Source organism: Aulonocara sp. 'chitande type north' Nkhata Bay, linkage group LG16 (genome assembly GCF_057382095.1).
Source record: "Aulonocara sp. 'chitande type north' Nkhata Bay isolate Kocher_YH1m ecotype deep benthic linkage group LG16, A_spYH_male_GT1.1, whole genome shotgun sequence".
NCBI lineage: Eukaryota > Metazoa > Chordata > Actinopteri > Cichliformes > Cichlidae > Aulonocara > Aulonocara sp. 'chitande type north' Nkhata Bay.
The window spans coordinates 22,038,352-22,154,685 of record NC_141359.1 but is presented as its reverse complement, the minus strand read 5'-3'; the positions used below and the strand labels follow the sequence as shown (position 1 = coordinate 22,154,685).

The following is a 116,334-nucleotide window of genomic DNA, read 5'->3' as shown; positions in this document are numbered from 1 at the left end:
AGCAACGTGACCTAAAAGGGCGCACGATACAACTTACAACTTGCAGCTATCTCATTAGCTCAGCTCATTGCAACATGTTCATTTCACACTCAAAGTAGCATTAATAACAAATATTTATCGCTTTCGTTATATACTTACATACTTTAAAAAATCTTTGAACAACACCTAAGTAAAATGTGATCTTAAATATCAGCTAACAACGACCATTACTTGTCCTACAAAGCTGACAGCCCTGAAAGTTTTTGCACTGGACGACATCATGTGAACTGACTGACATTGAAATTGGTCAGTTGGGTTTACTATTAAAGCACAAGAGTCACTAAATGGCTGACTGAATGTATTCAGGTTAAGTTACCTTATCGTACCATCTTGTGAAGTCAGACATATATTTTAAAAAAAGAAAGCCGCTGGGTTGCCTTTCCTGGAACATACTTGGAGGTTACTGGAATAAAAAACCACTTCCATCAGATTTGCATTTCCCAACAGAAGTGGCACACCTCACTGGCAGTGCAACCTCTGCACATAACTTATACTAATACTATATTAATTAAAAGAAACTGTACTAACTTATGATTAATTTATTTTAGCAGTACTCATTTATATTTTGACAGGTAGGATCATAATTTTTACGTACCAGCTCCCAGTGACGCAGTAATAGTTTTGAATAGATTTGAATGTAATAAAGAAAAGGGTTATCGACCACCCACAATTCTCTGCCACTTATCTCTGTCAAACTCAGTGGCTTCATGAATAATTCTGTCGTCGTTGCCTCCCTGATGTCAGAGCAGAGATAAAGGCATTAGGAAACATAAGCCCTATAAACTCAGCTTGCAGAGCTGTTGCATTTAAACTGAACAAGATGCAACATCCACATGCCCCTGGATTCAGCTACTGACTTAGAGCGAGGATCAGACGAAGACAAAAGTCCCACCAGAAACTGTTCATTCCAAGAAAATCGTAAAAAATAAATAATAAGTAATATTTTTATTGTTTTGCAGGGGTTACAGGGGGTATGGCCTGCACAACCTCTTTTACTTACATGTGGATAGGAGATAGCAACAATGCGTGTGTTTTGTTAGATTCTTCCCAGTTTAGGTTTTGTAGAGTTTTCTGTTCAGCAATAAAAGCTCTTCTTCCTGCCTGCACACAGTCGGATCATGACAACTGCATCTAATGCTGTCCATTGTGCTTGATGATACAAAGCTTTGGATTTAGCTGCTTAGCAATGGAAACCCATAAAGCTCTCTACGCACTGTTACAATAATCTGGAGGCCGCATGAAGTTTGATCTCTAGCACTTCCACTTTGGTGTAATACCACTAACAGTTAACTGTTGAATATTTTGCAGTGAGGAAATTTCATGACGGTACTTGTTGCACAGTTGGCATCCTATCATGATGCCATGCCGGAATCGACGGTGCTCCTGAGAGCGACCTATGCTTAGGTGCTTGAATTTACACACCTGTGGCCACTGGCCGTGGAAGTGATTGGAAAACCTGAATATAGTGATTTGGATGGGTGAGTGAATACAGTTGGCAATATGGTGTGAATTTTAGCCACCAGCCGGGGGGCATTTGCTAGAAACTCAGACTTGTAGAGACTTACATACCTTAATTCAACTAAAGCGTGAAGCAGGTGGAGGTTTAATGCAGGGGATTACCTGTGCTTGAACAAAGAAGTGGCTTCATGGCATTTTTTTGTTTGTTTCTTTGTTTTATTTTGTTGCACAGGTGGCAATCTATCGTGCCATCTATTTTGTTTTAGTTTTTTTTCTTGTGAGCTCTGAAAAAAGATATATCATCTAATGTTATATAATCACAGGTGTTCTATCTATATCAGTATTGCTGCAAAAGAAAAGAGTCACACCTCATTTTATGATATTTTGCAAGGAAAATCAGAAATGGGTGCAGCAATTTATTAAAAAATGTAAATCCAGTTTATAAAATATGTGCAATTCTAAGTTTTACAACCACAATTTCTTATTACTACCATTCTCTTTCTCTCTTAGGCACGCTTTATTGTCATTTATTACAGCAGTCTTCAGGAATAATTCTCCGGGTTTTATAAGGAACAATCAAAGCTCTTCTTTGATTGTTGGCTGCCTTTTGTTCTGTTCTCTGTCGAGACGATCCCACACAGCCTCAGTAAAGTTGAGGTACAGGCTCTGGAAAGCATAATCAATGACTGATAGTGCTGCATTGTGTGTTTTTCTGTCCAGGTGTGTTTTTACTGCATTCACAGTGAGTTTGGGATCGATGTCATGCTCAAAAGTGAAACTGCTGCCAATCAATTTTGGTATCATGTGGTTGATTAAAATCTTACAATACATTTCCCTGTTTATTCTTTCATCAGTTTTGACAAGTTCCCCAACACCACTGGTTGAAATAATAAAAATAAATAAATAAAGACCGCGCCCCCACCATGTTTTACAGACGGCTGTACATCTCTTCCTCCATGTTAACGTCATTTATTAACAGGCTTTATTTCCTGTTTCTTAAGGAAATTACTTTTAGATACTGCTCACCATTTGCTGCAGCTTCTTGAACATCTGGCTCCTTGGAAGTACTGTATATGTCACCCCATGTTTGCTTTAAAGAAGTACGTTACATTGAAGTTGCTATGTTTAACTGGGAAACCTTTTCCTCCTCAACATCCATTCAGGACCATAAACAGCACTTTATTGTCTTCTGAAACTGCTGTGTTGTTCTGCCTATTCTGTCCTAAAATATAGCCTTTTGTTCTGTGACTATTCTTGATCCAATTTATAAGAAACAATTAATATGTCATTAAACTTTATGAAGCTGCATACATGCTGTAATGACAAATGTATTACTTGATGGTTATTACATGTAGCTGTTGACACTTTGTAATGTTGACACAGTTTCTATCCAAACTGTCATTTCAAGCATTTGCTCAGACTATTGTTTGTGTTTTCACTGTCCAATATGGACAATGAACAAAGCATGGCCTGGATGCCAGTATTTTTCCACAAGGACAATATCATTAGTTTCCTCTTGGGAACGAGGGAAGGTATGAGTCGAGTGAGGGCTGGTTGAGGAGAAAAACCTGTTTGTAAGAGAGTTGGAATGATATATTCAATTCAATTCAATTCAATTTTATTTATATAGCGCCAAATCACAACATAAGTCGCCTCAAGGCGCTTCATAGATACAGAGAAAAACCCAACAATCATATGACCCCCTATGAGCAAGCACTTTGGCAACAGTGGGAAGGAAAAACTCCCTTTTAACAGGAAGAAACCTCCGGCAGAACCAGGCTCAGGGAGGGGCGGCCATCTGCTGCGACCGGTTGGGGTGAGAGAAGGAAGACAGGATAAAGACATGCTGTGGAAGAGAGACAGAGGTTAATAACAGATATGATTCAATGCAGAGAGGTCTGTTAATACATAGTGAGTGAGAAAGGTGACTGGAAAGGAAAAACTCAATGCATCATGGGAATCCCCCGGCAGCCTATGTCTATTGCAGCATAACTAAGGGAGGTCCAGCCCTAACTATATGCTTTAGCAAAAAGGAAAGTTTTAAGCCTAATCTTGAAAGTAGAGATAGTGTCTGTCTCCTGAATCCAAACTGGAAGCTGGTTCCACAGAAGAGGGGCCTGAAAACTGAAGGCTCTGCCTCCCATTCTACTTTTAAATACTCTAGGAACAACAAGTAGGCCTGCAGAGCGAGAGTGAAGTGCTCTAATAGGGTGATATGGTACTACAAGGTCATTAAGATAAGATGGGGCCTGATTATTTAAGACCTTGTATGTGAGGAGCAGGATTTTGAATTCAATTCTGGATTTAACAGGAAGCCAATGAAGGGAAGCCAAAACAGGAGAAATATGCTCTCTCTTTCTAGTCCCTGTCAGGACTCTTGCTGCAGCATTTTGGATTAGCTGAAGGCTTTTCAGTGAGTTTTTTGGACATCCTGATAATAATGAATTACAGTAGTCAGCAATATGGCAACAAGAAATCAACTATTTTAAATAACTAGGGTCAAGTGGTTTCTTGTATATTTCAGCAGTGATATGAAATCACAACAAAACCAGAGTGCTGGAATCCCAGTCTGTGGCTTTAATTTAAGAGCAGGTTGTTGGTTTTAATGGAGGATCTTAAAGTATTGTATCTGAAATGGGGATATTTGGATGTAGCAGTACTAATAATAATGATGGTGAATTTATTGAAGAAGAGCTATTGCAGTTGCAACTTCCATGCATTTATATTCGTAATATTAGCTTCAAAGTGTACTTATGTGTAACTTATGACCAACAAAAAATGTCTGGGAAAGAAAATGAATACTTTTAGGTTTGTCTGCTTTTTTTTTTTTTCTTTATTCATCACAGCTGGCCAATCATTTTTATTTTTCAGTCATGAACACTCTGCCTCCCAAAGGTCATCTGTTGGATTAAGATCTGTTGACTGTGGAGGCCGTTTGAGCACAGTGACCTCACTGTCATGTTCAGAAAATCAGGTTGAAATGATTTGAGCTTTGTGACATGGTGCATTATCCTTCTGGAATCAGCTATGAGAAGATGGGTACACTGAGCTCTTAAAGAGATGGACAAGGTCAGCGTGGTTGTAACAAGCAGTGATTTGAGTTACTGTTGCTCTCCTATCAGGTCAAAGCAGTCGGGCCATTCTCCTCCGACCTCTGCCATCAACAAGGCATTTTCACCCAAAAAACTGCCTCTCACTGAATATTTTCTCTTTTTGGACCATTCTCTTTAAATCCTAGAGGTGACTGCAAGAGAAAAACCCAGATCAGCAGTTTCTTAAATACTCAGAGAAGCCCATCTGGCAACAGCAACCTTGTTCAAAGTAACCTAAATCCATTTATTGTTCATTCTGAGGTGCAGTTTGAACTTCAGCAGGCACTCTTCACCATTATTACATGTCTAAATGCATTGAGTTGCTGTCCTGTGACTGGCTGGTTCGTATTTCTGTTAATGTGGAGTTGAACATGTGTATCTAATCAAGTAGCTGGTGAGTGTATATATTATGGTAGAGGGGGGGGGAATATAAGGTCATGTGAAAAAGAAATACTGTGCAATACTAAAAAAAAAAGAAGTCCCCCCCTCCTGCTTCAATTGGAATTAAGCAGGTAAATAGCAGCCAGGTGCTGCAAATGAAACACATTGATTAAGTGATCAGCTGTGAATGTGAGCACCTCTGTGACAGTAGAGGTTTTGACAGTTTCACCTGGCATTCAGGTTCAACAGGTTCATGACAGTACAATCAGAAAAAAACTCCAATCCAAATGTATTTATAAAGCACATTTAAAGACAACAAAGTTTAACAAAAGTGCTGCACATGAAACAAAGGTTTACATAGTAAAACAGAAGGGACCATATGCATTATATACACAGACATTCGTCCACACACACAAAGCAGTAACACAACAACAGAATTACAAACGTCACAAGTATGGCTTCTAGAGCGATGTCCGTTTGGAGACAAAACTAAAGAGCAGATGTTTGCTCATAATGTACAGCACCACATGTGGAAAAAACCAAACATAGCATATAAGGACAAACACCTCATGCCAGTCGTGAAGCACATTGGTGGAGGGCTGATGAGTTGGGTTTGTTTTACATCCTGTGACTGTAAAACAAACAGATTGCAGTAATTGAGCTGAGCGTGACTCCTCTGAAAACTAATAGAGTCAAATGTGAGGTCGTCTGTAAGAAAGCTAAGTCAAAACTGAGTCAAGCAATAGGACAATGATCCCAAGCGCAGCTGAAAAGAATCAAGGTGTTGCAAAGGCCCAGTCAAAGTGCAGACCTTAACCTAATTGAAAGACCTCTGCATAAATGAATGCTGGCAAACCTCAATAAACTGAAGAAATGTTGTAAAAGACTAGGCAATTTTAGAGACTGACAAACACATACAGAAAATGAGTACTTCAACTTATTGCTCTTAAAGGTGGGTCCACAAGCTATTCAGTCATGCCATGTATTCATTTTTTCTCAAGATCCGGTCATGGCATGTTCTGTCAAGTCCATCTCCGAGGCAACAACCACAAAATAGTTTAAACACCTTTCACCTAAAATAACCTAAAATAAGCAAAGTGGCCTAGAACTAAAAAGCTTAGGCAACATTTTCTGATTTATCATTACATACAGTTACATTACATACACTTCAGCAAATGTTCTTGGTTACCTTACTTTCTTTCAAAATAAATGAACTGCTACACCAGTACCCATAGAGGAGGAATTGCCTGATCAGCTCACTAAACCTTTTTTTTTTTTTTTGCCTTGTTTATCAGATTTTCTTTCATAAGAGGCAAATGAAGTCCATTGCTATACATGCTCAGACACTTATGGTCCTCATCCTTGTATGAATAATCCATAAACATTAATCATGTCTTCACGGGGAGGTCAACATTGTGACACAGTTCTAACAAAACAATGCTTTTCCCAAAACCAACTGAGAATCTGCAGGCAGGGTTTCAGGTGACAATTCTAAGTTATTAATTAACATGGCACCTTCAGAAAAACCTGCCAAGGAAAGTCTGTGTTTGTCTTCCTTTATTCCAATGTGCTACCCACACAGCCGCCTTTGAAATGTGAATGCTACATTCTAACTTGTTGCTATGGGGAGTCACAGGACATCGCTGATATGAGTCATCGTCTAAATTGAAACAGATCATGGCCACTAAATACCACCCTCTGACTAGAAGCAGTTAATGGCAGTGATGACTGTGTCACTCTAAAAAACACACCGTATTAGTCAACAGATTACCTAACCGTACAATATAGCATTTTGCCTTTGGCATCTGTGCTTCATGCCAAGAAAATTTGCATGATGAATGTCTGTTTTCACAATGTAACTTTTAATCCACCCTTAATTGTGGAAAATTACAGAAGTATGAGGTTTGGTCGCCAGAGGATAAAAGGATGTATGGAGCTAAACTGGTAAGCAGTGGAGATTTGTAAGCCACCGATGCTGGCCTTTTGATTGGTTAAATCTTGTGGGCCTGGAATCACCCAATCCCTGTCTGGCCCTGAGGAGATTATTAGAGCCTTGCCAGGGTTTATATAATCCTGGTCAACAATAAGTAAAAGCTCCCTCCATATATAAACACTGCACACACATGGGATGAAAATTTTGCTACTATAGAAATCCAACATGGAATCCTTCATCTCTTCAGCAGCTCTGAAAACAACATCTCAATCACAGCAAGTTGCAAAATGCCATTTAGACACAATGCAGTTATTCAGAAGTTGTAATGAAAGTCAGTACCAACAGAACCACAAGAGAGGAATTGAAAAGTGAGGTCCATAATTAAACTAATCTGAATTAAAACCATTTAGCAGTTTGTTTGTTTTTTAAACAGATGCCTATGACTTCTTGCATCTTGGAACCAGCAGATAATTACACTGCAATAAAATGTGCCTATAATGCTGCAATAACAGCAAACGCCACCAGCAAACAAATCGTTTGCTGCATACTTCAACTTAATCCTATTATTGTCCAGAAGTGACTTCATTACTCTTTCATTCTCGTTTCATTTCTTTGACTATGAAGAACGAAAACACATCTGGCTTTAGTCTCCACGAAAACTTTATTTTCAATCTCTAAAAATAAAATCCATAAAAATAACAATGTAAAGTCTCTCAGAAAGAAAGAAAGCGTTTTAAAGCTCTTTCCCCATACTCATACAGCAATCGTCTGTTAACCATCCTCCATGTTATGCATCATTCACGCCTGACACAGATAGGGATTGGCCTATCACATTATAAAACTGACGTTTTGGACTGAGGTCATTCAACATTGGTGTCAAAAATACATACAAACACAGTACTTTTCGTTTATTTTTGTATTCTGGGGATGAGGTGTTGATGCGTGAACACGTTACACTGTGGGAACAATGACCACAATCTAGAAGGCCAATGATTTCAAGCACCCTGGCTGAATTGCTTTTTTTTTTTTTTTTTTTTTTTTAAATTAAGAGCTGAATTGCTCTTAATAATCTCACGATTAAGCTCGTCCAGTAAAGTGCTACTTTGTCAACAAATGCCTGAAATGTCATTTCTGCTTAGCATTATCTGTTAATGCTAACTAAAACTGTCTACATGACAGAACAACAAAATCCTGAAAATGACTTTAAACAAACAAAAAAAAAAAGAAAAGAAGAAATGTGGTATCTAATGCACAAAGTTTCAGTACTTAAAAAACTTAAAGTCTGTGTTCGTCGATGTTTTGTCACTTTAACATTGCACACTAAGACACATTCGGTAGGAGGTTCATAAAAGATGCACTTCAAACAAGATTAAATGACATTTCAGCACTGCAGTGCACTAGAAATACATTAACACACAGTAGATACACAACAGATAGCCTGCTATAGAAGAAATGTACATTGTAGGTGATGCAGTGAGCCCTGAAGTATATTGTACACAATGTGGACATAATGCAATAGAGACAAATTTCAGTAATGTAGAGCACAAAATGAAATTTGCATAAAACACAATCTGACAACTCAACTCAACTCATGACTGTTGGTACTTGTGACTTTTTGTTACGATACAATATTAGTACATGAACTTTCAACACAATACAGTCACAGAAAGATAAAAATAACAGTGAAAGTAATGAAAACAAAGAAGAAAACACACTACTAGGAAATGTAGTATAATAAAAATAGCAGTACAGCTCCAGTTATGCCCTGATTTAGGTCATCAGTGACAACATCGTAAACAGCCAATTCAAATGGACCATTTACATTATGTCATTCATTGCAAGGGGAAATGATAGTAGCGATAATAACAACATTATTAGTCTTGTGCTTCTTTCTGCTCTCTCTTTTCTCTCTGTACTGCAAAAGATGTATATATTAAAAACATTAAATATTAACCGTAAGTTTCACTAAATTTAGATGCAACACCTTCAGTAGGCTAAATCAAACAGATATAATAATCACAATAAATATAATGGTAATATTCAATACCAGCAGCGAATGCAATGCTTCGCAGCATTAACTCTTTTTTTCCCCCCAAAGTTCATAATGGCCCCTCAACCAAACAAATAAAAAGAAAAAATTAAAAATAAATGGATATTTGTTAATATCCAATATATGTATGCTACACCAGCAACTAAGCCTACAGTCACTGAGAACAAGAGTAAAATAAAAAGCTTAAAAAAAAAATCACAGAATACATTTATTTTCACAATACAAAAAAGACAAGTGCATATGTCAAATAAGGCAAATATTGAATTCACTTAGAGTACAACAATTCTAAAAATCCCAGTAGATATTTTGAATACAGGAATAACAATAAGCACTGTACAAAATTGACACGCTAGTGTCAAATAAGATTCAGAGTCATAGAGAAGTCATAGTTTTTTGTTTTGGTTTGGTTTTTTTAAAATGTGAAGAAGCTTTCATCATTTAAAAAAAATGATTACACTAAGCTTAGATCCCTGTTAGAGAGCTACAAAATACAACTGTAAATATTACAGACAGAGCTTCATACATCTCTGAAAAGTCAACTCTTTCTAAAAGCCCCAGACACCTCCCACTCCACTCGGTCCTTGTTACTACAGTGAAAAATAAACAAACATGAAGATGCCCACAGAGCAGACTGAGACCAAGCCCAGGTTGAGGAGAAGTTTGACTCGAGGTGGCTCGTACAGCATCTCGGCGATGGCTCTCGCGTCCTCCTTCGCCCCTTTTTGCTGAGCGCTCTGCGATTCTCCCTTATAGCCGCAAACCCAGTCCAGCAAACGCATGCACCTGCTCGTCTCCACACCACTACGGCAGCCTTCCTCTGCTCTGATTGTCTCCATATTTCTGTTACCAATCTGGGCTCCAGGAGTGGTGGCAGGGGACGTTTCTGTACTTGGTGTTGCTGGGTCATGGTCTGTGGAAGGGAGCAGAAGTTTGATATCCATCCCGTCCACGCACCTCTCTTTTTTAACGTCTGGGGGCAGCTCTTTACGCAGGCTTGTGTCACCATTACAGTGGTTCTTCTCAGTCAGCCGGTACGTTTCCTCTCTGTTCTTAGGGGGAGTCATTTCAATGCTGTAGAGCCCCCAGAGGGTGGTGGTGCGAACTTGCTCCTTATCTGGTGGAGAAGTACAGAGACTGACCACAATTGCCACCAACCCTGAAATCCAGAACAGCCCAGCAGCAAAATACATGTAGTGAATTCGAACAACGAAGGCAGGCCTATTATCTGGCTGGTCACAGTGAGGCTGACGGTAGATAAATGCCAGGATCAGTCGTATGGTACCTAGGGTAAAACCCGTCATGCCTCCCCAGAATGCACCTCTCTCATTACATCGCTTCCAGAATACACCTAGAAGGAAAAGGGCAGCAATTGGTGGAGTGAGGTAGCCAGCAACTTCCTGGATGTAGAGGTATGTCTGTCCACCTTGCATCTCAATAATGACAGGCACCCAGGCAATACTGATGACCACCATGACCACAACAAACATGCGGCCCACAATCAACAGTTCGCGTTGGCATGCCTTCGTCCGAAATGTCTGGTAGATGTCCAAGGTGAAGATTGTGCTTGCGCTGTTGAAGATCGAGTCAAGGTCACTCATCAGGGCAGCTATCATGACTGCCATCATAAGACCCCTAAGTCCCACAGGCATCACCGCCATGACCAGACGTGGGTAGGCAATGTTTGAGCAGCCAGCTTGGGAACCACAAACAGCCATGCAGTGCTCCGGCCCGATGCAGGCAATCTCATCTGCAAACAAAATGCGGGATATCATTCCTGGAATGACTATTAGAAACATGGGCAGGATTTTGAGAAATCCAGCCATGAGTGTTGAGCCCTTTGCATGAGCAATGTTTTTTGCTGCCAGTACTCTCTGGACAATGACCTGGTCCGCACACCAGTACCAAATAGATGCAGGCGTCTGGCCAAAAAGAAAACCTGGCCAAGGAATGTCTTCATCCAGGGGACCTCGAAGGATGCTCAGCGAGTTTGGTTTAGGGTCAATGCGACATGAAGGCGAGTATGTGTAGTTTCCAGTGGCTAGTATAGCGGTAACATTAGGAACTGCCTGCATGTACTTAGTTCTGAGACCCTCTAGCCCACCGACTTTGATCAGGCTCATAATGGTTAAGGTGAGGGCTCCACCGATCATCAACACTGCCTGAAGGGCGTCGGTGTAGAGCACTGCCACCAATCCACCAGTGACAGTGAGCAGAGCAGTCATACTGATAAGCAGAACAATAGACAAATAGAGATTCCATCCAAGGGACTCCTGAATAAAGAGAGCTCCAGCATACAAGTCCACAGACAGTTTGGTAAAAATGTAAAGCAGCACAGACAAGAAAGCAAAGTAAACCTTGAGTCGTTTGCCACCATAGCGTTTTGATAGGTACTCTGGCATGGTGTAGACTCCTGAGTGGATATACACAGGGATAAACACCCAGCCAAGCAGCTGCAGAAGTAGAAGTGCATTAAATTCCCACGCTCCTACAGCATAGCCACTTGCTGCTCCTGACCCAGCCAGGCCAATGAAATGTTCACTGCCAATGTTGCTGACAAACAGCGAGGCACCTATCACAATCCATGTCATGGAGCGTCCAGCCAGGAAGTAGCCGCTCACAGTGCTGCGATTGGCTTTCCACATGGCAAGAAACCCGATGGCTAGCACCAGGACGAAATACAGTGCCACCACAGCTATGTCCACTGCTTCCATTCCACCAGCCATTTTTTTTACAGATTATGTTTAAAAAAAAAAAAAAAGTCTTACAGGAAACTTTAAAAAAATAAAAGAAAATAAAGAAAAATGGAAATATATAAATATACTTATTTTGCACTTGTTTAAATGGAATGGAAATGTTGTGCTTTGGTTTGCTGTCTGGATGGAAGTTGTTAAGATCCACTGTCTGGTCAAATACACTACTTGGATGGGGTTATCCACTGGCACTGAGGTCGTTCTAGTTTTTAAGCGGAGGATGCTGCACGTCTCTGGTCTAGAAAAGCCAAGAGTTAAAATTCCTGCAAGACAGCAAAGAAAAACACCACATTAGAGGTTTGATTTGAAGTGTAGTGGGGGCAAAAAAAAAAAAAATTACAGAAATGTGTTGCATCTGATGACAAAAATAAAAAGATCAAAAATCACTAATAAAAGAAAATATATGTAAATATATGAAAATATGCTCAGTAAACTACATGAAGCTCAATATATTATTGCTCATTTCCAGCTTTGCAACTCTAGTATTTTTCCAGTGGGATTAGACTTCCTGTGACTTTCCTCGTTAATCTGTTTAAAAACAAAAGGACTCAAGCCACACTACTATAAAACCTTCAAAGAAGCATTATGTAAGACATCATGAAATGTGGCAAAGACTATGCCGCTGCGCCACTACCAAATGTGCAGTTTGACTTGTGCCTTACACAAAAACTTGCAGCGCATTAAAATAAACAGGTAGCAAAAATACATTTAGGGCTACAAGTTTAAATATGGAGCTAAAGGAGTATAGCTCCTTTATATATACCACACAAAACAAGGACCGATTCACAATGTCTGCTTTTATGGACACACCTGAATCTGTTAAACTGGCATCGTCATATTCCACTCCTGAAATTAGAAGGACATTTAACTGCACCAAAAGTTTATAGCTAACTGCATTCTGCATATGCTAAATATTCCAAATTCTGCAGGAACATAAGATTACAAGAGGGATGGATTAAAATAAAATTCTTGTGTCAGCAAAAAGTAATATGCAAGGGGATGTCAGAGCACATCTGTTTTGTGTCAGTCTCATACACACATACACACACAAACATACAAACACACACTTGGCTGCCAGGCCCCTCCTGAGGTTTCAGCTTGCCATGCATGGGAGAAAATAACCCCACGCATCGGACTTCACAACCATGCTTTATGCATAACCATCCCTCTCTGTAAAAGAAGCCTTTGTTTTCATTTTACCATCTCATCATCAAGGCCTGCGCTCCATGTGTTCACCACAAACTGCCCATGAGACTCTGAAATATAGCATTCATTCATTCAGCAGACAAATAGAATTGTATTTGCAATATCATTATTTAATGCAAGAGTCAAGCTCAATCACCAACACCCCGGTATGCCAGGATGGGGACTCGCGCAGCATGCTCCCACATACTGACATCATGGGTTTAAATAATGCCACGGGGCAGACTTTAGCACATGCATAACACATTAATAAATCCATGTAGTTAAAGTTTATTTCTTCTTCTTTTTTGTTTCTAAGCCAAGACCTATCTAAGAAGGTCTAGTGTGCAAGTGCATAGCAGTTACTTGACAGCAGAGATGCACGCCAAGACAAACGTGTCCTGGCATGTGCCAATACCACATTGGGAATACGAATTACAATAAAATATATAAACCCTGAGGATAAACAGAAGCTGCAATTTATTTAAGGAGTCGTTAAGGACTAAACTTATGCTGAGCAGCTTACTTTGCACAGCCGGATTTTAAATGAATGTCGCTCTCTGGCAACGGTCACAGCAGCCTACAAGGAGACACCAAATGTGGCACCTCTGCTTTAAATGTCTAATAACACAATAAGCGATCAAGGGCTTTGGAGCAAAGGCCGACTGACGCCATCGTGGAGAGCAGCGGTATAATGGATAGTTAGTGTACAAAACAATGCCAGATGTGCCTGACAGCCTGAGAGTGCCTTTGTGAATACAGAGAGGAGGGCGACACCAGTCTACCACGGTCAGGCAAGTAGTCCCAACTGCACCTAAGTAGTGGGGGGAAATTTCTAGAACAGTCACTCATTCATCCGCCTGCAAAAACTGCGCATCTTCCAAGAGATAGCAGTCGTCATCATTAGCCATCCTCGAGATGCGGGACGCGTTTCCAAACACACACGGACGGCTCTACGCGTACTCCTTCACACTTTTTACCCTTTAAAACATCCGTCATTTCCCCCTGCCTGACGTCAGCTGTAAAACATGAGTCTGGTGGCTCAACAGTCAGTTGGCACCCCATTGAATGAGACCTAGCGTAGCTTTAAATAAAAGCAGCCTCAATGGACTTCCCGCTGGCACGTGCTCGGATATTTTGGTTTATTGACAAAACAGCTCAGCCTCCACACACACACTCACCGGTTCTGCTGATAAAAAAAAAAAGTCAAAACAAGTCGCTACACATGTATCTGGATCGCTAGTGTTCGCGAACGCGCCAAAAGCAAAGAGATTCACAACCGTCTCTCTCCACGCCCCATAGGCGGAGATGTGTGTGGAGAAGCGTCTTCGTACTGAATGCTCGCAGCTTCCTCGGCTCACGTAGGTCGCCTCTCCAGGTTGTGGACTTCACATTAACTGCCGGCGTGTCTCTTCCGACTTTCACAGAAAGCTGTGATGCCCGTCAGACAATGCTGCCCTCGCTCCTTATAGGCATCCGCTCGATTCCACGCCCCACACGTGTATTACACCCGTGACGTGTTACAGGGCGCAAAATACCGCCTACTAGAAATTGCTCCGGTTTATTATCACTAGGCTACTGGTTCTCCTGGGCACCTGTCTGTTTATGTAAGCTTAGGAAGACAGGCAGGTGCACACTGAGCGATTCAACGGGAAGTCGAGAGTCCTGGGTCACGCCCACCCTTTTCCTCAGCGTGCTTTGAATGAGGAAGATCATTTGCTTGTCCTTAAACAAAATAAGTAGGTTAGGCATATGCATTTTTACGAACTCGTGAAAATTAAAAAGTGTCGGGTTTACTTAAACGTGAAAATGGAGAATAGATGTTAGTATTTACTGGTTTGTCTAACTGGGTAAAGTTGTCTAAATGTTTAGTAACTTTCCACTGCTGATCAGACAAAGCATCCCTAAGCTTGCCAAATCTTCCATAATCTTTTATGTACCCGTAATTAGATACCAAGGTGGCTGCTTAACCTGAACTAACACACCTGGAAGGTCTCGAGCTGCTGCCAATCGGGGAAACTGCTAGAAACCCATTCAAGGCCAGGTCACTGAAGTGTAGCTCCTAATGAGATTTATTTTTTTCTGAAGTCTCCCCAGAAAGGAATTTTTGGCCCGCATGCCAACAACAATGCCCATCAGAGGAATAAAGTTATGCATACTTTGCTGTTGCAACAACACATGTTTTCATTTTCCAAGTGACCTGACACGGACGCTGCTATTTGTTGGAGAGCATCGGGCTTGCAATCTGGAGGAAATAGTTGTCATTGTAGAGCAACAAGAGAAAACACCAGCAATCATCAACACCTAATTTATAGGTGCCATCACTCCATTGCAACACAGAGCTGAGCCACATGAGCTTTGCTCTCTAAAAACAATCATAATAACATTACATCCAGTTGGGAGAAAAGCAAGTGTCTCATTCTTATCAGACAGCAGCACCTCTTGTGTTGAGTGGGCCCTAAATAGTGTGTGCATGTGAAGTAGGTGTGTGCATTAATGTTACCGCTTGCAAATATTTGCATGCTCCGATTCTTCAGTGTGTGTATGTTGCATAGTGTAGATAGTGTTAGAAGAGGCTTGCAGTGCAAGTTAAAACACTCACTATAATCAACCGCACAGCTTGGGTTCTGTTAAAACAGCTGGCACTACTACTGAGCAAATAATATAAAGAATGTACCAGAAGGTTGTAGAGCATAACAATATTATAACAATAATAATCCAAAAGATATTGCTGTAATCAGGCATATTGCCCTGACCATGATAATAACCGTCAACAGCCTCAGCAGACAGATAAGAATATGATTCTACTGGTTGAGTTTCAACAAAACATCCTGCACGGCAGACACAGTTCTGCATACTACGAAGGGAGGGAAACGGAGTAAATTTCCACTCACTCTGCTCTCGCAGATATCTTGGAAAATTCCATTTCGTGAAAGACTACATTTCCCAGCAGGCATTGCGCCTCTTTCGGTTGCGTTTTTGTTGCGCGACACTATGTTGCGGTGTGTTTCGATTTCACCAGGAAGTGGGAATTGATTGACTTTTGTGAGCGCGTGTGTGTTTTTGTTTGTTGTTGTTTTATTTTTAAATTTAATCTATTTTGGACTTTAAACTTTTTTATTTTGCTGGTAAAACCTAGTTATATTCCCTACCAGACTATGGCCTGAGCGCTTAATTGCTAGAGAGGGGCTCCTTTTCCCCTTTTTTCCTTAGTTACAGTCTTAAGTCAGATGGGAGACTAATAGTAAATTATTTGCCTCAAGGTTTTTGTACCCAGTAAGCATCATTGATTGAAGAGATGAGGAAGAGGTAGGAAACTTTATTGCAGTAAACTAACATGTGTATGGATGAATGAATGATTTTTGTTGTTGTTATTGTTTTTATCCCTGTCTAAATTATTTGCGTTTTACATCATATCTCTATAACGTCCTAGAAGAAATCACATAGTGGAATAAATACACCCGCCCTCTACTTAATTAGGTATTCCTTGCCAGTACTGCATTCAGCCCCTTTTTGGCTTCAGAACTGCTTTTCTTCTGTGTGGCATGGATTATATAAGGTGCTAGAAACACATTGGTTTGGGATTTGGTGACTGTGGAGGCTATTTGAATATAGAACATTTATTTTCGTGTTCAAGAAAACTGGTATGAGATGATTTGACCTTTGTGATATGGTGTGATTTCCTGTTGGGAGCGGACATGAGAAGATGAGTACAATGTGGTCATAAAGGGATGGACATTCTCAAAATACTCAAATAGGCTGTGGTGTTTAAATGAGGCTTAGTTGTTACTTTGGGACCTAAAGTGTGCCAAGAAAATATCCCCCACACCATTACACCACCAGCAGCTGATGCCGATGCTTTGCTTGAACTTCAATAAATACAGAATTTTGGAAGTTTGTATACTCAAATAAGCCTTTTTATTAATCCACCCCACTCGAAACATTAAAATCTATTCAGAGAGCAGTGAAAGTGTCTGCACTTTGATCTTACAATTCTTTAACCTTTGACCTACATATTAGATTTTCTTTTCCTCTCTTCACTTTTAGTGTCCTTTATTTTCTGTTGTTTTGAATTGCTTTATCTACATTTTCCCACGAAAAGCACCTCCGAACTGTCCCAAAACATTTTTGTTTGAAATACCAATATGATTTTTTTAATTTATTTATGCCAAAATAATGCAACCCAGTGTCATGTGTTGAATGAGTAATCCTTTACAAGCCTCTCCCAAGAGATCTGAAAAGACTTTGAGTTTCCAGTGTACACCGGCCGTTCTGTATTGCTTCATCGTCGCAGTCATAAAACCTGTGGTGTTGATCGGAATTAGATTGAACAGCTGCGAATGGGGGGGGATTAAACAAACTGACAATTTTGGTTCTGGCCTGTTGGTTGTGAGGTTATTTATAAACAGGCTTTTATGCCTTGAAGTGGTTTAATTGCTTAGGATGAGTGCTGAACCCGAAAATAACAGCCTGGTCAGTTGCCCATTAAAGTGCATGTTTTAATCACTATATTTCAACACATTTTCAGGTCAAAGAACAGTAGGTGTGCAATGTAGTGGGTAGTCTGTTATATGAACAGTAGTTACATTTTTATTGTGTGCTTTTTTTAGATTCTATATCAGTAGTAATTTTACAACATTTGTCCTTCTCGTCGTGGCAGTTTAAATCACAAAGAGTGACAATGCGATCATAGATTACAATTTTTACTTAAACCTGAGATCAATTAATGTGAAATTAATATAGAAATGACTATAAATAGACTACAAATAAATACTAGTTTGTTATTTTTGCCATCTATTAGAAGGAGCCTCAGCCTAGCAATAGTAAGACAATTTTGTTTCACTTGAATAAGACTTGATGCAGAGCTTGAAGTCAGCATGCAGATCGATCAAACACAGAAAAGGCTCACTGCACTTAACAGCACATCTGTGCACACAGACAAAAGAAGAAGATACACTCTTCACTTTGCAAGCCTTCCACATTTAAAAGCCAAATGAGATTGCAATTATCTAGATATTGTTATACAAGACAGGCGTTACAGATGGAGAGTAGCAAGACACTTTACAGTCCCAGTTATTTAGTGGTTGTTCCTGCACTGTAGGTTTGACTTCCTAGTATTGTTGGATTAGTGCTGAAGGTTAGAAGTATATGTGTACACTATTTTCCAACAGCCATTTTAAAAACTTGTTAAAAAAACAAAAACTATCCCGCCTAACTGGTTTGATATGACTCACACTGCAGTGCGTTAACATTGTTGTTCATTCTATCCACGCATTGCTGCCCTACCTCATTCAATGTTCAAGCAAAATAGAGGAAATGTTAGCGGGAGAACTGGGGTGCAGAATAACTCACGTTCACACCAGTAATAAGCATTCGGTAAACAGGTGACTTTGGGAGATTGTGCTGGATCGTTACAGCTGTGAATACTTTCTTTATTAACCCAAAAAGGTATTTTTGGGAAAACCTCTGGTGTCTCGTGTAGTCTAGGTCACTCGAATTTGTTGTTAGTACCAACCCTGCATATTAAGAGAAATGTAGGACACAATATCCAAGGAAAAGTCCTTCGTCTGGCAGGTGCCTATAAATAAGGTTGACGCTGTTCATCTCAGCAGCTGCTGTATTGTTTTAATTCACGGTCAAAGTCCTAACAAATGTTAACTTAGGAGTTAAAGTGTAATCGTAAGGAACTCAGCACTGTGATGTGACAATAAAAAGTCATTCGATTTGATTTGACTGAGGCTGGTACTTTCTAAGTTTGTTTTCAGGGTTTTCTTATAATATCTTTCTTTGGATTCTTCTAAGAAAGACAAACCACAGATCTCTTTTGCAGAAGGCACCTGTATCTTGGGTGTGGTATGTGGAAGTATTGTATGTGTAAAATGTTAGTTCAGTTAGTCAAGATCACAGAGACGTGTCTGCTATCAGAATGACTAACATTTTCTCAGAAATATCCAGACTGGTCGACTCCCAAAGAAAGCCAGGTGTACTGGAAGGACCACACGTTGCACTGTTTACTATCATGTTGCACACCTCACTATGTAACTTTGTTGGATACTTTTTCTTTTGCTGGCAATCCAAGAGCTGATAAACAGTCCTTTTCTGAAAAAAAAACCACAACAAAAACAAACAATAAAGTTCTATTTTATGTTTTTTTTTTCTATTGTGTTCTATTCTGTTTAAATCTATTGTGTAGTTGTGGAGCCACCTTGAGGCCAAGGAGCACAGAAATGTGCCATTTGGGATAGTTCATCCATAGCAGATGTAGTATCAGTTAAGATGAAATTACACAATGTATGTGAGATTTTAACAGCGTATTAATGAGAAACCAGTCATCAGTGAAACAGAACGTGAGGGCAGGAAACAGACAGGAAAAAGAAAAGAGAGGCAGAAGACTAACAAGAAGAATAAATCAAATCTTTCCCCTCCTCTTTGTCCAACTTTGTTGTGTCTGATCATAAATACTGTAGCACAACTTTTGTGTTTAGAGTGTAAACATAGCTATAGGATCCGTGCTTTTGTCTTAAAGCATGTTTGAGTTAAATTAGCTAACTTGGCTCACAAATTTAAAACCTGGAAGCATTCAGAGAGCATCAGAACTACAAAAGCTAAATGGTCCAGTTTAGAAAGTATTCATTATGAACTTTAATATGCGTCTGCATTTATGTCCATAGTAACAGAGATCTTCAAGCTTCCACACTACAGTAGCATTAGTACTAATGAATTCATTAGTTAAAGAGCAGTCAAAGGTTTGTGCACAAAACTTGTAAGACACACAAAACCTCATTAACTTGGTAGGCCTGTTATTCTACAGTGGGTGTTTCTAGGCTTGACTAGATATCTAAAATGAAGTTAACTGTTATTAATAGTTACCAGTTAAGGGGATCCACAAGAGATTCAGAGGACTAAGAACAACTGCAAGCCTACTGAGCAGAAAGCCAACACAAAGTTACCCAAGTGACTGCAAAGCAAATGCAGGAATGTTCAGGAGGGCTGGCGAAGGCTGCACAATGGGGATGTATGTCGAGGAGGAAAGGAAACTTTCTCTGCGGCCTCCTCGCAAAAGTCAGTGTCTGAAGCGTTCACAACAATAATGAGCCAGAGTCGTTTTGGAAACAAGTGCTGTTGACAGATAAAGTTCAAATTGAGCTCTTTGAGAGTCATGAAAGATATGTTTAGAGAAAGAAGGAACAGCATTTGTTGATAGTAGCATCATGAACACTAGTAAGCATGGGGGTGGAAATACTATGTTTTTAATGCAGGGTGAATCCTAAAGCAGGACAATGACCCAAAATGCAAAACTCAAAATCCATGAGAAGGAGCTTCAAGAAACATTGCTGAAGCTTTCCAAACAGCCCTCGTGGTCCCCTGAATTGAACGTCCTCAGAAATCTTTGTGTTAAAAATAGCCTGGCGAATTCTCAGGACTTGGCATGAACTGTGTGTACAAAGCAAATAAGATGTTTATCACTCACTGATCCATTTTTGGGGCACGGTGAGCAAGCACTTCCCAATACTGGAATTTCTCACTCGACCCATATAAATCTTTTCTATTATTAGACATAGTCTCCAAATCTAGTGATTATTGATAACATGCCACTCACTGGTATTCACATAACATGAAAAAAGGAGCTTCCGATTTCCGATTTACATGATGTTCCTCTTATTCAGACACACTGTACAAGTAATTGTGATGATAAGATATGCTTTATTTCAACTAACTTTAAACTGAAAATATATTTATATATAATTTTTCGTCATGAGGCAACCACGATCACAAATGACAAGAGGAAATTGTGGGTGTCATATTTGAAAAACCATAAAAACTATTTTATTCTGTGTCCCAGCATCAGTGTAAACTGTGAACCATCTGAAGCAAAGAATGGTCAGCATGCATCTATTTATAGCTCGCTGTATTAGAAGGAAGAATCTGTGTCTTCTTCTTCTTTCAGCTGCGCTCTTTAGGGCTTGCCACAGCGGATCATTTACCTCCATTTCACTCTTTCCCAGCATCCTCCTCTGTCACATCAAGCATGTCCTCCCCCATATCCATGAATCTTGTGCTCTTCTTCTTTTCTTCTTGCCTGGCAGCTCCATCTTCAACATCCTTCACACAGCGTATCCACTATTCCTCCTCTGCATATCTCCTAACCCATCCTGAGCTGTACCTCTGATGTTCTCATCTCTAATCCTTCCCAGTCACTCCCAATGAAAATAAGATGGTCTTATACCATCTTTAAACTCTTGCTGACATCTTTCTGTCACAAATCACCCCAGGTGTTTAAACTTCACCACCTCTACGCCTTCTGTGTTCATCCTCCAGACCTTGCCTAAGCAATACAATGTAACAACATTTTTTTGGCAAAAATAAGCACATTTAAATTATCATTATTATTTCAAATAGTGTAAAACTTCTTCTTTTCTACATCGTGAGGGATATTACTGAAAAAATATATCCCCAAAACCTGTAAGAAATGATAGAAGTGTATCTGCTTTAAATGTATTTTATTTAACGTTTACATGAGAAAGAATAAAGTCTACACGGTGATGATTACATCCTTGAACTTTCACACACATCAGGCCACATAGTTAAAGTTGAGGTTTTACTGCATGCGTGTAGACGCGTTCAGGCCTGGATTCTTATCAGATGTTGCCCAATGGACTTACAAGTCATCTCCTGCCATGTGACATCAGAGAAAATCTGTTGTCCTGTATGAGATGTGTAGATGTTTGTCAAATAAGACAGCCACTTTCAGGCTCTGGACTGTAATCACATATGTGAAGTTTAGGACAGAGAGTACATGAAGCACTGTATGAAGCCTAACTTATTTGATTCAATGAAAGTCACATTCTTTTGTAAGTAGCCTGGAGACATGTTTGTGTAATCTCAACTGAACTTAAAACACATCAGATTTCCTGTACAGATAAGACAGCCAAAAAGGAGTCTATCAAACAAATAGCAAATGGCCAAAACGGAAGAAAAAATTGCACAAAAATGACAAAGCAACTGACTTTTTGTGAAACATCTGCCTACCAAATTGTGACACATGGAGGTATAACTAATGGGGCTGCTAACATTTTTAGTTTTATAAATACATTGAATTTCTTCAAACTTGAACCACTCTTAAGTGCACAAGAAGGCATTCTCATTACAACTGTGCCCGATTACAGCGGCTCACACATATTTAAAAACCCTGATTAGAATAATCCAAACTCTTGTCTTTCTGTGAAAGTACAAGATTTTTGTAGCTTTTGTTAAAAACTTGGGACGTCAGAGATAGACAAGCACCACACGCTGCACTATGTCACACTCATGTTGTATGTCTCATGTTTCAATTTTCTAATATGAGGAAACTGTAGTATTTAAAATGCTTCACTTGTACTTCTGCTTGAAGCATTGTCATGGTCTTTAAGTAAGGTGACAGCTGGATTAGCGGGAGTTTAAAAAAGAAGATATCTACAGTTACAAGAGCTCCATCTACAGACGTAAACTCGATTTCGCAGGTTTCAATGCGTGGAAGCATCTGCAAAAGCAGTGCCATTATATAACTGCACAAGTCGCAGTTAAGACTTATTATGCAATATATAATACTTCAATTTTATGAATTGGTGCATTTGTCCAGTAAGATGGGGGGGTTGTCTTGATCTAACAGCTATAAAATGAACATAGAAAGGTCTTAAATTTGGTCTGAGAGGCTAGCGCAGATTCATGTGTAGTGTGGAGATATAACTCAGTCTGTGTTGAAATAATATTGGATTGTAAGTTATAGCCTACTCCTCTTATCTGGAAAAACTTTTTCAAATGACATTAAAGCAACAATAATAACAATAATAATAATAATGCTTGACACGTACCTTGGCAAGTGAAAGTCACGTTTAAGATGACACTCAGAAACCTCAGATTGCTTGTTTATGAAAATATATAGTTTGATTTTGTGGTTTGGAACAGGCATTTGAAAAACTATAACTTCTAAAAATTGATATATCAGCATATTACCAGTAACTACAATGTCATGTCTTATAAAAGGGCACGTCAGAGTGACAGTGAGCCTGCATGCAATAACAAAACCCTTAAATCACAGCTTCAGCCACCATTCATTATACAGACGCCTGTTCTGCTTCTGCTGTAAGAGATCAAAATGTTTTCTGTGAAAAGAGCCTATGTCAGGGTCATGGCACCTACATGGAATATAACATTAGTTATATTTACTGTTATAAATTAAAAGCAAGGTAATAATGTAGCTGGATATACAGTGACTTGCAAAAGTATTCAGCCCCCTTGAACTTTTCCACATTTTGTCACATTACAGCCACAAACATGAATCAATTTTATTGGAATTACATGTGAAAGACCAACACAAAGTGGTGTACACGTGAGAAGTGGAACGAAAATCATACATGATTCCAAACATTTTTGACAAATAAATAACTGTGGGGTGTGCGTAATTATTCAGCCCCCTGAGTCAATACTTTGTAGAACCACCTTTTGCTGCAATTATAGCTGCCAGTCTTTTAGGGTCTGTCTCTACCAGCTTTGCACATCTAGAGACTGACATTCTTGCCCATTCTTCTTTGCAAAACAGCTCCAGCTCAGTCAGATTAGATGGACAGCGTTTGTGAACAGCAGTTTTCAGATCTTGCCACAGATTGGATTTAGATCTGGACTTTGACTGGGCCATTCTAACACATGGATATGTTTTGTTTTAAACCGTTCCATTGTTGCTCTGGCTTTATGTTTAGGGTCGTTGTCCTGCTGGAAGGTGAACCTCCGCCCCAGTCTCAAGTCTTTTGCAGACTCCAAGAGGTTTTCTTCCAAGATTGCCCTGTATTTGGCTCCATCCATCTTCCCATCAACTCTGACCAGCTTCCCTGTCCCTGCTGAAGAGAAGCACCCCCAGAGCCTGATGCTGCCACCATCATATTTGACAGTGGGGATGGTGTGTTCAGAGTGATGTGCAGTGTTAGTTTTCTGCCACACATAGCGTTTTGTATTTTGGCCAAAAAGTTCCATGTTGGTCTCATCTGACCAGAGCACCTTCTTCCACATGTTTGCTGTGTCCCCCACATGGCTTGTGGAAAACTGCAAACAGGACTTCTTATGGTTTGCTGTTAACAATGGCTTTCTTCTTGCCACTCTTCCATAAAGGCCAACTTTGTGCAGTGCACGACTAATAGTTGTCCTATGGACAGATTCCCCCACCTGAGCTGTGGATCTCTGCAGCTCGTTCAGAGTCACCATGGGCCTCTTGGCTGCATGTCTGATCAGCGCTCTCCTTGTTCGGCCTGTGAGTTTAGGTGGACGGCCTTGTCTTGGTAGGTTTACAGTTGTGCCATACTCCTTCCATTTCTTGAACAGTGCTCCGTAGGATGTTCAAGGCTTGGGAAATCTTTTTGTAGCCTAAGCCTGCTTTAAATTTCTCATTAACTTTATCCCTGACCTGTCTGGTGTGTTCTTTGGACTTCATGGTGTCATTGCTCCCAATATTCTCTTAGACAACCTCTGAGGCCTCACAGAGCAGCTGTATTTGTACTGACATTAGATCACACACAGGTGCACTCTATTTATTCATTAGCACTCATCAGGCAATGTCTATGGGCAACTGACTGCACTCAGACCAAAGGGGGCTGAATAATTACGCAAAACCCACTTTGCAGTTATTTATTTGTAAAAAATGTTTGGAATCATGTATGATTTTCGTTCCACTTCTCACGTTTACACCACTTTGTATTGGTCTTTCATGTGGAATTCCAATAAAATTGATTCATGTTTGTGGCTGTAATGTGACAAAATGTGGAAAGTTCAAGGGGGCCGAATACTTTTGCAAGCCACTGTATATTGGTGTTTGTGACAGTTCATAATAATAAAATAAAAGTCCCTAGCAGGGAACTTTTATTTTAATATTTTTTTCTATTTGTAAAATAGCTCAGCTTTTATCAGCTTTCACTACATTTCAACATGAAAATGTCCTTTGCACAACACTGAATTTGAAACAATCAAAACATAACATAGAAAGCAGTGCTTACAGAAAAGATGCAAAAACAGAAAAGAAAAGCACTACTTACGAACTCACGACAGTAATCATTAGAACCTGGATCTGATCTGTATACTGTATTACTGGGCTGTCTGAGATACTCTGATATCAGCATCTTCGTTTGTTTTGTTTTTTCCAGGATATAACACAAAAAAACACAAAGTGTCCAACATATCTTGCACTGACCCCGTTGCATCCAGTACAGTAGCACCATATCTGAACAGATGGTGGTGCATGTTGTGTCTTCTTGATGAATTACCAGCTAATTTGGTGAATATATTTATGGAAAGTTAGTAAACAAAATCTCTTCTGTAAAACTAGGATAATGAATGTACTGTGTGGAAAGTAAGCACCAACGTTGTGCCTGCTCCAGAGTATTCTGTGTATAAGAAATAAAATATTTTTTTGTTGTTTACAGTACTCATGTGTTTTAGAATGCTTAATTTGCAGTAATCTTACTATTAATAATGTATTTGTACTATCTGGGAACACGTTCCAACATGAATGAAACTATCTCCTGTTTCCTTTTACTAATTATGTTCGGCAGGTAGGAGAAAAGATAAGGAGTTAGAAAAAAGAGTGTGAATGATGTTCTTCCTGTTGAAACTACAATGTGCAGAAATTGGACTACAAAACGCACATCTCAGTTCACCACAACATGTTCTTGCCCTCCTGTTTTATGTCACTTATGTAAACTAGGAACAGTCCAAAAAAAGCGTTTACTACAAAGTTTGGAATGTTAAAGGAGAAGGCGCGTGGGGTTTTTTGTTTATTGTTAAAAACACTGGATTTAATAAAGGGGCACTGTGTCAGTTGTGTGACTGAAAGTTGTGGACAGGGATATTTTTGTTGCTGGACTTGTGGATTATTTAGTTCTATGTGTTTTTCTTGCAAGAGGAGAATATTCAAATGAACTGTGCAACTGTAATTTATTACAGTATGAAACATGCAATTTACTGTAAATTGCGCGAAACGTGATGCTTAAAAATAGCATGTCTTGTGAATCTGGTGGTTGTGATAGTTGCTACTAGGCGTGTTTGTTTGTATTTGAAGGACTTTTATTATTAAGACATTTAAACATTTTGGGTTTGGAGATGCATTTCTGGATATGATGACTATGTTATACACTGATATTATAATAGTTGTGTTTCCCTTTCAAGGCACATGTCCCAGGTTCAGGGTGGAAAGAGGCATCAGGCGGGGCTGCAGCATCTCGCCTCTTTTATTCATTGTAGCCATTGAATTCCTTGCTATTACTGTCATAAATTCAAACATCAAAGGATTAGACATAAATAACCACAAATTAATTATAAGTCAGCTTGCCAATGATACAACAAACTTTCTAAAAAATAAAGAACAAATTCCATTGGTATTATTGATACAATAAAGATCTTTTCTGATGCTTCTGGACTACGCCTGAACCTGGACAAATGTGAACTCATGAGTATCCATACTTGTTCTCACTCTTCTTTGTATGATACACCTGTCAAAAATGAGATCAAATATCTTGGAATTTGGTTAACTAAATGCATGGCTGATAGTGAAAAAAAGAATATTCAGAACACAATTGACAAATGCAAAAAAAACCTTTGAACCATTGGCTACAGAGAGATTTAACGTTGTTCAGAAGGACAATGTTAACCAAGGTTGAATCTTTGTCCTGATTAATCTATCCAGCTTATTCCCTAGTCATCTCACCAAGGATTGTAAAAGACATCAATAAGGTGAATTTTAATTTCATATGGAAAAATAAACATCACTTAATCAGTAACAGGGACTTGATAAAAGATTATGAAGAGGGGGGTTTAAAAGCAATCGATTGTGAAAAAATGACTGGCGTGTTAAAGATTAATTGGCTCTGATCTTTCTTAAAAAAATGATGAGATCTGGTTCTTGATACCATCTTATTTTCAACAAAGTTGGGGATATCCAATTTCTATTAGTATGTGATTTTGAAATTTCTAAACTGCCCATAAAACTCTCCAAATTTCATCAACAAGTTTTGTTAAATTGGAAATTAATGTTTAAACATAACTTTAGTGCCCACAATGTTCCATTGTGGAATAATAGGGTGATATTGAATCGAGGGAAATCTATGTTTGTGGAAGAATGGATGACAAAACAAATTTGGTCTGCGACACATATAATGGATGAAAATGGAGATATACTTGAATTAAACAGGTTTAAATTTGTGTCAGACAACTGTTATATTTGTAAAACAACAAAGCAACAGAGCGCATGTTTTATGGGCGTGTGACTGTCCAAAATTTATGGAAATCTCTCCATGACCTCATATTGTCCGGTCTAGAAATATTGAATTTTGGTCTTTTCAAAATATTCAAATTGGAGTAATTCTTAAGGACAAAAATAGTGAGTTTTTAGCTAACAATCTCATTATTATAACAAAATATTACAGTCATAAATGCCAATATGCTAAATCCTGCTTTTAAAAACGAACTCTCCCTTTTGCGTAAATCTCTGAAGCTAATAAATAAGCCCCGCCACGCAGATACTTCCGGGTTACTTCACTCATTTAAGGAACCTTCATTAGCAATGCGGCCTAACCGAACGCACCCCGTGGTCAGATCTCTGACGGCGAGGTGAGAGGTTTGTAAACACTGCACATCCTGGAACATACCAAAGCAGAGGGGGAGTGATGACATTTCATTACCGTCTACATCTCAATTTCACAACTGCACAAAGTGTTTAGTTTATGCTTCTTTTAGCACACATTTTGTAGTGTATCGACTTTTCTTTAAGGCACCAAGAAGGCGAATATTTACATTTACCGACTACACTTTCCCGGCTCCCACCCTTTCTTCTTCTCTGTGAGGAAGTGAGCGTCTGGTGCTGGATCAGCTGATCAGCTATAGGAGATCCCCGCCCAGTTGCCAGAGTCAGCCCTGGTGCTCCGGGTATGGTTGTTTTCACACACACATCCTTTTTTTTTTCCTGTGAGCGGCTTTTGCCTGGAGGATGCACCATCAGGACCGGACTGTCTGCCGCTCGTGTCTGAGTGCTGTGAAGCGAGCGTGGCCCCGCGCATCTCGTGCTGCTTTTTCTGTCGGTGAGTCATTCATGCACCACGTAGCTAGCTGATTTTGTTTGCGGCGGGGTTCTTTGCTTTAACACTATGCGCTTTATTATTATAACCAAAGAAACCCTAACCAAAGAAAACAAATGTGATTTTCCTGTGACGTTAGGAAAAAATAGGAAAATTCTATTTTTAGGATTTTTATCTGCTTACCTATGGGGAAAAAACGTGTCTGACTACTCTTTAATATATTTCCTAGCCTGTAAGGTAGTGATAGTATCATGCAGGTTTTGGTCTGAAGTCGTGCTGTTACATAATCTGTAGGCTCTAATGCTACAGTGTACTTACAGGCTAAAGGCTGCTGCAGCCAACTGTTATTTGGCCACATTTCATGCTGCATCCACAGCCTCTTTCATCATCATCCTATGCGCCAGCACCGTCACGTTAAAGCCTGCTGTGGCCGTGTTGGTGGTGTTAGTCAGCTGACGGGGCTTGTTGTGTGCCTTGGAGCGTGCGTCCACCCTCAAAGCACACACACTCCTGTTTCTGTAGAAATGCACGGGTTTATCACACTTGCTGTTTTTGCCGATACTTACAATGAGGAAGTGAGAATTTAAACTTTGTTCTGCCCGGCCTGCACAATTTGGTTATCAAGCTGTCACTTGTAATTCTCCAGAATGCTTTTTTCCCCCCCAGTCGCTACACACACACATGCACACAGACACACACTCAGAGTATTTGCAGGCAGACGTATGACTAAAAACACGTTAAACTGGTCAAAGTGTTTAGAGTTATTTGTCTTCTAATTGAAACCCTTGTATATAAGTTCTGTTAGTGGGGAGAAAACCCCCCACTTTGAAACATATCAGCAGTCCAATCCACCCATGACAGGGAGGAAAGCCTGGATTTTACAAACAGTGCTGGTTTTGCAAGTAAGCCTTGATGAAAGACTGTCTAACCTCATAGTTGCTGTGGTGCTGGTCCGTAGGTCAAGAAAACTCTTTGTGAACAGAGCTAACATGTGTCACATGCACGTGTCATTGATCACACATACACACCCGTGCATGGATGCTCTGGGTATTTTTGAACCGGCTCTTCTTTAATATTCAATGCACATTACAGTTAAAACACACACACACACAAAAAGAAGATGTGACCTTTTTTTTTTTTTTTTAGATTAATACATGATCGGCCTGTATTTTCTAGTCACAGATGTGCACAATGATGCTTTTATGACCAGCAGTAAGAATCCGCACTACAGAAATGACGATGTCTGGGGTCATTTAGCAAACCTGGCACCACTGCAGGACACTTTATGTATTTAAAGCGTGTCACCACTTTTTGCATGACATTCGACTAATGTAAGATTCTATGCTGGGGGCACTTTGCATAATGTTTTAGCCATGCAGAGGGAGGGAATTGTGGGAATGCGCAAGGACAGTGCATTCCTGAATTCCATTCCACCAAGATGATCTAATGAACAGGTCGAATTACAGTTATTTGAAAAGTTTGAACAGGAAACGGAGTGACAGCAAGGTTCACATAGAAGAGGAAGAGTTTAAAAAACAAACAAACATTGAAGACCACAAAAAGCTCAGACGAGAAGCGCAGAAAATGGCTGCAGTGACTTCAGTCTTTTTAATACTCCATTCCACATATTTTTGTCACTGTTCCCAAATTACAGTACACAATAACATGTAGACGCTGGTTTGTGTTTGCATGTTCTCCCTCCACAGTCCAAACACTCTTATGTTAGGCTAACTGATGACTCTAAATTAGCTACAGATGTGAATATGGACAACAGAATGGTTGTCTGTCTCTGTGTTAGCCCTGTGGCTGAGTGGTGATCTATCAGGACCAATTTTGCGAAGGGGCTTCATGAGAAACTGGGACTATTGTGGAGGGCCACACTGATAAGGTGAGCTCATACACCCAGTTTCTCATGCGGCATCTTGGAAAAGATGGTGATTCCCCACCGTGCAACCCTGAATTGGATAAGATGAGGAGCATGGATGGATAGATGAATTCACCAGTTTCATCCAAGAGTATTTTTAAAGAGACCAAAAAAGGTTCAATTGAAAAATTTGGGTTTTGTTTGTTTTTTGCTGTTTAAAAAAGAAATGCATTTTTAGCTTTATTAAGCTAATTGTAAAAATCACCAACCAGGTTTTTTTTTTTCTTTGGAAGGCCAAAACTTAAGGATGACACCAATAATTGTATATGTAGGATAATGTTTACTCATTTTTCAAATCTACCAGCCAGTTAGCCTACACAGCTTTGTGGAGAGGCCTGTGTTTTTCTGTTTTGTCTGTTGTGTGTACTTTTTTCTTTTTAAATTTGCTAAATGTTCAAAGAAGAGCCTTTAAAAAGTTTTTATTCTTTATTTTCAGAAATTAAATGTAAATATGGGGCAGTGGGTTTATTTAATAGCCTAACAAAGTGAAGACTCTTTTGTCCAACAACGTGTAAAACACTTCACTGATCACAATGACGTGAAGAAAAGCCAAAATATAATATGCCCATATCCTCCTGAGAACCGAGGAAAGGGGAATCTTCCCATTGAACATTTTCTGTGATTTCCTTCCTCTTTGGAGCTAAAAGAAGCCACCCAAACACACGAGATATCAATGGAAAGCCCAGAGTGTCCTCTATTTAGTACATCAGGACTTAGTAGGGTGGCTCAAATAAGTCAAAAGATATAGACCAAAATCAAACGTCAATTACATAGGACATAAATGAGTAGGCTCGTTGTCAGGACGATATGAAAAAGCAAGGTCTCAGTTGATCACCGCCTCCTCTGGACATGAAATAACCTCAACTCTTTCACATCCTCACTCAGTCTAGAGCTGGGTTTGTCTATTTTTCACTGGTGTCCTAGGCAGAGTTGTATTGGTAGGCTTTAACATTTTGTCTTTTATTAGATTTGAATTCTTTCAATCAATTCCTAAATTTTTGTAGGTTATAAATTTGCCAAATGGCATGTGATTTTCCCCGTGAATGAACTGTCGTCCTGAGCATGTGCTCGGGACGGTGTTTACAGTGGTAAAGCCCTCTTAGATCAGCCACAGGGAGTCCAGATGCCCGTGCTTCTCTAATCCTGCCTTCCTGCTCCCCCACCCATTCCTTTGTTTAGCTATATTTGAATACATAATATGCACACGTATTCACAAGCAACTGTCTTTACCGCAAAAACAAAGCAGGTAATAACTGGGCTTTACCGGTGGAGCATTAATCAACTTAAGGGCCAGACATTTCCCTCAAAAGTTGGTGGAAACTGAAACACGGTTTCAGTGCATTTATTCAACCGGTGGTCCAAAATCAAACTCTTTAAAAAAAAAAAAAATCTTAATCTTCCTTTGTGTCTGCAGGCCACTGTTTGCTAGCAAGTTTTCTCTGCTGAACCTAAAAGCTAAGCGAGCTGCAATGTTGCCCCATTTCTTTAAATTGTTTTTAAATTATTTTTTTTTGCTTCCCAGAGGCCCAAAAATCAATTAATGCTGTTCTAAATTTTCCTGTAGACAAGAGAGATGCAAAGTGTATCTCTTTGTGTGTTTTTAAGCTCAGCTCTTTGCTTGTTTTTCTGCGGCTGTGCTCGCAGGGCTGCACAGTTCGTGTTAGAAAGAGTCCTCCTCCTCAGACTGAGAGACAGGTCAGACAGCCAAACACCGAGCAGTCATGAATGAGGGCATTTGTCTCCTTTGCCTCAGAGCTCGTGTATGTCAGTGAACAGAGCTAATTGGATAATTTTATTTGGAATAAACAAGCCTCAGAGGCTGAGGACATCCAGCAGGTTTCACACACATTTATGCTGCTACTGTTTTTTTGTTTTTTGAGTTTTTTCCCTCAAAAACTCTCATTTGCCATTTTTACCAGAGATATTATGCTGATGATGCTGGGATCAGACTAAAGTATCATGGATCCTGAGGAGTTGGAACTTCAGAATGACTACCGTTATCGTAGCTATGCGGCAGTCATCGAGAAAGCGCTGCGAAACTTCGAGTCTTCGAGTGAGTGGGCAGATCTCATCTCATCCCTGGGAAAGCTCAATAAGGTACAGTCTGAATGTGCAGAGATGACATGCTTTTAGCTCTTTTTTTCCATGTCTTCCTGGTGTTGACATTTTTGGTTCACCGCTGTTGCCTGTCTTTCAGTTCCCTATAGTTATGCATTAGTTCTCATTTCCCACATAAAAACTCTCCCTATGTATTTAACAGCTTTATAACTAGTAATAAATGAGCCACTGTCCTTTTTTTCAGTACAGCAAGATGTTGACTTTGGAGTGTCTGTGTGTGCCGATGTCGAACAGTTGGAATGCGAGGGAGAAATTTACCTGATTGATTTAAAACTGTAAATGACTTTAAGCACTGAAGTGTAATCTGTGGGGGGGTTTAGTTTAGTCGTCGTGTTTTGACAGGTTCTCACATTTCCTCTTAACGGTTTTTCGCCGTCATCTAAAGAGTTTTCTTATTATTTTCTCTGCATTTGAAACAGGCCCTACAGACTAATCTGCGATACTCCCTCCTGCCCAAGAGGCTGATCATAGGGAAGCGTCTGGCTCAGTGTTTACACCCGGCCCTGCCCAGCGGTGTACACCTCAAGGCTCTGGAGACCTATGAGGTCATTTTCAAAATCATTGGAACAAAATGGCTAGCCAAGGATCTGTTCATTTACAGGTAGAAAAACCAAACCTTTGATGCTTAAAGAAAAACAAAGAGTTCATAAGTTTACTTGAGCCTGTGTGTTTTTGTGCTTTTTAGTTCAGGATTGTTCCCACTTTTGGCCCACGCAGCCATGGCAGTAAAGCCCGTCCTGCTGACGCTGTATGAGCGTTACTATCTCCCTCTGCAGAAGGCTTTGCTGCCCAGTCTTCAGGCTTTCATAACAGGTCTCCTACCAGGCCTGGAGGAAGGACTGGAGGTCTACGACAGGTACGTAGCATAAAAAGCCAGTTTATTATGACTGAATTCCACGTATGCTGTTAGTACCTACAAGTTCACCAAATCCCAAGATGAAAGTAGAAATGCAAGACATCTCTTTGCACCTCTGAAGAAACAAAGACATTTGCATTTTCAGGGTTTTTCTTGGTGTTTGTTGTGCTACACATTTTGCTTTTAAAATGGAACAGCATGCATCTAACAAACAAGCCATCCAGATCTGGCCGCCGTGGCGAGCCCTGTGAATAAGGGAGGGGCTTTAGTATAATTCTGGTATTATTTATGAGATGCTATCAAATATTTTACAATTATACAGTTTTGAAAAAAATGAAAAAGAACCCCGTATATGATTTAAGTTTGGTTGTTGTTCCTTAGAAATTTGCCTCCATGTGCAGCTGATCACCGCTCCCAGCGCTCCTGCTACATTTGGATCACTGCCTGGAAGTTCCAGTCTGATCCCTCTTTAGGAACAAATTTGCAATTCATCCATCCTGCATCCTGTTCAGTTTTCTGGCCGCACCAACACAATCATCACTAACCACTCACAATTTTATATGGATACCTGTGACCCTCTCCTTTTCTGCAACGTGAGATTCAGGCTGAACGTGGTCACCGTCCCGATACAGTGGACCAAATCCAGCACGGGTCATGAAAAACAAATAAATAAATCTTTAGGTACTGATCCAAAAATGGCAGGAATGCTGAAAGTGGTGTATAAAAATTAAGTCATTCAAGTTTGCTGTTTATGCATGCCTTCATAACACGTTTGCTTCTCAGCTGACCTAATGCAGTAGAGCGAGTCCTCACTTTACCGTTTTTCTGTTTGCTCACTCAGACATGCATTGTCAACATTTCAGCTTTAGTCTAACCATAAATGCCTTTTTTATTGTTTGTTTTGCACTAATGTACACAGCACTGGATGTAGACAGGAAAAACAGTCAAAAATTATTCAGGACTTAACGTGCGGCAAAAGTTTCACAAGTGAAAATTATGTTGTGAGTCACTGGGCTCCACAGGACCGTGTCCTGACTAATCATTCTTTCTATACTCAGTCAGTGGATATCATTGGTCAGCACTGACAACAACACTGACGTGACATCACTGACGGCAATGTAGAAATATAGATTTATAAATGTGCGTGTTGCTTTGTGCGTGTCACTGAGTCATCTCCACTTTGTGCCCTTCTGCTGTTAAGGACCGATGCTCTGCTGGTCAAGTTGTCACTGCTCGTGGGTCAGCAGGTCTTCTATGGTGCCCTGTGGGGGAGCATGCTGGTCACCCCTATGGTGCGGCTGCCTGCCTCCGTCTTTATAGTCACACATTTTGACCGAATGGCCTCACTGAGCCAACAAGCGTACATGCTAGGCTACGATCAGCGCGTAGTGGTGAGTGCCTCTGCACATGAAATCCTTACTTATGGGAACAATTCATGTCACTTTTCTTCCCTTTTGTTTTTTACAATTCATGCTATCGAATGTCTGAACTTCTTTCTGTTTACAGGTGAAGTCACTTTGTCTATCTCTGCAAGATTCAAATGCCTTGGTGCAGAGGAACACACTTGAAATCCTGCTCTACTTTTTCCCATTTGCAACATGCCTGGTAGGCACTCCTTGTGTTTTCTTTTGTTTTTTTACTTTATATCTTTAACACTAAGCAAACTAAGTGCATTTATTATCCTAATCTAAGACCCGTTTCCAGTTTTATGTCCAAAGAAAACAATTTGTTTATAACCAGTCTTGTTTCTATTCATTATCACAGCATTTTGTGCACCGGTGCTTAACAGTCTGGTGAGACGGTCAGTTAATCCAGTTATCTAAACACAGCAAGCACGCGTCTGTGTCGTATTCATTCTCCGTTCACTTGTGGAAAAAGTCCATCGGATGTTGGCATTTTAGTGCTTTATTTTTCCTAACAAATAATTAAGTTGAAATAATTGAGTTAAACTGTAAAACATGATACTCTTTGTGCTCATGATCCAGCATTGGCTGAAAATTTCAAGCATTGCAATCAATGAATGTTTTCATGATCAACACAAATGTAAGGCAAAAACAAATATATTCGATTTGGGGTTGGGCAGTGGGGGGCGGCAGTGTGAATTGCACCCTTTCAACTTTTCAGACTCTCAAATCAAAGACGGACTATACCAAAACACATGTATCATGTTTATGGTAATACTGTTATAGTATTAGGACTTTTTTTGTTGTTACTCGGCTAACTGTGCATCTTCCTGTTGTTGGCTAGAACCCAGCAGAGCCCACCATTGCTTTGAGCTTTGAAGACATGATCACAGTCGTCTCTGCAGCCTCACTCACGCTGCTCAGAAGAGACATGTCCCTCAACAGACGCCTCTACGCCTGGCTTCTAGGTCCTTGTCATCAGAATATACCAGAGTGAAAATTCATACGTACCACCGTTTGGCAAAATTGTCTGGTTCACTTACACTTCTCATCTATATATGCGTGTCGTTTCCAGGGACGGATATAAAAGGAGGAATGGTGGCTCCACATCCCGAGCTCTCCACCACCATGGAGGAGCATACGGCATTTTACTTCAGCACCTACTCCAGGGATTTCCTTGTGAAGGTAGCTAATGTATTTAATAGCAAATAGGCAGAGAAAAAACATCAAGAATACACAAAAACATATTGTATGCATGTTTGCTTTTTAGTTTAAACATCAAGTATATGTTTCTGAATCAAGTAGCTGGTTTTCTTAACCTAAAGGTTGGGGGTAAACAAAAAGAAACAGGTGATGTGGATGTTTCAACCATATCACAAATTACATCTAACCATCACTGACTGGCCTGTTAGATCTTGTGTTAAACAGTTTTTTATGGAGTCAGTCCTCCACATAACTTCTGTTTAACTAACTGCATTAAAGCAGATGTGTAGTGTATTTACCAAAACTGTAAAATGACCATAAATGAGAAGAAGTTGCTCATGAGAGTGAAGTAAAAATGAGTACGAGTGGCTGGTTGACTGTTTTATGGAGATTTAGTAGTTTCAAATTGCTTCTGCTGGTACACCGCAGAGATTCCTGTAGTGAAACTTGGAGCAAAGTTGTTTTTTGCATGTGTTGAAGGTCTCACTCGGTGTGATTTCCCCTTAGCCTGATGTATAGTACTAATAAAGTCACGAGCCACCCCTCACTTCTTTATATTTTGGTAGGAAAATGAGAAGTGGGTGCAGTTATTTATTGAAGCATGTGCAACCATACATGGAAATATAGTAAAATATAAAGGACAAAAATTGACTGTGTACAATGAGCTTGAAAGGCAGTTTGTTTGTTTTTTCATCACTGTTTTAAGCAGTTCTTGGGAATTGCTTTTACAGTCAAAGCAAAATATCAAGAAATGGGGCTGACTCAAGACTTTTGCACATTCATGTACATGTACTTGCCTGTGCTTATTTTTATCTTCCATTGGAACAAATTAATGATATTAATTAACAATGTGAATAATAATAATAATACTTAAATAAAAAAAATATGATTCATCATAAAAAAAAAATTAGCAAGCACTTAAGGTTCTGTGACAGTAGATTGATCACCAGACCTCTTTCCCGAAGCAACAGACTACTACAGTACTAAACTTCAGCTGAGGTCAGTGTTACAACTGAGACTGAAACTGTGTTGGAGTTTTCACCACTGAAAGGAAGGCAGGAGTCCATCATCTAAACAGACCGTTTTCTTAGTCTGACAAGTAGGATTGCATTGTAGTGGCCTTTTTGTGTTTTTCTGGTTATGCATTTTAAGATTATTTTGCATTAAATATTGAAGCTAAGTGGGACATCTGCTCATGCTGTGGTTTGTGGTTTGTGAGACGGTGAATACTTAGAAGTAAAAATAGCATTTACACATTTGTCGCATCTTTCACTGCATCCCATGTGTTCTCAAGAGGAATGGAACTAAAGGAGGATACTGAGAATATTAAGCAGTGTAACTTATTCAATTTCAAATGAAAAAGATCAGTTCATATCTCATTGAAAATGAAAACGAGATATAGTGAAACGAGGGGTTACAGAATAAGAGTAAGAGATACTGCGGTGTATCTCTGACATGACTTGATTTGCAGGTCATATGTTGTTCAAACCTCTCACTAAGTAGCAATAAAATGTGTGCTCTTCATCAAAGAATGGTATGCATCGGTTAAGCGTCTGCGTTTTCTCACATGACTTGAACAGGTGAGGTACACTTGTTTAAAGTGTGCATCAATAGATGTTTGTCACATGTTTCTCTAAGTCTCATTTGTTTATGTCTCTGACTTCAGGCTCTGATTAACATCCTCAAACAGAAGGATGTGAATAGTGACCCGGAAAATGTGACTAGTTACCTCAGGCCCTTTCGCATCATTATCAGCCTGCTCGATAAACCGGAGATAGGTAAGCAGCATGTGTGCAGTACACAAAAACGTCAAAAGTCTGAATTACTTTATCAACCACTTATTTGATAATAGTCATATTTCTCCTCAGGTCCGCCTGTCTTGAGCCGTGTGTTGTTGGAGGTGGTCCGAGCTTTTTACAGCTACTGTCGAGAAATGCTGGGAGAGGAAACCATCACCAGCTCAGGACTCTCAGGCAACCAGCTAGCTAGGTAAGAGCAGTAAATGGTAAAACACATGAACTGCATGTTCACTGCTGATTAAAGAGCATGTGACAAAACTTCAAACGCCGAGATGAATCCAAAAACATGCTTTCTTGTGTTTTCCCTCCACAGTAAGATAAAAGAGAATAAGAATGCATCAGAAATCATAAAGACGGTGAACATGCTCGTGAGTTCCATGAACAGCGAATATCTCTGGGAGTACATGACTCGACGCTTCTGCGCCTCTCTCGGGTACGAGGATGACACCGAATTCTTGCATGGGAAATTCTAAAAAGCTAAAGGCTGAGTCAAACAAATAACTAGTGCCAAGATTATATGCAGCGTGTATGTGAAGATTTCTTGTTTGCTGTCAAACATCACCTTACAAGGATCGTCGTTTCTCGCTCTACTCTAGCAACAAGGATGACCCACCAACGCCTCCTGAACAGGACCGCAGTCATCCCGCTCCCTCCGTCTCAGAGATGTCCAGCCTCATCATTTTCCTGCTTGATGTTCTTCCTCTGGTAAATGTCACAAACATCTGCACATCATTGCTTATCTATCTCTGTGAAGGCTGTCGTCAACAGCTCAGGGAGATGTGATCTGCATTTTAGATCAGAGTCAGCATCAGCCAGTCGGTATTTTAGAACTGATTGGATTATTTGCCAGAAAGTCACAGAAAAAGCAATCGCAAGTCAGTCTCGCGCATACACCCATTCATAAACAGCACAATCATCATGCTTCTTCTTTGCAACAGGAGCTCCATGCAGACATCCAGTCACATTATCTTCCTGAGATGCTGGGCACCATGCTGCGAACCCTGTGCAGTCACATTGATGCTGTTTGCCTGGAAGACGTCACACAGGGACTGCGCGCATGCTTCAAAGTCCTCAGTAAGATCCAGATGCCTGTGGCTTACATGGATGTTGAGGCAGGGGCGCAGGCAGAGGAGACGGAGTTACAGTCACTGAAAGAGGAATGCGCAGAGACTCAGGTTTGGCATCCAAGATGTGTCTCTTTAAAAATTACACCGTGTGAAGTTTGACTGTACCTCATCATGTCAGTTATACTCTGTCTAGGATAAAGAGAATGAAGGAGAGAAAAGCGGCTCCCCCGGTCAGGCCGACGGGAATCACGAGGATGAAGAGATAAACAGAGATGGAGGCGTTGAGGCAGAGACAGCAAACAGTGCTTTCCCAACACTCAGGTCTGAGGACAGCGGATTAGGCATCAGCGCCTCACCCTCAGAGCAGCACCTGCCACCAGGGGTCACGATGGGGACTGAGGAGAATGGAGTTTTCAAAGAAGGCGAAGGAGTGTGGAGAAGGGGGGGCAGTATAGACACCATGGCCCAGTGTCTGCAGGACATCCTGGCCTTCATAACCACAAGGTGAACATCTGAGCCGGTTGTAGTCTAAATGATCATCATGGGCCGCTTTTATTAACTGTGATTTCTAAATATTCGCAGATACTTGTTGGTGCAAGTGGAGGATGTCAGGGGACCAATTGAAGAGCCTCATCCTGACCTACGTGCTTCCTCTGTAGATCAGAAGTCTTTGATGGTGAATGTGGGTGGGCGTGAAATCAAAGACAAACTGACGGAGCTGTTCACGCCAAATAAACGTAAATCCCGTTCCTCTTCTGACACCCGGGTCTCAGCAGCCTCTGCTGAGAAGAAAAGGGATCACAGGCATTCGGGGCACCTGGACTGGTCAGCTGGTTATATGCCCCGCGGCAAGGCAGAGATCTCTGAGGCCTGTCGACAGGCCTTCATCGCCACCTGCCACCTTCTGCTGGAGTGCACTACCTTCCCCATTTACCTAAGTGAAGAGGAGACTCTAGCTTTCCACACAGATATGTTTGGTCACACAGGTCAGCGCATAGATGTGTGTGTTAATACCGCTGTCAGTTATCCTGCAAAGAGGGATAAGTGACTAACAACTCTTCTTTTTCATCAGGTTATCAAGTGGACAGCCTCCCAGTGTGGCTGAGGTCCTTAATGACGCTGTGCTGCCTGTCCAGAGACTACAACATCCAGCACACTGCAGTGGCTTCCCTACTGGAACTGATCAACCACTCCCAATCCTTAACACTGGTTATTCAGGACAAGCAGAGACGCTACCAGAGCTCTGAGTCTAACCCACTGAGTGGGCGGCTGCAGATGGTCACTGTGCCACCCATCTACCCTGCCCTGCTACGCACCATAGAGGAGGGCACCGACTTCTATCAGGTTAGGTTTTCATTCATTCGAATCTTGTTCTAACTTGGTGTAAATGGGCTGATTTACATTATAAGACAGTAGAGAAACAGATGAAAGATCCTCAGCAGTAAAAGTATTATTAAACAATTAAAAAGGCAAATTTATAAATAAATAAAATCGCAAAAGTAATGAAATGTATTCCAAATCCATGCCGTGAGTCAAATAAAACAATGTAAGATTTAGTAAGATAAGATTGAATTAATTAATAATAATGATTATTATTATTTTATTAATTTGCATGTGTTTTTAAGCTACACCAACATCTTTCAAGTTGATGCAAAGTGTTTATTATTAGCTACCAAAATCTCTGTAAGGGCAGCTGTGGTAAGACGAGGAAATGTGAAGGAAAACTTAGAGTTAAGAGAATAAACTGCCTTCAAGAAATCTGCTGGATTTGAATGAGATAATTGGATAAACTAATAATAAATTACACGTGTTCATTTGTTTCTAAGCTGCCTAAATGCAAGCCAGTAGCCAGACTGCCCAGTACAGAGTGATGTTGCAGGGTCAGTAATGTAGCAAGAAGCTTCTAGGTGCAAGTACTTTAGTCAGCAAGAGCTTTTCCTGTGCCTGTGTGGGTTTCCTGTGTATGCTGGCGTCCTCTTGCAGTCCAAAGACATGCTTGTTAGGCTATTAGGTCATTGAGTCAAACTAGCTATGGATGTGAGGTAGAAGTGCATATAATAAAGCACTGTGTGAATGTATGGGTAGCTTGTAGTCTAAAGCTGAGTGACTAGAAAGGTTCAGTATGAATGCCAGTCCATTTCTGTTTTCATTACTTGTCAACACTGCAGGCTGTATTTCTTTCTTATGTTAGAGTCCCAGGTACTTGAGTTTTCTGTGCTCTGTTTCTCTAAGCCAGGTTCTTATCAACCTCCTTTTTTTTTTTAAACTGTGAGGCAATTCACCGTCATGGATCTCAGCAGTATCACAGAAATGTATTAATTTCTATCACACTGCATAATTACTGCTTGCCCGATGATGCACTGATGGATGTGTTTATTGAGGCTTTGAATGTGTACAAGACTGAGGGTCAACTGCTTTCAAAACAATTACGTGGTTTTTAAATGTATATACTCGTACGGATTTGCCTCTGACATATGTCTTCCGTACAATAAGAATTAAGACTAAAAATAAAACTGAAACAGATATAACTTGAACTCATTACAAAATACAAAACTGTGCTAACTATCTGTAATCAACAGATAATTCAAGGAGCTACCCTCATGGAATCTTTGAATGAAATTCAGTCTAATCACCATATCATCAGCACGTTTGAGATGAATTTGGTCTTTTTGATTTGTGATTTCTTCTTTTTTCTTATTATCATGTATTTTTGGATTCTTTTTGCTCGTTTTTACTCAGAGGGTGTCTCGGGTGCTGTGGAGTCAGCTGGACACGGAGAGGCGAGAGCAGCACATTTCCTGTGTGGAACTGTTCTGCAGGCTGCACTGTTTGGCTCCATCAGCATCCATCTGTGAGGACATCATCTGCCAGGCGCTGCTGCACAAGGACAAGGTATCTGTGCCTGCGGACCTGCTTCGCTGCATTTTTTTTCTTTCACATATTTACATTTTTATCTCTTTATGACATGTTACAGTTTACTAGCTCATCATGCAAATGCGCCCGATGGACGATGTGACAAGTTGAGCAAATAAGTGAAAGTTTTGTATGTTTGCTTTCCTCAGGCAGTAAGGCTGGAAGCACTACACCGCTTCACAGTGCTGTGGCACCTCACCCGGGAGATCCAGACCAACAGGACCATGTCCCTCAGTCGTTCCTTTGACCGGTTAGTACATCGGACAGAAATAGTGGATGGTTTGGTTATAAATGGTCTGGAAATAGGTGCTAGTTCAAAAGTGGATTAACCTGACACTCTTTGGCATCAGCAAGGTAGCAGTTAAACAGCATGTAAATGCCGCTTTGAACGATCAGCTTGAACACAGGCACTTTAGTTTTTCCCGCAGAGAATGTTTACACAGCCACTGACAGCTGCCTAATGTGAATATGTAATGCTACAGGATGTAAAATAGTAGAGTGTGGTATTAGGTGGGAAAGCTGTACAGTTTGGGATCCTTGATTTGGATTTCCTAAGTTTGCTGTGAGTCATGTGGGTGTTGATGTTGATTTTGATTTTTTTTTTTTTTTAACATTCTTGCATTCTTATGTGTAAAATATATTGTTGTTCAAGTGCTCCTGCAGTTTTTAGTATGGTTGTGTGCCAAATGAATAAAATAATCATAAAATTTACTCAATTAAAAATAGAGGCTTGCAGTTGATGACAATGAGAAACTGTTTGAGTAACGGTTGCTGGTGGCTTCCTAAAGAGGACCAATTATGTTCATGTGAAGCTCCATGCTTTTATTCTGGAAGTCTACTAGAGCAGCTTTAGATGATCGATAGTTCAAAATTTTCCTCATTTAACTTATACTTTGTTGCACCCACTTGGTTCCCTTTCCTCTGATTTGCTGCCCCTTTGAAACAAAAGGTTTGCTTACTAAGATTTTGAAATGCGTGTTTCCTCCTGTCTCTTAGATCTCTGTGTGTGGTGGTGGACAGTCTGAGCTGTACCGATGGCTCAATAAGTGCAGCAGCTCAGTGCTGGCTGGTCCGGGCTCTGTCCCTCAGTGATGTCATCCGGATCCTGGAGCCTATTCTGTTGTTGCTGCTGCATCCCTCCACTCAGCGCTGCTCCATTCAGAGCATCAAACAGAATGTTACTGCTGGTAAGTGCGTTTTTCAGCATGTGTTGTTTTGGCGATGAAATGAAACCTTTTAGTTGGTCTTATGCGTTTGGTCCTGTTCATTTATGCTGAGCTAACACGTCCATCGTTTTTAAGGTAACCTGAAGATTTTAAACAGTAGAAGTCGAAGCTCAAGCAAAACCTCAGGATCAGCGGACACAATGGCAACAGAAGTCACCACCTTAAATGTCCTGAACATTGTGGACCGAGAGTCCTTGTGGGCAGAGTTGGACAGCGGCCCAGATCCTGCAAAACCACCAGACAGCTTAGTGGCATCCAGGAGCGAGAGTGAAGAGACGGAAGAAGGAGAGGAAGAGGACGAGGAGGAGGCTGAAAGTGAACACACTGAGTCAGCTGACACCAGCGGTGCTCAGGTTTCCACAGATAACACCAGCTCAAGCTCGACTCCATATCCCAGCATTGAGGAAGGAGGAATGGTCAACGGGCTGCGGAGGGTTGAGTCTGGGCACACGCAGGCATCTGATTCACTGTCAAGTGAAGATGAGGAGGACTTGGAGCTGGAAGCCATGGCCAAGTCTCGCCTGTTAAAACAGGAACGTGAAAAGAGAGAAGCCATCGACTCCCTGTTCCGCCACGTGCTGCTGTACCCTGTGGCGGGTGGTTGGCGCCATCTGCTCCAAGGCTTGGGGCTGCTGGACAGTTTGATGAGGAGCAGTGCTGAGTGCCCTCTGGTGGATGCTCTATCCTTCACCTCGCTCGACACGAGCTCCGCTGCACATTTAAACCTGGTGTCTAACCTTCTGCAGCGTCACCAACAGGCCCAAGATGGCAAGAACTTCTACGGGTGCCTCCTTTCCCCCTCCTCCACTCCTTCCGCACCCCCGTCCCTGCTCATTGAACTGCTGGTTTCATTGTGCCTGCGATTCCTTCGCTCTCATTACCCTTCCTATCTGAGCCTGAGTCCCCTTGACCTGCAGGGGAACAGAGAGGTTCAGGTGAAAAGCGTGGCGGTGTTGACCCGCATTGTGAACCAGCTCTGCTGCACAGCGCGAGGACAGGATGCGTCCGATATGGAGTCCATCCGCAGACTCCTCTCTGGTTGTAAAGTGCAGCAGTATGCTCTGCTTACACTTTCTGCATCTATGTACATTAGCCAGAGGGGGACAGCCAAAGGACAATCTAAAGGTGTGGAGCTGCTAGAGGAGCAGGGAGGCCTGTCGGAGGAAAGTCTGGTGAATTTCGGGGCAGGAGGTGGACAGGAACAATACCCCTTACAGATGGAATTGCTCAACCTTCTCCAGGCTCTAATAGTCCTGGAATACCATGTGTGGTCAGGTAGAGCTGCCTCAACAGCTGGGCCTGGCGGGACACCTGGCCAACCAGGGGAGACTCGTGAATCATCACCTGCCAGCACCCCCCTTGCTCGCGAGTGGCAGACTGCAGTCCTTTTCCAACAGTCTATCAAAGCAGCCCAGTACGTCCAAAGCCACCCGATCACAGCCCAAGGCATGTTTGTTTCTGCTGCAGCCAGGGCTCTGCAGCCCCAATACGGCTATGCCATGCACCCCCACTGGGTGTCGCTGCTTTGCTCCTCTCTGCCATACTTGGGACGTTCATTAGGCATCATTGTCACTCCGCTCATCAGTCAGATCTGCAGAAACCTGGACGAGCTCGTCAAGCTCTATGAGCATGATGGAGGGAAGACAAACCAGAGGTAACCTAAATACACAGGATTTAACAGGATATGAAAATAGGAATTCCTAGAATGGGATTTTGAATATTAGTTGTACATTTAATGCAACATTTTCTTTCTTTCTTCTGACTTTTTACCAGTCTGAGTAGTAGGAAGGAGAACATTGCCCCTGATTACCCACTGACTCTGTTGGAGGGTCTGACCACCATTACACACTATTGTCTACTGGACAACAAAAGGGTAAAAAATAGAGCACAGATACAGTATGTACTTCTTACATCTACAACCACTTAATGCTCATTTTATTTCCTCTCTGGCTTTCCGTCAGTCCCTCGTAGCCTGCGACCCTGTGGATGTCCGTAACGCACGCAACGCTGTGATTGAGGCGCTGCCACAGATGCTCAGTAGCATGGCATTGTTATGGGGCGTGGTCATGAGGGAAGAGTTTCAGCGGCGCGCATCGGACTCTGGCCAGAGCAGCAGACACACTTCTACCTCTGTTTATTTCAGAACGACCAAGGTGTGTATTTGCTGTTTATAAAAGTCGAAAAGTGGGGAATCGGCAATAGCCGTAAGCTTTTCTGTGCAGCACTGAGTTTTGTTCACAGTGTTGGAACTATGTTAACTGTAGACTGCATCATCGCAGTCATCATTAATGCCGCATGTGTTGTTGAAGAAGTCATGAACTCATCCAGACACAATGTTGCCATTTCTAGGTCTTGCGGCAGCGGATACTGGAGTTCCTGCTCCCTCTAACTGGTCAGTATGGCGTTCAGGTAATGGCGTCACTTGGAGTCGTGTGGAGCAACAGGAAGAGTAAAAGGAGGCACAAAAACAAAGTAAGACCTACAGTGCGCGTGGAAACGATGAAAGGGCGTTCATATCCGAGTCGCTCGGTGGCAGCTTCACACTCTATTCTCCTTCAGGTTTTGCCCGTAGCCAGCGAGTCTCGTCAGACCATCGTGGAGATGGTGAAATCACTGAGCACTTTGCACACAGACACTGTCCTACATTTGGTCAAAGAGGTGGTGAAAAAACCACATCAGATCAAAGGAGAACAGGTACAAAAACACAGGTGCATGGAAAGACATTTAAGATTTGTAATTTGTACATTTCTTGAATCTTTTTTTTCTTTCCCATTTTTCTCTCCATTAGAAGTCGACACTGGTCGATATCCCCATGTTGCAGTTCAGCTTCACCTATATCCAGAGGTATGAGCTAGAACATAATTCAAGCACAAACCAAGGCTTTATATAGATCAGAAAAATGCTCTAAAAATAATCCCATTTTGAAACCATCTCTTCTTCCCTACATAGTATTTCAGCTCAGGCTCTGCAGGAAAACATTGCACCTCTCCTCAGTCTGTTACGGGAGTCTGTTCAGCTCAACCTGGCCCCCCCTGGACATTTCTTACTCCTGGGGTCAGTTCTCATCTTAACTTGACTACCAGTAGTATTTAGAACATCTTTTGAAAAGTAGGATTATTAATTCTGCCACAGAAACTGATGTAGATGCTTCGATGTATTAAATCTTGTTCATATTTAACTTGTTTGTGTCAGTTGGGAGGATTTGATGTTTAGTAACAGATTCTCTCTTGCAGAATCCTGAATGACTTTGTCAACAGGCTCCCTAACCTGGACAATAAGAAGGATACTAGAGATCTGCAGGTGAGATGCTGTGTGCTAATGTAAGTGAAAGCAGTGGATTGACTCAGTAAGCAGGTGCAAGTGTTTAATTATTAAATTGTTGCACAGGAGGTGACTCAGAGGATCCTTGAAGCAGTAGGTGGGATTGCAGGGTCATCTCTGGAGCAGACTAGCTGGCTCAGCCGTAGCCTTGAGGTCAAAGTTCAACCTCAAGTGTGCCCGGAAGCTGATGAGCCAGATGACGGTGATGGGGATGGCGACCATTGTGGTAACTTTCTTTGACAAATGTGTCACCTTGACTGTGATACGGCCATTTGCCTGTTGCTTGAGGAAAGTTAAGACATGGGTATAAATGCAGGCCTCAGTCATGTTGGACCTAGCAGAGATTGCTAACCGCCATAAAATAAGCTTGAGGCTGTTGTGTTCACAATTTATTAATTTCTTTTATTTGTTGCATTTCACATCTGAATGTCCTTGAATCCCAAGCCCAGCTTCCTGCCTGAATGGGTGTATTTCTTTGAGTTAAAGGGGGGCCTATTATAATTTTCTGCTTAAACTGAGTAATAGTTTAAACTCAAATGGCATCATCATTCAATATCTATGGGAGCAGTGCAGACATACAGTGAATGTTATATGGGTATTTTATTATCAGTCTATATCCAGTTCAGGGCCACGGGAGGGCTACACCCTGTCAGCAGTCTTTCAAAGAGCACTTTTTTCAGTTGTAGATAAGTTATCTAAAGTTCAGTACCAGGACCATACCATAAACACTCCCCTTCCTTTTGTATCAAACTTACCCAACATCTCTGTTTGTTTTCATTTAGAAGAAGAATAGCCCTTTATTGTCCTTGCACATGTACAACGTAATTGGGTGGGTTGGTGTATAATCATTTGTCTACAGGCCGTTCAAACCAAGCAAAGATGGTGTTGAGGTCCTCTGGTGTCGGAGGTTTGGGGGCTCTGGCCTTTGTAGTTATTGAGAGTTCTGGTACCTCTCCAGGCCCTCTCTCCCCCTCCTGTAGGCCTCCTTGGCCTGTTTGATGCCCCTCTTCGGGTTCGCTCTTGCAGTGCTGTACAGAGTTCTGATCAGACCCTGTAATTCACTCTTCATCCAAGGTTTTCCGTTAGGGTCTCCAGGTCCTGCTGTTCAAAGATGTACCAGTCTGTCCGATCCGAACAGTCCTGTAATTAGAGGAGAGCATCATCTGGCCATGTTTTAATGACCCAGGTGTTCGTTTTTCTTTCACATTACGGGCTGGCGACCATGATAGCGAATCATTGCTTGAGGGTTCTTGTCTACTTCATTTTTTTACTTGAATACTGTTGTAACATTCCTTTGCCATTGTTGGGGGAAAACTCTGTAAAAAACCCAGGAGAAATAAAGACACAATGAGACAAAGTTACTTTCTTTATCAAACGTGTACACGGGTGAGCTGCTAAGAACAACTCACACCATGCACAGTGGCTTGGTAATTTTTATAGGCACAGAGCACAGAGACAGTGAGAACAGGATAACAAATAATAAACAGATAAAATAAAACAACTCCATATATGGTGCTAGTCTCGTCAGCAGAGAGCTAGGGAAGATAAAACAATCTAAAACAATATGTCCCAGAAACAAGATGTGTTTGCTGGGAAAGTCTAAAAAGATAATTCTAAACTAATCTAACCATAGGCAGAGGGCAGACAAAAGGCATCTTTGTACATTTAAAAGAAGGTAAAGAAACATAGAATCATTTTTCCTGTAACAGCCATTCTAGATTCAAAGCACTAACATGGTCAGACGTAGTGGCCACAGCACCCACACACCTCTTATTACAACTAACAAACTATCTTGCTGTTCTTTCTGTCCTTGACAGAGTCAGCAGCTCAAGCTAGCACCATGGTCTCCTCTTCTGCTCCCTCAGTTTACAGCGTGCAGGCTCTTGTACTTCTGGCTGAGGTGGGATTTTATTTGTTATTAAATAAATGGATTCATGGTTTGTCTGCGCTTCAGGCACTATTTAGCACACTTTCTAACCATGTAGATCTTGGCACCGCTTCTGGACATGGTGTATCGCAGTGACGAGAAGGAGAAAGCTGTTCCTCTCATCTCACGTCTCATGTATTATGTTTTCCCCTACCTGAAGAACCACAGGTAACTTGGATAATCTTAACACCTTTGGTCTCATAGGGCTTAATGGAATTCTTTAACTTTAACTTTTTCTCCTGCAGTGCCTACAACATGCCCAGCTTTGAGGCGGGTGCACAACTTCTTAGCAGTCTGAGTGGGTATGCCTATACCAAAAGGGCCTGGAAGAAAGAGGTCTTTGAGCTTTTCATGGACCCCCTCTTCTTCACAATGGATGCCTCTTGTGCACAAAGGTTAGTAATATTTGTGTGTTGGATGTCAATTTCTAATACACAAAAGTATTTACTTTCACCTTAAGATGCCCCATTAGTGTCATATAACAGCTATGTACTTTTTATTGCATCTAATTCAAAGAACATAAAAAAAAAGTTGGATTAATTAAAAAAACCAAACTTTTCCCTTATTTTAATTTCATGTGAATCTGTTACAAGTTTGAAATTATATTACACATATAACTTTGACATCACCAGCCTCTAATTTCTGCTGCTTGCCTGTTCCGTGTTTTCTGTAGTTGGAAATCCATTATTGACCACCTGCTGACTCATGAGAAGACCATGTTTAAAGACCTCATGAGTGAGTACAGACTCCAGAAGATGTTTAATTCTGGAAAGACACTGAAAGTATAAAAGTGAAGCTTTTGTGTGATAAAAGAGGACATTCAAGGATTCAAAATGATGTGCAGACACAAAAAGAATTTGAACAGAACAGTCGCAGTGTCACTTTTAATAATGTAGTTTACCAATTTAAATGGGCGCTGTTATAAATCTCCATTTCATTGTACTGCAGGCATGCAGAGTAGCTCCCTGAAACTGTTTGCTAACGCTGACCAGAAACCCATGCTGCTGAAACGCCAGGCATTTGCAATGTTCAGCGGAGAACTGGACCAGTACCACCTCTATTTGCCCCTCATTCAAGGTTAGCTGCTGTTACTGGATATTTTGCAAATTTAAAGGTGATCTAGCTCAATCTGACTCAAAAAAACAAGCAAAAAACTGTTTTGTTCTTTCTCTTCCTTCTAGAGCGTCTCACAGAGACTTTACGTATGAACCCCAGCCCTGCTGTTTCAGCCCAGATGTTCCTGATGTTTCGCGTTTTCTTGTTGCGGATTTCCACCCAGCACCTGACATCTCTTTGGCCCATAATGGTTACAGAACTGGTAATGATTAATTTCTCTAAGAACGTGGATTAATACATGGAGCAAACTGTGTTTAGCATCTATTTTCTGTCTGTCTCTGTTTTTCAGATTCGCACTTTTACACGTCTGGAGAAGGCTCTGCAGGTGGACAAAGACAACTCAAAGTGGGTTAATTGTTTTATTGACAAATTCCTGTTTCATTCCACCTTTTTGAGTGTCTAAAAACTTTGCTTTTCTTCTTGTAAATCACCAAGACTGGCTAAAGTGGTGCGTGGAACCCTTGACAGAAATGGACAGGTTAATTTCTCTCAGGCAGAGTTGGACATGTACCTGTCAGCCTGCAAGTTTCTGGACACCTCGCTGGCTTTTCCCCCAGAGCGGATACCACTCTTTCAGATGTAAGAGAGGAAATGGGGTCAAAGGGACTTTAAAGCATGCTTAGATATTTTGTGAGATTGACTAATAATTATTAATTTTGTCTGTTTTTGACTCATTTGCATGATTATCTGTTCATCACACAGGTATCGCTGGGCATTTGTCCCTGAGGTGGATGTAAACCGCTACAGTGGTCCAGAAAATACACTGATAGAAGGTGAACAGGAATGCATACCACACATTGTGAGAGTACTAGAAGGAATACAGCAACGCTATGGGGTAAGAACAGTCAATGTTTCCCCAAATTCAAGTGTTTTGAACTTTTTGAAGTCAAACACTCATAATTAGGGTCACTAGAATGGAGAAAAAATGGGACGAGATGATCATCTTCCTCCAGCATGCAAGGAAAGCAGACCTGCTTAAGCCCGCATTATGTTGCATTCTGCGTTAGCATGTTCCTGAAAATAGCTAGAGAAAAACAGGATTTGTTTTGGTTTCTGGGAGGGTGGAACCGTGCAGGTATCACTACCAACACAGCATTTGTGTATGCTTAAAAATCACATTCATAAATAGAGCCTGATTAGTGTTCTGCATATAGCTTATTGAGTGAGTCAAAAATACACAACATTGGCACCACAGAATAAAAGTTTACAGTTTTACTGCTGTTTACGTTCTCGGGGTATTTTGGTCTGCTCTGACTTTCTAAGAGGGAAATCCAAGTTGAGGGTGTGTTCCACATAAAGCTTCCGACATTCGACTTATTCAGGAATGCACCATGTATACTCTGTTGCAGACATGGACAGGTGAGTAGTCATTCCTGTTCTACTTCTTTGAAGTCCAGCGTCTGTGGTGCATGCATAGTTGGTGCATTGTAATGTAAATACACAAAAAATAGGCAGGCACACAGACGGTCACACATCTGATGACGAAATTTATGTCATAGTGGAACCCTTGCAAACCGTAACGGATTCGCCGACGTAGAACGTGTGATCCCTGCTTCACGAGTCATAAACCAGGTCACAATCACGGCCTCACAGTTCAGATATTTGTGGTCTTTCACACCTCCACTTTTCCATAATTTTCATAATAACCATTCAGAAATGTCTCGTATGTTTCTTGAATAAGCACACAGTCTCAAAACTCTCAAACTTGGATGTAAATGCTGTTTGTACAACATGATTTCGAGTGGAACAGTGTAAAAGCACAAGCAGCAGCACATTGTTAAACATTAATGAACAGATGGTGGGCATCAGCTTCTTGACGGAGCGTCTTTATACTCCAGCAGCAGCACCACCACATTCTGTAGCTTTAGTGACAAATATCAGGCCTGCTTCTTTTCTTTTTTTTTCCAACAGACCAGTAACGCTTTTTTAGCCAGTGACGCATATGCATGAATGACAAAGGGCTTGGTCACCTAGATGGCGTTTGATGTTCTGTCTTGAGTGCAGATGCCAAAGTAACTCTTGAATTGGAGTTTTTATCAGGAACAAAGTTCAAATAGAGAGCTGTGTTAGATAACACACAACATGAAAGGAACAGTTGTAAGAGGAATACATCAGGAGTTAAAAGTGTCTCACATTTAGTGTATTAGTTTCTCAGAGTTGAAAATCAAAATCACACAATCAAAGTGGAAATGTCAGGGAGGTTTACCTTAAACTTCTTATGTTATCTCTATTTTAATTTAAAATATAGTTTAATAGAAGTTATTTGTAATGTTCAGTCATCTCACTCTGATTATGCTGCCCTGTTGCATGATTTCAGACACTGGACGAGCTGAGTGAGGAAACTTCTACTGAGCATTTGGAGTTCCCCCTCCTCCCTCAGCGCTCCCTCTCCTCCATCACCCAGCTGTTGCCTTTCCTTCGCACCCTTTTTCATTCCTTCCAGAGCCCTCCCACCTCCAGCGATCCCGCAACCTACTTCCCTGTTGCAGACTACCCACCCGCCAGTTCACACGCAGTCCTGATGAGGCTGGAGCACATCGCAGAAGAAGAGTTCCTCGACTCCATGGAGAGCTAGAAAGCCTTTCGTGAACCAGCCATGCAAGCTGAATATGTAAAACGGGCAGAATCACTGATGACGATGTATTGTGAACTAGGGAAAAAAAGGAAATGTTTTGAAATTTTGCTTTTTAATTTCACTGGAAAACAAAGGGATGTTATTTACAACTGACTTTTTTTTGGTATCTGATATGATGGTACTTAACTGTTTATGGAAAATAATTACAAATAATTGGAAAATTCTTCTTTCTGAGCAATTCACATGAGACTGTCCCATTAACATCTTCTGCTTGCTTTATGACTAAAAACAATTGCCATTAATTATAATAATGGAAACCAACGTAAAGTTACCAACGTTTTTTTTATAAAGCATGCATAAAATAATAATGATTGTTCCTGTGACGATTATTTAACTTTTGCACCAATAGGCAGGTTCCCTTTTCAATGATCTTAATGAGTAATATTGTTCATTTGCATAACTGGTTAACTTAAATCTGTAGTACAGCTGTAATCAGGTCTCTCTGACTCAAGAGAATGTGACGACCAAATGTCTCTTGGTAAAAATTCATAATAAGTTATGCTAAGAGTTCTACTGTTAAGTTACTGAATGTGCTTTGTGTATAACAGGGAAATAAGCTCTGGTTTTGCTATTTTTGGTGTTCAAGGGAAATTAGCCTTTCTTTGCAGTTGTTCACTGAAAGTTTTTACAACTGGCCATTGTCTTCTCCTTTTCCACAGTGCTAAATGTTTAAGTTATTTTGAATGTTTAAAAGACCAGGTCAGGTTTTAATTTAGCAAAAATAAAATTGAATAAATTAAACATTAAAATTGAGTGCTGTATTTATTTATTTATTTGGCTGTACAGCTTTAAAGTTACATGTTTTGGCGTGTTTGTATTGAGGGAAATTGTTGTGGAGCCTTAACTCTGCAGGGGAGACAGTAATGCATATTTATTTCTCAATAACCTCATGTGGCCCAGAGGCATATGAATTATGGATCAAATAGATTTAAAAATACAGTTTATGGAGCTGTGATTCTAAAGTTACAGGCTTGGTTTTACACTGACTGCAAACCTCTAGTTGTCTATTTTGCATTTGTAAAACTATCTCCGTGTGCTGGTGTAGCTCACCAGATGGAGTAGGTTACCCATTTACTGTGTGTCATCCCAGCTTTCCTGTCTTCCTCCATGTCCAACTCAATACAAGTGACTTTCAGCTGTTCCATTGTCACAAGGGGTTGGCACAGCAGGTAACTCCACATGTTTGAGCCTCCTGGGTTTTGCACCAGATGTTCTTCCTGACACAATGCTAACAGCATTTATGTCTCTGGCTGTTATCAAACCAGCAATTATAACAGTCGAGACACTGTCCTAGCTTAATAAAGACTAAAAATAAGGGGGAAAACCTGTTTTGACAAAGTTATGTGTTATATAAACGTCCTTAGAATGTTACAATCGTGCAATACTTGGATATATTCACATCATTTTCAATTTGATGCTAATTATGAAACTATAACGAGCATCTTACATAATGGTGTGACAACGAATGACAAATCACAATATAAGAGAACATCTTACTGTTTCATATAAACGGCAATTACCACAGTATTACACACTAAATGTTTCAGTGCAGAGGTGGTGGCTGACTGGAATGGAGTTTTTAACCTCAATAATTTGGAGAGGTTTCAGTACTTTCCAGACATCCTGTTTGTCCTGCAGACCAATCATCAGTATGTCTTTGAACTATCAAGTCCAAAGACATACTGATGAAGAAAATAATGTGAAGAATAACTATTTGAGTTTAGAACTTCTGATTGGGTTAGCCATGAACAAATCCCATGCAGCCACAAATCAAGTGAAGTGACCACATTACAGAAAAAAGGAAGTATTTTAAAATTTCATACATTTGTTCAGGCATTTTTGTACACTCCTTGACACGGACAGATGCTCTTCATTAGGTTGGCATGGTATCAAAGTATTTAACATCTCACAGCAAGGACGTTTCTGGTCAAAATTCTGGCAGGTGTCAGTGATTCTGTATCAGCAGTGAATGTGAAATCGAGTGCTGTATGTATAGTTAAAGCTGTTGACTTGTTGAAAGCACTTTGAGTGATCGGTAGGACTAGAAAAGTAGATTAAATTACGATCCTACCTCTAATGCACAAAGTACATTTTTAAAAAAAGACAAGCTGAAATCCATTTATTCTGAACTAACTGAGAACGAGATCAAAGAAAGGGATGGGGAAGTCATAAATTACAAAGGCACCTGAGCTCCTGTTTCAGTGAGTGTGGGAAACGCATGCAAATCCAGCACACGCGAGGTTTCATAACACATATTTGAATATACAGACTAGCTTACAATAACAAAATTGTGTTTTCGTTTTAATTAGTGTTGAATTTATATATCTATAATTTTACATTCTTGATGTGATTATTTTTTTTAGGTTATAGCATTTTTTTACGCATGATTACATAAAAATCAGAATGATAATAGACAATTATTTTCATTTCCACTTTCATCCATCCATCCATCAATTTTCTTCCGCTTATCCGGGTCGCGGGGGCAGCAGTCCAAGCAGAGAAGCCCAGACCTCCCTCTCCCACCTCCTCCAGCTTGTCCGGGGGAACACCAAGGCGTTCCCAGGCCAGCCGAGAGATATATCTCCAGCGTGTCCTGGGTCTGCCCCGGGGGCTCGGCATGCCCGCTTTCAATAGATCGGAATATGTTTTAAATAATTGTTTCTGATGTTTTCATGTCTTAGATAAAACAGGATATGGTGTTGTGAGAAAATAGATGGGTTTTTTTTCAAAAACTTTGTAAATCCAAGAAAATACCTTCCATCTATTCTCTGAAGCCTTAAAGATTAATCCATGTATTTAATTATTTCCTTTATAAAATAAAGAAATGAACTGTTTTTTAAATATCATTTATGTCTCTGTGCTATTGCCCCTACATTATAACCAATCCAGATATTTTGCGTCATTGAAATATCCTTATAGAACTATGTTATATTTGTTAAAATCTCTGCCACCCTGTTGGCCACATCCCCCAGTTTAAATACGAATAATCCCCTTTTTCTCACTTGCACTTTTCATCACTTGCACTGGCACAACAACACTGGCACGTGTATCACATTCCGTAACACTAAAATTAATTTCAAGGTACGTCACTGTCGGCACGCTTTTATTTTGGAACGTCAAGCCGGAAGTGTTCCAGACAGCGTGCAATGCACAAATAAATCCTTACATATGAGGTATGGATATTGATATTAACATGAAACATAAGCAAGGGCGATTTTAATTAACTTAAAAGTTCTCTGTTTAATTTTTGTGTAACTCGAGTGTTTTGGCCGACCGGATGCTTGGACCTAACCCCGCCCACAGCAATCGGTCTACAGAGAAAGATGGCGACGCAGATGGACCATGGTGTTCCGTTAAGCACGGTGAGAGGAGTTTACTTATTTGTTTGGGGAGTATTGTCCTATTTATTGGTGAACTAAATGTGTGAACAATTGAAACAACAGTAAGAATCTGCGTCTGGGTTCAGTGAGGTTAATTCAGTCCATACAGCACACCCGCTGTGGTCAAAGCTGTATTGGCTGTTGGTACCGAGGTCTGTGGGACTCCCATGTAGTTGCCAGTCAGTTTATATTTACAACCGCCAAAGAGTACTGTCATCGTTAACAGCAGTATTGATTACTCAGAAATTAGGTCCGGTTGCGCTGTGAATTCAGGCTAGTGGATAAGTTTCGTTTTCCTGACTCACGGCTGGTTTTACAGCCCACTAACATACTGGTTACAATGGCCTGTCTCGTCTTGTTCCAGATCGACACAGAGCCAGGACCAGTGCATTCTCTATATCTATATTTGGTAGGAGGTTAAATGGCTTTTGCATAAGATTTAATGCACTTGTATAATGTTTTCCCTCTATTCAAAGGAGCTTGCAAAGAAAAGCGTCTGGACTTCTTTAAGTTGCTTGAAGACGTTTCACCTCTCATCCGAGAAGCTTCTTCATTTCTAAGGTCAAATGGTGGAGAGTCCCAGATATAAACCTAGTGGGAGTAACCCCCCACAGAGGGACAAAAGGACCCCCTGATGATCCTCTAATCGCCTGAGCCAAGGTGTGAAACTGGGTGTGGGTCCCAATCAGCCAGAGTTTCGGGTGAGTTCATTGTGAAACCTGGCACCACCTTATCATGCGAATTCCTGAGGTCAGATGGCCCAGGATGTGAGTGGGCGTTAAGGCGTCTGGGAAGGGATCTCAAAACTGGATTATAGATGGCAGAGAGTTGGTGTCGTAAACCACCACCATGCACTGTACAGCATACACCAACTTAACAATGTGGTGTATGCTGTACAGTGCAGCGAGGAATGCTCAGACCTCTACATTGGAGAGACCAAACAGCCACTTCACAAGCGCATGGCACAACACAGAAGAGCCACCTCCACAGGACAAGACTCAGCAGTCCATCTGCATCTTAAGGATAAAGGACACTCTTTCGAGGATGCCAATGTTCACATTTTGGACAGAGAGGACAGATGGTTCGAAAGAGGAGTGAAAGAAGCCATCTATGTCCACTGTGAGCGACCATCTTTGAACAGAGGCGGGGGTTTACGACACCAACTCTCTGCCATCTATAATCCAGTTTTGAGATCCCTTCCCAGACGCCTTAACGCCCACTCACATCCTGGGCCATCTGACCTCAGGAATTCGCATGATAAGGTGGGGCCAGGTTTCACAATGAACACACCCGAAACTCTGGCTGATTGGGACCCACACCCAGTTTCACACCTTGGCTCAGGCGATTAGAGGATCATCAGGGGGTCCTTTTGTCCCTCTGTGGGGGGCTACTCCCACTAGGTTTATATCTGGGACTCTCCACCATTTGACCTTAGAACTGAAGAAGCTTCTCGGATGAGAGGTGAAACGTCTTCAAGCAACTTAAAGAAGTCCAGACGCTTTTCTTTGCAAGCTCCTTTGACTACGAATACCTGGATGACTGAGAACCTTCACAGACATTTTCCCTCTATTCACCCTCTTAAAGTCTTCCCCTGTTTGTTTATTACTCTGTAGTAAGTAGGCCTGCCACAAACGATTATTTTGATAGTCGACTAGTCACCGATTATTTTTGCGATTAGTCGACTAATCAGATCATGCATCCATTGGACGTAAAACGTACAGCTTATTGCACCAGCACGCATCTGCTTTTATATCATTAGCTTACAGCTTGAAGTGTTTAAGGTGCTAACTAAAAATAAAGACAAGATGATAGTTTATTGAATTTAAATGAAATTTGCAGGTTGTTTCGGTGGACTTTATTAAACTCAGCCGTCTGCTCCTTGCTATATAAAATACAACGGGACACCGGAGTATATTCTCGAGCATCTCACACTTCTGATAATCAGTTGTCTGCTTGACATTTATTCAGCTGTGTGAAAACTTTAACTTTAATCTCAGCCAAACCGATTTACTCCGGAACAAATAAAACACTGAAAAAAGCCAAACAATAACACTTTTAAGTTATCTAAGTGACTTATATATCATGTTTAACCTGAGTAGCGAAAGACGGTGGTGGGTTTGAAAACGATTTGACGAGAGTCCGGTGTTCTCACGGCTCTAGTGAGGCTTGAACCCCGGCTAGCTATCGAGCTGGTGGGTAACAGACGTCTCCGAAAACGTCGGAGCGCTTTTGCAAATATGTGATGTCTTGATAAACTGAGCAGATATTTGAGGTTTACACAGTTACATTCTCGCCTGAACATATGTTAAACATTTATTTTGTGACCCAGAAAGAATAATAAGAGTAATATTAAAACTAACTAGTAGAGCTGGGCCATATTATACCGTTCATGGTAATACCGGTATAATGTTAGGCAACGATAGGAAAATGAAATATCGCGATAGAATGGGAGGAAAACACGCATGCGCAGTGCCTTTGTTTTCATACGCACATGGCCGATTGTTGAGTGAAACAGATGAACCAGAATTGGTTTGTAAAAATGGTGCAACTTCAGTCATGTGGAACTGGTTTGGTGTTTGTCCGTCAGATACACGACAAAGCACTTTTTTTTTTTGCAGAACATGCAAGCAGCCGTTGTTATTGTCGTATTTGTCGGACTAAGATGCTCTTAAATCTGGGAGTAATCTGGGTCCTAAACTCTGTATTCTTCTGGTCAAACGAACACTGCAGCATCACTGAGAGTTAAAAACTGTCTAAATTCTTTCATCTTTAATAAAACGATCAGCATTGCTGCTTTACCAGGTGTAACTATGAAGTTTAACTTCCAGGCATCCATGAAAACAAAATTTATTACATTTAACGGAGTTAGAAGTTAGCAGGAAGCTAGCGGAAGTTAGCTCGCTAGTTTTGCTAGTCACCTAAGCATGATATTGCATGTTCTGACTGAGAGATTTCTGAAAAAATTCAAACGTACAGCTCTGCTATCACTTCCAACATAAATGAAGACAGGAAACTAAACAGCAGTGACGTTTGTAGGGTTACTGAAGTTGGGCTAGGTGGTATATAATGATGTGCTACGTGATCGCTAGCGACACAGCTATGTTAGCATAACATAAACAGTGAAGCTGGAGGACTAACACTAACACTTTTCCACTTATAAAAGTTAACGTTAAGGTTCCTGATAGTTAGAGACAAATGCAATCGCATGGCAGGATGCTGTAAACGAACCAAACTTCAGTCAGGAGAACAACTGAGATAATCCATCCACAATACGAGGTTAGTCATTAATGTACTGCAACAACATGGGAATAGAGCAGCTGCCAGAGAATTCAACATTAATGAATCAATGGTACAGAAGTGGAGCAAGCAAGAAGAATGAGTTTAATAAAGTTTGATTTATCTGACTGCTTTGTTTCGCTTAATGTGCCTTATAATCCCGTGCACCTTATGGTCCGAAAAATACGTACTGCACACTGCAGTTTAATGTTGCAAAGCACCTCTTTTTAACTTCAGTGGATATTATACATGGTTATGCTCAGGATATGTCAGCCCATTTCTACTGGAAATGCCTTTTGGTTAAACTTTCAGCAAGGAATTTGCATTTGCACTGTTACATTTTTATAAAGCTTTAATGTACATAAAAACCAGCTTCTTGTTTAAGTGAAAATAAATGGAAGGTTGTCTTTTTGCGCTAGTAATGTTGTGGAGTTGTATTTTGTCTCGCATCAATTATATCGTCAGTTATATCGTTATCGCAAATTTTCAAATATATATCGTGATAAATATTTTTGGCCATATCGCCCTGCTCTACTAACTAGCTGCCGCCATTGTTGGAAACTAAATTGGGCTGCGCTATGAATTCTGGGACACAGCTTCTTCTTCAGGGTTTAACGGCAGCTGGCATCCTTGTACATGCAGTGCTGCCATCTTCTGTTTCAGTCCGTTATTACACTCTTAAATCCTACTACTTATTCCTGCGTCTTTTGGGATCTTACAAAGCTTCAAACGACGCGTCGACTATTAAATTAGTTGTCGACGATTTTGATAGTCGACGTAATCGTGACTAGACGACTAATCGTGGCAGCCCTAGTAGTAAGTGTGTCCCTCGTGTTATCACACTTGTGAAAGCAAAACAAGGGATTAAAGTTGTTTAGGTCACCTTTGTTTGACTGCGGAGCTTCTTTGCATATGTCTGTGAAGGTTCTCAGTCATCCAGGTCAGAGTCATTTCAGTCAGAGTGTGTGTCCACACATTCAGACAGAAACTGGTTCATCCCAAAGACAGAACTAAACACAAACTTAACAACGTAGTATAGGCTGTACAGTGTAGGGGGGAATGCTCAGACCTCTACATTGGACAGACCGAACAGTCACTTCATAAAAGCATGGCACAACATAGAAGAGCCACCTAGACAGGACAAGACTTGGCTGTCCTTCTGCATCTAAAGGACAAAGGTCACTCCTTCGAGGACACCAATGTTCACATTTTGGACAGAGAAGACAGATGGTTTGAAAGAGGAGTGAAAGAAGCCATCTATGTCAACTGTGAGCGACCATCTTTGAACAGAGGCAGTGGTTTATGAAACCAACTGTCTGCCATATACATCCAACCTCAAGAAATCACATGATAGGGTGGGGGTAAATTTCACAATGAGCTGATGTGGGCTGATTTTTAGTTAAACCCATTTTCACGCCTTGGCTCATGTGATTAGGTAGATCATTAAGGGGTCCGGTGTCCCTCTTGGGGGGACACTCCCATAGGGCTTAAATCTGGAGCTCTCCAACATTTGACTCTAGAACTGAAGAAGCTTCTCAGATGACAGGTGAAATGTCTTCAAGCAACTTAAAGAAGTCCAGGCGCTTTTCTTTCCAAGCTCCTTAGACAGTTTCTTTGCATAATTTCCACCTACTTGAATTGATTCTGTTTATGACCAAATAAATATCAGCTTTCTAAGTGTTGAACAGTTACGATATAGATCTGTTATACCAGACATTGTCATCTGTAGTCTTGGCTGAAGCTCTGCAGTGGTGGAGAAAAAAATGACAATACCAAGCAATAAGGTAAACAAATGTAACACATTAAAAACAATATGCAAAGATGCACAGTGAACTCATTGCCATGTTCAAGAAACCAGTTTGAGATGATCTGAGCTTTGTGATATGTTACGTTATCCTGCCAGAAGCAGCTATCAGACAATGGGTACACTGTAGTCATGAGGGGATGAACATGGCCAGCAACAGTATTCAGTTATGTTGTAAGGTTTAAACGGTTCTCAGTTGGTAGTTTCCCACACACCATTACACTGTTACCACCACCCTGAACTTTTGATACAAGGCATGTTGTTTTCTGACCTGACCATTACACCAGCAAGCAGAGACTCATTAGAACAAGCAACATTTTTCCATTCTGCTGTTGGGTTAATTTGAGCAAACTGGAGCCTCAGTTTGCATGTTCTTAGCTGAGGGGAGTGCCACCCAGTGTGGTCTTCAGCCCATCTGCTTCAAAGTTCGTGTGGTTAGTAACATATGGCCAGGTGATGCTCTCCTCCAGCTACAGGACTGTTTTAATCTGACAAACTGGTCCATTTTTAAACAGCAGGATCTGGAGACCTTCAATCACTCTGTCCTTTTCTACATTAACTGCCGTGTAGAAAATGTGACAGTGACAAAAACTTAACTGAAAACCTTGGATGACAAGTAAAATCCAGGCTCTGATCAGAACTCGTCACTTAACCTTCGTGCTGAGGGTCATTTCCTTGTGCAACCTGCCAGTGCCAACCAGAGGATGGGTATTAAACAGGCAAAGGAGGCTTATAAGAAGAGGATCGAGGGCTTCCTCACTGATAACAACCCCCAGCCAGGTGTGGAGCGGCATCCCAATCTCTCACCAACTAGAAAGACCAGAGCCCCCAACTGCCGACAGCAGCCTCAAACTCGCAGAGGACCTCAACACCTTCTTTAGAAGGGTGCTCAACCTCTCCCTGACTCATGCCACCATTCCCACCAATCTGAAGGTCTCCACTATCATTCCGATCTCAATGACTACAGACCTGTAGCCCTCACGTCTGTAGTCATGAAGTTTTTGGAGCAGATACTGTCTCAGCACATCAGAGACTGTCTACCACCCTTCCTTCACCCGCACCAGTTTGCTTACAGAGCAAATCCTTCACTCACCTTTTTTTCTCATTCTGATGTTTGGTTTGAACTTCAGCAGGTTGTTTTGACCATGCTGAATTACTGCCATGTGATTAGCTGATTCAGTTTTTGTGTTAATAAGAATTTACACAAACATTTTTATCTGGATTTCCTGTGCTGTTGCTACATGTGGGAAACCCTTCCCCTTACTGTTCTTCCCTATTACAAGTCTGATCTCTTCTGCAAAGATTTGCATGTATTTTCACTAAATTGACCAGTGCAGCGCTGAACTGACCAGGTTTTGGTTTCAAAATTACATCAAACCTTTGTTTTAAACATGGAGCATATTTTCCATGCAGTAAAAATAAATAAAGTCAGTAAAGCCCCTTTGTTGTGGTGGATGTGATATAAAATGCAACTAATTTGTGAAATTGAATTTGTTTCACTTGTAGCTTTCGCCCAAGTTTCTGCACAGCAACTCCACCAGCCACACCTGGCCCTTCAGCGCTATAGCTGAACTGATTGGTGAGTCACTGTGATCTCATTGTATTTCGAGGTTGGTTTCTATTTCACTTCCAATTCTGAGAACAACAGCTGTAACGACACAGACAGATGATTATATAACAAAGTCAAATATTTACTTGATTGAACTGTATGTCTTGTTTCATGTTAAAAAAAAATACAATAAATAACAATAATATGTAATATAATAGTGAAGATATATATATATATATATATATATATATATATATATATATATATATATATATCTTCACTATATTTCTGCACGAATCTAACTTTATGAGTCTGTTTAATATGTACACTGTATGTAGCAGAAAAATAGGTCCTCTGTTAAAAAAAGTAGTCTCTCCCTGCTGCTCATCTACACTGTAATTCTGGCGTTCATATTTGGATTTTAAATGCTCCCTAAAACTGTTTTTGACAGACAATGCCTACGACCCAGACGTCAGTGCCAAACAGTTCTGGATTGATAAAACTGTGGTCAAAGGAGAAGAATGCCTCAGCTTCATGGATAATGGAAATGGGCTGGACAATAAAACAATGCATAAGATGCTCAGGTACAGATGCAACTACGGTGTCATTTTTTTGAAACTTGTGGAAAGTCAGATTTCAGAAGATTGAAATCTTTGTAAAACCTTGAGATATTAACATAAATTCATGGAGTGTGTGGTTTGCAGAATTTTATGGTGTCATTGTGCCATCATTGGGTGTCGTATTGTACAGCTCTCACCATGCCTTTTCATATCATGTGTTACTCGATATGGTCTCTTGTAGTGACGCGCGAATCATGAACGAATCGTTCAATACTCGAGAATCACTTTACTGACTCATGAATCATGATTCACAAGCTCAACTGACTCACTGACTCATCCCTGTTGCTGTTAGCAGCAATGTATCTAGCTTATAATTAAAGTTGTGGAGAAAAACACAACATCCAGTATCTTAACAAAAAAAAATTCTGCTCTGAACTGGAAGGAAAAACCCTGAGTAGAAGCTCACATCAAGAAAATAGCTCCTCGGTTCACAGTAGCTTCGCTCTGCTAACATGCTAACAGCACATTTGAGCTACTCACCCCCTCCCTCCTGTGCTGAATCATAGAGCGAACGAATCACTCACTCACTCACCTACCTCCTCCCTCCTGGCTCACAGCTTCTTCTTCTTCTTGGTTGGCAACCAATGTTAAGGCGCATTACAAATTTGGTGCTAACAATGAAGGTTAAGGTCAAATGCTTAGCCAACCTAGGTGCTCATGTCTTCCGAGGCCTAGTATGTTGTTGTGAAGATTGAAGCCATGATAAATTGTGCGTAAGATAGCATTTGAACTGATTTCCACATTTGGTGTGACCTTGACCTTGATCATGACCATATTAAATTAAATCAAAAATTAAATCACCTAGAGATGCTTTTGGTACCTGCCATCAGACAAAAGTTAAACATGATATCTTGAAAACTGTGGATGCTAGACTGCTAACAGACAGTCAGACAAATGGAACTGATTGCATACTGCTTCCCTTCAGAGGGAGAATTATGGTTTGCAAAACTGGTAAAAAAAAATTTGCATTTTCTCTCCTTCAGCTTCGGATACAGTGACAAGATGCCCCTGAACGGTAAAGATCCAATTGGAATCTATGGCAATGGCTTCAAGTCTGGCTCCATGCGTCTTGGCAAAGATGCTATTGTCTTCTCCAAGTCGAAGAGGAGCTTATGCGTGGGGATGCTCTCCCAGACTTACCTGGAAAAGATTGGTGCAGATCAAATAATTGTACCTATTGTTTCCTTTGAAGAGAGCGACTCCAAGAACTATATCCTTTATCTAATGAAATATTATACATCAACTATGTATTCATTACTCCAGGATCAAATTAAGTCAGCTGAAAAAGAACAGGAGCAATCCAGAGATCTCAGAGAGAAAAAAGGGAGAAAAAAGAGATTCCTTTAAAAAAAAACATAAATAAATCAAAATTAGAGACTAGATAAAAGGTGTGATAACAAAGTCCTGCAACTTTGCTAAAACAAAAATTTTATAACTCTGATTTCATCTTTTCTTACACCTCTGAAGTGCTTCCAGTCTTGCTGTTGTATTTATTTTATTTAGATCTGTGGTTGTCCTGTTCTACTGGTTTACAAGTGAGGTCTGTAGAAAAGCAAAGACTTAACCAGGACTATTGTTGTTGGAGTTTTTATCTCCATGTTTAAAGGGTTGTGCACTGTGAATTGTTCCCAAGAGTCAGACTATTAAAGCAGAGGTCCGGTAGTGTCTGATAGAAAAGAATTCAGGAGAAATAATCAGAACTGTGATGCCTGGCACCGTGCACCAGCACTTTATGCATAATTCAGTAGCTTGTAGAAACACGTGTCTTGATGCACGCTCAGTCATCCAGGTAAGTAGATCCCAAAAGGTTGATTCTGTTCTGGACGTAGCGTTTTCAGAGGGAGAAATGTGTTGCAGAAACATCTTTAGCAGCAATAACACAAAGTAATTGTTTTCTGTATAGTTCTGATACTGTGTGAAGTTACCTGAAATCTTCAAACGGGCCAAATCTTCTGCTTTTTTAGAAGTGTTCAAACATGTCAATCATCATTTAATCAAATTCATTCGATTAGCAGCACCTCATCATGAACAAACCTTCTTCTTCACATGATTGTATGAGTGGAGTCGGGCTAAATGTTATCAAGTAGGATTTGATTTATTTGAAGAATGGAGTAGGAGAAAATCTGAACTGAGCTACAAACCTAGCATGTGAGATGTGCTAGGTTTGTAGCTGTAAATGTCATTGAGAAGGGTATTTTTTTGTCATCTTTTGTCATAAGTCATACTTCCCTTTTTCCTTTGTTTTCCGTCCTTAACTTCTCCTTTACTCTGTGTAAGAGAGGACCAGAAATCCAGTCTACAGGCCATTCTGCAGTATTCCCCTTTCAGCACACAAGAAGAGCTACTCTCAGAGATTCATGCAATTAGTTTGCCGGGATCCACGTCGAAAACTGGCACACGGATCATCATCTGGAACCTCCGCAGGTCTGTCTGTGGTCCACACAGGAATAAAGGGTCATATGTGATTTCAGAGGCTATGCTGTTGCAATTAAAGCCTGCTAGTTAAAGCCTCTCATTACTGGATCAATAAGATAAAACAAATGAACAGATTATCATCATTCCTACAAGAATCAAATCACCATCTTTCTTGTTTGCCTGATAAAAAGATGATAGTTTACAGATCTGGAAGCTTTCTTTGCACGTCAAAGAGGGCAAATTAACTGGATGTCAACTGCACACCATTTGTTGAAATGCACTCCATACCATTACATTTACCTCAAGGATGATGCATCCATGATTTCCAAAAAGAAAATTCTTCTGATTTTCATACCAATAGTAGTTCAAAACATGCACGCCCTAATGACTCAGTTAATTGGTTTTTCTCTATACCTAAACTGTTAACCACTTATTCACGCTGCTTTTTAGAGCGAGGTAAATGCCTTCCCAACTCAGTATTTAGTCTTTTGCAATCCTTCCTTTCAATTTGTTTCACATTTTCCAGAGGGTTCTAACTTTTTGTAAACATAGTTCTAAGAAATATTGCAAGTCCTCCCTCTCTGCACTTATATTCTAACTGTCTTTTGCACTAATAACCAATAACATAAACTGTGTCTTGTTTTGTTTTTTTGTCAGGACATCTACTGGAACAACAGAGTTTGATTTTGAGAAGGATCGGTACGACATCCGAATTCCATCTGAGGTTTACAGTGCAGAGAATGACACTAATCAGCGTCCAGACAAGATCACGTCACACATCCCTGAGAGCATGTACTCGCTTCGGGTAAGCAGCATAAATGTGCATGCCCTGAAATAAACCATTAGCACTTGGTGCTAAAAGAGAAAGCCTCTTTGTCCTCAACATAATTATGCATCCAAAAATGAGAGTGCAACAGCTTTAGATGCTAATCACAGTTCAGTCCAGTGGGCAACTTCTGGTTAGATCCACAGGTTCAGCTTTTTTTTTTGACAGTGACACAATTTTTGTAAGTTTACCTCTGTGCACCTACACAGTAAAATTAAACAGCAGAGGGATTTGTGGGATTAAACAAAAGCTTTGCATTAACTGTTAAAGAATTGCAGCCATTTGTATACAGTCCCCCATCTGAGTCCCCAGGCTCAGATTAATATATTTTTGAAGCAGAGAGTATAGCCTTGCATACTTCCACAGTTCATCCTGGTACTTCTATCAGCAGTCACTTCACCAGTAAACAGTAGTGGCTCGTTTTCACTGGCAGCCATACATGCCCATGACATAACTCCACCATGTTTCAGAGAGGATGGGTTATGCTTCAGGCAGGGTTCGTACAGGTGAAAATACTTGAATATAGTCTTTTCAAGGTTTGAAAAGCGCTTGAATTTCAGATGTGATGCTTAAACGTGCTTGAAACTGTATTTCATTCACCACAAATAACTATCTGACCGAATAGTTTTCTTATCAGATAGAGAAATAAAATAAGTGTTTGATGGAAAATGACACTGAGTCACATGACAGGTGAGTCCTAGTAAATCATTTTTGAGTATGTGTAAATAAAATATGCTAATTTTGGAAACTTTTATTATTATTTTGCCAGCTATCAACCTTGCTGAAGAAATGACTGAAATGCACTGCGCTTTACTTAGTTCCTATGGACCCCAAAGCGCTTCACACTACATTCAGTCATTCACACACTGGTGCTGGCAAGCTACATTGTAGCCACAGCCGCCCTGGGGCGCACTGACAGAGGCGAGGCTGCCGGACACTGGCGCCACCAGGCCCTCTGACCACCACCAGTAGGCAACGGGTGAAGTGTCTTGCCCAATGACACAAGACTGTCAGAGCCGGGGCTCGAACCAGCAACCTTCCGATTACAAGGCGAACTGCCAACTCCTGAGCCACGATCGCCCCAGTAGTTAGTTATGGCATAGTGATTTATGAAATATGCTGTAAAATTGGCTAACATTACTTAGCAGTAGCAGTAATGTGAGTTACTTCACTCAAGTGAAAGCTTTAAGCGTTAGTCTGATACCTAACTTTTACTAAATAATGGTAAAAAGAGTGACTGATCCTCATGGGCACAAAGAATAGCCACTTTTTTATGCTACCGAAGTCCCGGGCCTTTCATTAAAAATCTGTTTATTGTGAGCACCTACACATTAAACAACTTAAAAATTATAATTGGCTTCAAGCTCACATTGAGGCCTGTGTGGCACTGAGACAAATTTGAGTGTTTTAATATAATAATGTTTCATGAATGTTAGGCTGCCTGTTTATGAACAATACGTTATAATTCTACATAATTATATCACAGATGATAGGTAGATGCTTGTGCATTCTTAAAGTATTGTTGAATTGAACTGAGTATGTCATCTGTTCAAAGCCTCTCCCAGTCAGTGCTGTTCTCCATGCCTGTTTTACTGTACATGATGTTATTGGCACAAACACTTTAAAGGTGATTATAAAAGATAAAAAGATTTTTTAAAAATCTATGAATGCATGGATCCCTCTCTCTCTCTCTCTCATATATATATATATATATATATATATATATATATATATATATATATATATATATAAGGAAAACACTTTATAAGCTGAAAAATTACAGGCAGATATTGCATTAAGGAGGTCTGTAAAATAGTCACTCTTAATCATGGTTTTTAGAGATTTCCCCCAATTTATGAGCTCCACCCTGTTTTCTTTTTCACGATTCTTCTGATTGTATAAGTAAAATGACATCTGTGGGTGGGTGTAGGCATTTTCCAGCATTCTGTACCTGAAGCCTCGAATGCAGATCATAGTTCGGGGTCAAAAGGTGAAATCTCAGCTCATCGCCAAGAGCCTGGCCTGGATCAGAAAGGATCACTATAAGCCTACTTTCCTAGTACCGGTATCCTTTTTACACAGCTTTTCTACAACTGTATAATTTTGGTGATATGTTTATTCTGCTGTTTTTTTGCGTTTTCCTTAAATTGTATGCTAGACCCAAAGAATTCCTATTACTTTTGGGTATAACACCAAAAGCAAAGACCAGTGTGGCATAATGATGTATCACAAGAACCGGCTCATTAAAGCTTACGAACGCGTCGGCTGTCAGCTTAAGGTCAGTTTCTGCTGTTTAAGTGAGTTTTTCTTTAATCACGTGTTTTAACATGTAGAATGATGTAGATGTTATCATTTGCTAAAATGTTGCTTCCTACAGGCCAACAACAACGGTGTTGGAGTCATTGGGGTCATAGAATGTAACTTTTTGGATCCCACTCACAACAAACAGAGTTTTATGGAGAATGACAAGTACAGGTAATAGCATTCCTGATTACATTTATCACCTCGAAGGCTCGATTGAGGTCATAATGAGGTTTGGGTGGGTGAGGCACAGTCTGATGTCTGTCTGATGCAAACTTTCTTGGCACAGGAAAACCATGAATAATTTGGGGATTAAATTGGAGGAGTACTGGAAAGAGATACGCTACAGAAAGACGAAAGAAAATCCAAATAGCACCATACTACCAGAAGATATCAAGTTAGTACACTTCGCAGCGACTGGCATCAGGTTTTCATTCATTCAAATTTGTGTTTGCATATGTGTTTAACCATGCCGGTTTGTCTTTAGGAAGCGACCAGATCAAAACTGGGCGCAGTGTGATAGCTGTCTGCAGTGGCGTAAACTTCCTGATGGCATTGACATCAACAAGCTGCCAGAGAAATGGTTCTGCCAAATGAACCCTGATCCTCAGTTCAGGTAATTGGATTTTTGGCAGTTTACCATGATTCTGTTCCAGAAAGCAGGTTCAACAATCTCTGAGTCCATTACCAAAACTAACCATCGGTTTTGATTCCAACAAGGCCTGATCAGAGTTATTTCCATCAACTCTGAGTGTGTTTACTCAGAGTTAAACATATAAGTGAATAGTAGAAATAAAGCCTTCATCAATGGTGCTTTGATACCAGTATGGCCACGGCAAATACCATGGCAAAGGGCAAATAAAAAGTCGACCCCCATTTTATTCCAGTGTTTGAGGAACCTAAATTTGCTGGTAATTATTACATGGTTATGTCACTACCTCCTTATATGGTGACACTGGTTTTTCTGAATGGACAAACACACACAGATGAATCAGGAAAGAAAATCTTTATCTACTTATGGGAGGGGGACTAGCACTGGTTACCAGTCTTTTCACTTCAGTTCTCAATTGCACTTACAGGAGCTGCCAGGTAGCCGAGGAAAAAGAAGACTCTGATGATGATCAGCCTTCGTATCGCAAGACCTACAAACAGCAGTGAGTCACAGTGACAGAAGTTTAAATTAATATTTATACAGAAATCTAAACGAAAATCTTAACTGATCATAAAAGAGGTGACCTGTGTGATTTATTTGTTACAGGGAGAGAGAGGAAAAGAAACAGGAGAAGGAAAGACAGATGGTAAGGATGCGTCATTTTCTGTAAATCGTTTTTCTTTTTTTTCTGCTGCAAGGGCACCTGCAGTGCCTTACTATGACTTTGAGGGATTTTGTCATTTTAATTATTTGTGATCCTGTGCGCATTTGTGGAGTATTGAACCCATGAAGAACAGTTGCCTCTGTCTAAACTTGCCAAACAAAATGAGGCTCTCGGAGAGCGGCAGGGAGACCTGGAACGGCGGCTGCATCAAACAGTGTTTCCCATTTATCACTTTGGAGGCCAGCAGCAATGTGCTATTGATAGAATCATCATATTAGACTAAACAAATCTAAACTTAGCACAAACTCTAATTATATATTTGTTTGGTCTATCATTATTACTATTATTATTATTAGTAGTAGTAGTAGTATCATATTATTGTTGTTATTATTATTATTATTATTATTATTATCTAGGCCAGTGTTATAGGGCAGCTTCAAGCTGGTGTTCTGCAAAAAACTAAACCTAGCACCTCTTCCAAATTGAGGGCCGGTTTCCATATAATGGGGGATTTCACAGGTAAGCCACGAAGTAGGCATCCCAAGAAGATAACACCACAAGAACTCCACTTTTCCTCAGGAACTCTAGACAGGCTTCTACAGATTTAAAGTCACGGTTTGCAAGCTGATATGGCCGACAGCTTTCTACCCAGGCAGAGTGCACATAGCCAATCTCCAGTCTCACTGGGCTGCCAAGAAGACTGTGGTTCACCATCAGGCCTTTTTGTGCCCATGTGCACTGGAACTTGAACATGTGAAAGTGTGGAGAAGATGCAGAGAACGATATGTTGATTGCAGCACTGATTGGGTAAGAACTTTTGGAGGTGGAGGCAGTGTGGTAGTATGAGGCGGCATCTCCCTCACTGGAAAAAATGGCTCATCAGTGCAGAGAGATGACGAGATAAAACCAGTAGCAATCCCATATCTCCGCAGTCTCGCACCGAACCATTCCTGACCTCAAACCGACTGAACAGTTGTGGGATCAACTTGGGCTTAAATGGTACCATTTAAGGGAACGGTGTAAGATTTATTGCCAAGAAAAATTGTTACAACAAAAAAATAATCAGCCAAATACAAGATTCTTTACTTTTTGTGCTAAATTTAGATTCAGTTTAGTCTAATATGATGATTAATGTTCAGTCTTTTTTTTATTGACAGATTGTCCACCAATCCCCTTCCACTCCCACTACTTTGAGGAGCTGTTCATTACAAGAGGGCGCTACAAGGCCTGAATCCTCACCGCTGACGTCTTCCACCATTTCTTCAGCTGGTGAGAAATTTTTCTCTTTGAGTGTGAGTGGGGAAAAACACTTTGAGAAATTAAAATGTATTTGTATTCTTTCTCTTTAGCCTACAGCCCTTCTCGTAATGATGGTTTTCCAGTTATTACTAGTGTATGCTCATTGTCAGCAGGCGCATTGTCAGCAGGCGCATTGTCAACCCTGAGGTATGGTTTTGTGTTGTTTGGCAGCTTAAATATGTGTTTTGGGACAGTAACATTGGGCGTTAACTCTGTTTTTTGTGCTCTGCAGAGTAAAAAGGAAACTGCCTGTTACTCCACAGAACACACCAAAAAGATCTCGGATAAATGGCTTCCACAGGAGCACCTCGGAAACAGCCCCATCAGTAGATGTGACCCCACTGAGCTCTCCTTCTGTGAATGTCGATAGTAATACTGATGATACCGACGATGAAATTGTCATCTTGGAGACTGCTAGCACCCCCAAGCCAAAACAGAACCTCTACGATTTAAATAAAGTGAAGAAAGAGGAAGAGCAAAGTGACAATAATGTCAGCATGCTGTTGGAGTGTAGCGATGATGCTGCTGTGGATGTCCCCTCAGACACGAATGCTGCAGGAGCAAGCTCTGCAGGGTCTGCAGCTGTGGAAACCAGTTCCTCCCCAGCGCCCCTTCCACAGCTGTCAAGCGCCACTACCCAGACAGAAGCACCTATTGTGAAGCAAGAAGGCGAGGACCAAAAGCAAGATGATATTAATAAGGGTGGTAAAGAACAGACCTCAAATATGGATAACTGCAACGTTCAGCAAAGAAAATTTAAGCAGGAGAGCAGTGGAGACAGTCAGAGTGAACATCAGGGACAGAAGACCTTGCAGAATGGTGTGAACCATGATCTAGAAAGGGAAGGAAGTCCTAGACCTTCCTGTTCAAATATCGGTGACAACGAATATAGTCCACTTACCTACCCCAATATCTCTGAGGTACAGCAACAACAAGACCAGCTGCTTGAGCTCATGCAGGAGACCGCTCAGGAGAGAGACTCTTTAAAAGAACAGGTCCAGAAACTTACCTCACAAGTGAAAGACCTGGAGAAAAAACTGAAGGAGATGGCACCGGTCAGCGTAAAGAAGGAGTGTTGTCACCAAGCCAGCCAGACAGAAGAAACAGGATGGCAGACGGACTACAAAAGTCTGTTCGAGAAGGCCAAACAGAAAGTCAGTGAACTGATTAAAGAGAAGGAGGCTTTAATAGCAGCATCTGATACCAAGGCCAATCTGAGTGCTGACAAAAATGTGGAAAACGATGATGAGATCGCACTGCAAGTTGACGCTCTAGTCCGGAAACTGGATCAAAGAACGAAGGAGACAGAAGAGCTGCGCTCACGGGTCAGTGACACTGTGTAGGGCTGTCTTTGTTTAAAGAAAATAGTAAAAGTGATGACAAAAAGCTTTTCTCACATTCAGTTGAAATAATTTGAGTCTTAAACGCACTGAACTAAACAAGCTTTTTGCCTCTGCCTAGCTTATGCTTCTGGTAGCGCTGACATAGGAACGTGCATGTCACTCCGTCTGTAAACACAAAGTTGGAAATGGTCATGTCAAATTTGACCTGTATAGAGGTCAAATAGATTGATCTGAAGGTCATTATAACATACCATAATAGACCCATTTCTGTAATATACTTACATATCTATACTATTGCTAATATATATTGTAATATATCTATATCACTAAAGCACTTCTGGATGGATGCAAACTGCATTTCGTTGCCCTGTACCTGTGCATGTGCAATGACAATAAAGTTTAATTCTAATTCTAATTCTAAATGATGGTATACAGAGCTGTTACAACTATGATTCTTACTGCTAATGTTTGTATTGGCAACATACTGTTTAGGGAACAGTATGTAAAAGTAAATACTCCTCAGCGCTGCCCTGGGGGAGGTTTGCACTTACTGAGTGCTTCTTGTTAATCCTTATATTTATTTATCTATTTATTTATTTAACATCTGGCAGCAGCTGGCCGATGTTGTCATGTGTTCTGATAAAAGCACATGCTATGAGGTATACCTTACATCTACTTGTCAATCCAACTGTATAAGGGAAAATATCCCAAATTGCCCACTGTTATGCACTTTTTAAATATATTTCTCCTTTCGTTTGATTGATATTGACCTTCGTACCTACCCTCTCCCTCTGCACCACCAGCTGGACCTTGTGGAGGAGCACAAGGCAAACCTGGCAGCCCAGTGTGAAGAGCTCCAGTTAAGCTTAGAGCACCAAAGGGAAAAAGCACAAAGTCTTCCAACAACCAGTGAATCTTCAATTCAGACACATCCAGAGGAGGAAGGAGGGGCAGCTGTTTCTGGCACACATTCAAACTCAGATGCATCCAGAAGGTTGGACTGCTGGGAGATCACTCCTCGTGGTTTTGATGTAGCCCTCTTTGATAAAGCAATTTATGAAAGCAGCCTCACTGTTTTTCTCCTTTCTGTTTCCCCTTAGTTTGGTAGAGCTTCGGCAGAACGTCGGGCGCCTTCTTCTCTCCCACGTGCCTGCGCTGGACCTGGCACAAGTGAATTTCGAGTGTAATGTAATTGATGAGATCCTAGACCAGTTTCTCACTAATAACAATTCTGACACAACAAATGATTAAACAAAAGTCGTCACATCCTGGATTTAACTAGCGCTCCGCCTGTAAATGTTTCATAAGGAGACCCGTGAGTGGGATATTAACTTAATTTAAGGTATGTTATAGATGCTTACGGATTTTTATTTTTAGGTTACTTTAACTAGCTTTTTAGGGTTTTTATGAAACAGAAACGAACAGCTGTAGATATTAATTGCTCCCAAGTTTCTCAAGAAAATCAAGGAAGTAGCAGTTTGTCAGTAGTCTTGCCAGCTATTAATACTTTTGTGTTTGATTTTTCTCTTGTTTTTGTTTTAAATAATAGGTTGCACATTTTGTATTATCATGTCTTACCAAATATATTTTTATATTGCCTATTTATATTTGTTGATTACTGCTCTGCGGCGAGGTGTGGTTTGTGGCTTAGCTGCAGGGGAGGGGTGGCCGGCACAGCTCAGGTCCATTACGGTAACCATGACTTCCCTATTTAAGTAACTGTCCGGTCCCAAAAGAGGGGTGGGAGGTTTGGAGAGGAGAGGAAAGCGCACAGCCATACAGGTGTATATATGTGTGTGTGTGGCTGTGTAGGAGCAAAATAAAAATGAGTTTGTCAAAACAACCTGCAAAGGCATCAGGTCCTTATGTCATAAGCTCTATAAGACTTTGGTAGTCTTCTCAAAATCACAACACAAGTCTGCCACAGAAGTTTGTCATCGCTGCAAGCGGTTTCATTATAATAATGAGGTGTGTGATGTGGGGCACAAGGAGCAAGGTCTTCAGTTTTGGTTGATTGTTTCAAACTCAAATGTTTTGGCAGCGTAGGTGGCAATTAAGGCATTAACCTTAGGCACCCTGGTTTTACATTTCACTTTTGGGCAATAATTCAAGTTTCACTTTGGTAAAGAGCTCAGTCTGACCAGTGGCCGCAGCATGAACTTCCAGGTCTGAATATACTGATGAATTAAACTGGATCATTTTGTTTTAAAAACATCTGTTTTGTATTTCAAAATATTTTTTGAAGCGACTCTCAGGTGATGAAATAACCAGCGTGGGAGTCGCATTTCCATTTTCCACGACATTTTACAGAAAAAAAAGAAAAGCATCAACCACACGGTTTTACATGTTGTACTTTAACCTGCATATCACAGGCTTGGAAACAATGGGGTTTTTTTCTAAAATGTCCTCGATTTTCAACTTTAATCCTCAGGATTTAACTAAAATCCTCATTGCAAAACTGTTAGCGGTTTTATTTTCTTTAAGTTAACTTGACTTAAATGTTTCACAGTTGCAGTGCACTGCTGCTAACTTTGATATTTAAAAATTAAATATTCTGTCAATAACAACCACAGTAATAAAAGTTTGTTCTACCTATTTTTTAATAAATAATTTTAAATAATGGTCTAATTGCTGTTTTTGACATTGTCATCGTGATTTTTACTATGATAATTAATGATGTGAAAATCTGATATCATTACTGCCCTTTTTCTTTGAACATTGTCTGTTTTTCTAGTACTTGTATCTCACTATTTACAAATTAATTTTTATTAAGCCACTGTTACGGATTCAAATATTGGGGATGGATACAAGAGGAAAAACCAAAATAACAACACTGGTCCGGCCGGGTTGAGTCAAACGATGATTTTAATGATCACACGCGTGGGAGATGGACACCGTACGCAGACAGCATCAGATCTCAAAATGGTGGAGCATTGCTCAAACTCTTATAGCCTCTGGTGCCTCCACCTATTCATAAAAGCCTAAACATTCACATTCTTTCTCTCACACAGTGCCTAAGCTACGACCTTGGCTCCCTGTTTATCTGCTCCTGCTGAGATGGGGCAGAAAACTCCAGTATGTTCTGTTCTCTTCTAATCAGACAAATAAGGCGATGACTTTCTGCGAACAGTATTTCTTATAACTCAGCAGTATAATGCATCATAAAACAATATCATTCATTCACAATAAATCAGCAGTCTAATGTAATGCGAATCAATTTAACAAATGCAATAGTTATCAGCTTCTTCTAATTCAGGAGAATAATGCAAACTAAAACTACATAATTCATAATCTTTAATTAGGGGTCTAACATGGCATAAAATAATATTATAATCCCACACTCCCCCTGTTGAGCTCTTTAGAATAAAGAGCTCACCTACACCCTGTAATCCAGTGTGACCGGGTTCATTTCTTCTCACTCCTGAGGTCCTTTGTCCCCCTGTTGGGCAAACCATATGTGAGATGACCTCTGTGTTTGCGCAGTTCAGATGCAAGAAAAACTATTATTACAACAGTAGCAGGTACAGATGACACTCCCCAGTTCTCCCACAGCTTTATTTTGGTGCTACCTTATACCCTTCAGACGTACTCAGACTAGAACCTCTGTCTGAGGAGCTTTTAGCCTTTATTTTATTGCTGCAGCTACCAGTGTCTTCCAGTTGGGTGATCCTCTGCTCTTCTTTCTTCAACCTAGACAACCCTTCAGTCGTTGCACAGATCAGGGGATTATTCTGCCCCGATTTCAAACAACGATCTGTGTATCCTCGGGTCCTGTGTGTCCTGTGTATCCCCCAGAAAAAGGAACAGGAACGTGTCCCCCTTTTGACCAAGAGCCTCTTGAACCTCGCTGGTCTGGTGTTCCTGGATTTCCGCCAACCCCTTCATGGTTATTGCTGTGTTTATGGGATCCATCCTTTGAGGTGACTAATCGGAGCCCAAAATGCCATGACACTTGAACCCAGTTGGTGTCTCGGCAGTCACCGTGTCTGTCTCTGCTGCGAAGGATCCTCGTATATCTGTGACCTCGTCTGGTGTCTGTTCCTTCCTCTGTAAGAGACAGAAAACCAAAACACCTCTCTTCCTAGCTCTAATAATCTAATGTTGTTATCTACTGATCTTCTGGCGATTCAGAATTGGTTTAGAACAGGGCTGCCCAATCCCAGTCCTCGAGAGCTACTATCCTGCAGCTTTTAGATGCATCCCTACTCCAACACAGCGGAATCAAATGGTTTGATTACCTCTTCAGCATGCCATCGTGTTTGGCAAAGGCCTGATAACAAGCCATTCAATTGATTCAGGTGTGTGGGAACAAGGATGCATCTAAAAGCTGCAGGACGGTAGCTCTCGAGGACCGGGATTGGGCACCCCTGGTTTAGAATATTCAGAATGTCCCAGGGACTCATTCCAATCATATCCTATGTGTGTGTAAGCGTGTTTGCATTTAGCCCTCTGCACTCAAGGCATTTCCTACACTTTATCAGTCCAGACCATCACGCCGAACGAAGCTTATGACCTTCAAAAGACCGAGTGCCAACTCATTACCGTATAAGCACATTTGCAAGGTGTGTCTGAAAATTATTAAAACCACTCATTTTAACAAAAGACATCAAAAACAAATTAGCCATTTTTAATTCTAACATCTGCCCCCCGTTTTCACAAAAATCATGTGTTTCCTTCTGCCTACCGTCCCACGGTTTCCTCTCCAGTGTGGTACTCAGCTTCTCATGAACACAGGCATTTTATCTTCTAAACGCTATTCAGTTCATTCCAATGATTAACGCTTAAACATGGAAATAATGATTTATGCTTCTCACTGATTCTCTAAAAAAGTCCGGAAACCTTTTGGGTCACTATTAGCTTAAGCTTTACTATACCTAAGTTATTAAAACACAAATGAAGTCATAAAAATGTTCATATAACCCTTGTTTGATGTTAAAACTCAACTTCCCCCCTTGTTTGACACATTCCCATGTGTCAAATCAACGGAGCTAGAAAATTAAAAAAAAAGGTTAGTGACCTCATATCTTAGAAAGCATGAGACCTTCTCCTATCCAGTGTCGTTGCTCCAGTCCTGTCATCCGGTGCCAGGGAATGAAGTCAATTTAATTGTCATGTTAGATCTGTTCAACTCCTGGCTCCGCCCAGAGCCTGCGTCCGCAGAATTGCCATGAAACAAAACCTGTATTAATATGAACTTCACTGGAATATGAACTTGTTGACACAGCAAAGGAACATTCTCTCCTTCTCGAGGACAGGCACTGACTCCCACTTATCTCCTGGAGCCAACTGTCCCTTATGGAGACACAACATTGCAGCTACAAGGTTTTGCAGATTGTTAAGTTGATCTGTGTGTAATGCTCTGAATCAGGTATGTAAAATTAAATGAATGTTGTTTAATCAACTGCCACTACTTAAAACTTAGCAAAAGATATAACTGAATAAAAGATCACAAAGAAAAGCATGACATCGGTGTTATGTAAGCGCGTGCGGCCTTCTATGCTCGAAGTCACTCCAGTCCATAGATCAGCCAAACATCGCCCTGACTGTAGCTTTTAACCCTTGAGCACAACTCTATAATGAGCAACAAACTGCAATATGTATAAAGATGATCATGGTTACACCTGCAATGAAAGATCATATGATTATCCTGACACCTGTAAATAGAAGATTAACCTGAGGTTATAACAATCACTGTAATACAAATGTTAATGTAATGTCAATAGCTTCAAGCAATGTTTAACGCAATGCTTGTTATATGATTCTGATGTAACGATAATGCTGATGCTGAAATAATAGTAAAACACCCCCTTTTATCCCGTTAATAAACTTCACACATAAACGTTTATAAATGCCTCTTTTAAATTATATTTCCCCCTGTCTTTCCCTTACTGACCACAGCAGGGGAAGCTTTGTTTTGATTCAGCCATGAATCCAGCTCACCTGATTCATCACTGAGCCCCACCGTCACTGGCATCTGACAGAGTGGCGCTGCATACTTGTCCTTTAATGTCACTATTTCCAATCTGTTAATTAGAGTGCTTAAACATGAAGTCCACAACAAGTCAATACAGCTGTAAATGTGGCCAATTATCAATCTATTACCAATCAATAATGAAAAATAGCTTTTATTTTATGCATGCTTTTAGTCAACCACTCACCCAGAGGATCTCCAATCCCAGAAAATTCCTTCTCCTTATTTAATGAGTCCGTCCTCCTTCCATGCCCTGGTAACTGGTCCATCCAGAGCCATATCATCTTGAAATATACACACAACAAGCCAAACCACACCTTGGTCACACCAACCCTTTTCCGCCCTGAAGATGTCCAACGCCATCTTAGTCTGGAACAGGCTTTTAACAGTTTTGCAATTTTCATTAGTTTTTATTTTTATTTAGTTTCGACTTCAGATTTTCGAATTTATATCAGTTTTAATTAGTTTTTATCAATTGTTGGCTAGTTTAGTTTAGTTTCTATTTTTTTTTTTTGTTGAAAATCCTTAGTTTCAGTTTAGTTCCGATTAGTTTCAGTTATATTTTTAGTTGTGTTTGCAAAAATTAAGTGTAACAAAATCTCAGTTTCATCATCAGTCATGCTCTTCTGCTTATCCTTGGGTATTGAGACTATTAACTCTTGCAGCACCAGGTTTTCGTAATTTTGGTTCAAGTCAATTGATAAACTTTTTGAAGGCAATTGACTCACACAGTTATGTAGATGTCCCCGTCCTGTTGTCTCGGGATGCATCACGCTGCCTTGCATGGAGTTAGCTTCTGTTTCTGGGGATGAGGGTTGAGTGTGCTCCCTTACCTTTTCAAGGTAAGCTGGGTTAGCTTTCTTGTGTGACCTTTTCAAGTGCACTTTAAGGTTTGTGGGATTTTTTCCCTTTATAAATGTCCCTCATAATTTGTCTCTTTCCACTACAAGACACTTGCTTTATCCAAAACACAGTCATATTCAAAGTAATCCCAAATTGGACTCTGGCGCTTTCTCCCGACTTTTCCTGACATGATTCTGCGCGTGGACGGAGCAGCAACACAGACGACTCGACTAACGTGCTGCCACCTGCTGGCATAATGAGACGGCAAGAAAAAATCTGGAAACTAAACTTCATTTTCACCCTTGACTATTGTAGGACACGCACACATCAATGAAAACTAAACACATTTTGCTATAAATTCAGTTAATTTTAGTTAGTTTTGTGAACACTCATTACAGTTTTAGTTAGTTTTCCTTTTTTTTTTTTTTTTTTTTTTTCGTTAACGAAAATGTTTTTTCACTTCTAGTTTTCGTTATTTCGTTAGTTTTCGTTAATGATAATAACCTTGCTCTGCACACTGGAATAAACATAATCAACATGATCAACATTTTACTGCGTGTTATTTCACCATCTTATCGATTCCAACTCTCCATCCTTATGTGGTTTGCGACATTATGTTTATCCACTCTGTCTCTAAATGTTTGAAGAATTTTTCATGTTTGAAAAATGAAAGTGAAATTTATGGTGTCATCACCCCTTCGGGGCTTACCTTTCCCAGTGTTGATGATATTCCTCCCTATTCTTTGCAAGTATTCCCTTTTGGTGGCGAGAAACTGTTGGTGTGGTCAAGTGGGTGCTGTAAAAACAAAAGCTCAGGACAGAACAGTTATCAGTCATGTACTTCATACAAAATTAGCATATATTTGATTTCATATTGATCCTCTGAGTGTAATGGTACATTTTAATTTGAATTTATCAAAGCTAAACACAATAATTTTTCTTTATTTTGGTCTTGTTCTTGTGCAGCACCACCTCCTATCACACGCCCCTGTCGGTTCTATCCTACTTTTAAATTGCTGACTATTTCAAGAAAGCACCTAAAAAACGGGGACCAGTGTTTATTATTACATATCTCCATTTTGAATGTGACAAGCCTACCATTTCCCTGTTATCCATAGATATTAATAGAGTTTTTTGGCTTTTTTTTCCCCCCTCTATAACAGTTAATTGACTTTTTACAGTGGCCCGCTATGGTTAATAATAACATGTTCAGTCATGAGTGAAATCAAAGCTTTTCTTCACTTTAGCATTTAACCTTCCCAACAATATACTGTGATACATTAATCGAAACACAGCTACTAAAACACACTTTTCTTAATGCAAACATCAGTAACTCAAAATTAGCAACCAAAGGGTTAAGTCTGCAGTTCACACTCATGTGAAGCTACAGCCTCCTCCTTTAGTCTCTGTCATCCTTCTGTTCCTGTAAAAACAAAACAAAGCAAGACAAAACATCCACCCTTCTTTTACAGGCTGGGTGAATTGTTTGTGGACATTTACTAATCCTAAAGTCAGTACCGTTTTTGTCTCAGTATCAAGTCAGTTAAAACTTTTAGTCGTCAGTCCATCACAGGCCAGTCACATGCATACATCCACACACATTCATACCAGGTATTGCTGATAATGGAGTCTCACGCGCAACCTATTCGAGCCTCCATCACCAGCAAGATGACGTCATCATTTTAAAGGAAAACAGTTCCTTGTTTTTTGGACTGGATTGACTCGCTGCAATCCTTTTAGGCTCAGGACTTCTCATGTGATCAATGTCCCATATAAGTGAATTTCTCCAGAGCCCATTACAATCATGGAGAAAAATACGTTGCGACTGTTTCCAGTAAGAATATTTTATAGCGCTTTAAAGTTCAATCTCTCAGGCCTGGATTAAAGAGCTGATTTGTTAAATCAGGAACTCACAAAATACCAAAATATCACCACCGGTGGATCACACCTCTCAGATGTTCTTATTTCAGTGCACTGTAACAAAAGCAAAAACAAACGTAACCAATAAAATACTCATATAATAACAAATACTGGGGCCCATTGCAAACATGTCCAAGCATAAAACCATCTTCCTCTCTCTTAGAGAAAGAAAACAATCCAAACCTCACTGATAAAATAAAGCTAGTGTCAAGCAAAACCCAAAAATCAACCAAAACTTCACCAGAAAGTTTTTCTCGCTCCCGGGACAATATTGTGTAGGAATACAGGTACTGTAACTCCTTTTTGCACTGAAAAAACATGTTGGATTTACTTGATTCAATAGTGGACACTGGTTGCACACAAATGTTTTGCTTTGGCAGAAACTTAAACAACTGAGTTAAATCAACACAACCTTTTCATGTTTAGTAAACCTGTGCATTTTGTGTTCATAAAACACGATTGAAACATGTTCAGATGGAGTAAGTTGAGCTGTTGGAATATTTTAATCCTTCAATTCTGTCAGTTTATTTCAACACTATTCAATAACTTTTATCCTCTTCATTATAATTTAAAGAATTGTATAAGTTTACATTGTTTTAAAAAGTGTTACATGCTTAAAATGATAACTCAATATGAAGAATGCGAATGAAATTGGAGTTCATTGAAAATGGATCAATTATAATTTTTTGTTTTATTTATTTTAATTTTATTTTTCTCCTTGTTACTATGTGGAGTGGTATATTCTGATTGTAAATTTGTTGTTTGGTTTGGGTTAGGACTGGAGATAAATGTTAATGTTAGTTTGTTCCCTGATTTTTGGTGCCCACTTGTAATATAAGTTGGAATGTATACTGAAAAAAATAATCAGTGGGATAAACATAAAAAAATTATTGTAAGCGGTTGCACGAAATTAAGTTATGTTTGGTTAACCTTAGTTTATGTTATACCTGCACACATTTTTCTGGTAACACGAACATGACTTTTTTATGTTGTTGTTATGTTTTTCATTCCGGTCAAATATTTATAGAAACCACTTGTTTATCAGACATGAACTTTTTGTGTTAATTGTATTGGACTACTATGTGTTATATTGACAAGACAATTTTATGGTAAGCTTATTTTATTTTATAACAAATTTCTAATATATAATATATAATCTAATATATAATTGAGTGTTCAATAAATAAAACTAAATTAAGGCTGATCTTACTGTATGTACTGTACACTTTCTCTCAATCAAAGAAATAAGCAAAACATTTTTGAACAATGACCTGTATTTTTGAAAATACTACACAGTTGTAAAAATGGACTTTCAATTCAGGCTTCCAAAATATACATGAGTCATATTTGTACAATGCATCTCTTGAAAAACATTCCACAACATTCCTCAAAGTTATCTGCTGGAACCTGATTTCAACATTGTGGGGCCTTATGACATCGCGCTTATGTAAAAAATAGTTTTTTAAATGTAAGAGCCATAAGGTAATATGGCAACAGGGGTGTAATTATTAAAATGACACAAAGAAGAGACTTAAAATAACATTATAATCCACAGGCACACAACCAAGAGACCTAAACTGATTAGTATTGGCTTGCTTCTATCACTAAACATCACAATCACTAATACTAGACGATGCAATCTGTTTGTAGTGGTGCACCTTGGGAACAAAATTGCAAATTGGTGAAATTGGTGCAAGGCACCATTTCCATTGAGAAAAATGGACATTCAAAGTTTGAAATTTTTTTTTAAAAGAGCCATGGCTTGAAAAGTGAAAACTGCAGTAATAAAGGCCCCAAGTTGAAAAGTGCCAGAAAAATAAGTTTCACTATGTACTGCAACTTTACCAGTGCTGGCTTAAAAGAAAGGATGGTATATATTCGAAGAGGTAAACATGTTGTTCCCACATCATAACTGGAAAACTGTTCAATCGTACAGTCTGGTCCTGAGAACCTGGGCCTTCTTTGAAAGGCTGTTCCTTTTGAGCTCCATAACCAGTTTCTATAATACCTCGAAGGTATACTTTTCCAGTGGGTAGGTGAGGTTCAAAGTGTACATTAGTCCAAACAGCATTGCAGCTGCTAGGGTATAGTTATCCAAATCCTGCCAGACTCTCTGGCCTTCAAGGACTATCCCGATGTCCTCAGGGTTGCCATTGGCATCTCTTGACTTTATGATGTAAATTCCCATGGTTGTTTCCTTATTAGATCGTTGGATAATGGCTTCATCTGTGGCCTAGAAAATGCAGAATTCCAAAATTTAATTAAACAGAACACTGGTCAAAGAACATTATACCAACTCTTATTTCAATCTGTGTCACTATTCCAAAAAATGTTAACATTAACACATTAGGTGAACAAAAATGGATTCATTACAGCATGTGATTTGAGTCCTCAGAATGCTTAAAAAGGTAATGCATGAAGTGAAATCTCCATGCAAAGAAGCAGAATACTGTCAGAGCATAGAGAGGTGTTCAACTATGAACTCCACACATAGTTCTAATGCAGGTAAAAGAAGAAAAAAAAACGCACCCATGGTAAATTGTGAAAATCCCAGGTGATTTTCAACATACTCCTGGCATAGAGTGACAAGCAGCATTTTGTTAAAATTATTATTTTCCCTAGAGTGTATACACAAATTATTTTTTTCTTACCTGGGCCGTGGGCTCCAGAATGTTCTGCAGTCTTCTTCCTATTTGTCCTCCTCGCCTTTTGAAGACCTTTATGAGTTTGTCAGATAGCACATCTATATGCGAGAGTAATCTGGACTGCAGTGGCATGGTGGTAATGCGCTTAAACTCTGCATTTATCTAAAAAGAGAAGTTGTCACATAAAAATGCTGTCAAAATCTCAAATCTCACAAGGTTACATCCACACAAAGTTGTTATTTTTTGTCATATTACTATTTATTAGCTATGGGTCCCATGTTGCTGAGCAGTTCCATAGTTGCTCTTACTTCCATACCACCCAAAGCCTGTTTGCAACCACAGCAGTTGCCTCCTTCTGGCCATTTTGCAGTTCTGCCAAATGACCCAGAAACTACATCTATTATTGTCATATACACATCAAGGTCTTTCATTAATACTTAGTTAAATTAGTTAATTTGACCTTTCCAGAAAATTTACCTTACAGAATGTGAGATAACATATGCAAATCTTCACCCCCCCCCACCCAACAGAGCCCACCCCATGGCAAACTAGCTTATTTAACTGTTTAACTAAAACTAAACTAAATGGACACGAGTTTGTTAGTCTGTATTCACTGAGAAAAAACAAGCGGATGTGACTGGGCACACACTGAAAAAAAGCTAATGCACATAATATTGTCCTGCAGCTTAAGCTTAACTTAAGGAATGACTTGTTTTTTCCATTATGTTGCTCAACAGCAATTCATGAGAAAAACTTCCCCATATAATGGATGTTCTCTTCGTTTCCTCTCAAACATGTAGTTTTCAGTTTACCTCGACAAAGTAAAGCTCAGCACCAAACGTAAACGAAGCAACGACAAAAAATGGCGGACCGCCACAGTGAATTTTCCCTCGCAGAACACGCCCTGGGGGGTGGAGTTTCAACAGAAAACGTAACTATTTTCTGTTATTTTGATATGACTGGTTTTAAAAGACTGAACATCCTTCTAAAACAAGTGAAAGGCGTGAGACTTAATTATGTTTAGACCAAAAATATAACTGATTCATGTTGGATATATTTACTGTATTTTTACTAATTTAACAACGTCATCATTGCATTAGTTGCTTTATGCTATAGCATTACGCTTACATTAGCTTGAAGCTCAAGGTCGTCATTTTATTTAATTTCTTTTTCTGGGCTTACAAACAGGACACACAACATTTAGATAACCGTTACACTGAATCTTGGGTCTGTGTTGAGTCTTCCAGCTGCTGACTACAGAAGCTAGATTGACCTTTCAGCATGTTTTTAGCGGCTGTGGCTATGTGCTGGTAATGTTACCGTGTGTGAGCAGTCACATTGGCAGCAGACATGTTTCAACAAACTAGTCATATCAGAATCAGAATCAGAATCAGAATACTTTATTGATCCCTGGGGGAAATTATTTTTTGTTACAGTGCTCCATTTTAAACCAACATTAAGACAAGACAGACAATACGCTAACTAAGAATAGTACAATATATACATATATATACATACATACATACATAAGTCACTTATAAATAAATATTTGGAAAAGAAACATGTGTAGTTGTAGCAGCAAACAGTGTGTTAAGTGGATGCGTTGTACAGGGAGATGGCCACAGGCAGGAATGATTTCCTGTGTCGTTCAGTGGTGCTTTTCGGTAATCTCAGTCTCTCACTGAACGAGCTCCTGTGACTGACCAACATGTCATGGAGTGGGTGGGAGGTGTTATCCAACATTGTCTTTATCTTGGACAGCATCCGCCTCTCCGACACCACCTTGAGGGAGTCCAGCTCCATCCCCACAACATTGCTGGCCTTACGGATCAGTTTATTAAGTCTGTTGGCATCTGCGACCCTCAGCCTGCTCCCCCAGCATGCAACAGCATAGAGGATCGCACTGGCCACCACAGACTCATAGAAAATCCTCAGCATTTTCTGGCAGATGTTGAAGGACCTCAGTCGCCTCAAAAAATAGAGACGACTCTGGCCCTTCCTGTAAAGTGCTGTGGTGTTTTTAGCCCAGTCCAGTTTATTGTCAATGTGTACTCCAAGGTATTTATAGTCCTCCACAATGTCAACACTGACCCCCTGGATTGAAACAGGGGTCAAGTGTTTCCTGGTCTTCCTGAAGTCCACGATCAGTTCCTTGGTCTTTGCCACATTGAGCTGCAGATGATTCTGCTCACACCACGTGACAAAGGAGTCGACCACAGCCCGGTACTCTGTCTCATCATCCCTGCTGATGCATCCAACCACCGCAGAGTCATCAGAAAACTTCTGAAGATGGCAGGTCTCTGTGCAGTGGCTGAAGTCTGTGGTGTAGAGGGTGAAGAGGAAGGGGGAGAGGACAGTCCCCTGTGGTGCCCCTGTGTTGCTAATCACCTTGTCAGACACACACTGTGGGAGACGTACATATTGTGGTCTTCCTGTCAGGTAATCAACAATCCAGGACACCAGAGAAGCATCCACCTGCATCACTGCTAACTTATCACCCAGGAGGGTCGGCCTGATGGTGTTGAAAGCACTGGAAAAGTCAAAAAACATGACCCTCACAGTGCTCGCCGGCTGGTCCAGATGGGTGTAGACACGATTGAGCAGGTAGATGATGGCGTCCTCTGTTCCGAGACGAGGCTGATAAGCGAACTGAAGGGGATCCAGATGTGGTCTTACTATGGGTCGCAGCTGGTCCAGGATGAGCCTTTCCAGGGTCTTCATGATGTGGGAGGTCAGTGCCACGGGCCTGTAATCCTGGGGGCCACTGGGACGAGGCGTCTTTGGTACAGGGACGAGGCATGATGTCTTCCACATCACCGGGACCCTCTGCAGACTCAGACTCAGCATAAACAGTTTATGAAAGACTCCACACAGCTGGGGGGCACAGGCCTTGAGGACAAGGGGACTCACTCCGTCTGGTCCAGCAGACTTGCCTGAGTGAAGTCTCCTCATTTGCATCTCAACCTGGTATTGAGTGAAGGTGATGGGTGGGGGAGGGGTGTCAGGAATCTCACAGGAGGCAACATGTGAAGAGAGAGGCTGGCACAGTGGTGTGGCTCTGGATTCCAGGCTGACTGCAGGTGAGGTTGTGGGGGTGGGAGCAGACACTGTGGTGTCGAATCTATTGAAAAACAGATTCAACTCGTTGGCTCTATTCTCACCTCCCTCAGCTCCCCTGCTGTTGGTTGGCCTGAATCCAGTGATGGTCTTCATGCCCCTCCACACCTCTCTCATGCTGTTCTGCTGGAGTTTCCACTCCAGCTTCCTCCTGTAATTGTCCTTAGCCTCTCTGATCTTGTCCTTTAGTAACACCTGGACCTTCCTCACCTCCTCTTTGTTGCCCCCTCTGAAAGCCCTCTTCTTGTTGTTGAGGAGGGCTTTGATGTCCTTAGTCACCCACGGCTTGTTATTTGGGTAACAATGAACAGTCTGAGCTGGAACAATGGAGTCGGTGCAGAAAGTTATGTAGTCTGTGATACACTCAGTAAGCCCATTGATGTCCTCGGCGTGAGGCTCACAGAGTGTTTCCCAGTCGGTCACCTCGAAACAGCCCTGTAGTTCCGCTATTGCCTCCTCTGACCACCTCCTAACAGTCCTGGTGGTCACAGGTTCCCTCCTCACAATTGGCACATAGCGGGGGGTGAGGTGAATCAGGTTATGATCTGACCTACCAAGTGGGGGGAGGGAGGAGGAGCTGTATGCATCCTTGACGTTAGCATACAGTAATATCCCAGCCCTACATTAGCTTGTTTAATGGTTAAGACACTGCAGGTACCACCACTTACTACAGACACCGATGCAAGTTTGTAATAGTCTGGTAATTTAGACTGAAAGAATATACAAACAATATTAACTCACATTATATATGTTAATTACTAATTTGCTTATCGCATAATTTCGGTTACCATTAGCTAACTGGAGCTAGCTAACATTGGCCTTTCATGGTTTTCGATAAACAGCCCACATACCTGTAAAATGACAACACCCCAGTAAAAGTCCACATATATAAAGGGTCTACACTCTTTCTCACTGGTGTGTTAGCTTTAAAATCCTATTTACCTTCAAGTGTAAAACTCCAGATGGTAGTAGATTTTCCAAAGCGAGAGACAAAAATGGCGGACAGTGCAGCCGATTTTTCCTTTCCAGGGGGCGGAGCTTGAGGATAAAACACGACTAACTTGTTTCTTTTCAACATGATTTGTTCTAAAAGAATGAATATTCTTAAAGAATATGTGAAAATTAAAAGACAAAAATATGTTTAGATGTGAAATTTAAATTAGTCATGCTGGATATATGAAGTAATTCTATGCAGATTCAACAACCACCCTATTGCATTTTTTTCAGTGTAGATAGGGGGCAGGGTTTAATAAGAATATTTTCTTCTTCCTGCTCCTTTTCACACATGGTTGTAGTGCTTTATTGATAGAAAGTGTGGTTGGTTTGTTTGATCTGTTGTACCAAGTGTGAAATAAATAAATAAAATGAAATGAAATAACTTTTATCCAAATACTACTTGGTCACTTAAATACTACATGTTGTCTTCACATTGCATACAGTTCAACAAAGTCTAGATCCTGGTTACCATAAAAATTTAATGGGTCTACAACAACTACCATCCCCCTATCTTTATCCTGGTGACAGCAGGGCCGGGAAATAACCCTGAAGTGATAGGTTCCCCGGCAGGGTACACCCCGGACAGCCAACCAGTCTATCAGATAGAAACAAACAGCCGTTTACCCTTACATTCATGGATAATTTAGAATCATCAATTAACCTAGCTCTAATAACTGCATGGCTTTTTCTCTCACACTGGAAACCAGAATTTCGTACAGATCTTTAAAGCCTGAGGCAATTGTGTTAAATACACACGAGATGCTTACGTAAATCCAAGGGCTGGCCCCTTTTTTTCTTTTTTTCATTGTGTTCCTCCTTCAATTAAATCTCACTCACAACAATGTGGCGCTCCGAAATAAGGCTCACACCGTTAATTCATCATTTTCACTCTGTACCACTGCTCCTTATCAGGCTGTGTGAAGCACAGTAAACAATTCAGTGGAGGCCTTAAGCCATAAACAGACATCACGCACAGACATTGTTTTCATAACCAAACTGCCTTAGACCCTGTCCACTTACAGACCTTTGAATCATTCAAAGATAATAAAAAAAATGGACCAATTTTTTTTTTTTTTACCAAATTCAACCAGTGTTGTGTCTACAGATAATGGAAAACTTAGCAAAGAAACAATTTTAGATTTTATCTTCAGGCAGTTTATTACCAGCACCCTGTCACAAAAGCATCTCTTCCCATTTCTTAACAGTTTGACAGCCATAGCATAAGATAAGATAAGATGACCTTTATTAGTCCCACAGGTGGGAAATTTGTTTTGTTACAGCAAAAGTGAAAAGTTATGTAGAAGAAATTAGAAAACACTGGAATGCAATAAAATAAAATAAAATACTATATACAATACATACAACTGAGTAAGAAAATACAAAAGTACAACTTCGTCAGAAGAAGAATTGTACAAGAATTGCACATATAGCAGTCTTATTGCACGTGTGAGGGTTTGATCAGCTGCAAAAGTCTTTGTTGTGGAGTCTGACAGCAGTGGGGAGGAAAGACCTGCGAAATCTCTCCGTCCCACACCGTGGGTGCCGCAGTCTCCCACTGAAGGAGCTGCTCAGTGCTGTCAGAGTCTCTTGCATGGGGTGGGAGATGTTGTCCAACAGGGATGACAGCTTAGCCGCCATTCTCCTGTCACTCACTCCACTGGGTCCAGAGGGCATCCTAGAACAGAGTACTAGAACATAGTATTTTTATGAACTAGAGAACTTGTCATATTTCAGCATGCTGTGCTTTGTGTGCCTAAACCATTTTAGGAAACTGGCCAAGTGAAGGTAAAAACAAAAGGCGAGGCTTAAAAACACTGAGTGTTTAAAATTACCTGTAAAACACTGTGGAGACTGTCATAGTTTAGGGCTACATTTCGGTAAGTGGTACTGGAGATTGACAACATCAATACTGATGGAATTATGAACAGAGACGACTACCATTAGATTTTCATCCACTTTCATGATGGCAATGGTCCCAAATTCACGGTCAATTCAGTAAAAACATACCTGAGTAGGAAAAACACACAATGCTATACTATCAGTAATTGATTAGTCTCCCCCCCCTTTTTTTTTTTTTTTTTTTTATTCTGTATATCAACGTATGTTTGCACGCTTCACTAAGTCGCCATGTCTGGTGTTTATTACATAGTAAATATATGAAGAAATGAGGGGATGGCCAAAGATCTTTGCGGATTACGTCAGGAAAAAAACAAAAAGTCAAGACTATCAATTGTCCCCGCCCTTTCCGTGTTTTTGTCCAATCACGGCAGACCGGAAGTTTTGAGAGTCTGGAACGCGGGAATTTACCAATTCTGACTGAGCAGGACAACAGAGAAGGTAAATACTGTCACGTACTTCCAGTTATCTTCGTTCAGATTAATAAGCATTTGTAATTCGTCTGCATTTATAACGGGCACGCTCCTTAGCTAACAGTAACTTAACACAAATGTTCATGAATGGGAATGATGTCCACTGTGTTTAGCCGTAAACCAGTCCAGCTAACCTGCCAGTTTAACTGCTAACGTGTTAGCCAGCTGTGCTCTATATGTTAGTGCAGCCAAATGAGCGGCTTTATCAAACTGTTTTCTCTAATCCGTATTTCAGAGTCATTGTTGTACGTTTTGCTAACTAATGCGTTCATATGAGTTGATTGAAAACGATCTAGGTGGTGAATTTACCGTGTTTTTATCCCTTGAGGTCGGTGCCGAATATAAAAATTGAAAAGAAATGAAGGTGGTAACGTGTGAGATAGCATGGCACAACAAGGAGCCAGTGTACAGTCTGGACTTTCAGCACAGCTCAGATGGACGCATTCATCGACTGGCCACAGCTGGAGTGGACACCACAGTCAGGGTGAGTGGAGACAGCGGTCAGAACATCAGGTTAACTCCGTAAGAGGTCGACGATTTTTATTTTGTTTTTAATTAAATAAAATGTGAAATAAAGAAGAAGAAAAAAACAGTGATTTAGTCTATAAATGCAGCAGGAAGAAGCGAGTCTCACGGATGTAGAAGACGCAGGTATTTGTACCCATCAGTTGTTTTTTTCTTCATTAATTGGTCATAAAAACACTTAGCTTAAGAATAAGGACACAGAAACAGAGATAATATGGAGAAAAAATTTTTTGTTAACTTTCTGAACAGTCCCAGTGCAGGTAGACAGAGTACAGTTGTAATTATAATCTTCCATATACTCATCATGAATGTCATGGTCATTTTGGGCTTTTAGTGATTCCTTCTGACTTTTCTTTTTCCGGGGTGAAATGATTGTACAGCGTACATCTTTAATGACTTAAGAAAAATAAGAATCTAGTACACAAGTATGAATTTAAAATTTAATGCTTGCTTGCTTTATCCTTTCTAAAACCAGTTATGGATGTGTGTTTGGTATCATTCTTCTGTTGGAACACCTGTTTTACTGCTGATTTGAGGTGAAGTTGAATAATTTGGTGGTAATTCTCCTATAAGATTCCATCTGTTAGGTAGGAGGTTCAAAGGTAAGGTAAAGTTTATCACCATGGGTTTAATCTGGTCAGAATGCAAAGAAAACAGCCTAACCATTGATTTTCCTTATGTACTGGATTATTTCACTTTAACTTAAAGGAAGACACACATGGACTACTAAACTCTAAAAGAGAAAACAAGGTTGGACTTTAAATCATTAACTTGAACATAAATGTTTAAACTCAGAAGAACAAATCAAACTGACCTCAGCCGCCGCCCTATGTGGGAGTGAAAAGAGTGAGTGAAAGGGAGTGCAGTCCTTATACAATGTATGCCAGGTGAGTTTATTTAAGGCACAAAGAAAATCAAGAACCAATCAGTGTTGAGAAAGTCAAGAGTGGAAACGAGGTAAATTGCGGTCATGTGAGGGAGAATGAGGAAAACAGGAAACAGAATATGAATCTTTTACTACATCATCCACTTTGTGCAATCTACCAGTACCACTTACAAAACAGCCCTGGAGCATGATGCTGCCACAACCGTGCTTAAAGTTAGTACAGTGTTCTTGGGTGTGAAAACCTCACCATTACCTCACCATAATTCTTCTCCAGAAGGCCCTCGTTCACGTGGGCATTTCAGTCAAACTTAAAGGTGTCAGTTTTGGAGCAGGGGCATCTTTCTCAGGCAGAATCCTACAATCTACATCTACAATTCTCCTTCTTAGATCTTCACAGAGTTTCTTGGATTTTGAAGGACCAGAGTGTATGTAGAAATCTGGCCACAACTGTACATTTAAGCAAGTGTTTCACTGTGCATTTGTCAGGGTGATTATTGACCTTTTGTTTACAGAGACTTTTTCAGGCCCGCTTTAGCCCTTAGAGAATGCCTCTCTTAAGGCCCATAGGATACTGGTTAACACAACAAGTCAAAGATCCTTAGTCTGAGATCTGGAGGAGGCACAAATCCCTGGGAGGGTTGCATCAGGAAAGGCATCCTGTATAACACTCTTTGCCAAATCAGATAAGGAGAACTACTCACTGTGGTGGCCCCTTGTGACTAACAGAGCAGTCAAAAGTAGTCCTGTTTTTGTTTTTTCCTTCTCAGACACTGGTGACAGTCTCTAAGTCATGATGCACCATCAAGCAATGCGATGTTTTCATGTTTGCGTACAGCAAGGTTTTAAATTATCAAGGCACGTGACATCCTTAAAGGGATGATCCACCTAATAGCAGTTATTTAAGTATTAAGATTTTTAATACATTTACCCTTTTTTGTAACCTTTATCCTACTAAAATTAATCTGTGGACGGAGTATTGTTTGTGAAGAGCTGTATGTTGCACGGACAATTTACCGAGAATTTTTAATGATCTCTTTTCCTAATGATGTTTTTGCAGCTGTGGCGGGTGGATGCTGGTCCAGACGGGAAGGCGGTGGTAGAGTTTCTGTCTAATCTGGCTAGACATACAAAAGCTGTCAACGTAGTGCGCTTTAGCCCCAACGGAGAGCTGCTTGCTTCAGGAGGAGATGGTATGTTCCACGTAGTAGACAGACGCTTCTCAGCCTTTTCTCCATTGCAAACATGCGTGTTTCTATTTAAAAGCAACTGTTGTTTTTGTTCTCAAAACGAAACATGTTTTTTTAAGAAACAATAATAGAGGCCTTTTAACGTTTTGATGTAGATGCAATAATTCTGCTGTGGAAGCTCAACGACTCCAAGGAGCTCGAGCAGGCCTCTGTGTTTCAGGAGGATGAGGATGCTCAGCTAAACAAGGAGAGCTGGACTGTGGTCAAAACGCTTAGGTACGCTAGAACAGCAAGTGCTAATGTTTGCTAAGGTCAACGAAGTGAGACTCAGTCATAAATGGTGTTTAATTACTTTGTGTGGCACTCTGGTTGTTGAAGCTTTTATAACTATAATGCCCATGAGATGTGGTTATAGAAAGGAGTTTGCTATCTGATTTCTTTCCAGAGGGCACATAGAGGATGTGTATGACATCTGCTGGACACGTGATGGAAACTTCATGGTGTCTGGATCTGTTGATAACACAGCTATCATGTGGGACATCAATAAAGGTTTGTGGGTGCATACATTTTATCTGTGATGCTTTTATCTGGTGTTATTTTTGACTTTCTGTCTATTTTGTTGTTTGTGTTTTTAGGACAGAAGCTTTCTATCTTGAATGACCACAAGAGCTACGTGCAGGGGGTTACCTGGGATCCCCAAGGACAATATATTGCCACTCTCAGCTGTGATAGGTGATTCAAACATGGATTATACTCACTGGCGACTTTATTAGGGACACATTACTAAGTCACCTGGTGGATCCTCTTTTAACACCAGAACTGCTTTAATTCTACATCACTTAGGCTACGTCCACACGTACACGGGTATTTTTGAAAACTGAGATTTTCCGTTTTAGTTTAAAAAAAAAATCCCGTCCATACGTAAACACAGAAATGAAGGAAAACGCTGCTATGAACATGCCAAAGCAGCAGGTGGCGCTAGATTCCTAACCGTGCAGAAATGTTGGCCAATCAGAAGTCTAGAAGCCTCGGCGGGAAAAAGTAAACAAAGCTGGGGCATAGAAGCAGAACAGAGTCGTATGTGTGGAGGGACAGTAACTGTGTGTGTATATGTAAGCATTTAAACACTGCAGAGAGTACAATTAACAGTATTGTAGAAATTCATTTCACCGAAACAATAACGTGGCGCACAGTGTGACGTCAAAAAAGGCGCACACCTTTGACGCTGCGTTTTCTCCGTTTTTCTCGTCTACAGGTAAATGCAAAAACGGAGTTTTCAAAATATCCACCCTGGCCGGAGTTTTTAAAAATCTCTGTTTTCAGTGACCGAAAACGCCGTTTACGTGTGGACGAAAGGTGGAAACGCATAGAAAAATCTGCGTTTTCAAAAATACCCGGGTACGTGTGGACGTAGCCTTAGATTCAAGAAGGTGCCTAAAACATTCCTCAGCTATTGACATGATGTGAGCACACAGTTGCTGCAGATTTGTCGGCTGCATAGCATTTATGTGAATCTTCTTTTCTTCTACATTGTAATGGCGCTCTATTAGATTGGGATATGGTGACTGTGGAGGCTGTTTGACTACAGTGAACTCAGTGACTTCATCAGAAAACCAGTTTTAGATTACTTGAGCTTTGTGACATGACACGTTATCCTGTTGGGTACACTGTGCCCATAAAGCCGTGGACATGGTCAGCAACAATAGTCAGGTAGGCTATAGCATTTAAACGATGTTCAGCTGGTACTAACGAGCCCAAAGTGTGCCAAGAAAATATCCCCCACACCTTAACACCTCTATCAGCCTGAGCTATTGATGCAAGGCAGGTTGGATCCATGCTTTCATGTTGTTTACACCAAAGTCTGACCCTGTCATTTGCAGCACAAATTGATACTCATCAGACCACACAACATTTTTCCCAGTCTTCTATTGTCCACTTTTGGTGAGCCTGTGAGGATTTTAGCCTCAGTTTCCAGTTCTTAGCAGAGTGAAGTGACACTGTGTGTTCTGCTGCTGCTGGAGCCCATCTGCTTCAGTGGTTGAGGGATTCAGAGATGCTCTTCTGCTTACCTTAGGTGTAATAAGTGGTTATTTAAGTTTCTTTTGCCTTCCTATCAGTCCCTTAAATCACCTTTATTCCCTATTATGAAGCTCAGTTTTCACTTCAGCAGGTTGACTTGACAACGTCTGCTTGCCTAAATGCACTGAGTTGCTGTCATGTGATTGGCTGGTTAGATCTTTGCATTACCAAACAACTGAACAGGTGTAACTAACAAAGTGGGCAATGAGTGCAGTATTGTTCCTTATTAAATGATTGTATTTGATGTCGTGTAGGCACTGGCATTGATGTGTCAGCACGCTGATGCTCGGAATATTTTTGTTTCTCCTCCCATTCAGGGTGCTTCGTGTGTACAGCACTCACACCAAGAAGAAGGCCTTCAGTATCAGTAAAATGAGCTCTGGGCCGCTTGCAGAAGGAGAGGTCAGTCGTGCTTCTTTTTACAAACTCTCTTCAATGTCTTAAAGGTGGTTCTAATGTCTCAGTTACTTCTTTCCAATCATTTTTATTAGCACCAGTCTGGTCTCTCATAAATCTGAAATTCTGAGAAATCTGTGTTTCATCCAAGCTGATAGTTGCATGAGCCACAATACCTCTCTTAACTTTGCAAAAGGTGTTTTGAGGTTTTTCCTGCTTGTGTTATTCTTATTCCTTAACCTGCTCTTTAACAAGTTTATAAAATCAAATATAAGAAATTAAATGCTCTACCAAACTGTCCAGAGCGAGTTAGAACTGTTGCCTTTTCAGGTGAAGCAGTACAGGATGTTCCACGATGACAGCATGAGGTCTTTCTTTCGCCGTCTCTCATTCACACCAGACGGGTCATTCCTGCTTGCTCCCGGTAAACACAAAGCATGCTTTTGAAATCTTGTGTTCTAACAGTGCAACACTTTTTTTCTAATTTCGCCTCGCTGTTGTCTGCTTCTTTGAAACCTCAGCTGGATGCGTGGAGATAGGAGAAAACATCATGAATACCACCTACATCTTTTCCAGGAAGGGTCTAAAGAGGTATCTTTTGTGGACTGTTATTGTATTTACACCCTATTCAGAGTCTGTTAAAGTTTAATAATCTGTGTATATAAATATCTTTCTGTGTGTTTTATAGGCCTGTTGCTCACTTGCCGTGCCCATCTAAGGCTACACTGGCTGTGCGCTGCTGCCCTGTCTACTTTGAACTGAGGACAAAAAAAGGAGAAGGCAAGGACATTCAAGCAAGACTGATTATTTCGGACTAGTTTTCTTTTCTTGTGTTGTGTTCTTTGTGTCACTCCCATTCCCATTTCTTCCCTGCAGACGGTACTGTCCAGGCTCTTCCCAACGTATTCCAGCTGCCGTACCGTATGGTGTTTGCCGTGGCCTCTGAGGATTCAATCCTGTTGTATGACACGCAGCAGAAACTTCCATTTGGCCTTGTGTCCAACATCCACTACCACACACTCAGTGATCTCACATGGTAAACTTTCTTTTTAGCCGTTTTAGCACAGGTATCTATATTTAACTTTTCAAAAGCAAAAGATGACAGGAAGATATGATAATGTGCACACAAAAAAGTAATATGTATTTACTTATTTGTTAAAAACAGCCAAATCTGTATATTATTCACTTGTTTTGAGTGAAGCCTGATTTTCTTAAAGGAATATTTTGTCTTAAAAATACAAAACAACACAGCAATACATAAAAGCAGATAATCTGTACTCACAGAACACACACTTTGAGGTTATAAAGTACAAAACTTCATGGCATTGCCATCAAAACCACAGAAATCAGCAAAAGAGAGGAAGACAGAAGCAGGGAACAGCTAGTAATAGGCCAAATTCATCTTTTATATGATGGCTGCAGCAATTGGAATAAAAGACCTTTATTTGTCACCGTGATAAAGGGAAAGCTTTCACCTCTTGGAAGCCAATATAGATAGGGGTTAAAGAGTAGCAATGCCATGTGAAACATTTGCCTTAAAATGAAATGCGCCTAATTTGTCTTATGAGCTCCAGTAGATGTGCTTGCTTTGTCGACAGGCTTCAATCAGATACATAAGCCATGTATTGCTCAGCCAGAATATAGCTAGCATAAAGGTGGAATTTGGCGAGTGTTACTAAAGAACATGACTGGCTCAAATAACTCCTGTTATTCAGTTATTTGCCTGAAGATGCTTTATATTGTAAGGTACAGTAGGAAGGAAAAACTCTTTTAACAGGAAGAAACAGGAGCCAGAGTTTTATACAGTACGTGTTGATGAGTGAAAGTTGAGTAAAGAAAAAAACATTCAGTGCATCAATATCTAGTCAAATGTGATGGACAAACAAGATTTTGAAAGATTTTTCTCCTTAAAGTTATACTTCTCCCACCACCTTTGCTGCATCTCTGCTGCTATTTATGGGCTAAATTATCAGTGACCAAACAGTTCATCCACTGCAGCACAATACTGCAAACTACCCAGTTTAGCCTGCACTTAGAGTCCAGCATAAGCTCTAAATAACATGAAGTTATCAGTTAATTTGTTGCTAAAGACATGATCGAACTTATAGTAATAATTTCTTACAGTCAGTCTTACATTTAATAACCTGAAAACTTGTAACTTTGTGAGCATTCCTTAGTCTGATAATGATATTTTATGTGTGGATTTATGCCCATGAAGTAGAGAGGTGGATGGTAAACTGTAAATGTTTTACCATTAAGCAGACTTTATCCCTTGCAGGTCCCGTGATGGTTCCTTCCTGGCTGTGTCCTCCACAGACGGTTACTGCTCCTTCCTGTCATTCTCTCCTGGGGAGCTGGGCACTCCACTGAAAGAGCCGCCCACCCTGGAGGTCTTTGTCCCAAGCAGTGGTGTTGAGAAAAAAGGCAAGAAGGCATCATTGGCCAAAGGCTCATCTCCTATATCCCAGCCGTCACCCCCAGCCCCACCTGCCACATCCCAAGCTAACCAGGGCAAAGACGCCCCCTCTCTAACCTCCCCAGAGGAGAAGAAGAGCACCCCTCGTGCCAACTCCAAACCTCAGCCCCGCAGGATCACCCTCAACACCCTTGAGGGATGGGGAAAGCCCACTACTCCTAAAGCCACGGCCTCTGCAGCACCTCAGTCCTCAAAATCTGGGAGCACAAGCGCCCCTTCCACTCCCCAACCACGCGTAACCCCCCTCTCTCCATCCACACCAAAAGTCCTCAACAGTGCCAATACTCCTGGGCCCGCAACACCTAAGAGTGCTGCCACATCAAAAGGGCCCACTCCAAGGTAAATATTAGAGCAGCTGTCTTTGGGATTCTGTCAGGGTGGCAGAAAGTAAAACGGGTAAATAATGATGTACTTAGTACGGGTATGTTTTTATTTCTTTTGTATGCAAGTTGTTTTCTCGTGTAGCTGCCAATAGAAATTCAAAGCTGTTTCATTCAGTCTTTAAAAAAAGAAAGTGCTTCACACCCTCAACTTTCAAAAACATAAAAGTTTAATAGTTATTTTATTTAAAAAAATTAATTGCTTAAAGGGAAAGTATTGTACTCATTTCTAGCTCCACTTGGTCTCTTTGACAATAGGTTTTCATTATTATTCACAGTTCACAATAAGCCATATTTGTCTGAAACAAGCTGTTTTAGCTCGTTTGTCCTTAGACACCTTTCCTCTGTCTGCCTCTTACAAACAGAAGTTTTTGTGAAAACAGAACCGTGTGCCTGATTTTACCGGATTAAGGTTATCTATGACATCATACAGTTTCAAAAGTAGAAAAAAACAGTCTGAAACAGAGTTTACAACAGTGTATTCCCTGAGGCTCTCAGGAAGCCTTGTACATATTGGTATTTGTATAAACAGACACTTTATAACTGCTGCTTTTATACATGTAGACACAGTCAAGAGAGTGACAGCTAAAGCTCAAACCAAGCATAAGAATGGGGAGGAAAGAGGATTCAAGTGGTTTTTAACATGGCGTCGTTGTGCCAAATGGGCTGGTTTGAGTATTTCAGAAACTGCTGATCTGTTGAGATTTTCCTGCACAACAACTGGGTGAAATTTGCGTTGTTGATGTCAGAGATCAGTGGAGAATGACCAGCTTACTTCAAGTTGAATGGAAGGCAACAGTAACTCAAATAGAAGCTCTGTGCAAACAAGGTATCAAGACAAGCATCTCTGAATACACAACACCTTGAATCTTACGTGGATGGGCTACAGTAGCAGAAAACCACACCAGGTGCCACTGCTGTCTGCTAAGAACAGGAAACTGAGGCTACAGGTCACACAGGCTGATCAAAATTCAGCAATGGAAGTTTGGTAAAACATTGCCTTGAGTCATTTGGATGGATTGTTTGCTGTAAACAACATGGAAGCACCGATCATTCCTGTCTTTTATCATTGGTTCAAGGTGGTGTTTGTGGTGTAATCATGTGGAGGCCTGTATTCTTGGCATATTTGGGCCCTTAAGAGCAACTGAGCATTGTTTATATGCTGCAGCCTACCTGGTTAGTACTGATGCTAACCATGCCCATTCTGTTGTGACCACAGTGACTTCTAATTGGCTGCTTTCAGCAGGACAACGCACCATGTCACAAAGCTCACATCCTTTCAAACGAATTTCTTGAACTTGACATGAGTTTACTCAAATGGCCTCCAGAGTCCACAGATCTTAGTTTAATCTGAGCACCTTTGGTATGTGGTGGAACGGATGATTGATAAATCTGCAGCAGCTGTGTGACTTCTATCACGTATCAGGCCTTTTCTGAAAGCACAAGTTGGTCCTAGCAATGTGTACCTAATGAAGTGTCCCACAAGTGTATGTGGGGAAAAAAGGAAATCAAAAAACACCTCCTTAAAGAAAGAACTTATATGCTTGTACATATAATTTGTGGATGTTTTTTTTTTTTTTTTGACAGTAAAGTTTTAAACAAAAGCATCTTTCAAATCCATGTTCCACAGTTTATTAGGAGTTGTGTCTAAAAATCTGTTATGAGGATGAGCGTCTCCAATTTTGAATATTATTCAAATATATTTTACAGGAAAGGGAAACTTGCTGAAACCCACTCGAGTGATCTAGAAACACAGTGGAATTATTCATTAAGCATGTAATGTAGAGATAATAAGTGTTGTTTGTGCAGCAGCAGCCTTAAAGCTTCACTGTGAGTATTAAAGCTTCTTTTTAGATGCAGCGTGGCGCGTGTGAAGAGTGCAGTTTGCCCTAAACTACAGCGTATGCTAATTTATGGAAATATATAATCTATTCAAATCTTTGACCGGACTCGTATTGACTACATCTACCCTCCTAGCCCCCTTGAATGCAGTTTGAGTTTTCAGAGTGTGAAAAGTAAGAAAACACTGTGCTCTTTATAGTGTATAATATGCCTTCTTTTGAATAAGTTAAGAGAAATATAAATAGCTCTATTTGCCGTGTGAGGTTTTTGTCGGTTAATATGTGCCCAGCACCTGCAGTGTGAACAAAGCCCTGTCTGGTATGAGGGATTCGTTGGACCCCCCACTGACTACAAAATAATAATCACTCTGTCAGACTGCTGGCAGACAATAGCAGGCCTGTGCATGCTTTTGCGTACCCCCTTTTTCACATCTGTAACTTGGAACGTTTGACTAATTTTCACTGTTGGGCAACAACAAAACAAAAGACGATAAATACACGTTGTGTTGCTTTGAGGTCTTTTCAGCATTGCTACTTTTTTCTCTTTGTTTGCAGGAGAGTATCTTTGACTCCCCTTGCACCCCGGTCTCCAGCTGTTGGCTCACTTTTCAGCCCTCTCTCCTCCACGGAAAAGGCCAAACACGGTTAGTAAGGTTTTCGCCGTCTTTTTTAATGCTGAACTTTCCACGATAATCAACTTTTATAATGGAGAGTCGAGTGAGATGCTTACAATTATTAGGTGGCAAGAGCCCAGGGATTGTTGTGGCCCTCCCTAGACTGAGTGATAGTAGCAACAACTTGTCTTATCCTATGTTTAAATCAGTGTATGTTATTGTGCCTTTATTACAGTACCATATTTGAGTTGGATTACCTCTTTATGTACACGCTCTTATAGCAAGCTTGTAGCAAGTTATGGATTTGTACTAGAGCTTAGAACATATATATATTTTTGAAGATCTATTTCACCTTGAGTCTTTTTGTAGCTTAAATTGTTTACTGACATCTCTGACTATGACACAGCTACAGATGCATTCAAAGAAGCAGGAAACAAAAGCAGTCAGACAGGTTGCAAACAAGCCAGCAGCATAGTTTGATTAGGTGAGCCACTTTGTTTGGGAGTGAACATCAAAGTAAGCAAACCTGAAAGGGCTATATTAATTCTTCAGTGCTAAACTTTTGGTCTGTTTGATACATTTTAGCCCATTCTTCTTTATAATGTTGCTTCGGTTCACTGAAGTTTTCAGGAATTTATTTATGCATATCTCTCTTAAAGTCATGCAGTTAGTTACGACTGACTGGACCTTTGAGCTGTGCTTAGGATCTTTGTCCTTTTGCACGAAGCCTTTTAGCCAAGCTTTAGATGTGAGACACAAGGCCTCACATTTGATGCTGTTATGATCAGTCACACTGATTATTTTGCTGTCAGCTAAATGGCTGCTTTTACAACGAACTATAATTTTAGAAAAATATGAAAAGGTTATATGCATGAAACAGAATGTACTTAACTCTGCACTGTAACCTTCCAGGTAACCTCCCAAGAAATGTGCCTACACGTTAGGTCGACACCATTTGATTGGCGTGGAAGGCGTAAATTATGACATAGATCTTCCACTGAAGCGTTTCTTTTATTAACGAGCAATAATAAGTATTCAAAGGAAGCTCCACCTCTTTGCTCTTTGCGGTGTGTAAACAGACTCTAGCTCCACATTAAACTGGGCCATCATCATCATCTCTGCTGCTGTTGTGGTATCAGTGTGCGTGTGCTTAATGTCAAACTTTTTATTCACACGCCGATCCTAAATGCATTTGTATTGCAGGTCTGTTTTTAGTCGCAAATGGGGTTCGCGTTTCCATGGTGACCATGATGTGCTATAGAGCCCTAAACAGTTATTTAAATTTCACAGCTCTATCATTAAGACATGGGAGAATCTGATGAGCTCATAATTGAGTATTTCATTAATTAATGTTCAGATTATTTCTCAGCGTATTTTTGTTTATTCTTGCACCTTCAGCCCTGATGGTGTTTAATGTACAAAACCCCCCAAAACATCATGCAGTGCAGAAAACCCAGAATTAATGCCGAAGTCCTGCTTTCTAGTAGCAGATCATGGCAGGGCTGGCAAAATCGCTAGCCCTGCCATCATATAGCCCCGGGACGTCGGGCTAGCGATTTTGCGAGCCCTGCATGGGGGTGCCAAAGAAGCCCAAATCATTACCCCTCGAACACTGTGGTTCACAGTTTGCAAAAGGTGTTTACGCTGATATGCTGTGTTTTCACCAAACATCTCCATTATTGTCAAATCAAACTTTAGGTATCATGTTCTTTTTAGAGAGAAGAGGCTCGTTTTCATTGTTTCATTCCAAATCAGTCTTTTTTAATTGCATTGTCATGAGTCTGAGACGTAGCTGTTGAGCATTGCACAATCTGACCTTGAGTTGAATTTGCTGCGGCACGAGGAAGATTGTGACATTGCGTTAACACATATCTGAATCCTCCAGACCAGCAAACTGCTAGAACTTGTGCTCACACTTGCTGAAAAATGATTTGGTACATTTGATTGGAATTACCTGGCTACTACTTAGCCTCTTAATTGCTATGCAAACAGTAAAGGTGGGCTTACATTTTTTCACAGGACTGGGGAAATGTTGCTTTTCGCATGACTGTACACGCAGCAGAAGATCACACAGAAACAGGCTATGACGTGTAACCTTCTTTTTATTTCACCAGATCGTCCTTCTCCTCCCACTGATCCAGTGTGCCAGCCTCCAGAATCTAAACGACCCAAGACCACCCAAGAAAAGACCAGCGTCACCAAGGAGTAGTATAAACTGAGAAAAGTGTGGTGCTGTAAAATAAGACTAGAGTATATAAAGCAGAATGGAAGTTGAAGACGCATCAGCAAAAGAGCACTGAGGCTCCACATGAATTCACAGTGTTGTGTGCAATAGCATTGCCTTTGCGTCATATTGATCTTAGCGACTGGAGCTTTACATTTCACTTTATGTACTCAGTTATAAAGCAGACTGTATTGCAGTTTATGTCCTTTATTCTTTTTTTAAAGGTGTTTTGTATCATACGATAAACAAGTAATGAGTTAATTGTATTATATTTGTGTTGTGTGAAATTTAAAAGCTTGAGTCAAGTTGTTTCACTTCTCCAGAACATGATTGTGAAGAGAAAACTGTACTGAAAACCTGTAGAAGACAATAACAAGCACTTGAAGGGTTTTGACTTTGTGTGAGCTTTGAGTTTATATAGCATGCTGAAGACTTTGGTTGAATAGGGTGACTTCTGTTGTTAAGCATTTGCATTTTCTTATTGTCTAATAAAAGATGTTTGATATAAAGTGCAAGTTCTGGTGGTTTATCACATGGTATCTAAATAATAAATAATTAAAAAGAATATTTACCTAATAGTAATTAATTACCTGACAGAAGTGAGGTCAAAGTGATTTGAAGGCGGGCAGTTACATTTTAAAAACAAATTGTAACGTTAATCTCCCTTTCTTTGCATTGCTAATAACATTTTAACCATATTTGTTATTTCTATTGTGCCCTTCATGTTAACATGTCAGTTTACTGATATAAATTGCCATGGTCTAAATCGTGCATTATCAGTGCTGTCAGTAATAAACCTTTTGAGTTATAAAAACAATTCTTCATTCATTACCCTAAAGCAACAGTCTTTACAAATTCACCCACCATCATCTTCAAGCTCTATTAAATTAATTAATGATGCTGTACTTCAGTGCAACAATCTTTGAAAAGTAGACTGAAGCACCAAAATTTGTGTTTGTCTCTCTAGTGCCATCCATTCAAAAAATCCCATTGCACACTTGGAAAATTCCAGATGTTCTATTATAGGCATTGTTTCCCTTTTAGGAAGCAGTTTTACTGCAGAACCACTGGTTCATTTTCAGAGGTTTTACTCTGGAGTTTTATGTTTTTGGTAGCAGGGAAGTCAGTTTCCAACTTTACTGTTTTTGTCTTCATTTCTAATGTAAAACACCAGATAAGCGCATTGACATATTTATTATGACAGTATATGAATAACGAAAGGTCTTTGAAGTTAGCCATATTTTGTGAATCATATATCTCATAGTGAGAAGACATGTTGCTCCTGTGGTCCTGTGTCTCAATGTTTTTTACTTACATGCATGAATCCCTTTACCCTTGGCTCAGTTATCCAATGCCGGAATACCCTGTCAATTCGTTCAGCTGTCTAACCATCCACCCATCCATACATTTTTTAACCATTAGCCTAGGGGAGGCAGGGTAGTAGCTGGAAAAGCTACCACACAGAGACACTCACTGATTTATATGCACACCTACAAATGCTTCAGAATTACCAATTAACCTGACACGCATGTCTTTGAACTTTGGATGAGAAGGTTCAAACTTTTCTTGAAGAACTGTGCTAACACTGCACCACCATCCTGCCAAGAATCTGATTAATGTATAAGCTTATACGTAACTAATCTAAATAACAAGCTAGTTAGCCAACACCGAACCACAAGCTGAGTTTCCCAGCAGTAATGTGACGTCCTCCTTATTCTTGCTCCCTTAGGGGTCGCCACAGCGGATCATCTCCCTCCGTCTCACCCTGTCTTTAGCATCCCCCTGTCACATGTCGTCCTTCACAACATCCTTTGTCAGTGTAGCTTTTCCATCCAGTCAACTTAACATCTTCTCCATGTTCTCTCTTCACCCAGTTTAGTCATGAATAGACTTATTTTCATGAACACATCTGGGGCAATTAAGCATTAAGGATCTTGCCCAAAGACACTTGTAGAAACACAGATTGGAAAAATAGTTAAGGACTCAACCGCCGGTCTTCTGAATAGTAGGCATCATTTTAAATCCCGAACCAGCATGAACATCAAGCTTCTTTGATCCGTGAGAAGTAGGTAAGAAAAGAGGGTCAGTTCATCCAGGAGATTTGGCTAAAACACCCAAGACATGTTGCACTCATGTTGACAGCTTTTTTAAAAGTGTATATGCATTATAAAAAAGCTTCATAGTAATTTCTGACTTTTAAGGTCATGATCGAAACAATCAAACATTCAGAATTTAACACCAAGATAATTTATAAATAAGTCTAGTTATTTTTGTTTTTAAAAAATATGCCTTTTTACCAAAGTTGACAACCATATTGAAAGTAACAGTAATAGGTTGATTGTCTTTATCAAAAAGAGTAATGACAAAAGAGTACAGTATGTGACAACGTGGAATTTGTGTGTACTTGTTAAAGATTCACCTGTAATGCTAATAGCAGCACATTGTAAAGAAAATCATCAACAAGTGGCTTAAATTCTAACTACTGCCAAGTGGGACCCAAACCTTGGAAAGATCCGCCCAGCAGCAGACTGCAAAACATGTCAAGAGCCAAAATGTAACACTGGAATCTGCAGGTCATTTTTGCAACTGCTGGTTTTCACAGTGCATGGCTCTATAATCGGATATTGTACAAATTTTACCTGAATGATTGGAATAAACATTTTCTGTCTGTAAAACCTCAGTGCAAAACTACAAATTGTCAAAATATAAGCAAAGACATGTCTTTGTGGAGTCATGTGCTGTGGACAAAGACGTCTCGCCAGAGTAGAAGTAGACATGACAGACTTTACAGCTTAGCTTAGCTTTAATTCAAGAGGTTTTCATAAAGTCGTTTTTATACACAGTCTCCCATTTTCAGAGGCTGAAAAGTAGTTGAACACTTGCTGTTCCGTCATTAATTTCATGCCAAATGAAGATTTAATATCTGAAGTTGATTTTTTTCTCTGTAATTCTAATCATGAGGCCCAAAGGAATGTCAGTGCATATGAGGGAGGCCATCATTAGGCTAAACAAACAAAATAAACCTATCGGAGAGACAGCAAAACCTTTAGGGGTGGCCAAATCAACAGGAGGAATGTACTGGCTAACTTAGCAGCACCAAATGTCCTGGAATACCACAGAAGAGAACTAAAGTGTGGAATGAAAAAAATGTGTTCGCTGGAATGGAAAATTTTTTTTCACAACATCTAATCAAGTCGAGAAGACTCTCAAGGATTCAGGCATACCACTGTCAAGGTCGACAATCAAGAGACGCCTTCATGAATGGAAATACAGAGAGTTTAGGTTTAGACTTTGTCAGAAACATATAAAAGAGTGCTGGAAAAAAATCTTTAGACAGATGTCAGCAAGATTAGACTGTACCAGATTGACGAGAAGAGAAATGTATGGAGCGTGGTGAGAAAGTGCTATGGTATGGGTGTGTATAGTGGTCAGTGGAACCAGGTCAGCAGTTCTTACTCATTATGTCACTGCTGATAGAAGTGCCAGGGTGAATTCTGAAGTGTACTGGGCTGTACTCTGTGCTCAGATTCAGCCATGTTTTGCAAAACTGACTGAAAAATGCTTCACAGTGCTAATGGATAAAGACCCAACGCAAAGTAAAAGAAAGGACATATTGTTCAATGACCAAACCAATCATCTGAGCATGATTTCTAGTTACCGGTACTGTAGACTAAACTGAAGGCAGAGCATCTGACGAAAAGAAACTTATACCATTCGGTGATGATTCTAGACTTCATAAGGGTGATTCCAAATTATTTTCATCCAAGTATTAAAAACAATCATTATATTTAAAGCTTTACTATTTTGTCCATTTGGGCCTCTGAAAATAAACATAAAAACGTGTATAAAAATTCCTAAACATTTAATGCAAAATCCTTGATATAATCCTTGATCGTGGACTTCAGGAAGACCAGGAAACACTTGACCCCTGTTTCAATCCAGGGGGTCAGTGTTGACATTGTGGAGGACTATAAATACCTTGGAGTACACATTGACAATAAACTGGACTGGGCTAAAAACACCACAGCACTTTACAGGAAGGGCCAGAGTCGTCTCTATTTTTTGAGGCGGCTGAGGTCCTTCAACATCTGCCAGAAAATGCTGAGGATTTTCTATGAGTCTGTTGTGGCCAGTGCGATCCTCTATGCTGTTGCATGCTTGGGGAGCAGGCTGAGGGTAGCAGATGCCAACAGACTCAATAAACTAATCCGTAAGGCCAGTAATGTTGTGGGGATGGAGCTGGACTCCCTCAAGGTGGTGTCGGAGAGGCGGATGCTGTCCAAGATAAAGACAATGTTGGATAACACCTCCCACCCACTCCATGACATGCTGGTCAGTCACAGGAGCTCGTTCAGTGAGAGACTGAGATTACCGAAAAGCACCACTGAACGACACAGGAAATCTTTCCTGCCTGTGGCCATCTCCCTGTACAACGCATCCACTTAACACACTGGTTACTGCTACAACTACACATTTTTCTTTCCCAGCTATTTATTAATGAGTGACTTATATATATATATATATATATATATATATATATATATATATATATATATATATATATATATATATATATATATATATATATATATTGTACTATTCTTAGTTAGCGTATTGTCTGTCTTGTTAGTGTTGGTTTATGTTGGTTTATAATGGAGCACTGTAACAAAAAAATAATTTCCCCCCAGGGATCAATAAAGTATTCTGATTCTGATTCTGATTGTAAACCCAGCTGAATTAAAATTGTAAGTCTGCACAAACTGTACAGGGATGAAACTAGTTCACTAAAACTTGCCACAACAATTTATGGACCCAACTGTAAATTCATCTGGTAAGGGCATGTGGACATCTTTTCAGAAGTGTAATCCAGCCTTATTTTTTTTTAAAAAAGAATTAATCATCAGTTTTTGCCTTATGAAAAAAGTTGATGTTGTTTTTTTTTCTCCTAAAATCTACATTATTTCATCACCTTTCCATGATTATGATTTACATTTTTAAGGAAATAGCCGCCTTTTTCTGTTGCCCTTGTCATTGTTGATGTTGTCATCAAAATTTAGTAATAAACATGTTTTGGACATGGGCCTGGTTAATGTATTTTATTGTTATTTAATTTTTAAATGTTATTAAAGTCTGGAAATGTAACCCAAACGTTTACAAAATTAATATGCGGATACAATATTTGTAACAGACACTGAGGTGATGAAATGTGGCTAACGTTTTGAAATGTGAGTAAATCTGTTGTAGCTGTAACTTATTCTGGGGAGGGAAATATTGAACAGTCGCCACATGAAACAGTGTGTATTCCGTTAATGGATACGACACACTGGCTATATCGTGTTTCACTTGTGTTTGCAGCAAGTGAAGCAAATACTGGTACACTGGAATCGTGAGCGAACAACCTAGCTTACTGCAAATGGAAGAAAACTGGCTGTTTGAGTGACAGCCGCAGCAGCCAATCGCAATTGGCTCGGGCGAAGCTCTTTAAAGCTTCTGCTAATAGCCTTTGTGTGAAGGCGGGGAGCCCTTCGCTCGGTTAGTCTGCTGATTAGCAACAAACAGAAGGTTACGAGTTTGAAAAATTGGACTATTTGACTACTAGAGCGGCGTTGTGGCGGCTGAAGGGGGGTGAACTATGTCGGGTGTCTGACTGGAGCTTGTTGGCTCGCTTTTGAAGGGGTCCGGCGGTGATTATTGCAACATTTTCGAGCTGGTCGGGGCGACCAGCCTCGCTTTTAGGTCGTCCAAGTCGCGATGCTGAGCTGATAGCTGCGTCATCATGTTGCTTCCGACTCGAGTTGGCGAAAAGAAATCACAAGTTAACGCCAGAGGTGAGGCTGCCCGCCGTCATCCACCCCCGGAGGCCACTCCCGACCTCTGAGACAGATGGAAGACGGACTGCCGGCGAGGGGTTGACGGTGAAGCCTGTTTACGCGGTCGTTGTGGTGACTTTACATCACTTGGCTTGGCGTTGTTGGCGCGATACTCTCCTGGGTTATTATCAACATTTGGAGGGATATTAAAAAAGAACCTGGTTGCCCGACAGTCGAAACCGAGAAATTGCTAAGAAATTTGACCAAACGTGTCCCAAGGAGGAAGTGTAACTATTGCATATTAGGGATGTTTGGATAGAGAGAAGTGATGCTCTCATTGACAGCAAGGATACAAAGCAGGGGCAGGGAAATGCGGCTGATTCCCGTCTGACTTTTCTTCTGCTTTTCAAGCCACAATGAGAGGCGCTAGTTATTGAGAATTTACTCTGTGGTGCACTACATTGTGTCAGACTTTTCAACTGCGTGTTTTCGTGCCTCTGTCGTCCTTTATCGCCTCATCCACGTGGACTTCGTTTCAGGTCGTTGGGTAAAGTTTCGTAAGAGGGCGATCCAGAAAGGTGGTGGTGGGGGTAGTCCTTCTGAGACTACAAAGTTGTATCTTTTTATTGGAAAATAAATCCTCATTTTTTTAAAGAAAAAATGGCTTGTGACTGTTCTCACACCAACGCCCAATACGAAAACGCAGAGACATGTTGCCCGTCCAAGCCCTGGTCGGATGGAGATAGAAAGCAATCCCGGCAGAAGGAGTCAGCGGGGTGCTCGAGTGGGCGTGGGTCCACCGCACGGTGGTCCCCCAACTTTGAGGTGATAGACGGGCTGCTGTATCGAAAGAAACTGGAAAGGGGCTTCATCAACTACCGGGAGGTTTTGAATGAGGACCGAAGACATGAGGCAATCTCCACTTTCCACATAAGGCGACCGGGCCAACGCCACCTCTCACTGGAAGAGACGTACAAATGCGTGGCTGAAAACTACTGGTGGGAAGGTATGAACATCACTTTTGTCTTCTAAGTGTCTTGGTAAAGCATGCGAGTCATGTGTAGACTGCTACAAATGCATATTAATCTTATAACTGCCTACTAATGATGTTATCTATACACTAGCAGAGATTTAAGCATTCCAATTGTAAGTGTAGGGATACTTGAAACAGACTCGCATATGCACAAGTGGTTGAATCAGTCAAAGGTTGTGAGACTTATTCAGACATGAACAATAGGTGTTAATCACACCCCTTGCTGTTCTTTTTGGTGAGGCATTACCAAGTGTCGAGACAGTTGTGACACCTTTAAAACGATTAGCCCGATCCAGCCCAAAATCTTTCCTGTCTTTTGTTACCTCATGTTCTGATGTTTGAACAACTGCTTTCTTCACAGGGATGTACTTTGAGATCAGAGACTTTGTCCTCAGCTGTCCAGAGTGTCAGCACAACAAGAAATCGGAGGTGAGTGTACACTGGAGTTGATGAACTGACAGCAAATGCTATCCCGGAGCCTTGTTTCTTCTCATCAAACTTTAAGCGCCTCTTCATTTTTATGGAGACGGCCTTCTTTTTCGGCATCTCACACATTTTAATTCACACCTTCTAACTCATTCCCACTTACTCTCACGCTTGTCTCCTGGAAGTGCTTTCTCACACACACACACACACACACACACACACACACACACACACACACACACACACACACACACACACACACACACAGCATACTCCCATAATAAAGTATTTCGATCTGTCTTTTTCGTTTTTGTCTGTGCCTCGTAGGAGCCGGGTGGCAGAGGATGTGTCACAAAGACAGTAGTGTCACACAGCTCCGACATGCTGAGCAAGCTGAGGAGTCAGCGTGAGGCAGGCCTGTTCTGTGACATTACCCTGCGGACAAGCGGGCGTTCCTTCTTAGCGCACAGAGCCGTCCTGGCAGCCGTCAGTGATCACTTTCAGGAGATCTTCACGGAAATGGACTCGAGCATGAAGGCAGACATAGATCTCACAGGTAAGAGTGGACACCTGGGTGCCACATCTCTCTACTTGAGCTGTTTTTTTGGGTAGGTGGTTGAAGGCAGACCAAAATACCTTACCGAGCCTGATCCTTCTCCTCACATCAGTCACTCTGCCCCCACAGGTGTCAAAACTTCAGTGTGAATATTTCTGGTCTAAATGCCTGAAAAATTGTTTAGTTCAATTTAATTAATATAGCACCAGATCACAACAGCAGTCGCCTCAAGGCATTGTATACTTTAAGGTAAAAACCCTACAGTCACACAGAGAAAAAATCGGATGACGTTCTATGAGCAAGCACTTGGCGACAGTGGAAAGGAAAGACTCCCTTTTAACAAGATCGCTCTTGCGGAACTAGGTTAGAGAGGGCCTTGACTGGTTGGGGGTGAGCGTACAGTACACATTATATGTGTATTATATATGTTTAATCTATTCTCTTTACATAGAAAAGCACTTTTTGAAACAACCTCTGCCTTGCCCCTTTTGGATAGATAAAGTCCACTACTGTTTAAAAAAAAAAAAAAAAAGAAAAAATTTTACTATATATAAACTAGAGATGGACCGATCTGATATAAGGTATCGATCCGATACTGACCTAAATTACTGGATCCGATATCGGAGAGAATTAAAAAAGGTAATCCGATCCATTAAATATCAAAAAAGCACCTCACAAAACTTGGGTCATGGCGTAACTCGGCTCATAATCTTAGCACATCGGAGCAAAATGCGTCACGTGATAGAGCGGCTGTGGCGTGCAAGACCTGTCGGCGGTCTGGTTGAGTATTTGTAGCCTCGCGACCAAACCGGCATTTCATCTCCGAGAAAGTTATCCCCGAGAGAAGTAAAGCAAGTGTGTAAGTTCATCTCTGAGTGTTTGTAAAGCATTCCAGTGTTAAGCTTAACAACCGATATATGGAGCGACTGCCTCTTCTTGCTGCTACTTCAATGATGAAACTGATTAATGATCAGCTGATCGGCTTTTCTGTCGCGAGTCTGTCTCTCTTGTTTGTTTATCGTTAACTTCGCCAGAAAGAGGAAACCAGCAGCTGAACAACAGCAGCACATTTAAGCTTGATAAGCTGTTGTTAGAATTTATTTAATATTACTTTCTAAACCAGGATCTTTTTCTACGTAGCTGACAGCTGGTAACTGTGCAGGGGCGGATCTAGCAAAGTTTAGCCAATTGGGCCGATAGGGCATGAACGGGGAAAAGGGGGCACAAAGAAATACTTTTCTTTTCTTATTCTCATTTAAAATGTTGAGCTTTTAATAAATAATTATCTGAATCTTACGCCCAAAGTTTTAATCTGATGTAAAATGTATAGAAGTCCATTACTGTATATAGTAACTATTAAGTCTAATATACCCTAGTAAGCTATAGTACTTTTTCTTTTGGGAAGGTACCATCTGTGCAGTCTGCAGTTCTGTTGAAGAAAGATGTTGAATCTATTTAATTATTCTTGAAAAATAATTTATTTCTGTGCATTTTTTTTCACACTGCATCAAATTAAAGTTGATTACGTTGATTAAGCATCATAAGGTGAGGGGTGGTTCCCTATTTTTATTTTTTTTATTTTTTATTTTTTTTTTGCTGGAACCCTGTTAGTTAGGTTGCTTACTCTTTAAAATACCAGAATTGGGAGGATAGACTAGGTTTAAGTTTATTAGATTGATCAGTTTTGCTGAACTATGAAATATTTTGGGTGCAGTGTATGTTTTGCATACAGGTATAAGAGAATAGCTTTAGTGTTTTATTTTTTTTAAACTTGAGTTTGAACTTATACAAAATGCAGCAAAATATTAAAAAAACAGTTTTATTTATTAAAAAACACACTATATCGGATTCATATTGGTATTGGCCGATATCCAAATTTATGATATCGGTATCGGACATAAAAAAAGTGGTATCGTGCCATCTCTAATATAAACGTATACAAAAATTCAAAAGCTACATGCTTGTATAAGATCAACTGTGATAAAATATTTGTCTAATTTAAGAGATTCCTGAATGTTGTTCCACCATTAAGAGACAAAACTTAAACTCGTGTTTCAAAGCTATTCATGTGAGCATAAGTAACAAGGTACTTTTGTTAAGGATGGCTTGGAGATAAAAGAGAAAACAGACTTGTTCCCTTTGAGTGTTAAGTTTTAGCCATTATACCACTTATTTCAAAATGATGGTTGCTGAAACTGTCCCCAGTAATACTTGAAAGGGAGAACTGTGAGCATGAAGGGGCTTGAGAGTATTGGCAGTTACATAACAGGAGCTGCATCCAAAAACAAATTTGTGGCACTTTCACTCCTCCTTCGTGCAGCAAATGATCAGGTTTATGGAGCACTAAGTATAATTAGGGTTTGGACTTAACTATTAAATAAATGAACAGGATAACTACCAATCTGAGACCGTTTTGACTGCAGCACAATGAATGATTTCCAAGAAAGGCTCTCAGAAAAGTGCGTGTTTGTCTGAACTCGTCACATCTCCCAGATTTTTGCCTCACTTTTGAATGCTGGCATTAAGAAATGGCGTAAATACTTCTAGCTTGTGATATGGTCGAGCTGCAGACTGTATATTTTGTTTCAATTTTAGGATAGCCCAACCCTTATTTCCATCATCCATAAATCTCCACATTACTAAATTAAATGTTTCTTTTTCCCTTTAAAACATCAGATAATGCTAAAAAATGTCCATTATAATTTGTGTGCTCTAGACAACTTTCCCATTGTTCATTTTTCCTCTTTTTTTACATGACTTATTGTCCAAAATCTAAAAGATTTTTTTATTCATTTTCATGAAAATTAATGCACCCATTTGAGAAGATTGTACCAGCAGACTTTTGCTCGCCAGTCATTATTTAGTAATCAGAACACTGACTGTCTTTCAAGCAAATGCTAAATACAATGTTGCAGCTCCAGTCAGTAATAAACTTAATAAACTGCAGTCAACATTGTCCCTTTATTGCCCTGTTGACAATAATTCCAGGTTAGAACAAACAGTAGAGTCATTTATAATTCTGAGTGATTTATTACACAGATTTTAATGAATACAGATTTATTAAGAGACTGAATGCAAATAATGCGAACTCCTGACATTAGGTAAGAAAATTAACGTCTTATCATTGCTCAAACAATAGTGTGAAGGAAACTTAAGATGTAATCATATCATCCAGCTGATTCAGAGGTCTTTGTGATGACATTTGGCATTTTGTAAAGACGTATTCACTCTAAAAATTCAGACTTAGGCTACGTCCACACGTACCCGGGTATTTTTGAAAACGCAGATTTTTCTATGCGTTTCCACCTTTCGTCCACACGTAAACGGCGTTTTCGGTCACTGAAAACAGAGATTTTTAAAAACTCCGGCCAGGGTGGATATTTTGAAAACTCCGTTTTTGCATTTACGTGTGGACGAGAAAAACGGAGAAAACGCAGCGTCAAAGGTGTGCGCCTTTTTTGACGTCACACTGTGCGCCACGTTATTGTTTCGGTGAAATGAATTTCTACAATACTGTTAATTGTACTCTCTGCAGTGTTTAAATGCTTACATATACACACACAGTTACTGTCCCTCCACACATACCACGCGGTTCTGCTTCTATGCCCCAGCTTTGTTTACTTTTTCCCGCCGAGGTTTCTAGACTTCTGATTGGCCAACATTTCTACACGGTTAGGAATATATCGCCACCTGTTGCTTTGGCATGTTCCTAGCAGCGTTTTCCTTCATTCTGCATTTACGTGTGGACAGGATTATTTTTTTAAAAATGAAAACGGAAAATCTCCGTTTTCAAAAATACCCGTGTACGTGTGGACGTAGCCTTAGAGAGTCTGGTCCTTAAAATGGGATTTGGCTGTTGTCTGTGTTATCGTTTACTTATCTTTGATGTGTGTTCTTACATGAGAGCAGAAGTGTCCATGATTAAAGGAGTTGTTAATTTGTCGTCTTGTTTCAACTGTCATGTTTACACTTTGCTCCCTCTTGGAGTGCTCTCCCTCTGATCTTCTGTTTACACCAAATTGCTTTCATCTCCCTCTTCTCACCCTCTGATTGACCAGTGATCTAATTAAAGGCTCCTTTTAACCCCCCAGGTTTCAGTGAGGACAGCCTTCTCTCTCTGCTGGATTTCTCCTATTCCTCCACTCTGTGTGTTCGCCGTGAGGATCTACCTGAAGTCATTGCCATGGCCCGCCACCTGGGCATGTGGCTTGCAGTGGAAGCCTGCTCTGCCCTCATTAAAGAGCAGGAACAGCAACTTCATCCAAACTCAGCCTATGCTGGTTCGTGCCGTGAGCGTCATCACCACCAGAGGGAAAGCAAAAGGAAAAGGGTTTTGGGATTAGAGAACAATGTGAACGCTGCCTTCAGTCTAACACTGGATGCATCAGACGAGTCTTTTGAAGGAAGTCCCAGCCGCAATTTACGCAGAATGCCAAAATCCCAAAACGGCCACCCTCTAAGTCCCTCACACAGGATGAAGCTCATGGACTTTAAATCGCCCTCTTCAAAAAAGGCCTCCACACCTCGAAATGCCACATCTACCCCACAGTCACAGAGTTACTCACCCGTATCCCCATCGAACACCCGTCTGCTCCGCTCCACTCCTGGAGCTGCCAAGCAGGTTCAGAGATTGCTGCCAATGTCGGAGACCTCTCAAAAAAACAAAAAATCTCATCCCATCTCCCAGCTTTCCTGCTCTTCTAGATTGAGACCTGGCATGGTGTGCAGCCCTGTGAGGGTTAAGCAGGAAGTTGAGGAGGTTGGCGAGGATGAAGAGGATTATGCCAGAGCACAGGAAAAGTACAAGTTGATGAATGTTCTGGGGTTACAAAGGACTTCTCTCCTCCCCAGACCAGAAGATCTTATTGGCTGGAGACAAAAGAAGCGACTAAGAAAGCTGAAGGCCAACAACTATTCACTCACCAAGCGCCGGAAACCCCGTTCACCGTCCCCAGGACTATCATATGGGGATGTGACTCTGGCGTTTCCCCTCTGCAACCCTGTTAACACTCACCTCCTCCATAAGCCTGCGAAGACCAAACCTGCTGCAGCAGCTAGCACAGAGAAGATTACAGCTAAGAGGCCAAAAACCACTCGGAAGCGTGTTCCTCCCAGTGACAGGAGCATGCGAAGTAAAGGGGTGTTACCTGACATGTTCCAGCCTATATCCAGGGTTGCCTTTGGGGGGAGGCAACTGAGACAATCCGTAAGGAAGGGTGACGGTTCCCACCTTCATTCTCAGCAGCCTCTGCGACGTGGCTCGAATAAAAAGCTAGTCAGAAACAAAGTCAGGATCAAATCAGAACCAGCTGAATACGCTCTCTCAGGTCTCCGATTTTCATCAAACAATTACTGCGGCCACACACCCCACAAATCTTTACCTTCACAGAAGATACAGGCTAGAAATAAGGTCACTGTTGAGACAGTCAGAACACTGCGATACAACAGCAGCCGTCCTGCAGCAAAGGCTAAACTCAGACGGGGCTCCACGAAGGAGGCGAAGAAGGTGAGGTGTAATGCCAGAGAAGAGGGAAGAAAGGTGGGAAGCCAGGGGCTAAGAGGGACCATGGACACTAGACCAAAAGTGAAGGAAAATAAACCTGATGGGCTCCAGTTTTCAGAGCAAGCACCTCCACCGTCCATCTACGACCACCCTCTTTATAAAGTCATCAAAGAGGAACCAGCAGAACCTGTGCCAGTTGGAGCTTTCCCTGATCCTCCCTCACCAGACCTGGGTAAACGCCAGAGCAAGCCCCCCATCAAGTTACTGGACTCTGGCTTTCTGTTTAGCTTCTGCCGGCCAGCAGGGGGGCCCATGTCCGGACTGAAGAAAGAGGAGGAGAGTGTTGATATCTGCTTAACACGCTCTGTGTCACAAGTTGGAGAGAAATTTGAAGCAGAAGAGTTACCCCACAGGACTCTGAGAGCCAGAGGGCCACCCATCCTGCCGGTGGTGAAGAGGGAGAGAGAGGAGAGGAAAGTGACCCAAGTTAAGGGCCGTAGACCCAGGCCCAACCCTCGAAACACTTTACCTCTAGCCAGGTGTGCTAGGTCAAAACCTGCAGGGACCATGCCAAAGGTAAAAAAAAAAAAAAAAATACTAAGTAGCAAACTATAGTGACGATTATGATCTCATGCTTGCTTTTATATCTAATTTTATAACTGTACAGTCTTTGTTTGATGCATCGCCTGTGGCGCCTAATCTTTTAAAAGCATTTAATCATTTCTATCTAAAAATGTGAATAAAACTCATTAACTAATAATTTTATTTTATTTTTCTCTAGCAACAAGGTAAGCTTCTTGCTCTGAGCAGTAGGAGCTGTGCCATGCTGGATGCTGTACGTCGGGCACGACTAAAGCAGCTCAGAGGGCCTCGTAGTCAGGCCCCTAAAGTTCCCAAAGCAGCCCACGCCTGTCTGCAGTGCT

At 40.6% G+C, this 116,334-nt stretch overlaps 6 protein-coding genes and 1 long non-coding RNA gene across 12 annotated transcripts in view; 4 read left to right on the top strand and 3 right to left on the bottom strand.

Moving 5' to 3' along the window:
* Positions 1–7,545: 7,545 nt before the first annotated feature.
* slc5a3b (solute carrier family 5 member 3b) lies at positions 7,546–14,456 on the bottom strand. 2 transcript variants are annotated; one of them, XM_086266506.1, is made up of 2 exons: positions 14,067–14,456; positions 7,546–11,966 (listed from the first exon to the last, which is right to left on the bottom strand). In XM_086266506.1, exon 2 carries the CDS (start codon positions 11,674–11,676, stop codon positions 9,541–9,543), a length of 2,136 nt encoding a protein of 711 aa, XP_086122632.1. In that variant the 5' UTR covers positions 11,677–11,966; positions 14,067–14,456; the 3' UTR covers positions 7,546–9,540. The 2 variants fall into 2 exon arrangements, with proteins under 2 accessions (XP_086122632.1, XP_086122633.1); XM_086266507.1 differs by having other exon boundaries at positions 14,220–14,456.
* A 1,441-nt stretch (positions 14,457–15,897) lies between these two features.
* Positions 15,898–52,228, top strand: dop1b (DOP1 leucine zipper like protein B). 3 transcript variants are annotated; one of them, XM_086265904.1, is made up of 39 exons: positions 27,496–27,980; positions 31,821–31,998; positions 32,439–32,620; positions 32,705–32,875; positions 34,077–34,266; positions 34,382–34,480; positions 35,123–35,246; positions 35,354–35,463; positions 37,148–37,259; positions 37,350–37,470; positions 37,594–37,713; positions 37,877–37,985; positions 38,219–38,455; positions 38,541–38,851; positions 38,930–39,333; positions 39,420–39,691; positions 41,087–41,239; positions 41,410–41,510; positions 42,257–42,447; positions 42,562–44,140; positions 44,260–44,359; positions 44,448–44,639; positions 44,836–44,958; positions 45,046–45,180; positions 45,275–45,330; positions 45,436–45,540; positions 45,720–45,786; positions 45,874–46,033; positions 47,625–47,707; positions 47,793–47,902; positions 47,980–48,129; positions 48,408–48,469; positions 48,683–48,811; positions 48,916–49,052; positions 49,140–49,195; positions 49,286–49,429; positions 49,553–49,685; positions 50,114–50,209; positions 51,168–52,228. In XM_086265904.1, the coding sequence occupies exons 2-39, from the start codon at positions 31,861–31,863 to the stop codon at positions 51,423–51,425; spliced, it is 7,020 nt and encodes a 2,339-aa protein (XP_086122030.1). In that variant the 5' UTR covers positions 27,496–27,980; positions 31,821–31,860; the 3' UTR covers positions 51,426–52,228. The 3 variants fall into 3 exon arrangements, with proteins under 3 accessions (XP_086122029.1, XP_086122030.1, XP_086122028.1); XM_086265903.1 differs by lacking the exons at positions 27,496–27,980; positions 50,114–50,209 and adding an exon at positions 15,898–16,194; XM_086265902.1 differs by lacking the exon at positions 50,114–50,209 and having other exon boundaries at positions 27,499–27,980.
* A 2,518-nt stretch (positions 52,229–54,746) lies between these two features.
* On the top strand, positions 54,747–74,227 carry morc3a (MORC family CW-type zinc finger 3a). Its single transcript, XM_086266896.1, has 18 exons — positions 54,747–54,847; positions 61,452–61,524; positions 61,946–62,078; positions 63,098–63,324; positions 64,382–64,538; positions 65,187–65,334; positions 67,286–67,420; positions 67,514–67,633; positions 67,733–67,830; positions 67,946–68,053; positions 68,144–68,272; positions 68,736–68,810; positions 68,915–68,954; positions 70,130–70,241; positions 70,322–70,418; positions 70,504–71,596; positions 72,418–72,608; positions 72,715–74,227. Exons 1-18 carry the CDS (start codon positions 54,809–54,811, stop codon positions 72,863–72,865), a joined length of 3,126 nt encoding a protein of 1,041 aa, XP_086123022.1. The 5' UTR covers positions 54,747–54,808; the 3' UTR covers positions 72,866–74,227.
* A 2,951-nt stretch (positions 74,228–77,178) lies between these two features.
* LOC147311478 (uncharacterized) lies at positions 77,179–81,175 on the bottom strand. The gene is made up of 3 exons (XR_015125462.1): positions 79,138–81,175; positions 77,773–77,869; positions 77,179–77,637 (listed from the first exon to the last, which is right to left on the bottom strand). It is a non-coding gene; the product is annotated as an uncharacterized LOC147311478 (long non-coding RNA).
* A 351-nt stretch (positions 81,176–81,526) lies between these two features.
* LOC147311477 (uncharacterized) lies at positions 81,527–87,292 on the bottom strand. 2 transcript variants are annotated; one of them, XM_086266588.1, is made up of 3 exons: positions 87,053–87,292; positions 83,000–83,155; positions 81,527–82,581 (listed from the first exon to the last, which is right to left on the bottom strand). In XM_086266588.1, exons 2-3 carry the CDS (start codon positions 83,123–83,125, stop codon positions 82,348–82,350), a joined length of 360 nt encoding a protein of 119 aa, XP_086122714.1. In that variant the 5' UTR covers positions 83,126–83,155; positions 87,053–87,292; the 3' UTR covers positions 81,527–82,347. The 2 variants fall into 2 exon arrangements, with proteins under 2 accessions (XP_086122714.1, XP_086122715.1); XM_086266589.1 differs by lacking the exon at positions 87,053–87,292 and adding an exon at positions 83,302–83,493.
* Positions 87,293–89,347: 2,055 nt separating this feature from the next.
* chaf1b (chromatin assembly factor 1, subunit B) lies at positions 89,348–102,693 on the top strand. Its single transcript, XM_086267396.1, has 14 exons — positions 89,348–89,443; positions 89,804–89,959; positions 91,944–92,076; positions 92,229–92,349; positions 92,519–92,622; positions 92,709–92,805; positions 94,470–94,554; positions 94,879–94,972; positions 95,070–95,139; positions 95,237–95,328; positions 95,425–95,584; positions 96,827–97,363; positions 99,801–99,889; positions 101,974–102,693. Exons 2-14 carry the CDS (start codon positions 89,834–89,836, stop codon positions 102,066–102,068), a joined length of 1,803 nt encoding a protein of 600 aa, XP_086123522.1. The 5' UTR covers positions 89,348–89,443; positions 89,804–89,833; the 3' UTR covers positions 102,069–102,693.
* A 4,894-nt stretch (positions 102,694–107,587) lies between these two features.
* LOC147311475 (uncharacterized) overlaps positions 107,588–116,334 on the top strand; it is an 11,885-nt gene continuing 3,138 nt past the window's right edge. The window contains exons 1-6 of one of the 2 annotated variants that reach the window (XM_086266667.1): positions 107,588–107,911; positions 108,549–108,899; positions 109,288–109,355; positions 109,680–109,908; positions 114,000–115,987; positions 116,193–116,334. The exon at positions 116,193–116,334 is cut by the window's right edge and continues 77 nt beyond it. In XM_086266667.1, the coding sequence (XP_086122793.1) occupies positions 107,860–107,911; positions 108,549–108,899; positions 109,288–109,355; positions 109,680–109,908; positions 114,000–115,987; positions 116,193–116,334 (2,830 nt within the window). In that variant the 5' untranslated portion in view covers positions 107,588–107,859. Of the gene's footprint in view, positions 107,912–107,976; positions 108,900–109,287; positions 109,356–109,679; positions 109,909–113,999; positions 115,988–116,192 lie in introns of those variants that run through there. The other variant, XM_086266666.1, reaches the window with a different exon arrangement.

Excerpts from the sequence above, each read along its gene's own strand:
- slc5a3b (XM_086266506.1), bottom strand. The coding sequence starts at position 11,676 with ATGGCTGGTGGAATGGAAGCAGTGGACATAGCTGTGGTGGCACTGTAT.
- dop1b (XM_086265904.1), top strand. The coding sequence starts at position 31,861 with ATGGATCCTGAGGAGTTGGAACTTCAGAATGACTACCGTTATCGTAGC. Across the intron at positions 35,247-35,353 it reads CCTCTACGCCTGGCTTCTAG|GGACGGATATAAAAGGAGGA; the intron begins GTCCTTGTCATC and ends TGTCGTTTCCAG. Across the intron at positions 38,456-38,540 it reads AGGAATGCGCAGAGACTCAG|GATAAAGAGAATGAAGGAGA; the intron begins GTTTGGCATCCA and ends TACTCTGTCTAG.
- LOC147311477 (XM_086266589.1), bottom strand. The coding sequence starts at position 83,424 with ATGAAAGACCTTGATGTGTATATGACAATAATAGATGTAGTTTCTGGG. Across the intron at positions 83,156-83,301 it reads AGGCTTTGGGTGGTATGGAA|ATAAATGCAGAGTTTAAGCG; the intron begins GTAAGAGCAACT and ends TTCTCTTTTTAG. Across the intron at positions 82,582-82,999 it reads TTCTGGAGCCCACGGCCCAG|GCCACAGATGAAGCCATTAT; the intron begins GTAAGAAAAAAA and ends TGCATTTTCTAG.
- morc3a (XM_086266896.1), top strand. The coding sequence starts at position 54,809 with ATGGCGACGCAGATGGACCATGGTGTTCCGTTAAGCACG. Across the intron at positions 68,054-68,143 it reads ATACTACCAGAAGATATCAA|GAAGCGACCAGATCAAAACT; the intron begins GTTAGTACACTT and ends GTTTGTCTTTAG. Across the intron at positions 68,955-70,129 it reads AGGAGAAGGAAAGACAGATG|ATTGTCCACCAATCCCCTTC; the intron begins GTAAGGATGCGT and ends TTTTATTGACAG.
- chaf1b (XM_086267396.1), top strand. The coding sequence starts at position 89,834 with ATGAAGGTGGTAACGTGTGAGATAGCATGGCACAACAAGGAGCCAGTG. Across the intron at positions 92,077-92,228 it reads GCTTGCTTCAGGAGGAGATG|ATGCAATAATTCTGCTGTGG; the intron begins GTATGTTCCACG and ends GTTTTGATGTAG. Across the intron at positions 92,806-94,469 it reads GCCACTCTCAGCTGTGATAG|GGTGCTTCGTGTGTACAGCA; the intron begins GTGATTCAAACA and ends CCTCCCATTCAG.